Source organism: Archocentrus centrarchus, chromosome 4 (genome assembly GCF_007364275.1).
Source record: "Archocentrus centrarchus isolate MPI-CPG fArcCen1 chromosome 4, fArcCen1, whole genome shotgun sequence".
NCBI classification, from domain to species: Eukaryota; Metazoa; Chordata; class Actinopteri; order Cichliformes; family Cichlidae; genus Archocentrus; species Archocentrus centrarchus.
The window spans coordinates 13951853-14072737 of record NC_044349.1 but is presented as its reverse complement, the minus strand read 5'-3'; the positions used below and the strand labels follow the sequence as shown (position 1 = coordinate 14072737).

General features: G+C 39.9%; 8 protein-coding genes across 11 annotated transcripts; 5 read left to right on the top strand and 3 right to left on the bottom strand.

Moving 5' to 3' along the window:
• Window positions 1–399: 399 nt before the first annotated feature.
• On the top strand, window positions 400–8142 carry klhl26 (kelch-like family member 26). Of its 3 annotated transcripts, XM_030726745.1 has the most exons (3): window positions 401–692; window positions 2807–2989; window positions 4935–8142. In XM_030726745.1, exons 1-3 carry the CDS (start codon window positions 643–645, stop codon window positions 6514–6516), a joined length of 1815 nt encoding a protein of 604 aa, XP_030582605.1. In that variant the 5' UTR covers window positions 401–642; the 3' UTR covers window positions 6517–8142. The 3 variants fall into 3 exon arrangements, with proteins under 3 accessions (XP_030582606.1, XP_030582605.1, XP_030582607.1); XM_030726746.1 differs by lacking the exon at window positions 2807–2989 and having other exon boundaries at window positions 400–692; XM_030726747.1 differs by lacking the exons at window positions 401–692; window positions 2807–2989 and adding an exon at window positions 4134–4229.
• Window positions 8143–9475: 1333 nt separating this feature from the next.
• On the top strand, window positions 9476–37743 carry crtc1b (CREB regulated transcription coactivator 1b). Its single transcript, XM_030726744.1, has 14 exons — window positions 9476–9632; window positions 11393–11509; window positions 12034–12159; window positions 13853–13914; window positions 14193–14287; window positions 14796–14881; window positions 14963–15006; window positions 21233–21456; window positions 22132–22283; window positions 24356–24592; window positions 27213–27299; window positions 29581–29667; window positions 29749–29923; window positions 31383–37743. Exons 1-14 carry the CDS (start codon window positions 9507–9509, stop codon window positions 31592–31594), a joined length of 1830 nt encoding a protein of 609 aa, XP_030582604.1. The 5' UTR covers window positions 9476–9506; the 3' UTR covers window positions 31595–37743.
• A 1034-nt stretch (window positions 37744–38777) lies between these two features.
• comp (cartilage oligomeric matrix protein) lies at window positions 38778–58500 on the bottom strand. Its single transcript, XM_030726947.1, has 19 exons — window positions 58434–58500; window positions 55183–55256; window positions 54990–55041; window positions 54519–54667; window positions 53697–53834; window positions 53009–53086; window positions 52134–52286; window positions 51799–51903; window positions 51095–51202; window positions 50864–51023; window positions 50468–50586; window positions 48018–48070; window positions 47725–47918; window positions 47472–47650; window positions 47329–47377; window positions 44365–44561; window positions 43855–44027; window positions 39413–39552; window positions 38778–38952 (listed from the first exon to the last, which is right to left on the bottom strand). Exons 1-19 carry the CDS (start codon window positions 58498–58500, stop codon window positions 38894–38896), a joined length of 2247 nt encoding a protein of 748 aa, XP_030582807.1. The 3' UTR covers window positions 38778–38893.
• Window positions 58501–62904: 4404 nt separating this feature from the next.
• On the bottom strand, window positions 62905–71831 carry tmem38a (transmembrane protein 38A). Its single transcript, XM_030727377.1, has 6 exons — window positions 71585–71831; window positions 67959–68115; window positions 67357–67541; window positions 66043–66130; window positions 65130–65247; window positions 62905–63614 (listed from the first exon to the last, which is right to left on the bottom strand). The coding sequence occupies exons 1-6, from the start codon at window positions 71706–71708 to the stop codon at window positions 63408–63410; spliced, it is 879 nt and encodes a 292-aa protein (XP_030583237.1). The 5' UTR covers window positions 71709–71831; the 3' UTR covers window positions 62905–63407.
• Window positions 71832–74979: 3148 nt separating this feature from the next.
• smim7 (small integral membrane protein 7) lies at window positions 74980–79204 on the top strand. Its single transcript, XM_030727593.1, has 5 exons — window positions 74980–75044; window positions 75264–75305; window positions 75393–75445; window positions 75624–75714; window positions 78614–79204. Exons 1-5 carry the CDS (start codon window positions 75019–75021, stop codon window positions 78627–78629), a joined length of 228 nt encoding a protein of 75 aa, XP_030583453.1. The 5' UTR covers window positions 74980–75018; the 3' UTR covers window positions 78630–79204.
• A 3102-nt stretch (window positions 79205–82306) lies between these two features.
• Window positions 82307–87267, top strand: LOC115778474 (mediator of RNA polymerase II transcription subunit 26). 2 transcript variants are annotated; one of them, XM_030726510.1, is made up of 3 exons: window positions 82307–82626; window positions 83954–84028; window positions 84112–87267. In XM_030726510.1, exons 1-3 carry the CDS (start codon window positions 82555–82557, stop codon window positions 85687–85689), a joined length of 1725 nt encoding a protein of 574 aa, XP_030582370.1. In that variant the 5' UTR covers window positions 82307–82554; the 3' UTR covers window positions 85690–87267. The 2 variants fall into 2 exon arrangements, with proteins under 2 accessions (XP_030582370.1, XP_030582369.1); XM_030726509.1 differs by having other exon boundaries at window positions 83951–84028.
• An 829-nt stretch (window positions 87268–88096) lies between these two features.
• Window positions 88097–102482, top strand: slc35e1 (solute carrier family 35 member E1). Its single transcript, XM_030727410.1, has 6 exons — window positions 88097–88424; window positions 90206–90276; window positions 97041–97178; window positions 97902–98027; window positions 98120–98365; window positions 98584–102482. The coding sequence occupies exons 1-6, from the start codon at window positions 88097–88099 to the stop codon at window positions 98809–98811; spliced, it is 1137 nt and encodes a 378-aa protein (XP_030583270.1). The 3' UTR covers window positions 98812–102482.
• Window positions 102483–105030: 2548 nt separating this feature from the next.
• On the bottom strand, window positions 105031–108589 carry LOC115778961 (prostaglandin E2 receptor EP4 subtype-like). The gene is made up of 2 exons (XM_030727355.1): window positions 107553–108589; window positions 105031–106337 (listed from the first exon to the last, which is right to left on the bottom strand). The coding sequence occupies exons 1-2, from the start codon at window positions 108495–108497 to the stop codon at window positions 106005–106007; spliced, it is 1278 nt and encodes a 425-aa protein (XP_030583215.1). The 5' UTR covers window positions 108498–108589; the 3' UTR covers window positions 105031–106004.
• Window positions 108590–120885: the final 12296 nt, after the last annotated feature.

Here is a 120885-nt window from a genome sequence, read left to right as displayed (position 1 = left end):
ACGTTGTAGACATTATTTGTTTTTACATTATTTAAATATGCTGTCACGGTTTTTATGGAAAGCGTTGTTTATTTCAACTCAGCAATGCCAAACCACATTCTCCACATTTTTAGACAATCTGGGAGCTAAACTGGCCTCGCTGCATTCCAGACCTATCACCATTTAAAAACTTTTACCGCACAGTAAAACACAAAACCTGATAAAGGAGGCCCCAAACTGTTGTGCACTTCATATGTTATCGTATTATTTACATACTGGCTTTGCAACAGACATATTTTTATATTTACATTTAAAACAGCTATACATAACTGCTACAGTCTACGCACATTTCCTGTTTGTTTACAATCTAATATTGCCTCCTAGAGTCTCAGTGCTTCAGTCAGGACACCTCAGCTGGAGCACCTGTGGAAGGGACACCGCCGCCCCCTAGTGGCCGGTATAAAGGCGGGAGGTGCGGTAAACAGCCGGTAGGAGAGGTCACCACCGTGTTCACACAGGATCACAGGCAGGCGGCTGTTTGTCATCCGTCCTGGAACAATAGACTGTTTCGAGACTTAAGAAGCCATGAACGTGCCAGTCGTGCCATTGGCATCCTGTTAACACTGCTGAAAATGCCCTATGCGTGTTGCTATGTGCTAGAAGATGGCGGAGACGGATGGTGGGGATTTTGCTCCAAAACATACGCAGAACAGGTGAGTGAGGACGTGGGGAGTCCATGGTGTTGTCCCGGGTGTTCCGTGTTTTCCTGATGGAAGTTCCCACGACTTCGGGACTCCATTGGAGTTTGTCCGAGCGAAGTGCGGCGCCGCGGCTTAAATTAAGGAAACACCGAGGCGGTGTCCGGGGCCTCCAGGCACCCAGACCGCCTGCTCTATTTGTCGAAACAGCAAAAAAAAAAAAAAAAAATAGAGAGAAGTTAAGGATGGAGACTAGGACGCCGTAAAACAAGTCTGTTGTGTTATAAGAATTTTATTTGATTTATTATATTAGATACTAATATATAGGTCACAACTTCGAAGCAATGCTAGTTTGCCTTGACTGTTGCCAGAAAACAATGAGGGCATCCGAAGTCTTTTTTCTTGTTGGCTTAAATAACTTCTTCAAAATTAGGCTTGCTTTTTAGATGCTGATACTGACGTAAAAATAATGCAGACGTCAGCATTTAATGAATTTTAATGTGGAGGTTTTCCCGGGAGAAATGCACCGTACTAGAAAGCGCAGGTGTATTTAATAAAGTCAGTGAAGTCAGGACACGCTGTCATGAGTATGAATGGAAATACATCTTGTCTTCCTGCTGGGAAAGTCAAAACTTATCCTGACATGGGCAGTTACAGAGATAAAATTTTATTTTATACATCCATATTAGTCCAGATGTATAAAAGACCCCCCCCCCCCCCCCCCCACACACACACACACACACACACACACACACCACCACCACCCTCTTTTCTCCCAATAACCTATTTTAAGAAAAATAAGTTTGAATTTGCTCATGAATTTCTTTTCCTTCTGAGCTCTTCATTTTGGCATGCAGTGCCACTGATAATTATTGCCTTCTTGACAGACGCCCATGCCCTTGTGCCTTTCTGCAAAGAGGGAGGAAGTTTGACAGGAATTTTATTTCATGCACATACACAACTACCGCAGGCATCCTTGCACTCAAACTTTTTTTTGAAGTAATTTATTCCATATCTGCACCTCTTTGTCTATTGTCTTACTTCAATCACCAACCTGCAGTGTTTACATACTAAAAATTAATTAGCTAGATATTGTGCAATGAGCTAATGCAACCTCCAGAGCAGGTCTTGATTAGGAAAGGAAACTTGACTATTTGGGCTACATTTTATTTTTGAACAAAAATAAAGCTGAGATTCAAAGGAACAGATCTTTTTGATCACATCAACACGTCTTGATACTCAAGATCAGTACCCAAAAGTATGAGTTGCTGTGGATTATTTTTATACACACAGGTTGCATTGCTTCATTCTTTGGGATTGATAATGTTCTGTTTATGCCAGTCATCATAATTTCTCCTGTTAGGTTCTTTATCAGATTTGTTATCGATGCCTGATCAGTTTTTTGAGTGTGTGTGTGTGTGTGAGGGGATTTTCATTTTTTAATATTCATGATCTGAATAGGATAATTGTTAGATTTGCACATTCTGATAATTCCCTTTTAGCCTCATCTGGTGTGTAGATGCATTTTTAAACTTCCTGCTGTGAGTGGATGCCATTGTTTAAGGAAGTGCAAACAAAAACTTATGTCGTTGGAGGTTATTTCTACTTTGGGTAAATGTGTTCCTCGAGGACTGACATGTCATTTTATTTAAACCTTTATTTAACCAGGCAAACATATTAAGAACAATTTCTTATCTACAACAGTGGCCTGGCAAAAGGCAAAGCCTTTTGAGGGGATCTCCTTCAAAGTGATGACTTTTCATGCACCTATGATAGTAATGTGTCTACCAGTTATAATTGTGCTTACTTGCTTCTCGGTTACCCACTTTGTGTCTGATTTCAGTTTTCTATATATAGCAGTAAAATCTTTTCCCCTCATAATGCCTTCAGTGTAGAGACACATTCTTACTAAGGCAAAGACACTGAATAGTGCAGAATGCATTTTTCCATGGCTGATTAGATTAGATTACATTTTCATCACAGTAATACTTTCACCAGACACAACATATCGATCTCTTCAACTATGCAGGACCTTTGAAACGCCTATAGTAATAGAAATTAAGATCAGGAGAGATCTGGAAAAAAAGGAACAATCACTTGAGTGACTTGAGGCCTTTTTCTCTTTACAGTATGGCAAACAAGAATAGCACCCTGCGCTGTACTTTCTCAGCCCCGAGCCACAGTTCCACTCTCCTTCAGGGCTTGTCTGTTTTGCGGGCTCAGGGCCAGCTACTTGACGTCGTGCTGGCCATCAACGAGGAGCGCTTCCAGGTCCATAAAGCAGTGCTGGCCGCCTGTAGTGATTATTTCAGGTTAGTCTGGCGCATGAGACTTGACACGAGACCCAGTTTGTATTCATAACTGGAAGCTCTTAGCTGGAATGGGGGAAAAATGCTAAATAATATACACTGCTCAAAAAAAAAAAAAAATTAAGGAGACACTTTAAAACACATCAGATCTCAATGGGGGGGGGGGGGTCATGTGTTAGAAGTGAAAGGATGCCACATCATTTGATGGAAATGAAAATGATCATCTACAGAGGGCTGAATTCAAAGACACCCCAAAAGTCAAAGTGAAAAAATTATGTAGCAGGCTAGTCCATTTTACCGGAATTTCATTGTAGCAACTCAAAATGGTACTCAGTAGTTTGTATGGCCCCTACGTCCTTGTATGCATGCCTGACAATGTCGGGTCATGCTTCTAATGAGATGACAGATGGTGTCCTGGGAGATCTCCTCCCAGATCTGGACCAGAGTATCACTGAACTCCTGGACAGTCTGAGGTGCAACTTGGCAGTACTGGATGGAGCGAAACAATGTCCTATAGTTGTTCTGTTGGATTTAGGTCGGGAGCCAGTCAATGGTATCAATTCCTGCATACTCTTGCCACATGAGGCCAGGCATTGTGTTACACCAGGAGGAACCCAGAACCCACTGCACCAGCGTAAGGTCTGACAGTGGGTCTAAGGATTTCATCCCGGCACCTAATGTCAATCAGGGTGCCGTTGCCTACCCTGTAGAGGTCTGTACATCCCTCCATGGATATGCCACCCCAGACCATCACTGACCCACCACAATACTGGTCATACCGAATGACGTTACAGGCAGCATAATATTCTCCACAGCTTTTCCAGACCCTTTCATGTCTGTCACATTGTTCAGGGTGAACCTGCCCTCATCTGTGAAAAGCACAGGGCGCCAGTGGCGGACCTGCCAATTCTGATATTTTATGGCAAATGCCAATCGAGCTTTATGGTGCTAGGGAGTGAACACAGGGTCCACTAGAAGACATCGGGCCCTCAGGCCACCCTCATAAAGTCTGTTTCTTGTGTGGTCAGAGACATTCACATCAGTCATTTTGGGGTCATTTTGTAGGGCTCTGGCAGTGCTCATCCTGTTCTTCTTTGCACAAAGGAGCAGATGCCGGTTCTGTTGATGGGTTATGAACCTTCTACAGCCCTGTCCAGCTCCCCTAGAATAACTGCCTGTCTCCTGGAATCTCCTCCATGGTCTTGAGACTGTGTTGGGTGACACAGAAAACCTTCTGGCAATGGTACATATTGATGTTCCCTCTTGGAGGAGTTGGACTACCTGTGCAACCTCTGTAGGATCCAGGTATCACCTCATGCTACCAGTAGTGACCCTGACCCTAGCCTAATGCAAAACTACTGGAAAAAAACAGTCAGAAAAGATGAGGAGGGAAAAAATGTCAGTGGCCTCCACCTGTAAAACCATTCCTGGGTTGTCTTACTGTTGCCCCTCTAGTGCACCTGTTGTTAATTTCATTAACACCAAAACAGCTGAAACTGATTAACAAGCCCCTCTGCTACCAGATCAATATCGCAGAAGTTTAACTGACTTGATGCTAAACTCCAATTAAAAAGGGTTCCTTTAATTTTTTTTTCCTGAGCAGTGTATTTGTAAAAGTAAAAATCCTGTGTAGACTGATGTGCATAAGTGACAATTGTTTTAAAACGATAATTAAACACAGTTTAAATCATTGTACAAGAGAGCAACATAAAAATGCAGCCAAACGAAACCTCATTGTTTTGCACAATAGTTTTCAGTTCATCTGCCATGGACACCAGACTCTAAACAATGACTCAGAAAGAAGGCTTTTCTTTTTTTTTTTAACGTAGAATTGCTCTGACTCTGTCATAGAAGAACAAACAAAATTCATGCAGTTTTGAAATCTGCTTTCAGAAGAGACTGAAATGTAAAATATCACGTTGTTTACTGACATGTTCTTGTGTTTCAGAGCAATGTTTACGGGAGGCATGAGGGAGTCAAACCAAGATACCATTGAGCTGAAGGGTTTGTCTGCCCGTGGGCTGAAACATATTATCGACTTTGCCTATAGTGCAGAAGTCACTTTAGACTTGGACTGTATTCAGGATGTCCTCGGAGCTGCTGTCTTCCTCCAGATGGTTCCCGTCGTGGAGCTCTGTGAGGAGTTCCTCAAGTCAGCGATGAGCGTTGAGACATGCCTACACATCGGCCAGATGGCCACCACATTCAGCTTGTCTTCCCTGAAGGAGTCAGTGGACGCCTTCACCTTTCGCCACTTCCTCCAGATAGCAGAGGAGGAGGATTTCCTGCACATTCCCATGGAGCGCCTCATCTTCTTCCTTCAAAGCAACAAACTGAAGAACTGTAGTGAGATCGACCTCTTCCATGCCGCCATCAGGTGGCTCCAGTATGATGAGTCACGCCGGGCTCAAGCCAGCAGTGTCCTCTGCCACGTGCGCTTCCCCCTCATGCGCTCCTCAGAGTTGGTGGACAGTGTTCAGAGAGTGAACATCATGGTGGAGGATGTTCAGTGTCGCCAGTATCTCCTTGAGGCCTTCAATTACCAGATCCTTCCCTTCCGACAGCATGAAATGCAGTCCTCGCGGACACTCATTCGCTCTGACGTCATGTCAATCATCACCTTTGGTGGAACGCCCTACACTGACAATGATCGCACAGTCAGCAGCAAGGTGTACTATCTTCCTGATGTTGCATCCCGCCAGTTCAAAGAGCTTACAGAGATGGACACGGGGTGCAGCCACGCTTGTGTTGCCGTACTCGATAACTTTGTGTACCTCGTCGGTGGACAGCACTTACAGTATCGCAGTGGTGAGGGGGCGGTAGACAGCTGTTATCGCTATGATCCACATCTGAACCAATGGCTGCGCATCCCATCCATGCAGGAGGCTCGTATCCAGTTTCAGCTTAATGTGCTAAACGGACAGCTCTACGCCACGGGAGGGCGCAATCGATCCGGCAGTCTGTCATCTGTAGAGTGTTACTGCCCAAAGAAGAATGAGTGGTCTTGTGTGGAACCGTTAAAACGCAGGATTTGGGGTCATGCGGGTACTCCCTGTGGAGAGAAGCTGTATATCTCAGGAGGTTACGGTGTCTCGTTAGATGACAAGAAAACTCTTCACTGTTACGATCCGGTGACAGATCAGTGGGACTTTAGAGCTCCCATGAATGAACCCAGAGTGCTGCATGCCATGATCAGCACCAGGGATCGGGTTTATGCCCTGGGCGGTCGCATGGACCACGTAGACCGTTGTTTTGATGTGCTGGCAGTCGAGTATTACATTCCAGAGAACGACCAGTGGACCACAGCCAATCCCATGAGAGCTGGGCAGTCTGAAGCGGGCTGCTGCTTTCTGGACGGAAAGATTTACATTGTTGGAGGTTACAACTGGCACCTGAACAATGTCACAAGTATCGTTCAGGTGTACAACACAGAGACAGATGAGTGGGAGAGGGATTTGCATTTCCCAGAATCCTTTGCTGGGATTGCTTGTACACCAATTATACTTCCACAAAACACCACACAGCGTTGAGCAGCAGACCTACGACTGTGAAGATTTTATTCCATGTGCTCTTTCTGCCGACTGTTGAGTCAACGCAAGGTGTGATCATTGTGTAAGTCTGCGTGTGCGTTTATACGAGGAAATAACCTGAAAAGCCACAGTACTGTTAAATGTGTATTAATTTCTAGCTTTTGGGGGGAGTAAAGTGTTTATTCAACATTAACATCCATTCATATTTATTCCATTAATCAATATAAGCTGATAATGCTGAAAGTGTTGAATTATACATATGTGTAATCTGCAGTTTTGAGGATTTTTTTTCTCACTTTTGCCCATTTGGAAAATATAAGATAGTAGCATTTCCTACCTTGTTTTTGGGTTTTTTTTGTTGTTGTTTTTTTTTTTTTTAAGATTCAGTCACTAAGTCAATCAAGGGCTTCAGTTACACACAGCACAAATGTCTTGATTTTTACCTTATTTCTTTAGAGTATGCTCCAAATTTTCCAGTGGAAACATTTAAACTCAACCTTTATAATGTTGGACAGCTTGATTGTAATGTTATTTTTATTATTAATATTTTAGCTACAATTGAATTATTCCAACAACTAAAGTATTTAATAATCAACAAACCTCGTATCAATGATTGCACAAAAACAAGTATTGGATGTGTTTAAACTGTGAATTTTTATTAGTTATTCAACATTATTGATGTCATTATTGATTATTATTGTCTTTATTGATGACTTTTTTTTAAAACAACTACTGCCCTTGTGTTTCTTGAGCTAAAATCCCCACTAAAGTACTAACGACTGTTCTCTCAGTCGACATAACAAACCAGTGTGGACCTCTTACGGCAGCTACATCAATACTTAATGTGTGTGTGTGTGTGTGTGTTTGTTGCTACAGTATGTTGCTGCTCTATTTATGTACAACAGGCATTACAGCTTGCATACCATATGTGGTTTGTCCCTGAACTACAGTAACATTTTAGTTTGCTGAGGATAATTGTCTTTTAAAATGTCAAGAGCAAAGTTTTTGCACAAATCCTCAAAAATTTACAATTTATACAGAAAGCATACTCACACTGACTTTTTATTCTTGCTACTTTTCTGCACTTTATATCTACTAATGCATATTTAAGTGATTGTAGACCATTGTAGGTAAAAACAAAGCAAAATATAGATGTGGAGTTGGTGAAGGAGAATCATTTATCATTTTCTGTGTTAAAAGTCAGAAATTTTCAAGGAAAAAAAAAAAAACCCAATGAAAAATCTTTTTTTTTTTTTTTTAAATCTCAGATTATATCAAATTTTTCTTATAAATTCACAACTGCAATCTTGAAAATTGTTTTTTGTTTTTTTTTTTCTGAAATATTACTCCGCTCCCTTACCTCTGTATTGCAGTGATTTGATTGAACCTACTATGGTGCTATGATGATGTAGTACTTATGTTTTTTTCTTTGAACCATCCATGTGATGGTGAGGAGTCTCCATTTTAAAGCTATCTCCTGTCTGCCTTAGTATGTCTTTGTCTTGTTCTTACCTGTATCAGTAAAAAGCACATTACATTGTCAAAGTGCAATATACAGGAAATTTCTGTAGTCAAAGGGGAATGTACACGTGTAGCTTCATTCTTTATTAAAGGTGTATCATGCTTTAAAAATAGCTGTTGGGTGCTTTTTTTTTTTTTTTTTAAAGTTATTTTGGTAGGATGCTTTATTTGTATAAGAAGCACTACCTTCCACTATAAAAGATCTATCCACACATTCCCACATACATTTACACATGCAGGGAAATTGACATTTCAACTAATATCATTTGTTTCTCTTCTTTGTAGCTCCAACTAACAATTGTTTCTATTATTAATTATTTCTTTAAGAAATTCATGGCTTAAATGGCAAATCAGTCATTTTTCTGCAGTTTCATCAACGAATCAACTTTTTTTTTTTTTTTCCTTTTCTCTGTTGCCAACCCAGGGATCTTATGTGTACTACTAATGCCAACAAGATCTCAGCTGTCGAGATGAACCAGTAATAAACTGCGCTAATAGAATGGTTTAAAATAACATTTTAAAGTTACATAACAGCATATAGTTTTCTGCCCTTGATTAATGTGTTACTTACTCCCTATTGGACTACAGGAGTGTCCCTGGCTCTGCAGTCGATAATTTGATCAGTGCATCTGGTTTTCAAGAGGGATTATTAAATATTTAAGGGTGTGTGATACTTTTCAAGTCATTACTTCTGTTTACCAGTGTTACAGTAATGTTGCAAAAGCAAGAAACGCTAATGTTGCTGTAGAAACTAAAATAATTTTATACAAAAATCTATATATAAATCATGGAATTTGGTGCATATAAAGCATATAGCTGCATGATGTATAATCAGCTGAAATTTGATTCTCTGTTGAGGTGTAGGGAGAGAAAGCTGGCTCACATATTCACCCCTTTAATGCTTTCTGGATGAATGCTTAACATGGTTTACGCCAAAAAGGTGCATAGCTGATAGTTGCAGGAAAATCTTCCTCTAGCTGATACTGCCATAAAAAACGGCTAAATCCAGTGTTTGTATCCCTGCTGTTTTCTACTTGCTCTGTGATCAGCCCTTCGTGCAGTTTATCTACATTTGTGACACAGATATGCCATTCTGCAGTTCATACATTGCTTTTCACGCACTTCATCAACATTTTTATCCATTGCTTTGTAATATTGTATCCATTACACATTCATTAATGTTTCACGTGCCTGTCATTTCATTCTGTTTTTATTCCGTTTGATAATCCTTTCCTGTTTTATGCGAACTTATTTATTTATTTAACTATTTATATCATGCATCTGGGGCACACGATTTCCCTTGTGGCGGTGCTTATTTTATCTGCTACTCACCCTGCAGCAAACTCTGGCAACAGTTGAAGGAGAAAAAAAACAAAACATCAACAGACACGTTGACCGTGCGTGATGACGACCGGAAAGGCCAGGAGTGGTGCGTAGCGTAACATTCCATTGAGAAGAAGAGGGGAAAGATGGCGTCCTCTAACAATCCTCGCAAATTTAGCGAAAAAATCGCTTTGCATAATCAGAAGCAGGCGGAAGAGACTGCTGCGTTTGAAGAAGTGATGAAAGACCTGAACATCACCAGAGCTGCGCGGGTAAGACCTTCCCCCACAGAGCGGCTGTTTACGTTTCGTTGCATCGCTGTTTGGCAGCTAACGAACACTGCGGAGATCTATCTGAAAGGTTGGGATGCTAAGTAAGCTAAAGTTCGTATCCGCGTCCTTTTGCTGCATCAGTGCGACGCCGCCGAGCGATGTTTCCCCGCGCCCGTTAAAACACGCCGGCGTTATTCCAACCACAACAGCAGCACTAACCAGCTTAGCCTCGCCTGCTGGAGCTGTGAATAATGTGCACCTGTTCTCCCTGCCCGTGTCTGGATGGAGCAGCCACTGCTGACATTTCGCTAGCTAGTAGACAAATCGCCTGGCGCGGTAGCGACTGCATTACAACGCGTTAGGAAAAGTTGGCTGCAATTTAGAAACGAAATGGGAAGCGATGTTGGTTGCCAGAGAGATTAACCAGCTGTGGGGTTTTTTGTTTTGTCTCATCTATTAGCGGGATAGGTGGTAACCCAAACATCACCCGTTATATTATTTTCATAGCATGCGTGCACTCACGGAAAGTAGAGTCAGCTCTAACTAAATGATCCACATGTCTTTAGCAACTGTATGGCAGCTCTCTCACAACAGTGGCAACGTTCACTAGTTGCCAGAACTGAAGCAGATGTTTTCATTAGGCTCCTGTTTATTGGGCCAGTTCGGTTGTTTAGTCTTTCACTGAAGTTGTAAGTCCACTGATGACGAATAAACATGCTTGTCCTTGGATGAACCAAGCATACAATTGTTAGACATCACTGTAGCCTGTGAGACATTCAGATGTACATTTTCCTGTCTCTGTTATGTGTGTGTATGTATGTGTGTGTGTGTGTGTGTGTGTGTGTGTGTGTGTGTGTGTGTGTGTGTGTGTGTGTGTGTGTGTGTGTGTTTTGTTTTGACATTTTATAGACTGAATATAATTGTACACTCACAAACACTTGACAAAAAGCTCTGGTTTAGCTATTACAGAAGATAATCATGTAAAAACAGTAAAGTGGAGCTGAAATGGGATTTTTTTTTTTTTTTAATTTTAAGACAACTTACAGATTAACTTGTCGTAATTGTTGGCTCACAGTTTTTGATGATCGACTAATTGTTTCGGGGCTGTTCACCTTAAAATGTATAAACCATCTTGTTGCCAGGAAACGTTGAGGCTAATTGTTGGTCCAGTTGCTGGAAATGATGCCCACTTACCACACTGCGTCAGTGTAAACCTGAGCTGTACTGTTATTTACTGCAAAAGGGGAAGAAAAATTTAATTTACTACTCAGTTTTATGGTCTCTGCCTGATTTCTTTGTGTTGCCATCCAAAGATCCATCCATTGCATTGGTTCTGATCATTTTATCTTCCTGCATTTCATTATTCATATACAAGGCCTTCCTTCACTGTGTTTTTAATAACATACATGACTTTTGTGACTGATGTCGTGTGGTTAATGTAGTAGCCAGGTGTGTTACATGGAAAGTCTGACTGTAATCACACCAGCTGTCAGTCAGGTGTCATTCACATCAGGCGATGTGATTTTTTTTCTCTCTCCCCCCCCCCCTATTGTTTTAAAATTTGCTATGAAAGATGTCTGCCTCTTGATTATCCATGGGACCACCACATTTGCCTGGCTCATCATGTTTCATCTGTCAGTAAATGAATCCATCAGTCTTTCCACCACTGTGGTGGCATGCACCATTCATTTTTAGCATCTCTTTTTTGTGTATCGGATCAGTCATTCACTCATGCTTTCATGCAATTTTACTTTGCACAGTTGCAGTTACAGAAGACCCAGTATTTGCAACTAGGGCAGAATCGTGGACAGTACTATGGAGGCTCACTGCCCAATGTCAATCAGATTGGAAATGGCAACATTGACCTGCCTTTTCAGGTGAGCCCTTGGCCTCTCTCAGCTGGTAAATCAATGGTTTGTTCTAGACCAGTGTGCCTTTCTCAGCTGTTGGTGATAATATTGGACATACAAAGGTTGCAGGTGTCTGTTGTGTTGGTGAAAGATTGGTTCAAAACCGAGAAAAGCCATTAAAGAAAGTCTGTTGGCTTATTTAAGGCTGTGCTGACAGTAAAGTGTTTAGAAATGACCTTGTGGTCAAAGCTGCATAATGCATCAGGTTTTATCAGGGTTCAAGAGTGAAAGGAGAAGACGTGCACTGCAGCAGTTTTTACCCTGGTGCGTAATTTGGTTCCTAAATTTTAAAGTAGACCATTGCTTGTCATGGCTTTCCATTTTTAATACATTTGCCAACTCAAGCATCAGTATGGGGGGCCCATGGCTTGACTCATTTTGAAATGAACACATTTGCACCATTAATCCTCAGACATTATCCTAAGACATAGTTTTATAGTGTAAGTAAGCTTTTTACGGGGGGCCTCATTCACCTGGTGTGTTCACTCTAGAACTCGGTGCTGGATACCAGTCGGACAACCAGACACCACGGGCTGGTGGATCGTGTTTACCGTGACCGGAACCGCATCACATCCCCTCACCGCCGGCCACTGACAGTCGACAAACATGGACGCCAGATATCCTTTCATTTGAAACTCATGGTGATGAGGGATGTGTTATTGTTTTGGTCTGATTTTAACTCAAAATCCTGTTTTGTGTCTGATTCCAGGCTGCTTCAAAGCAATGGACCAGATCTGCATTGTAGTCTGTTTCAGTCTGTGACTAGTTTCATTTTAAGCATTTAGTTGTTTAATTTATCAATTTTCGGAAAACTCTCATTTGCTACGTGTTTGTGTTATACATTATATATAGTATATTTGAAATAAGGAATGCACCAATTTTGAAGTTCAGCAACTAAAGCAATAGAATTTTGTTTTTGTTGTTAAGATAGTTTTTGTGTGTGTTTTTTTTTTTTAGTGACAGTCTTCATTATGAACACTATCTGAACTGTTTCAAATTATTTTAGTTCCTCATCACATTATTTCTAAACGTCTAGCCAGTAAAATGTGACCGATAAACATCAACTGCAGTCACACAGGCCTAGAGACCATTCTGTGACCCTCTGGTTACCTCTGGTTGCTAGGGAAAAATATATGTTGCCCACTTTGTTGGCAAGTGGTTTCTGGAAAGTGTTAGCAAAGAATGCAATTGATTGATGTGATTGCTTTGGTTGCCAGCAGATGATGCTGATTTGTCCGCAGACACTCGCCATTTACTCTCCGAGCTGTAGTGAAACTTTAAAAAGTGCAACGCAAAACTGAAACGGAGAACATTTGCTTTCAGAGTAAAAGTTGTGCATTACCACTGACGCCAATATGTTTCAAAAGGTGCAACTTTTATTTTAAAGGCGAATGGTTTGCGGCCCACTTTTCACAGTTCCTCTGCCGCTTTGCAGATAGTTTGCAAATGTTTGCAGGCAAGTTAGCATCTTTCATGCAAACTACAAATGACTGCGGCAATCTGCTAGTGACCAAAACACTCACATGGAGGTTTTTGGTGCAGCACCAAAAACCTTTGCAATAACCTCCAGCAACCACTTGCCAGCTGGTCACAGAATGCACATTTTCCTCTAGCAGCTGGTGGTTACCAAGGGTTCAGTGCCAGGTCTCTAAGCCTTTGTGACTGGGACTTTAGCAGTCAGTTTCACAGTGATTGCCAGCAACTACTCACAACTAGTCAAGAGATATACATTTTTTCCTCGTGGTTATCAGATGTTTGCCAGCCCATCCCTAGGTCTGTGTGTCCAAGGCCTAAGGAATGCAGTCTCTTACTGGCCATCTTGGTTACTGAACAAAACCAGCTGAAAACTCATTAAACGGATCCAGTTAGAGTGATTTAAAAAAAAAAAAAAAAAAAAAATCCTGTTGTTTGATTGCCATATGCGTTTTTTTTTTGGTTTTTTTTAATATTGTCACATTCACCAGAGATTGCTACCGTGCTGGTTAACATTGATCACTGTTTGAAAAAAGTAATCACTAGTCAGTAAATGCAAAAATTGGCAGGAGCCTACCCATCATATTAGATATATTAAGATATGATCTGACAGTAATGCTGCTGAGTGGATTTTAAGCAAGCGAGTGTTTGTTCCACTGCATATATTGACAGCCTGATATTAAACAATGTAATGCGATACATTGTAGACAGTTGACAACACTGTCAAATATATTCTATTAGATAACAAGACATCAAAGTAAATGTATCCCCATAACACTTGTGTGTCTAATCTATATTTTTATTGCCTATAAATGTATTACCCTTGACTAAATTCACATTGACAGCTGTCCTTACAGCTCAGTTTACCTCTCCCCACCGCCAGACACTAGCTGGAGAAGGTAAGCCACCTCCTTTTGTCCATTTGCCGAAATGAGAACTAGGACACAGCGAGATACAGTGTACTTCTAAGGATTAAATGACATTAGCCTGTGCAGCCTAGTTAATTCAATGCTTCAAAACTAAACAAGCCACATAGAAGGCCCCTACTGGGCTTTATGATGGTAAATTAAGGTCTTGAACTGATTCCTGATGGATGTGATGCTGTAGATCTTGAATTCTCCAGTATTGAAGAATTGGCAGTGGTTTTGCTCAAATCTCATCTTTATATCACATACAGGACAAATTCAGACTCTGCCTTACACCAGAGCGCCATGAATCCGAAGCCTCAGGAGGTCTTTGCCGGGGGATCACAGGAGCTGCAGCCGAAACGAGGTAGAGAAAGATCTAGTTACAAAAACACAGAGCTGCTTTTATTTATTAATGTGCAATGTTCTAATGCAGGCAGAAAACCTCAAAAGACATAAAGAGGTTGGCATATCACAGTAGTAGATCTGGACTCTTAGTGAAATTTTTATAAAGTAGATGGATACTGAAGAAGTGTTTCAGCATGTTGGTTCAGTCTTCAGACGGATGTAGAGGAGTAGCAGTCTCTGAATGAGGCTGATTCAGGAGGATCTAGAGAGGAAAATCAATAATTAACTGATTATCCATTGATTATGTCTTTTTATGTGTGAAGCTCTGATAAAGTGAAGCCAAAATTAGCTGGCATCCATTCAGACTGTCTGGTGGTCACCTTCTATTTTTAGACTCTTGAATCTGGTGCACAGCACTACATTCTGCATGACTGGCTCAGATATTGATGACTCATTTCTTGCACTGATTTGGTTTGTTATGTATTTTGTCAAAGCAAGCAACTGTGTCTTGCTGTTTCACTAATTAGTACTGCTGCTAACAGTGCCTGGGACGGAGAATTCGGAGTCAAGTGCAGACAAGGATGCGCAGAAACAGTTGTGGGATGACAAGAAGGTACTGATGGGACAGGGAGGGGCTGCAGAGTGTACACTGATGATGCAAGACTCGTGTCTCACAATTGCATTTTCTTCTCAGGACGATTCATCAACGCCCAACACATGTGATGTCCCAGGAATCAAGTGAGTGGTTTATGTTCATTGTTTTAGTAATCTTTAAAGGGAAACACAGGTGAGTATCAAGTGGACTACAAAAATCACATACAATTCATATCTCAGCAAATGTCTCTTTTTTTTGTTTTCATTTGTCTTTTTTTAGAGGGTGCTATTAGGGTGCATAAACTGAATAAAATACACTGCTCAAAAAAATAAAAGGAACACTCAAATAACACATCCTAGATCTGAATGAATGAAATATTCTCATTGAATACTTTGTTCTGTACAAAGTTGAATGTGCTGACAACAAAATCACACAAAAATTATCAATGGAAATCAAATTTGTTAACCAATGGAGGCCTGGATTTGGAGTCACACACAAAATTAAAGTGGAAAAACACACTACAGGCTGATCCAACTTTGATGTAATGTCCTTAAAACAAGTCAAAATGAGGCTCAGTATTGTGTGTGGCCTCCACGTGCCTGTATGACCTCCCTACAACGCCTGGTCATGCTCCTGATGAGGTGGCGGATGGTCTCCTGAGGGATCTCCTCCCAGACCTGGACTAAAGCATCCGCCAACTCCTGGACAGTCTGTGGTGCAACATGATGTTGGTGGATGGAGCGAGACATGATGTCCCAGATGTGCTCAATTGGATTCAGGTCTGTGGAACGGGCGGGCCAATCCATAGCTTCAATGCCTTCATCTTGCAGGAACTGCTGAGACACTCCAGCCACATGAGGTCTAACATTGTCCTGCATTAGGAGGAACCCAGGGCCAACCGCACCAGCATATGGTCTCACAAGGGGTCTCAGGATCTCATCTGTGGACGTCGGGCCCTCATACCATCCTCATGGAGTTGGTTTGTAACCGTTTGTGCAGACACATGCACATTTGTGGCCTGCTGGAGGTCATTTTGCAGGGCTCTGGCAGTGCTCCTCCTGTTCCTCCTTGCACAAAGGCGGAGGTAGCGGTCCTGCTGCTGGGTTGTTGCCCTCCTACGGCCTCCTCCACGTCTCCTGGTGTACTGGCCTGTCTCCTGGTAGCGCCTCCAGCCTCTGGACACTACGCTGACAGACACAGCAAACCTTCTTGCCACAGCTCGCATTGATGTGCCATCCTGGATGAGCTGCACTAACTGAGCCACTTGTATGGGTTGCAGAGTCCGTCTCATGCTACCACGAGTGCTTTCACACTTGTGGTAGCATGAGTGTGAAAGCACCACCAACATTCAAAAGTGACCAAAACATCAGCCAGAAAGCATAGGTACTGAGAAGTGGTCTGTGGTCCCCACCTACAGAACCACTCCTTTTATTGAGTGTGTCTTGCTAATTGCCAATAATTTCCCCCTGTTTATTCCATTTGCACAACAGCATGTGAAATTGATTGTCAATCAGTGTTGCTTCCGAAGTGGACAATTTGATTTCACAGCAGTTTGATTTACTTGGAGTTATATTGTGTTTAAGTGTTCCCTTTATTTTTTGAGCAGTGTATATCCAGTCCATATATGCCATTATCTGTTCAATATATAATATTTTATCATATTATAAATCATATTTTACAATTTTTAAAACCCAATAAAATTAATTTCTTGTGTTTGTGATCTAGTAATTTATGATGATCTATGAAAACACTGGGTGGTATCTATTTTATTGTAGTATCAGCACATAGAAAATCTGGGGTGGGCAAGGTATGCGCTCTACTGAGTGCCCTTCTAGTTTTTTTATGTTTGGCTTCTGAGGGCCAGACTTTGTGGTCTTGAGCAATAGTTCTCCAGTTTTTCTGAAAGCCTTTCAAAGTCAGTCCTTGTACCTCACAAAGTTTTTTCTTTTACCAAATGGCAGGCTAAAAACTGTCTATAGCAGATGAACAGTATCTGGAAGTCATGTCCTTAAGAAATAGGAAAAAAATATCCGTCTACTGTTTGGCAAAGCTGCAGCAGAAATTGTCTAGATGCAAGGGTGACTGTCAAGGGGGAACAGAGGGAGAAAAGGCCGAGGTATGCCAGAGTATACAAGAACTAGACTGAAAATCAGTGGCAGATGGTCTGATGGAGTGATGAATCCAAATTTGAAATTTTTTTGTTCAAATCTTCATCAATATGTATAGAGGAGGTCAGGAGAGAGGTACAACAGTGACAGGCTCTGTCATGGTAGGAAGCTGCTTAAGAGAGTCCAGGCTGTGTTGAAGAATCAAGGTGGTCCTACCAAATATTAACTTTCAAACACATTTGAATTTAACAAACTCTATTTTTGCCTTGTGTGCTGTATTTCAATTTTTGTTTGAACAAATGGAAATAAATAGTTGCACCTCTTCCCCATTGCCATAGCAGAATATAAAAATATAAATAAATGAGGGGTGACTACAATCCCACAACTCAGCAGTATGTTAAGAACATATAAAAATACAGTTAGAGAAGTAATACTAATAAGTAAGCAGGTTTTGTTACTTAGTTGTCTGTTTTGTCCATTTGCGCTTGTCTGTTTTGAAGCTTCCACTGGTAAACACCAGCTCAGTGTTAATCTGTGTTTTATTACCTCTACGTCTCTCTGCCTCTTTGAATTCTTTGCTTCCTCTAACAAAAAAAAAACTCTTTTCCAATTTTTTTTTTTTTTAATGTGTAAAGCGCCTTGAGGCAACTGTTGTTGCGATTTGGCATTATATAAATAAAACTGAGTTGAATTTTTCCCAATGTGTTGGCTAATTTAGGAAATCCACTAGTATCTGTGATGAGAATCACAAATCGTATCTGCTTCCAGGATTGTTTCCACAATTTGCTGATGTACTTCCTCTTTGCCATAAATCAGATCCAATTTGCTGCACCCTGCAGGTGGCAGGCTGGTAGCAGGTATATAAGCAGCCAGTCTGTAGGCTCATGGTACCATGGTTACCCAAGGGGTAAAGACATTATATAAGAGAAAAATGTCTCTCATAGAATTTAAATAGAAGTATATTGGTGAATTTTGCACTTTTTCTTTCTTTCTCACATGGTCCCTAAACCCCTGCAAACCTCCTCAGTACATTTAATCCAAAATAGTACAGACATCAGACCTGTTTTGATGCCTGATTAATGGACAGAATTAAACAAAATAAGACAAACATGCAGTGATTGCTGCTGTTTATTGATTAAGAAGTTAACATATTGTCGCATAAGTTAATTGCAGTACAATAGTCACAAAAAAAAAATCTGTGTGTGCAATTAAACATCTTTCCTTTAATTATTAAACATTTTACTTGATGACCTTTTACGCTAGGACAAAAGATGCTAATCTTATATAAAAGCACACAATAAATGGCTAATTTGCCCCTATTATGACAATATAAGAACATTTGCCATTGTTTTTACAGTTTAGATCACATTTTATTTACCATTCTTCTCTGGGGTTTTTTGACACTTGCTTATTTGGATATATGAAAAATACACAGATAAATGCATGATAAAATAGGAAAATGAAATGTGTTAACTGTAAATACATCTACAGTATAACACAGGGGACTCTTTATACAAGTGCAGTAACTATGACAGCTGCTGTGAGAGAAGTGAGGCTGATTGTATTCATGACTCCTATACTGTTTGCTGTGGTGGTGGGGATGGGGGTGGCAGCAATGGTGGTATCGATGTTGGGTTGGGTGGTTTGTGCTGTTGCCTTTGGAATTGCTGATAGTGAAATAGAAGGATAAACTTCACTCTTAAATGTATACAGTATAATTTGTTGTTATTTGCTTAAACTTACCAACAAGCAGAAGGAGGATGAAACAGATATTGATCATCATTGTGGAAAGGTTCTTTAATCTTCAAAGGTAAAATGATTGATTATTGTTTAATTTCAGATTCAGACTTGTGTTTCTCAAAAGTCAAGAAATGATTATCACAGGAGCCAAAACATTAAATATAACCAACCTGTAACAACATAGTTGAAAAAAAGTGGAATAGCTGAATAAATAGTGTTGCATAACATCCCAATAAAGTAAATTAAATTAAAAAAAGACAAATAAAATTAAAATAAAAACTCACTGAATAAAAATCTAAATGTAAAATATTTTTGTGCTTAGATTTAAGTAAAAATCTAAACCATATAAATTCAGTTATTGTATTTGTTTAATTTGCTAAATTACACAAATGTATTTATGTATATGTCCTTCTATTACATTATGAGCTATATAATCTTTTATTTAGAATATGTTTGTTTTTTTACTGTAATCATTACCATTGCCATTAAGACAGTTATATTTTCTATAATAATTAACTTAAGTTAAAAAAAATGTTTCTATACTTTTGTTTTAGATTTTATTAAAGTTAAAGTTTAAAGTTAAACTAAAATTTCTTTTGGGGGGAAAAAAGACATAGGCAGGACAGAAAACACGGTCTTGATAACAAATTTTTCTTTTTTCTCCTTACTGTAACAAAATGAAAACAGCAGTAAAAGCTTTCATAAACTCTAAAATTTGGTCAAATATTCTGGATTGAAAGACTTACAGATTTGGTCCTGTGTTGAGTTTTCCTCAGTTGTGCTGATGCTCACTGACTCTGGCAGTTGCTTTATCACTGATGTTCTCCACTGACAGGCAGCTTTTACATCTGCACAAAGCCAGTATGATGACATCAGGCACCAAAACAGGATCGGCATCTGCCTCTTTGTGCAAAGAGGAACAGGATGAGCACTGCCAGAGTCCTGCAAAATGACCCCAGAATGACTGATGTGAATGTCTCTGACCAAACATTTTTCTGCATTCATAATTCCATCAATTTCAAAAGATTTCCAACACCACTGGCTGAAATACAGCCCCAGAGTATGACAAATCCTCCACCGTGTTTTACAGATGGCTGTGGACATTCACTGCTATAGCTCTCTTGACCTTTTCCATACAAAAGTTTCTAATTTGGATCCATCACTCATCAAAACCTGTGACCACTGATTCTCAGTCCAATTATTGTGTAATTTGGCATACCTCAGCCTTTTCTCCCTGTTCCCTTTCATTAAGAATGGCTTCTTGACAGCCACCCTTTCACTGAGACCATTTCTGATGAGGCCCCAGTAGATGGATCAACTAAAAGGTCCTACTGTATGTCAGAGCTTTGAATTTTTTTTTAAGGACATGACTTTTAGATACTGTTCATCTGCTACAAATAGTTTATTTAGGCCTGACACTTTATTTGTCCTCCACTTATCCAGTTTTTTCAGTTTTTTTTTTTTTTCCAAAGGAACACTGCCTGCACACAATAACCAGGTTTGCCATGTTTTTGATCAACAGCTTATTATGAATCAGTTAAAGTGTGTTACCTTTGGCATTATTATTTAGATTCAACTAAAGAAATGGGAACAAATGGTGTATCTTTGTGATAGGCTGCTAGTAACAAAGTGCTTAAAGATACAATTTAAAATTGGTTCTTTGCTAACTTGTCCATTATGTGTAGAAACAGCACTGGTTCATCCCTTGAGTTAGGAGGCTTTTTTATGCTTGGATTGTTAAAAAGAAAAACAATCCATACATAAAACCCTTCAGAAAGCCTAGAAAACTATTGTTCAAGACCACTTTAAAAATTGACAAAGTCTGGCTCCTTGGGGAAAAAACTTAAATGAATGGAAATGAGGACTTGTTCATAGGTTGAAAACTGTCAGCATCCACACTTAAAGGAAAAATGGTCCCACATAATGTGCTCATTGTCAGTTTAAAAGCACATCAGGAAATGGTTTGCATCTTCTCCGCTTCAGAATTCAAATGATCATATTTAATCTAATGCCAGGTGAACCAACCAGTATTTGGTGTTCCCAAGCCAGTTGAGAGATGTAATGTCTTCATCTTCTTTGCTTTCTCTGAAAAAGCAAAATCTTTTTGTTTTGGATGGTTGAGTTTCCAGACTTTTAGTGCATCCACAATGTGTCAGCTAACTAAGAAAATCCACCACTGTGAAGAAAATCAGAAATGCTGTCTACTTCCAAGGTTCTTTGTGCAATTTCTTACGTATTTCCTTTTTGACCATAAATTTGATTTGGCGCAGGAGAATTTTTTTTTTCCCCCAGTGGCAGGCTGTGGACATTTATCTGTGGGTGTCAGAAGTAGAAATAATAGGCTTCATAATTAAAATTATTAAAAGGCAAAAATGTCACCTATTGTCATTTACCTGTTCCTGCCTTCTGTTAAATATGCTGGTATATTTTGTTATGTCAGAGTTTTGTTTCACTGATAAGACAAATGATCATATATCAGAGAAGCTTTTCTTGTGTTTGATAAAAAATGTGCTCTTTTCAGTATATTCCCCTCACCAGACCAGGAGTTGAACCCATCTGTGCTCCCAGCTGCACACAACACCGGCGGTTCGCTGCCCGATCTGACTAACATCCAGTTCCCTCCACCACTCTCTACTCCACTGGACCCTGAGGACATCGTGACCTTCCCCTCCCTCAGCGCGGCCAACAGTACGGGTAGCCTCACCACAAACCTCACCCACCTGGGCATCAGTGCTGCCAGCCATGGTAATGAGCAACATTTTATGTTCATTAGGTGGAACGCTAAAGATGGTACATTTTACAGAGTGACGCGATTATACCGACCAATATTATGACAGAAGTTTAGTTTTCAGTGGAATTTGTTCACAAAGGATAGCCACTGTATGAAATTTAAGTCAAATCCAGGTGTGTTTTGCATTGACATGATCAACACGTTGGCCCAACAGTTTCAGGTTCAACAACATCTTTTGGTCACTGTCGCTTATGTTGTATTAATAATACATAAAAACATATGTATTACAAATATTAAATATGTACCCCACCAGTTAAGGGAGCGATGGAGGTTGCTGGCTGTTGCTAGGTGAAATCTGTTTTGGTTGCTAGCAGATTGTCGCCATCACCTGTAATTTGTATGGACGACTATGAATTGTCTGAAGACACTTGCCAACTGCTTGCCGAGCAGTAGTGAAACTTTAAAAAAAAAAAAAAAAAGTTCACTGTCAGACTAAAGGTTGCTCCTAATGAAACCTAATGTGTTTAAAAATTGTAAAATCGTAAATGTTGGAACTTGTGCTTTAGTTACAGTTGTGTAATTCAGAAGTGTTGTTCTTTTGCTTTCTGTTTCTTATTTAGTGCATTTAAGATTATTTGAAGACAAAAAACAGCCTCATGTACATCAGTATTTTTTTTTTTCCTCCTCAGGAATCCCCACTTCTCCTCAGCCCACCATGACTGTGACTGCACAGCGCCGGCAGCCACCTGTGGTGCCACTCACCCTCACCTCTGACCTCCATCTCCAACAGTCTCCTCAGCAGCTCTCACCCACGCTTTCCTCACCCGTTAACATTACACAGGTAAGGATCCTCCTGTGTTAATTTAAAGTGTAAAGTTTGCACTTTCTTTCTTTTCTTTACACAAGTCTTTCTACCAACATAAAATCAGTTTTGTTCTCATTCAGCAACAAAGTCTCAGGTATTTGGACTGTAAATAGATTAAGTCAGTAATTAAAAAAATAGTTGTGGGCTCTTAAGAGAGATGAGGACAATAGTGATGTTGTTAGTGGGTATTTGACTAACCCAGGGGTAGGGAACTCCAGGCCTCGAGAGCCGGTGTCCTGCAGGTTTTAGATGTGTCCCTGATCCAGCACACCTGAATCACATATAGAAGTCATTAGCAGGACTCTGGAGAACTTGACTGCAGACTGAGGAGGTAATTCAGTCATTTGATTCAGGTGTGCTGGATCAGGGACACATCTAAAACCTGCAGGACACCGGCTCTCGAGGCCTGGAGTTCCCTACCCCTGGACTAACCCATGAAACCAAATATGCAAAAAGTGCAGGGCAGTAGTTTCTGCAGTTCTTGATCAGCACTGCTGGATGAACAACAGTCAAAACTGTGCTTTATTGGTCAGAAAGCCCTTTCATTGGCCATTCATCCCACACAGGTGGTGAGGAGTCAATAAATTACTACTTCTACACATTTACGTCCCAGTGTGTTGTCTTGCCAACAAATGAGCTTTGTCACTGCCTGCAAAAAGAAGTCAGATTGTATTGACCCTACTTCTTACATGATTTATTGCCCGAGTCAAGATTTTTCAAATTAGTTTATGGTCTAGTTTCAGGTCTTTTTTCCATAGATAATGAATTTTATTTTGTAGATTTTGTGCCCGTTCATAATAAAATAGATAGGAAAACAAAGTGTACTTCAGGGTCAGCTACATTATGATTAACAGGTTGCAACTGTGTGCATGAGCACTGTCCTTCTGACTCAGATCTCATCCTAATTTCTTTAGCATTTGTTTATATTAAAAGATGGTCATCACCGGAAAGGCAGAGAGTTTGGCTTTAAAAAGTCAGGTAAGATAGAACAACAAAGTCTGCATTGAAAGGAGGCCAGGGTGAATGAACGTGTCAGTTTTTATTATCCTTCTATGCAAATAAAGCAGATTATTTTCGTCATACCGTCCGTCCGTCCATCTCTGTGTCTGTAGACCTTTCTGGTCTATACACTCCAAAACCACAAAGAGTAGAGCCATGAAATTTGGTATGTGTTCGTAACCCTTCAAAGATATGCAACGTGATATTCATATTCTAGGATGTTAAGTACCCTTTGTACACTTTGGCTGTATTTCTCTAAAGTGAAGATGTGTGCCTGATCGCTTAGCCTAATTGTGATGATACTATGTTGTGTGATTGGCTATACCTGCTTGACCATCATTGACTGAAATAGAGAAAGTGGGGATCTCGCATATCTAGCAACTGACCTAGGTCACTGAATAACTGGCAGTAGCTAATTAGTGAGAAACTGGGGAATCCAAAATTTCTAGGTAAAGAGCCCGTCTATCGTAACAATGACTAGCCTCTAATGCCAACAGTATTGTTCAAATGTAAACAACATGGTTGCATTATGTTTTGTACATGTTTTGCCTTGTGATTATAGTATTGTGATACATAATTAATTAACAGCAACAGATTATGTAGTATGGGTGCATTATTTAGTAAAATGTCTGTACACATGAGTATAATATGATGTGAATACCTTGTAAGTATGCATTATGTCACTGCTATAGATTATATAAATAGAAAAATATTATGGAGTATACATGCTTGTACAAGAGTGCAGCAGGTACTTTCTCTAATTTGTTTACCATGGGTTTTTTTTTCTGTTCAGGATGTTTTTACCAAAAGGTATTTGGAGAAATATTAAACTTAATCACAGAATATCAAGCTCTTAAGGCATGCTTGAAATTGATTTGATTTGATAAGCATTGTTAACATTGAAATGTCAAACTTTATTCTAATGGGCATTCATTACATGCTAGGAGGGTAAAGATAAGAAATTCCTTTTAAACACTATACCCCGATCCACCAGTTCATACAGTACAAATCACAGTTATTGGGACTAATTTATGCCCATGACTCTGCAGGTTGTGCCAACAGAGTCATTGACCCTGGAGCAGCAGCTTTCCCAGTACCCTCTGTTCAACCAGCTGACAGCTCAGGCTCAGGCTCAGCTGATCAGTGACCTCCAGAAGCAGCAGGCCCTGCCACAAGGCATCCAGCTCATTACTTTGCCAACCCTGGCCTCCACTGGTACAGCATCTGCCACTGCCAGCAGCCCCTCACCAGACAGCCAGACCACGGGAAGCATGAGCATCAGCTCGGTAAGAAACAGTCTAACAAGAAAGTGGAAGCATAGATTAAAGTTTGATGATATGACTGGGACCATTTTGCTTATTTTTAAGCTGCTGTTCATTTTACCACTTTATTGTTCTGAAAGTTCTCCTGCTACCTTAAATACATTGCAGTAAATATGTGCACATCCTTTCTATGCTAATTGATTTGTAATTTTATAGACTAAATCAGCTAAGGTGCATAATCACATGTTACTCTTGGCTCCAAAGTGTCACTGTCAAGGCAGTAACTTTTTTATTAAGTGATTTTTAACATCTTTGCAAATGATGGTTTATGATATACAGAAATATGACTTTGGCCATTCTTTGTAACACAACTGCTTTTATTTAAGTAATTGTATTTTTACACAAAAGTGGATCAATTGGCCAAATACAAAGTGTCACATGGTTTTTCTGAGTGGTGGTATTTCCCACCCTATCTGAGGTCTAATCAAAAAGTTCAGGCAGATGGCCAGCAAAAATCAAAAACTTTACCCTAATTGAACACTGCCCCATCTCTCTTCATGAAAATCTTCTCTTGTAGCTCTGGATCACTTTAAGCACAGCTGGTATTTTTAGATGATTTACCTGGAAGTCTTTCTCTGCCCCCTTGCATTTCTAAATGGTAAATGGACTGGTACTTAGTTTTTACTCTGGATGCTTAAAGCACATTTTTTGGTGTTTGTGCCACAATAGTGCATTAAAACTGTGATCTTTCAACTTGATTTTTATTGTGGGAACAAAGTCACAGGGAGCCACATTTAATGGGCTGAGCAAGTAACGATTGTTTATATAGGTTATATTTCTCGGTCTTTACATCTGGATCTGATACACAGTACAGAAGATGGAACCTTTTGTCTGAACCCACCCATTTTTCCTGTGAGCAAAAGCAGTGGAACATGTGACTGACAGGTGTGCTATTGCCCAGGTGTGTCCTGTTACTTTGATTATTCAAACAATTAATATGGCTGGAAATTCTACGCTCAGTATCAGATTTGGATTTTGCCTTTGCAGACTGTATTTATAGTTAGAGGAGTAACCAACATGAAAACCAGAGAGCTGTCTATGGGTGAAAAACAAGCAACTGTGAAGCTGAGAGAAGATGGAAAATCAATCAGAGCCAAGTTTGGAATATCTTGAAGAAGTCATCACTGGTGTGCTAAGTAACAGACGTTGAACAAGTAGACCAAGGAAAACAACAACAGATGATGACAGAAACATTGTAAGTGCTGCAAAGAAAGTCCCTAAAACAACTGTTAGTGACAGCAACAACCTCCCAAGGGCAGAAGTGAAGGTATTGCAATCTACTGTTCGCAGAAGACTTCATGAACAAAAGTACAGAGGCTTCACCAGAAGATGCAAACCACTAAGTAGCAAGAAGAACAGGAAGGCTGGGCTGGAATTTGCCAAGAAGTACAGAGACGAGCCTCAGAAATTCTGGGACAAAGGTTTATGGACTGATGAGACAAAGATGAGCCTTTACCGAGGTGATGGAAAGGTTAAAGTTTGGAGGAAAAAAAGGATCTGCTCAGGATCCCAAACATATGAGCTCATCTGTGAAACTGTCATGGCTTGGGCTTGCATGGCTTCTTCTGGGATAGGCTCATTAATCTCCACACATGATGGCAGCAGTACAGTGAATTCATAAGTGTACAGAAATATTTTGTCAATTTAAAGAAAGATGCAACCAAACTGACTGGGAGGTCCTTCATCATCCAGCAAGATAATGACACACTGCCAAAACTACAAAGGAGTTCATCAGGGGTAGGAAGTGAAAGGTTTTAGAGTGGCCTAGTCAATCTCCAGACTTAAACCCTATAGAGCATTTTACCTGCTAAATAGGAGACTGAAGGGAGTAACCCCCCCAAAACCAACAACTGAAAGACGCTGTGGTGAAAGCCTGGAAAAGCATTAAAAAAGAAGAATGCATTAGTTTAGTGATGTCAGTGGGTCACAGGCTTGATACAGTTATTGCGAGCAGGGATTTGCAAGGATTTGCAGCTCAATATTGTCTTATTCACTTTAATCTATCTGTTCCAGTGTGTTTGCTGGGTAGGTTTAGACAAAAGGTGCCATCTTCTGAACTGTGTGGCAAATACCTGGAAATAAAAGCTGAGATGTTGATCTTTGGTCTCACATTATTTTTTTTTTATGTCAAACCCAAAATGTTTTCAGACTACAGCAAAAATAAAAGGGATTTCCTCACAGTTCCAATACTTTTGGAGGGAATTGTATGCTGTAGTCAGCAGTTCTCACCACGGATAATCATTCACAAAAAACTTGGATCAGTTTGAAATGAAAGATGATGTTTACTCTCATAGCATGACGTGAAAAGGTCAGAACAAGATTTCCAGGAACCAGTGTAAAAATAGCAGCGCTGCTGAAAGTTGTCCAGAGATGCACACAAAGATTATTTTGAAGGTTTGCTAGGCCACATTCAAATCAGGTATTATTCACTTTAACAAATTTGATCCCCTGGAGCTTTTTAGTCATACCTTGTATATTTTGATCTAGGTTTCCTAAGTTGATGCCTTCTCACATCTCATCTTTTATAGATATGTGTGTGACAGGCATGAACCTTAGTGCTAGCTAACCCTCTTCCCTCCAACAGTACCGCAATCAGACTGGCTCACCAGCCACTCAGTCTCCAACCTCCCCAGTCTCCAATCAAGGCTTCTCCCCCGGAGGCTCACCTCAAGTAAGAGCCCACCCACCGAGCTACCTGCTGTTTGGGGAAGGGCTTTGCTTCTGGGGGAAAGCTAATTGTAGATAGTTAGGCTGCTTTTCATTCTCTGTATCAGCACTTAACCGCTCATGGTGTCAACAGCTACATAACTCATTTCTTCATCACCACCGTCACTGTTCACAGCGTGCATGGCAACATGTTGATAACCTGTTGATGGAGACTCTGACAGTTTTTAGTCTTAAAATATTTTTCTTTATTCCTCAACAGTTAGTTTCTCACATGTAGTTTACATCTAATGTGTTTTCTTATGGTCAGTTCGTCATTATGCAAACTTTGTACTGGGGAGCTGAGCTAGTTGACGTGGCTGTTCAACATCAGATGCTCTTGTAAAGTAAAATAAAATTCATTCATAATTTGCTATATCAATTTTCCTTTCAAATTTAGACTATTTTTAATGATGTGATGTGCAAGTCTTGCACTTACATGTTCTTCTTTGTTATGTTGACAGTTGTCATGGAAACACCGCAATTGTGCGTCATTGTTGTCATTATAGATATAATGAGCTCGGGAAACAATAAAATGTTACATGCGAGCATTGAGTTTATCTGTGCACAATAAATAAGGCATTTTTGTTGTTGATTTTTTTTTTAATATTTTTAATGAAACATGAAGAGTTCAGATGCAAAACCCTCTAAATCTGCCTGGACACATTTCTTTTAATAGAGCATTTTTTTCAAATCTGGATCTTATGGTAAAGTTCAGTTATTTCGTTTTACAGGCAATAGTGAGGTGCCATTTTTCAAAAATGTAAATATAGTAATTTACCTACTGCCCAGTGTGAATGAAGGCAAAAGGCGCAAATATCAGACTATGATACAACTGCAATGGCACAATATGGCAGCACATTTATGTTAACAATAACAGAATAGTAGATACTAGGCCACGGGGTTTGTGACAACCGAAGGATGCATACGGTGTGTGGCTGTGACCAGCCCCCACCCTCATGTGGGTACACGCTGAGCCACCTTCCCGAGAGAGACCCTCACAGCAAAGGAGACGGAAGCCCCGCGCATGCCGGGGAAGTACGCTCAGCAGCCTGTAGGGATCCTTTCGCAGGTTCACTGACGGAAGTTTGATCGCCAAACGTTTTTTCGACACAAAATAAGGCTAGACTCACCTTCAGCTGTGTTTACAATCTGATCGCCACCAACAAAAGCCGGCTCAGTGCAGCGCTGTGCTGAAAATAGTGACATGGTCGCATGGTCCAATCTTGCATTCTGATTGGTTCTAGGAACATGGAGGCTTTTACGAGCAAGTGGTGTTTTGAGGCTTTTGATAATTCAGACTAGTCAGGGACGGGTATTTAACGGGTTATAATGTGAGATGATTGATTGGCGTATAGTACGTGTGGAAAGGATTCTATAAATATCATTATCTCATTTTTGAAGGAGATGGTGTTTAGTGGCTTTTGCATCTGAACTCTTAATATTTTTTCCTCCTCACTAGGCTAGTCTTGATTTCAGTAATATTCGGGGGAGGGGTGGAAAGCTCCGGCGGGCCTGATGTGGCCTGTGGGCTGCCAGTTGACGTTCACTGGCCTGCATAATCCAAACTATTTAAATCGTAGGCTTCCAGTGGCTCAGAGGTCCATGTTTGAATATGTTACACTGGTTCATGGTTACCGCCTACAGCACCAGTAACATTTTATTCACCACCCATTTTAACCAATATATAAAATTATATTTAAAAAAAAAAAAAAGTAAAAGTTAGATCTTGTCTACTAGAAAGTCTACTTGTTCTGCTGTCTCAGATCTACTAGAGTCTTTGTTTACCAGGTTGTAAACAGGGCTGTCGCGGTCGTCACATCACTGCAGTGTTGCGTGTCCTATCCACGGGGATGGGACAAACTGACACATCATGTTCACACCTCCATCCTGTCTTTTAGTTTAATTAGTTTTATTATAAATGATAATTTTGTGTTGAATTTGAGTAATAAACTAATCATTAAAGAATGGCATTTTTACCTCTCTCTCTCTCTCTCAGCCTCCTCTTTTTGTTTTTAACCACGACAGTCCTGCTCACGAGGTCCATTCGCTTAATTCACTGCTCAATCTGACAGCTGTGTGACTTGGTGTGTTGCTTGTGTTTTTTGTCAATCCATCGCTGAAGTGTCTGCTTGTGAACTCAGATAATTTCCCACTCTGCAAATTTTGTTTCTTCTAATTGTAGCTACTGTCATGGTGTTTTTCTGATTTCATTTATTTAAATTTTTGGCTTATTTCTCTTCCTTCAGCACATCCCTGTGGTAGGCAGCATATTCGGTGACTCCTTTTATGATCAGCAGTTGGCGTCGAGGCAGACCAACGCTCTCTCTCATCAGGTGACACGGAACACACAAATAAAAATCTTTTAGATTGTCTCTGACCTTACTGCGTGTAACAACTCCAGCTGTGCTTTTTAGCTCGAGCAGTTCAACATGATCGAAAACCCCATCAGCTCCAACAGCCTTTACAACCAGTGCTCCACCCTCAACTACACGCAGGCAGCCATGATGGGCCTCACTGGAAGCAGCCTACCAGACTCTCAGCAGCTCGGTTACAGCAGCCACAGCAACATCCCCAACATCATCCTAACAGGTACCCACAGCACCTGTGTGTTTGCCCTTTGTTACACTAAAGGCTCTCTGCATAATCACCAGGAATCTGTCAGAAACGTGATATACACGACACTGTCCTGTGCTGTTGTGCTGTGTATACTGCAGTTACTGTATGCATATGTTTTACTGCAACTGGGAAACCAGTGCATATACTGTCTGCCTGAGCATGAGTAGGTAAATGTAATGACAACCAAGATGACTTAGTAGTGACAAAGAGAGCAGTTTCTTTGTTTTTTGCAGAAACCCAGAGACAACATAAGAGATTGTTTGTTTATTTAAGCTAGTGAAGTCATTTGAAATCTAGCAAACCAGCAATTCTGGATTTAATTTTGCCGGTGGCACAGTGGATCAGTGGATAGCACTGCCGTCTCACAACAAGGAGGTTTTGGTTTTGAATAGTGACCGGCTGCTGTGTGGCGTTTACATGTTCTCTCCAGGTACATCAGCTTTGTTTCATAGTCCAAAGGCATGATTGTAGTGGGTGTGGATGTGAATGTGAATAGTTGTCTGTCTCTCTCTGAATTATTTAGTTCAAAGGGCTTCCAAAAGGCTTCACAGGTGTAAAAAAAAAACATGTTAAGAAATGAGTTCACTCATAAATTAAAACAGACATTTAAACAAGCTTATTAGTAATACATACATGCACCCCACAAACACAATGACATACAAATAATACACAAGTAAAAATAAATCATCCATAAAATTCTGTGAAACACAAAATGGAGAAATATGAAAAAAGAAACAATCTTAGAAGCAGAAGGCCAATGTGATACTGATGAAGAATATATGCACATCTATCAGATTGCTAAATGTGGCTGAACTCAGTAGGCACAGCTATGCAGTACCGTATTATTGTGAGGTGGAAGCACTAGTTACAATCAGTATATTAAAGATTGTAACATATTTTATTTTGTTAGCCTGCTGGTAGACTTAATGACTTGTCCAGGGTGTACCCTGCCTCTCAAGCCTGCCCACAACCCTGAATTGGGTATGCAGTTAAGAAGTTGGATGGATGGCTGGTTGGTTGGTTGATTTTGCCAGTGATAACATTAGCAAACAAGCCATGGTTAGGTAGCTAGCTTTAAACTTGGTCATGCTGCATGAATCTGGCAATGGTTAGTTTATAATATTAGCCAATAAAGTAATTTGAAAATGGCAAAAATAGTAAGCTAATTTACCAGAAATTTGGCCAATTTGGCTGATCTCATCTACTCAAGACAGTATTTTGCTACATTACATGGCTAATTCAGCCATGTTAGACAAGCTAGCATACCAAATGTTTGTCCCCACAAGAAATGTATGCCCTATTGAGAATACTTTTGTCCCAACTCTGGACACATACCCATTTAGTCAGACAGATTTCATTAGTGTAAAATGTAAAAATGTTGATTTGATTCCTGCCAGACCTGCTCGCCTTTCTCAGCTGTCATATTTCTCAGTCACAGGTGAGTCTCCGCCAAGCCTCTCCAAAGAGCTGACCAACTCTCTGGCTGGAGTTGGCGACGTCAGCTTCGACGCAGATTCTCAGTTTCCTCTGGACGAGCTGAAGATCGACCCGCTCACCCTGGATGGACTGCACATGCTCAACGACCCCGACATGGTGCTCGCCGACCCTGCCACAGAGGACACTTTCAGAATGGACAGGCTGTAACGTGAGGTGCTGACTGTGAAACAAAGCGGGAAAAAAAAAAAAGAAAACTTATTAATGGAGAGAACCAAAGGGCAGGATGAACCCTCTTCCTCGTTGCATGGCCGTCCAGCTGTCCGACTTCGCCCTTTGAAACGATGCGGCACCAAAAGACAACAAGGGGAAAAAGACATCCAGCGGCTTGCCGGGGGATTGCCTCGCTGTCGTTTTGAATGAGATTGGTCGCTCAGCGCTTTTGCTAGCCTACTGTGTTTACAGTGTACCATTACATGCCACATATATTCCAAAAACGCACATTTGACCGTTGTTGTTTTCTTTTCATATCCACTTTAATATTTATTTTGTTGATATTTGCTTGTAGCAGGAAGCTGCTAGGACATTGGGCGAAACCATACCTGATATAAACGGCCATGTTTAAAAAAAGAAAAAAATGAAAAAAAACATGGTTGCATTGCTCGTACCTTGCAATGAAACACAACGGTTTTCCCATCATGCCATAACGGCTTTCTATTTCACACTTAAAGCTTTATTTTTGACAACCAAATGTTATTTTCATTGTGTATTATATGTTTTTATGCTTCATCTATTTATATGTTCTATTTATTTATTTGGTTAAAAGATTTTATATTCCATTTCATAATTTTAAATTTGATGCCAAAATGTTTTTTTCTGTAGGCATAGTGTAAAATTGCACTGATGTAATTTGTGTCTATTTATTAATTACTAACATATTTATAAATGTGTTTATTAAGCTATTTGATTTATCAAGGAGTGCAAAACCTCCCCATAGTTGCTCTTTGGTGTTCAGTGTGCCATTTTCTGATATGAGATATGGTGAACGTTAACCATGCTGCAGCCCAACCGTCCAATCCAAATATGACAGTTTTTAGCACCGCTTCAGAAAATGTTGCGTGCTCTAGAAACGTGTTGGCTTTAAGCCACATGAATGATCTTTTTCTGAGAAAATCATCAGGTATTTCTGTTCAACTAGAACAAAAAATAAGAGTCCAAATTTATTTTCTGCCAATAACAAGCCAGAATATATACATATATATATTCAGACTGACCCCCTTCTCAGTAAAGGAAGGTGTCTGTTTTTAAACCAGAAATCACTAAAATCTTTTTAAGTCGTCACTGTGAAATCACCTGATTTTGCCTTACAGGAGTATTCTGCTGTTCTACTTAAGTGTCTAATGTGACAACGTATTTTCGTAACTTACTGTAACATTTTCTTGTATTTGAGAGAAACTTTTGGTCAGTGATATTTGTGGTTACGTTGTGTAAGGTTTAACAGATCAATGTACTGTATTTTGTAGCGGTACACTTTATAGCCAAATTGTTGGATGTTTTCTAAAGTGGGGCAAAAAAAACAAAACAAAAATATATATATCAAAGGAGGCTTTGAAGTATTTGAGATGGAGTGCAATTATGGGGAGGCTTTTGCTCCTTTACAGGGAAGCTCTAACAAAAATGCAACTGACCTTTGGCTTGTGGGTATTTCTTACCAAACTACTTAGATTAAAGGTGGATGAAAGGATACTTCAGAGTGTCAATGCCTCCAAATTGTTTTCATAAGCTCCACACTTCCAATTTTAGAGTTTATGAATTTAAGGATATGTTTTGTATATTGTGATGTATAATGGCTGTGTAGAAAAAGGTTCTGATTAAGAAAAAAATCTGAGACTATTTATATACTAAGTGTTGTATGCAATCTGATTTTTCAACAACAAAATGGTCACCAAACAAATCAGGGATGTAGTAGAGTAAAATCATTTACATCACCCTTTCAGCTCCATGACACAATCCCTTCTCCCCAGGAACTGAGCAGAAGGGATTGAATATGCAGGGCAGATTTTAAGCGCAACTTCTCATTCGGGGTCGGTCAGTCTGCCTAAACCTTTTGTCAGAGTTTCCCTGAGAGTCACATGTAGTCTGTGGGATCATGTTTGTTATATTGTAATGTTTGTGTACAGATGAAGTAATATTTTTACTCAAAGCGCTGATGGGAAGAGTTCCCAAATCCCCCCTGCTGAAAAAGGAATCACGTTTAGTTTACCTCTACAGCTGGACAGTTTGTCGCAGTTGAAGCGTTTTATTGTCTGCTGTAAACCTTCATCAGTGGTTTTGTTTGCCTTCAATGGGCCTGTGATTCCTATGCAAATGAGACACAAAAAAAAAAAATGATACTTAAAGGAAAAATCCACCTCTGATGTTTTATTGGTTTACAGAATTCATGAGTTTAGCTGGGTTTATGCTTCTTTTGTGATGGAAGTTCTTTACACTACAACTGACTTGTACCTCCTCAGAAATGTAACGCATGGGAGCAAGCAGTGTGGAGATGTTGGTGCATGTTTTGTTTTGTTTTTTTTAAGAGAAACCTCATCATTGCAGTCAGTCAGATTATGCTGGATCCTCAAAGGTCAGAGATGGTAAATTTCATGCAGGCAGGATAATGTTTTAAGGGTTTTATAGTTTATGTTAAATGATGCCAATCTCACTTAAATTTTCAGGCAAAACCTTGAATGAGGCTAACTCTCTTTTGAAGGCTTTAATGTTGTAGTTCTAATCTAGAAAATGTAAACTATCAGGATTGAATGCCTGCAGGATATTGCGTTGTGGTGGTGCTAATGACAATCAACAAGTGCAATCGTGCCCTGGAATACTAATTCATTTTGATGCCTGAGAAGCATAAATCCAGCTTTATTTTATACCTTTCCCCCACTTGGCCTTTTCAGTTCGTAAACACTAACAATCCTGATTTTATTTTTTTCTCCCTTGAATCTCTCCCTCTGCTGCAGTGAATTTCTTCCTGTGTGACTGTTGAACATAGTGCAAAATTGCAGCTCTGGAAAGAAACCCTTTCCCTCTGACCCTAAAGGACCTTTTGCATTATTCACAGGACAAAGAAAAACATACCACTAAGTTATAACACACAAATTCAGCTTCATGTAAAGCAACTGATGTTGGATTTTTCCTTTAAGTTTCTGAAACAAACGTGTAGAATTCATTCTCTACAGATCACGTTTCCAAAGGTTTGTGTACCTAAAAGATATTGGGTGTTGTGCGCACTGTTGTGCTGCCAATAATGCCAGTGATTCGAGCTTTCCTGTCATCTCCTTTCTTTCATCCTGCTGAATACTAGTCATCGATTCACTGACCTTGTACATATGCTATAGCTGAAACAAAATGCATGACTTAACCGACAGTCAAAAACCTCTAAATGAAGGCCTTCTATAGCTCTGCAGGTTTGATTTGTGTAACATAACGCTATCACAAAGTCTAAAGGGATGCATGTAAGGGTTTCTCCTGTGCGACAGTGAACTCCTGTTAAGTGACTCTGTTACCTCCATCTCTGTACAATGCTACTTCATGAATGATAAAAGAATGTATTTTAAGTGGCAGTGTCCTAGTTTTAACCCTTTGCCAAATGACCCGATGATATTTGGAGCAGAGTCCATCACAGATGGGTCCAGGCTTCCATTTCTCTCTCTGCTCCTTCATTTGCCCCTTTTCCCCTTTTAAGGAATCAGACTGTTGCTTGTTCCACGCTTTCTCCTCCTACTGTAGCATCTCTCTGCGCACGAGTATAGGCGGTCGATTCTTGTATAGAAAGACCTCGCAGTCGTTCCGACCCCTCATTGGCTTTGTCGAGAAACTCGATGCGGGATCTGTCATGCGGAAGTTGCAGATTGGCACGTGCACTGATCGTTTGCATATGTGAACTTGAATCTTCTGAAGCTTCTGTGTTACGCAGTCAACTGCATGACATGATAGACACATTGAGCAGATTATTGTAATATGTTATGTACAGGACTTTGATCTCGCTATGCTAAAGTGGAGTGCATTTTAAGACACCAGATATGTTTGTTTTTGTTGTTGCTGCCTATCATGTCAGGTCCTGGACTGGGTAAAATGCAATTGTTTGTTTTTTGTTTTGTTTGTTTTATGTTTTTGTGTGCAAAGTTTAGACCACTAGTTGCTTCGCACTTTATTTGTGATTTCCTGGCTTTTGAGCAGAGACTGTTCTGCCTGACGTGAATGCTGACTGTTTCACACCAGATGTATACTCCGGAAATATTTTCATGTCAAAGAAAAGATGAATTCTCTATTTTCCTTTGTAAACTATATTTTGGCTTGTCTTGTTTTTTAATCTGTGAAGATCTTAGGGGATGCAAAACTAGAAAGGGCTTACTCCGGTGCAGCTTGCATGCTTGTGTTAGAAAGGAAAGGCACTCCGAATGTATTTCTTTGTTGGTCATCCCCCCGAATCACATTGAGTCATTCAAACAGTGACACTGATTGGCCTTAGTATTTAGCTGCAATCTCAAAAATACTCAAGTGAAGCAGTGAAGTCACACACTCAAGTGAAGTCACACTAGAGAAAACAGGGGTTGGAGACTGTGGCGTGACCATGTCTGCAAGCTTGTTGCATTTGAAGTAGTTACTCAAAGATGGGGACCAGATCTGCAACCACTTAACAGTCAGTTGCCGTCTTTAAAGCTACTTTGGTGGCAGTAAGATGGAGTCAGGCTGCTATCAGTTTGTGATTGAATGGGGTCAAATTGGCAGTAACATGCCATCTGTTTGTGACAATATAGTACTTAACTGTGAGAAATCATTGAAAATTTCAAATCTCTTTACCATTTACATGCATATAAATTCATATTAAACAGAAATTCATAATTCAGAGTCCAGCCAGAACCTCACAGAATATAACCAGAATACAACCAGTTGAGTGAAGTCCCCCGTGTAGATGAGTTACCCTCAGCGCAGACTGACTCAGGTTGATTGCAAAGTGTTGGCGACCTGTCTGCATTTGTAAATTAGCAGTTATTTGCAAATCTTTGACAATCAATCTGACTGCAGTTGGGTCACAATTGTTTAAAGACAGGTTGCCTCCCGCTAGGCAACCTGTGCATTAGTCGCCCAGGTTAAAGATGTTGCAAGCTCAACCTTGGATGCAAGCCACTGATTTTTCGTAGGTTGCCGTCCTGTTTTTACTCTAGTGTGACTTACGCTGCTACTAACAGTACTGTGCAGTGCTGCAACATAGTCTTACTTCATTACAGTAGCTGAAAATCCAAAATATAGGTTACTTATTTTATCATATTTTCTCCTGCCTAAAATATCTACCTGTATGGGCCTAATAGTTTAAAAAAAAAAAAAAGGTGTAAAACAGCATGTACTGGAGAAGAACATAAACTGAACTCACACTAGTTAGAAATTGATGAATAAAATGAGTGTTATATGCCTTTTTCATTGTTTATCTAAAAGTAATTATAACTGGTAAAAGACTTGACTTCATGTATGGCAGCTAATACACTTGAGTTTAAAATTAGTAAAAGAGACTAAAAATGTAATGTTTCTCAATCAGATTTGAAGTAATTTCACAAAATTCTGAGACTAAATGCGGAAAGCTGGAGGTCCATTTTTCAAATATGAGATGCACAGATCATCTGAAAATGTATTTTTATGTCTTGTACACTATTTAGTTTTGAGACTTCTGCTTGTTTTAGTCTGAGACGCCACTTACTTGAGGTACTTCTCGACACAGCCCTATTTTTTTTGTTTTGTTTTGTTTTTTGTGTTAAAACAGCATAAAAGCTAAATTTTGTGTCAAGCTGAAAAGGTAGATGAGTGATGCCATCAGTCCCAGAATACCAGGAAAGAATTCCTGCTCAGTCTGAACTGCTTGTCCCTGAGAGTTTTAGGTTTGAATAAAATGTCCCTTTAATAATATGGGGTTTTATAAATGACTCTACAGTTCGCTAAAACATGTAAAAGGCTCTGGAAAAAAAATGTTTAAGTTCCACTTAAAGCTTCTAGTGAGAATAGAATTATATCACTGTTGTCCTGTAAGTTGTAGTAAAAGAACTGTAGTTATTTATTTGTTGCCATGTGATTCTCTTTACGTGACCAATTGTTTATAAGATGAAAAAAAAGTCAATTAAATTGAATGTGGAAGACAGATTTTTCTCTGCACATAGTCTTGATTTGCAGAAGATGCCGCTTAAAAAGAAACTCTCGAGTGTCACATCACAGCGTGTTGCTGTGGACATGCATGATGTTTCAATCCTGTTGTATATTGTCTTTGCTATTGTTTCTATTTTGTAATCTGTATTTCCAAATGCAAATTTAAAAATTATTTTGGATATGTGCATGCTTGTGACTTGTTCAGAATGTTAATTTCCACTAAAAGCCGTTGAGTTTGAAAAAAAAAAAAAGTCAAGTCTGTTACTTAAAATCACACATTTGGGCTTTTTTGGAGTGTAGCTATTATGTAATAGAGGAGCATCATTCTTATTTAATAATATTTAATACCTATAAAGCCCTTTTTGTAAAACTGGCAAATGTCATGACAAAAAAGATGTGATTCACAGACATTGTTTTTAATAATTTGATAATTACAAGAATTTATAGTTTAGGTAAGTTTATTGAAGTCTATATTTTTGCTACTAAAAGCTATATCGAAATTTACATTTATCTTACCTTGGTATAGACTTCACTATAAAAAAAAAAAAGTATCCTCTGGGTCTGAAAAGTCAAGCCAATTCTTAAATTCTGTAAACCTGCATTCTTTCTAATGCTCAGCAGGGGGCGACTCTTCTTGTTGCAAAAATAAATATAGAAGTCCATAAGAAAATGACCCCACTGCTCACTTGATTTGTGCCCAGAGTGAACACTTTACTCATATGTTAATTATTTCAGTCACTAGTTTCAAGTCTTGTTTAATACAATATAATTTTCGCTTTGTAATTTGTGTTCCCATTTAGAGTAAAATAGAGAGAAAAGCATGGCATGCTTTGGGGAGTGACTGTCTTGTGATTGACAGCTGATGAATTTCCAGTGTTCTGGTTTCAGAAAAATGAGGTTTAATAGCTCAAATCCTCAAGTCGGTGCATCAAAACAGCTACTTGCATCTTTGATATCTATGGTTTGAATATACACAGTCATCTTTACAGCTACAGTAAATTCATAGAAGACAAGTAATTATCAAAGTTCACATTTATTCACATATTTATTTAGTGACAGTCAAATCTTTGCAGGTTGTCTTCCTGTAGTAGAAATGAAAATGTTAATACACAGAGGACAGTATTTTGTAGAAACATCATATAAAATCTGCTAACAGCTAAACAGAACATCTTATAATACCACTTCACTATGATGACTTGTTACAGCTGTTACATTTCCAGTTGTGCAGCACACTCAATCAGTTTTCACCGGAGACATTTCTAACACTAATGTCAGATTTTTAATTCGACTTTATCGCCAAAGTGTTCTGTTTGGGCTTGTTTGTTGTCATCAGGCTACTAGCTGGACCTGCTGGGCTCTGTAGGTATCAAAGTCCTCTGGAAGAGTGTCTGAAGGGACACAGTAGAAAGTACATTTACGATTTAGTTTGAAATATCACACGTTTATGGCAGCATTCATGCCTGTACTAATAATACCATACTTCCAAGTCAGCGCATTATTGGTTAGCTAACTAGAAATACTGAAAAAAAAAGAAAAAAAAAACCCACAAATAACCAGAATAGGCAACACCAGAGACAACTGGATTCAACAGCTAGAATGGCACTTGGAGAGCAAATCTTCTAAAAGGTTAATGCAATAATTTTTCGTATTTAGGAAAGTAGGCACCTATATTTAATGGGATCTTTTTGCTTGCTTCGTGAAATTTGGCTTGGTAGTTCTAGCTTCATCTTGCTGACAGAGAAACAAATGGCACTGGCTCCTTCCTTGACAGAGGAGCATTGCGGAATAAATGAAAAGCACTTTGTGGCCACAGTCCAGCCTCTCAAGCCTTCTGAACACTTCACTCACCGTTGCAGCGATAACGCAGGTTGGCCCAGATAATGTTCTCCTGGGAGAAGCAGAAGACTCCCAGTCTGCCTCCTCTCATCGTCGCGTCTATGATGACGCCCGTGTCCGCTACCATTTGAGTGCCCTCATAGAAACGAACTCTGCAATCCAGCAAAGTCAAGTCAAGTCAAGTTTATTTATAAAGCACATTTAAAACAACGACGTTGACCAAAGTGCTGTACAAGATCTGTAACCCCAAGGACTATACTAAATAAAAATAAAAATATATAAATAAATAAATAAAATAATAAAATAAAAATAAATAAATAAAAACATTAAGAACAATAAATAACATAAGAAAATTAAAAATTAAAACGTTTAAAACAAGTACCATAAAATACCATAAAACAATCATCTAAAAGGAGGTAGCACTGCAGCCAAATGCCAAGGAAAAGAAATGTGTTTTTAATAGAGATTTAAATGTGTGTATCGTCTGAGCTGTGCGAATATGGAGAGGTAGATCGTTCCATAGCTTTGGTGCTGCTGCTGCAAAAGCTCGATCACCTCTCTGTTTTAGTCTGGTTTTAGGCCTCTGTAAGAGCAGCTGGTTCGATGACCTCAGAGCTCTTACAGGGGTGTGACAGTGAAGCAGCTCAGACAGATACAAAGGTGCCAGTCCGTTTAAGGCTTTAAAAGTAAGCAATAAAATCTTAAAATCGATTCTAAAACGGACAGGGAGCCAGTGAAGGGATGACAGGACTGGGGTAATGTGTTCATGCTTTTTTAAACCGGTTAAAAGACGAGCTGCCGCATTCTGGACTACCTGCAGGCGGCGCACAGATGATTGATCTATGCCAAAGTACAGAGAATTACAGTAGTCCAGGCGGGAAGTAATAAAAGCATGAATAACTTTTTCCAGGTCCTGCTGCGGGAGATAAGGTTTTACCTTGGCAATAACTCTGAGTTGGTAAAAACTGATTTTGGTAACAGCACTTACTTGCTTCTCCATTTTAAAACTACTATCTAAAATGACACCCAGATTTTTCACAGCATCACGACAGTGAGGAGCCAAATGACTCGGAGTGCCAGAGGAGTAGCTTGAGGGGTCAAATTTACCAAAGCATATGACCTCGGTTTTGCTTTCATTAAGTTTTAGGAAATTGTTTCTCATCCAGGACTTGATGTCACTTAGACAGTTCAGCAGGGGTTCCCATGGATCTCTGCTGTTCAGTTTGATGGGCATATATACCTGGATGTCGTCAGCAAAACAGTGGAAACAAATATTATGTTTCCTAAAAAATCGACCCTAGAGGCAACATATACAATGAGAAAAGAATTGGGCCCAGAATGGACCCCTGAGGCACTCCACAAGAAAGCTTTGCTGTGGTAGAAAAACAGTCTCCTAGATGGACAGAGAAACTTCTATCAGTAAGATAAGATCTGAACCAAGTCAGAACCGTGCCTTTAATGCCAATTTCATGTTCTAGGCGGGATAGAAGGATCTCGTGGTCCACAGTGTCAAAGGCAGCTGACAGGTCTAGAAGTACTAAAACTGCAGGACTACCAGAGTCCACAGTTAAAAGCAGATCGTTAAAAACTCTTAAAAGAGCCGTCTCTGTGCTGTGACGCATTCTAAAACCTGACTGAAACTTTTCCCACATTCCATGTTCACTTAAAAATGCTTGAAGTTGCTTAAAAACAACTTTTTCAAGAACCTTGGATAAAAATGGTAATTTAGAAATTGGTCTGTAATTTGAAAGAACATCAGGGTCAAGGTTCTTCTTCTTGATTAGAGGCTGTACAACTGCATGTTTAAAGGCAGCTGGAACACAACCAGATGCAAGCGCACTGTTAATCAGAGCAAGGATAGTTGGTCCCACTGAATCAAAAGCCCCTTTAAAAAGGCGAGACGGAACACAGTCTGTGGGAGAGTTTACAGGTCTCATATTTTGAATCACCTCCTTTAGTGTGGAGAGTGTGACAGGCTCAAACTGCTCAAAGACAGCTCTGCTGGGAGGAGGTGCAGATGAGTCTGTTTCAGCCTGAGGTGATGAAGGCCTGAGGGCAGAAATTTTTTCCACAAAAAATTTCTTAAAGTTTTCGCACAGTGCAGGACAGACCTTCGCTTGGTTCACATTACAGCGAGGATCAGCGAGTGAATTAAAAACACTAAAAAGAAAATGAGGCCTGTGACTGTTACTTGAAACAATGTTAGAGAAATAAGCAGACTTTGCATATTTTACTGCTTTCTGGTATTTCAATAAACAGTTACGCAGGATCTCTAAGGAGACATGGAGCTTATCCTTCTTCCACCTTCTCTCAGCGCGTCTGCACTCACGTCTGAGAGCGCGGGTTGTCTCATCCAGCCAGGGCTGGGAGGAAGGTTTGGTGCGTTTGGTTGTAAAAGGGGCAATACAGTCCAGTACAGCAGTGCAAGCAGATATAAAAGAGTTAGTGAAGTCCTCGGTATTCAGGCTCAAGCAAAAATCCAAATTGCTTAAGTCAGAGTTTTTAAAAGCAGCTGCAAAATCAGCAGCGCATGAAGAGTTAACCAAGCGCACACGACGTGTAGAGGATACTCTATTTATCCCAGAGCTGGGGAGCGCTGCTGTAAATAAAACAGGAAAATGGTCCGATATACCACAGTCACGTATCCCTGTGATGCAGACTCTAAGTCCATAAGACAACACCAGATCCAGTGTGTGACCTTTTTCATGAGTGGGACCACACACGAGTTGTGTTAAGTTAAAAGAGTCAATAAGCGAGGCAAATTCTTTAACCAGTGGACCACTCTCACAACACACATGAATATTAAAGTCACCAACAATTAAAATACGGTCATATTTTAGTATGAGACCCGTCAGCAAGTCAGCAAAGTCACCGATGAAGTCCTTCGTGCACTTCGGTGGTCGGTAAATCACCGCGCAGAGCACCGAGGGGGAAGAGTTTATCTCCAACAGCTGCAGTTCAAAGCTGGCGTACAGGTCTGCCGAGACCTGACGACAGCGAAAACTGCATTTAAATATTGAAGCAAGTCCTCCACCTTTTCCAGAGATCCGCGGGGAGCTGAAGAAAGAACAGCCGGGAGGTAAAAGTTCGGAAAAAGGTGCAGACTCACCAGCATGAAGCCACGTCTCAGTCACAAACATAAAATCCAACTGCTGTGCGATGAAAAAGTCATTGAGAAGGAAAGTTTTGTTGGCTAACGATCTAGCATTTAGTAGGGCCATTCGGATGTCCAGATCCTTGTTAGCTGAGGCCGGGGCCCGCTTCAACAGGCGAAGGTTAGCAAAGGGTAGTGAGCAGCATGGCACTAAATTAAAAATTACAAAGTATTAATAAATTAGTTGCAAGATTACTTATTTTAGTTATTCTTTGGCAGTTTTTTTTTTTTAACTGAGGGATTCCAATTTTGGACTTTTATTGAAATATTAAAAAAATATTGGAATGATTATATTTAGATTTGCTGTACATGTTTGGAGGTCAGAAGTGACTTAAAACCGTGTATCTAACCCATTAAGAGTCAACTGTCATTACTACATTATTATAGATAGATACTTTATTGATCCTGCAAGAGAAATTACTGTGTTTCAGGAGCAGGATAAAGAATAAAAATAGTATAATTTACAGTAGAAACACCACTGTACCACAGTGGTGCAAAAAGCACTTATATATACAACAGTGATAAAAAAAATAAATAAATAAGACAAACTGCAGGTATAATACAGAAATATGTGCAGAAACTTGTGTCCTGACAGGAGTGTTCATATGTCACAAAAACAAGAGCTATTATAATTTTATTAGGAATGATTTCCTGAAGTGCTCTTTATGGCAATGAGGTAGAAAAAAAGTCTGAGGGAGAAGGAGCTCTGCTGTCTCTGTCATGTGGAGAGAAGCAGATGTGATGGATTGTCTGTGATGGAGAGCAGTTTGTTCAGTGACCTCGTGTCCCTCACTGGTTCAAATGTCTTCAGATTCTGATCATGATGGTTCCAGCCTTGTGGATCAGTTTGTTGATCCTGCTGGCATCTCTGGCACCGATGCTCATGATTACTCCGTCTTGTGGGTCAGACCATGCCCACTCTCAACTACACACCGGTGACACTATCACTGACACAGATGTTTCCACACATTTGACTGTGATGCACAGATAAATACACTTAAGTGTGCATGGCTAGCTTTGTGAGGCCCCTTACCCTAACCTTAACCATCCCAGCTACATGCATAATCATAAATTAAAACCTAATTTTAAACCTAAAGCAAAGTCTTAACCAGGCCTTTGAAGGGGCGTGACTCACTTTTCCAAAATGTCCCCACTCTAATGGTCTAAAACGCAAACTAGTCCTTGTTAAGATGGCTATACAAGAACGCACACACACACACACACACACACTCATGAAATGAAAACAAACCCAGCTTGTGGCTTGTAAAACTGTCACAGTTATTTGACTTAGTCACAGTACCTGATGTAGCCATCAGCAGGCCGGTGCTGGAGGAACCAGCGATACGAAGTCTTATCTTTCCAGCCAACATTGCGAGCATCTTTCCACAGGAGCTTCACCTGATCACTGGTATCACCCGTGTGCCACAAGGCGTTCCGCAGGTTTTCACCTGGACCCGTGCTTGATTTTACTGCCTTTAAAAAAAAAAGAAGACAAAAATTCATAATTTTTGTTCCATTAATTACAGATGAATAGTTAGTGAGTTGTGGCAGCTCTTGAATGTTTGTATGTGTTTACTAATTCTGCAGATAAGCATCAGCTTTACTACCATTTTCCTATCATTTCAAGAGGATTTATAAGTGTTCAACAAATAGGTTATTAACGTTTTATAAGTTAGCTGTAAGGCCAGATTTTCGGGTGTCAGGCTGTGAAAATACTCCTCCACTATGAAACTGCCAGACACTACTACAAAGTGATGCAGGACAAATCAACTCTATAAAGCAATATAATTGTGGATCAAATGTGGAGTACCTTCAGTTGGATGCCTGGTTCTGCCACAGCTCTGAATGGGTTTGCCTGCCAGTAGATCTGTTCCACCTGCTTCCACATCACCACGTAGAAACTGGAGCTGTCCTGGTACGCAAATATAAAACCAGCATAGTCGTCGTCCGTTACCGTATTAACATGAAATGTTCCTTCAAAATCCACACCACTGAAAGCCGTGTAACCTGCAGGACAAATTATTATGCATCAGATTCTGGTTTAAAATATAGGGCTGAAGTTATGGATGTATGTGCAGTATATTAAAGCTATAGCCCCTGGCCTGATGGTCATTCCAGCTCAAATCAACACGGGCTTTCTGCTCGACCGTCTCTGATATGCATAGAAATTTTATGGTCCAAAGTTTTAACATATATAATGAGTGCTGTGCAATTTTAGCTTCATACGTGAAATGCTTTTCAAGATATATTTTTGAAAAAATGGTCTGTCGACCTATTTTCAGACTATTTTTTTTTCCACACATCAAAATCTGAGGCCATATTTTATCATGAAAATCTCAAAAACTATTGAAGATAAGAGTGAAATTTTCACTGGTCTTTCTTACCATCAAAATGAGTCAGGATCTGTAATTTGGGACAGAAAATTTAAAACATGTCTGAGTATTGGCTAGTCAAAACATCCCCATATTTGAACACACACTAATAAAAAAAAAAAAAAAACTTCACACTGCAAAAGACAACTAGTGACAATTTCTGAATGCTATATAGTTGAATTTCACAATACTGCTAACGAAAGCACGTAGAATACTTTTCAACATGAAATTCTTATTCACAAAATTGGAGAAGATGCTATTTTCATTCAAATTTCATGCTGGACTGTACCACAAAAACTAAAATATCAGTAAATTATCCAAATAGAACAAAATTCTGGAGTTTCCAGTTGGTACTCTTAATTTTTAACTCACAAAATAATGTTGTGTGGAGTTTTTTTTGTTTATTTTTCACAGTGTCTAGTCTGCATCCTCTTTATGTGGTGTCAAGTTTGCATTTGTGTATCAGTCTTCTCACTTCCTGTTTTATTTTGACATCCCCTGTCTCTTGTGCTTTGTGTTTTGTTTTACTTCCCCGAGTCGCTTTAGTGTCATTCTGTTCACCTGTTTGCCACAGCTGTTTCCACTCACCCCTCATTCCCTCTGTGTTTTTATTCACTCAGGTTTCCTGTTGTGGGATGTCAGAGTCTTGTTGTCTTCCTAACAGTGTTTTTGTTCCTGCATTCACCCAGCTTCTTGCGTTTCCTTTAAGTTTAGGTCTTTCTTTAGTTTTGTTATCTTCTTTTGGTTCTTGTATTTGCTTGCGTTTAGCCACAATAAAGGCTCATTTTTGTTATACACCACTGTCTACTCCTGCATCCTCCTATATATATATATATATATATATATATACAGAGAGAGAGAGAGAGATAGTGGACCATAAAATTTTAATCTCTCGTCTAGAGCAGTGGGCAGGAATTAGGGGCACAGCTCTGAGATGTCTCAGTCATACTTGGCAAGTACGAGTTTCTGTGTTGGTCTTGGTGAATTTGTGTCCTCCGCTGCTCCACTTGTGTGTGGGGTACCACAGGGCTCAGTTCTAGGCCCACTCCTTTTCTCTCTTTATCTATTACTGCTGGGCCCCATACTTAGAAAATATGGTATTTCTTTCCACTGCTATGCAGATGACAGCCAGATATATGTGCCTCCTAAAATGAAGGACTCAGTGGCACAATTACTTAAATGCTTAGGTGACATTAAGGTGTGGTTGGTTCTACATTTCCTGAGTCTCAATGAGAAAAAAACATAGGTGATGGTTTTTGGTAACAATTTTGTGACCCCTTTGGTAGATCTGGGCTCTCTGGCACAGTATCTCAAGCCAACAATCACAAACTTAGGAGTCAAAATAGATCCTGACATGAAGCTCGATATCCACATTAATGCTGTAGTTAAGTCAAGCTTTCTTCTTTCAAGTCAAGCTTTCTAACTGGCCAAAATAAAGCCAATTCTCCAAAGGCGAGACTTTGAAACAGTAATCCACATCTTTGTTACCACTCGGCTGGATTATTGTAATGCACTTTATATGGGGCTTAGCAAGTCCTCTGTTGCTCGCCTTCAACTGGTGCAGAATGCTGCTGGGTGACTTTTAACTGGTGCCTGCAAACATGAGCACATTTCACCTGTTTTAGCTTCGCTTCACTGGCTGCCCATTCATTTTAGGATTCATTTTTAAATTCTTTTATTTGCTTTTAAATCTCTAAATGGACTTGCCCCACCTTATCTCTCTGAGCTAATTTTAAAGCACTTTATAAATAAAGCTGGATTGGATTGGATTGGATTGAAAATGTCATTTTCTTCATTTTTGTCAAAGTTTTTATTAGTGTGTGCTCTTTATAGGATAGCTTGAATTTTTTTCATGTTTTAATTTAATTACCCAATACTCTGACATTTTTTTTAATTATCTGTCCTAAATTACAGATCCTCATTCATTTTGATGATAAGAAAGACCACTGAAAATTCTAGCTTTTATCTTTAATGGTTTTTGTGATATTCATGTTCTAACATTGCCTCAGATTTCAATGTGTGAAAAATGGCCTGAAAGTGCATCAACAGACTGTTTATCAAAAAAATATATTTCTTGAGAAGTATTTGATATATAAAGCCAAAATTTCACAGCAATATTTACATATCTTCAAACTTTATACCATAAAAATTTTAGACGATCTAGACGATCTAGCAAGAATTTAGACAATCGAGCAGGAAATATTCTTAAAAGTTGGTGATTTTAGATGGAATGACCCAAGTGGATTTTGTTATCTTTAAACAAAGCCAGGCTATTTCCGCTTGTTTCTAGTCTTTATACTTAAATTAGGCAGTTTCTAATGGCAACTTCATATTTAAAACACACACATTAAAGGGGTTTCTATTTTCTTGAAGCTATCCTTGTAAATACCAAATGTTTTTACCAACAGCCAATCCAGGATCACTGTTCATAGTCTGGACGATCTCTCTTCCCTGCAGTGGATTAAAGACAAATTTAATTTCATGACAAATTATTCTAACAAAAAAAAAACAACAGGGAAATAAAGAAAAATTATAATCACTTGACCTGGTTCAGCACCACCCAGTTGGGATCAATCTGTGCATCTCCTTCTGGATCTAAAACAACTGTCTGGTACTCCCTGAAGTCAGTAAGCCTGACCTCAGCGTTTTCTGGACAGACGTCTATGGGGTCGACTATGGTGTCATTGTCAAAATCCTTTTCACATACATTACCCACACCATTACCTGGGAAGATGGATAAATATTAGGCCTAAGTAAAACATGAACCTCTGCTTTAATATGTCAGGAGTGTTACACACCATCCGAGTCCTCCTGCAGAGGATTGGGGATCAGACGACAGTTATCAGGACCAGGTGGCAGCAGGTCTGGAATACCATCATTGTCATCATCATCATCACACTCATCTCCCTTTCCATCTTTGTCAGTATCCAGCTGAGAGCTGTTGATGACAGCTGGACAGTTGTCCCGAGAGTCCTGGTGACCATCACCATCACTGGACAAGAGACAGATGTTAGAAGCATGTGCAGACTTTTGAATATGCAAACAGATACACATAAATATAAGTGACTTGACTGATGAGCTCCTACAATACCTGTCCTTGTTAGTGTCACAGGGGTCACCAATCAAATCATTGTCTGCATCCATCTGAGAAACATGACATGAGTTGCAAACATAAAATTTTCCAAGCTCTGTGCTGCCATCAACACATCAGAACAAGCATGAAGGCAACAAGGCCAACAAGCACAATAATAATCCCAGCTAAGAAGACAATGTGGATTGAGTAATACCATGTACACTGGCAGCATTATCAGTGTATTTTAGGATGTTTCAAATCAGATACACTACACTAGATCACTGTAGTAGGGGGAGAAGTTAAACCACTAGAGGTCATTAAAAGCAAGATTTTCTGCATATTATTCAGTTGATTGTATTTTAGTTTCTTCACAAACCCTTTACTTTTTACATAGTGAAGTTTACTGAAGTCAATTTAATCTTTTTTTTGTTTCATATTATTTCCATTTATATTTGTATATTTGCTCAGACTTACCAGTCAAATTAATTCAGATACTTTAAATAGATTGGTGTTGCAAAGGTAGCTTAATGTGAAACTCTAATCCCCCTTTTATTTGTACTTCTCCTAATGTCACCTTTACATCAAGTGCTATTAAAACTCTCATGTTATTTATGATTCAATATTGTGATTAAATTTAAACAAATTTGTTAATGGTTAATATCGACCAACACTTTTCAACCTCTGCAGCATTATAGAAAATGTGTTAATAAAGTGAAAGGGTCTTTGATATAGTGTCCTTTTTTTGCAATACGTTGATGTGTAAAATCCATTTAAAAAAAGGAAAATATTCCGTCAGTTGGAGTGCCAGAAAACTATCATAATAAAACGGAAATCTTCTGTTCTGTAAAAAAACAACAACAAAAAAACCCCCAAAATATTCCAGCAAACTGATGAAGCCAGGGATCAAACTACCAAACTTCCACTTAGTAGGTGTCCTACTCTACAGCCACCCCAAACCCCACCTGATGTTCCTAGGTGGGGTTTGTAGAGTAGAGTGGCTACTCCTCCACATTGAAAGGAGCCAGTTGAGGTGGTTCGAACATGTCCCAGTCTGTCTGGGAGGAATAATAATAATAATAATACATTTTATTTATAGGCGCCTTTCAGGGCACTCAAGGTCGCCTTACAGGGAAAAAACAATCAAAATGAAAAAATGAAAACAGCAAAAGAGAAAGCACAATTACAATTACACAATAAACAAAAATTGAAGAAAAGCAAAACAATAGTTAAGACCAGGATAAAATCCAAGAACCCACCGAGTCATAGGCCGAAAGCTTGTTTGAACAGATGGGTTTTTAGACGAGATTTAAAAAGAGATAAGCTGTTTATGACCTTTAATGGTTGCGGTAGAGCATTCCAGAGATGGGGTGCTATATGACAAAAGGCTCTAGACCCCATAGTTGCTAAATGGACAGAAGGTATATTGAGGAGCAGTGACGAAGAAGAACGAAGTGGGCGTGAGGGAGTATAGTAATGGATTAGAGCAGCAATGTAGGGGGGGAGCAAGGTTATGAAGAGATTTGAAGGTGAGAAGAAGAATCTTGTATTTGATATGGTAGTCTATTGGAAGCCAATGTAGGTCCTGAAGGATGGGAGTAATGTGTTGAGTAGAGGAGGTTCGGGTAATGATACGTGCAGCAGAGTTTTGAACCATCTGGAGTTTATGGAGAAGTTTGAGTGGTAGACCAGCGAGAAGTGAATTGCAGTAATCCAATCGAGAAGTGACAAGGGCGTGGACAAGAGTTGCAGTACTGGTAGATGTAAGAGAAGGACAGAGACGATTAATGTTACGTAAGTGAAAATAAGCAGACCGAGTGAGGTTTTTGACATGAGCCTCAAAAGAAAGAGTGCTATCGAGGATGACACCCAGACTCTTAACTTGGGAGGAGATGGGGACAGTGAAATTATCAATGGTGAGTGTGAAGTGATTGGATTTTGCAAGGGTGGATTTGGCACCAATCAGCAGGATTTCTGTTTTATCATTATTCAATTTGAGAAGATTGTCAGAAAACCAAGATTTTATTTCAGAAAGACAGTCAGAAAGGGAAGGCGGGGGGAGAAGAGCATTTGGTTTAGAAGAGACATAGAGCTGGGTGTCATCGGCATAACAATGAAAATGGATGCCGTATTTCCTAAAAATATGTCCTAAGGGTAATAAGTAAATAACAAAGAGAAGAGGACCAAGGACAGAGCCCTGAGGAACACCGGAGGAGACTGGGGTGATGAATGACTTGGCAGTTTTGAGCTGTACAAGCCCCGGAACAGACTGGAGAGATTATATCTCTCAGCTGACCTGAGAATGCCGGTGTTCCCCTGGATGAGCTGGAGGAGGTAGCTGGGGAGAGGGAGGTCTGGGCTTCTCTGTTAATTTACTGTCTGTTTTTTGTAAATTTATTAATATTTATTTATTTTATTAATTTTTATTTATTTATTTCCATGCAGTGCAATAGTGTGAAGAGATTTTTCACCTGGTCAGGGTTGGGAACATAAGGACAGCTGTCACAGGCATCTCCCACTTTGTCTCCATCTCGATCTTTCTGGTCAGCATTAGGGACCCTTTTGCAGTTATCGAGGTGATTGGGAATTCCTGGGGTTAACATTGGGAACATTAGAAAATGTTACAGTAACCTGAAGACTGGCACATGACTTTAATTTGTTGTAATGTATGTATCAAGCAACTCACAATTATAAGCCCATCAACAGTCAGTGTTTATAATTAATCAAAATGTACAACTTTTTATTTAATTTTTGTTACATATTAAAACTGAGATGGTGTCACATACTAAAAATTTGCATTTTGAGTATGTATAAATAGGTCTAATGAATAGGTAGCGCTTCAAAATCAATTTGTACAAAGTGTTTACCATCCCCATCAATATCTTCATCACATTCATCTCCATATTTGTCCACATCTGTATCTTTCTGGTCATTGTTTTTGACTGCGGGGCAGTTGTCGCAGGCATCGCCAAAGTCATCCTCATCGATGTTCCTCTGGTCCACGTTGGGCACCAACACACAGTTATCCTGTGAAAAAGATGTTTTAGTCACATGTCTACATCAGTAAAAATCTACATCAGTATCCTTTGTGTATGAACCTGTGTATTTAAGATCCCATCCCCATCTGCATCTTCATCACAGGCGTCTCCAATTCCATCACTGTCAGCATCTTCTTGACCAGAGTTGGGCACAGTGAGACAGTTATCCTGAAGGGAAAACAAACAGATGATTACAGGTAAGTTTTAAAGCTCTCAGTATTTACTTGGTGTTTTATATGAAGTGATTTAGGCTGTCTTTCATCAGAGATTCAAGTCTGAATTTAGTTTCACGACACAAGAAAAGAATGATCACAAGATAGATTCTACAAATGTTCAGTGTTTGGCAGTTTTCAACACATACAGTAGATGTCTGTGTAACTTTTTAGCCACATTAGATGTTTTTACTGATCTTGCGATTCCATCAGGAATTGGTGCCAAATTTATAGCATAGCCCTAAACCTACAGGCAGAGTTATGTGAAACTGCATTATCTTCAGCCACAAAGGAAGTGAATCTCAAAGCAGAAGATCTAGTTTCCTCAAACTCATGACAGATGGAGTTTTTAGGAAATCACAGCTTCATGAAGAAACAGAAGACACTGAGGCAGCCTATAGTGCAAAGCACATTCTCTTACTGCTTAAACCTTCTGCACAGTCTTCTATTATGCCACATTTACATAGGACCTTTGAATATTCACAGCTAAAAAAAATTGTGTTTTTATAGGAACAACTTCAAAGACTTCGGTTGGATATGAAGGAGACTCACTTTGTTGCAATTCCTGTCAGGACAGTCCAGTTTCTCATCTGGAAAGCCATCAATATCAGTGTCGGGCCCACAGATGTAGCCATTGCCAGCCCATCCAACTCCACACTGTGAGGATGGAAAAAGGTTTAGGAGCTGTACATACTCTTTTTATTGGCTCTGTTTTGTGCCCCATACAATATCAGATGAGCATCAGCACTCAAACAGACCCATGATTTCCCAAGATCGGGTTAAAACTCATATGCTTCAAAGTGGTGGGGTGGGAATATTTTCATGGCTTTGATAACACAGTAAAGCTAAATCTGAGGATTTGAAATCTAAAAGATTTCTTTGCTCACCTGGCACTCAATAGTCCCCTCTCGATGGATGATGCACTCGGCGCTGGCATGGCAGGGGTTGGGCTGACCATTGCCACAGGCTCTTTCAGGCTTACAGCCTTGTCGCTGATCCCCGGTGTAGCCTGTCTTACAGGGACCACATCTGAAAGAGCCCTGATAGAACCATCACACCATGTCACAGGTGTCCACATTGGTGGTGTTAGCATGGAACTTCAAACGCAGCAGCACTCAACAAACGCAGCAAACGAAGAAGAAATATTAGTCCTAATATTGCACATATGTTTACACAATTTTGGTTGTTGATTAAAACTGATAATCCTAGATTTGGCTTTGACACATATCCACTGATGGCCAGCTGGGGCTTTTCTGTGTGGAGCATGTTCTCCTTTTTTCCCCCACGATTTTTCTGGTGAAAACTTCCATGATGACACAACATATCTGTTATTTAATGAGCAAATCCATGTGAAATTATGTGACATTTTTTGTCTCATTATCCATTCAATGCATCAGATTTCAGATATGTAGATACATCAATAAACTGGAATTTAACAGTTTTATCTTTAAAATACACGATGTATTTGTGGAATTATGTTGCTCTTCTGACTGTATTTCTTTTTGTGTGAGAAAAATAATTGATTTCATGGGAAAACATGAAAAAAATCATGTTCAGGTCATTTAGACATGTTAATTCACAGTCTGTTTTTGTGACTTTATTGATATTTTCATATTTAAAAATGATAGGAAAATTAAAATTAATTAAATTCTGTGAAATCACATAGTTTTTTTTTTTGTGTAAAATATCAACATGAAGAATGACTTTACCAGAGGCTTAGATCTAATCAGCAATTTACTGAAAATTCAGTGTTCATACTCACAGGGGTGTTCATGCACACAGAGTTCGCCACACAGCCTCCGTTGTTGGGGCCTTCACACTCATTGATATCTCTGCATACCTTAAAAGGACAAAGATTTCAAAAAAACACTAAATAATGTAATTGATCTTCACATTGAGACTGGGAGGTTGCATACATTTTCTTATATAATATATCTTATATATCCATGTTCTGCTTCAGTCTATTTTAATGTTTTTGTCAGTAGGAAGTCTGTAAAACTCAATATGAAATTCAGAACTGTGAATTTCAGATGAAATTCACAATTCAGACAGGCACTCAAAACATGATCCATTCTTATCTACTTGCAGCACAGTGCTTCCTGGTGCAAAATACTTTGCAAAGCCATCCAGTGGGTTGGATTGGACTCCTGGTGTAAAAGAACATGGGTGGATGTCACTTCAACATAAAAAGGGAGTTTAAGGTCAGAGAAAGGTTCTCACTGTAGCCAAGTTTATTTTTTCCATTCTGGACCAGTGGAGAAACATGGCAGCTTTATATACTGGGTCCTGTAAAAGAGGACCTGCTCCCTCTGCAGATATGATCACTTCTTACAGGGCTAACAAAAGTTAATAAAGAAAACACTGTGGCACATGCTGTGCATTATTTCTGCTGTTAGATTGCCCTAAATCTACACAGCAACCCTTTGAATGACATATAATACTTTACCAACCTGTTTGTTGGCAGTGGCGTAGGCAAGACCAACGCCCTGGACTTGCGGGCCCGTGTATCCAGCAGGACAGGAGCCACAGCGGAAACCTGGGGATGTGTTGATGCAGCGAACACCCATGTGGCAGGGTTTCACAGTGCACTGTGAACACAGGGGGCACATGCAGGAAGATGTTATCAGGAGGAAGACCAGGGGAGTCCGTCCCAGGCTCCTGACTATCTGCATGCTCACTGACTGGCACTGCTCTGTGAGATGCTAAATGATCTCTGCCATTGTGAGATTATTATTTACAGTGGTGTTATGAAAAGGTTACAATTCAGCTGTGACGAAGGTCAACAAAGTTTCTAAACGCTCATCTCTCTAAATGTAAATCAGGCAATACATGAAAGCAGCTGTCTGTGGACCACATCCTGTAGACACAACTTTACAGTTAGAGTACTAAAGTGATATTCTGCTAAGACAACAATAATACCTTCAACCTACCTCAGTACCTTGAGGCGACTGTTTGTTGTGATTTGGCACTTTATAAATAAAACTGAACTGACTCCCTGATGTACTCGTGTTTGTCTGTGCTGTTTCTTTTTTGTTTGTTCTGGGATTTTTAACCTGAATGAACTGAAACTAGCACTCGGTGCATTGCATGTGAAGAATTAGTGGAGTTCACTGGGTTTCTGGTAAAGTCTAAATTTTTGCCATTTCATCAGCTTTTAGTTGCTGGTACAGCCCAAAAGTCTAGCAGTATTTAAATGCGCTCATTTGACATAACATTGATTATACCTGCAACACTTTACTGTCAACGATTGTGTATCAAATCTCTGCACATACCTCGTCCACATCAGTGCAGTAGGTACCGTTTCCTTCCATGCCATGAGGACAGGGTCCACATTTTACACCCTCAGGTGTTTCCACGTAGCTCACCCCTGGGTGGCAGGAGTTGGGCACACAGGAAGGCTGAGGCTGCACGCCTCCCATTGCTGAGAAAAGAGGATATCAGCAGTTTTCTGTTTCAGAGCAGTAAAGAATTTCTCATATCCCATTTTCTTCATATCTATGTTCTCTCCCCGTACAGATTATTATGTAAACTTTATATGATCTCACAAATATTAATATTATGATTATCTAATAATCTGATGTATGTGTTCCTACACATGTATACATGGAAAATGGGTTGAGTGAGCTAAGAACTGACTAAATCTTAGCATAAAAACAACACATAATACATAATATTTTAAATAATGTGTATATTTTCAGACATAAACACAAGTATATCATTGATAAGCGGGCTGGTGAACTGACCGCAGGCTTCACACTCCATCACTGTGTTCTTTAGGAATACAATCTCCTTAATCTGGAAAGTACAGTCAATAGATTAAATACATTTTTGCATTCCCTCAGCACTACAGACTCTTTAAGTTTTTCTAAACCCACAGTACATTCAATCATTGCAAAAGTAAAGTTAATTTTAAAATAATTTATGAAGGAGGATTACCTGCTGTTTCAGAAGCTCTTTAATCTCAGCCAAGGCGAGGTTAGTCGTTTTAATCTGACTGATAATTTCTCCATCTGGGTTTGAAAAAGGAACAAAGCGTTCAGTAAAGGAAAACTTTTGTACATATCGGTGGGCATTTTAATCAGACGAGTTTCCATCCCAGTGAAGCAGCCCACACACGCACAATTTCTTCACATCCACGACTCGCTGTTGTGGATACTGTTAACAAGAAAATGGAAACTGTAATCTGTGAATTAAGGGTGTAAGGGTGTAATCATTGAAGGTTTCAGGAAGAAAATGACCCGACAGTACTGCAGGTAATCAGTAGCTCCCTGTGTTCAGTCACTAACCATCACCAAAAAAACTAAAACAGTCTGACTTCAGTGGAAAGACAGAAATCATCAGTAAATCAGTGGCTCAATTTGCAAACAGATCACACAAATTTGGAGAAGCTGACTTCAACTTTAAAGGACAAAGTGACCCAATTTGATACAACCTGGTCTCCATCTTTACATTACATCCAGCGTGATGCCTCTCATCATACCCAGCATGTGCTTAGAACAACAATGAGGCTATATAATATAAATCATATATTAAGACTGCCCCCAAAGATCAGTATGTACAGCCCACCTTGCCCCTTTTGTGTAGTTTGGAAATGTCATCTGTCTTTATTGTCTTTTATGTATTTGCAAAATAAAAAGAGGGGAAAAAATAAGTAAAATTGTAAGGCATGTTCCCCCTTCAACCCCCCCCCCCCCCCCCCCCCCCCCCCCTCACACACACACACTACAGAGGCAAATATTGTAGTTTTGTGTAATCGCTAGTTATTTTTCAGAGTTTCAGAAATGTCCTAAAATTTGTGCTCGTGTTTTTAAAGATTAGTCTCATGCTGCATGCACTGCCTTTAAGAAAACCTTTTAATTACACTGGCATTCATCATGAACCATGCGCATCGCCATCAGGTATGAAATGTGTAAAAGCAAATTTTTAAAAAATACGTCCAACCCAATTTCTTTTTTTGTTGAATAAAAACACAAAAGATACATTGTAAACAAATTAAAGCAGAAAACTTATAAAAGAAAACACCCTAATATAGCTAATGATGCCAATTTACTGAATACAGTACAGTAACAACTATTAACATAACTATTATTATAGAGATGGAGTATGGAGATTAAATTTGAAGACACGGTTACAAAGAGCTTTGCAATGCAAACAAGCTAAAACTCATAACCAGATTTGCTTTCTTGCTTTGTTGCACTTCTTCAGCAAGCTGGGGAGCAGTGTTGGACGTGTGTGGGGGAGTCCTGTACAACATGATCCACTGCGAGTCTATTGCCAAAGTCTCATACCTGGCATTCCTCAGCCACCACAGGCCTCGATTGTATCCACAACCCACGCATTAAATGGAGTCAGAGATGTTTAGATTATACCTAAAAAAAATTACTTTCCAGAAATGGAATGATACAAGATTATCTGGAAGATATGGGACATTTTTCCAGCTCACATACTTCCAGGAATTAAGCTTGTGGGTGTCCTGGGAGCTCTGATTTTAACCTTTAACCACCAATTAACTATCAACTGGGAAAAGTCTTCATTCATAGACACAGTTATAGCATATAACCCCTGATAGCACAGAAGTTATGGTGCATCGATTTCTGGCCTACGTGTGTGTTTGTGCAGTAGTTATTCTAATGTTGAATATGTCACTGAAACTGAAACACTGATTGGCTTAATCTGCCACTCTAAAACATTAAATAATCTTGGACAATTAATTAAAATAAAACAAGAGAATGACCTCATTAACTTCAAAAATGATGCTTTGCTCTAATTTCATCTGATCAGAGATAATTTGATGAAGAAACAGCCAGTAACACAAAAAGAAATACAGGAGTACTGACAGTTCCTTAAAAAATAAATTACTCGTGACTCAATTATCCAGTATAATCTACTGTGTTTAGGAGTGCTAAACAAACTTTGACAGTTTACATTGGGGGGAAATAATTATTTGATCCCCTGCTGAATTTGTAAGTTTCCTCACTTACAAAGAAATGAACAGTCTAATTTTTATGGTAGTTTCATCTTAATGGAGAGAGACCAAATATCAAGCAAAACTCTAGAAAATACACATATAAATTGATTTGCATATCGCTGAGTGAAGTAAGTTTTTGATCCCCAAGCAAAACATGCATGACTTAGTACTTGGTGATCAAACCCTTGGTGGCGTGCACAGCGGTAAGATGTTTCTTGTAGTTGCTCACCGGGTTTGTACACATCTCAGGGGGGATTCTGGCCCACTCCTTTTTTACAGAAACTCTCTGAGTCCTTTAGGTTTCTTGGCTGAAAAAAACTCTGCTGCAGCCATAAATAAAACTATGAGACCAGTGAGAGTGAACCAAAACAATAAAGCTAAAAAACTGAACTGACTATAAGTGCAAATTGTTATGAAATATGCACAAACTAAATGTTCAAGGTGACAGCGTGTCTCCAAGTTTGTTGTTTTAAAAATATAACTTGCAGCTCACCTAAGCCACTTTTACCAGGCACAACTCTTTCCCCCGAAAGCAGAAATCTCCTGAGCGTGTAGAGCAGGAAATGTGTTCTTCTCATTAGTAGCAATCGTGTTTACCGAATGAATTCCACAGCAGAAAGAAGAGATACTGGGAATAAATCACTGTCTCTGCTAATGGAAAGGAGGCTGAGTCCTGGACCACAGGAAGCTCACAGTGATTGTTTTCCCTCATTGTGTGCACAGAATTTTCCAGTCCTCATGTCCTCTGAGCTCCTTTACGAGTTAGTCTTTGTTCTTGCCAAACCAATTTTTCATCTAAAAAAAAAACCCAATTTAATAAGCAAATACTGTACCTCTTTTAGAAATAAATATATTGATACATAAATAAATAAAATCTGGCTTTGAATTAATTACATTTCCAGTAAGTTTTCCATACATACAATTTAATTTCTCAAATTTAGTTTAGGAAAATACTAACCTGCCACCTACCAACTCTGACAAAATCTATAACAATGTCCCCAGAGGGATCAGTTTAAATTTAACTTTATTGTTTTTCAGCTGCAGTGTTAACATTTTTAAAATTATGCCCCCCCCCCGCCACTTCTCTCCATCAGTCATTATATCATGTTTGTGTTTGCGTTTGTTAAACTGCGTGGTAAAATGTGGACCCATGTTCTCATGCAGCTAAAGTAATTTAATTTACTAATAATCATTTTTCTGTATCAAGCAGATTTCTCACCTCTCTGTCCTGCCACAGCGTTCCCTCCTATGCAGAGCACACAGCTCAGCCCCAGAAACCACAGCATGTCTACAAAAAAGCACCAGTCCAGGTACAGCAGGTTACTCCCTTCCTTCTCTCTCTTTCCTTCAGCCCGGTCTCACTGCTCCTCCTGCAAACCTTGTCCCAACAAAGGTTCTGGGCTATTTCATTCCCTATGTTGGGTTTTATACTCCACTCTTACCCCCCTTCTGTGGTTTAAATCTCCATCCCGTCCCCTAAAACTCCAAGAAAACAGAAGAAGAAGGCGTTTGGTTGCTCAACAAAATACACCCCCCTTCCCCACATATGGAGTAACAGCAGCATTATTTGCTGTGTTTATTGGTCATGTCACTCCAAAATGACACCACAAAAGAAACCTGTTCACTGGTTTGTTTACGTTGATGCTGAGGGAAATGGCTCGAGGGTCGTTTGACTGCTGCTTTAGGATTTCTGTGTTGATTATTCCTTGAGTGTTTTTTTATTTCTAGAATACAGGTTCCAAGGTGCCAAACTAACCACATAATGAGTTTACATCACTGATATTAATAATATCTCATAGAAATGAATGGACATATTGTAGCTGTTCCAAATTTACCTGCATGATTTTTTGAGATTAATCACTATTGACTTTTTTTTTTCAAATATTCATCAGCATAAATTTTGATAAATTATTTTTAGCATTTTTACTTGCTTTGGTACATTTGGCGAAACATTTGTCAGTTCTGAAGATTATGGTTCCTAAAGCAGCTCAAATACATTCATTTGTTACAGTGAAAGTTTTTATGCTAACGATGAAATCGCTGCTACTGAATGAAATGTTTTTTTAGTGTGTAAAGCAGGGAGGTCCAAAGGATTAGATGTTCCACAGCTTCTATTTTTACACAATTACCTGTACCAGATTATTATTTTTTTATAACTGACTTTTGTATTATAACCTAGAGATGCTGATTTTAATAGCTCAATGTTTTACTTTTTTTGTAAAGAAAATAAAAATTTACATTACAGATACTGTAAGGGGAATATATTTTACTCCAATAGTCACACAATAAAGTAAACTATTGAAAATGTACACGTCAGTAAACAGAACAAATCATATGGACTGCCAACAAACTGGTTCTGTGGAAATGAAACAAGCTCATACTGTAGGTGCAAAGTTGCAGTAACAGTTACACTGCTCTTTACTTGCACTGTAACAGGGGAAGAACCACCTTGTGTGTCACATCCATCTCCATCATCTCCTTTCTACACAGCCACCCACCTGTACTCCTCCACCTCTTATACAGCGTTTGCAAATATTTATCTGAGCAGCTCTTCCACATTTTACACCAAAGCTCTATAAACAGGTTTTACAGTACTCACACTCATGAAAAGTATTCTGCACGTGTCAACGTAAATGGTGAAATAAACCAACAAACAGGGAAGAAAGACCGTTTTTCCTTTTTTCTTATTTAATTTGTAAATATTTATTATTATTTTTACCTGTAAATTCAGTTAAATTACTGTCAAAGACACTGTATGAGTTCTCGTTTTGTCTTGTAATACTAGTTTTAACTGTGAGAACTTGATTCCAAATGATTCAGAAACAACTAATCAATCAAACTTTGTGGGTTTGTTAAGATACACTATTACTCTGGATACTTGGTTTCTATAGATAACACATTTATTCACAGTAGCACATCACAGAAACATTTTTATTAGTTTATTTTGTTAGTTTGTTTATTACACATAGCTAAAAATGCTCATTTTAATCTGTAGTACCTCAGCAGAGGCCTCTAATGTGTACAGATAAGAATAAAATCTAACAATCCAGTGTGGAAAATGCTAATACATGGACGCATGTGTTATTTCATCACACTCTTCCCAAACATTACCCAGTACGGTTGTTCATTCCCATGCAAGAGCAATGACGTGAGCTACAGCTACAGGAACTGTATCAACTGTATTACTGAAACTACATTACTATGATTGCATATTGGTCAGTAATGTGAACAGCAGATGTTGGATACATTCTTTACAATAAAAGTTGGTTGTTTTGCTCCAGATCATCTCAACAAGCTCTCAGTGCCTCCCCCATTCCCACCTGCTCACTCACCAGAGGAGCAGGATAGACAGACAGACAGACAGATAGATAACATGCATTTACTTGAGTACCTGAAGCTTTAGTAAGATGTAACCTGATAATGCAGCAAGCAGATATTTTCCCTCTCTGATCTTTACTGCTGTGAGGAATGTTAAGGTTAAAAGCCGAGTGTAAGAACCTCCTGCAAACTTCATTAGTGATGGTTTACTGCCTGTGCTACAACAGTTTGTGAACACAGCAGGGGGCTTCTCAGTTTTTGAGGACGTGACTCCAGTTCACCTCTGCCCTTTTCTTTCTTTTTCTTCACGCTCCTTTTGTTTTTTTAACCTCCCAGTAGCTTCAGAGTTACATAATATCAAGTGATTCCCAGAACAGCATGTAAAAAGGATTACATTTTGCTCTTGGACATGTCTTAGGTGCCGTTTACACGAAGCCATTTTCACTGGAAACGGTGTCGTTTTGATGCGTTTCAGATGGGAATTTGGCATTTATATTTTATGGTGAACAAACAAACAAACAAAAAAAAAAATTAGCTCGTGTATCATGCTGTCAGATTAAAAAAGCAGCTCTGTAATAAATAGTGGCAAATTCATGAGGAGAAACAGGGTTTGCCTCAGAACCTAAATTATACAACGAGAATCAGTAAATTTATTGAATACAAGTCATACTAATTGTCATGTCCTGGGCTGGTGGCCCAGTGTTTTATGTTCTTTTGGTGCTATTTCAGTTTTATTTCTCGGATTATGTTTTGTTATCTTTTGTATTTGTCCTCAGTTGGTTATTTCTAGTTCCTTGTGTCTCCCAGTATTCTGTGTCAGGTTTGCATCTCTGTTCCCTCGTCGCTCTTCCTGTTTTATTTTGATAGTCATCCGGTCCCTGTCTGTTGTATCCAGTTTTGTTCCTCCTGGTCTCGTCTTGGTAATCAGCGTCACCTGTGTTCCCACCTGTTTCCTCTTCCCTCATCAGCCCCTCTGTGTATTTAAGTCCTGTGTTTTCTCTGCCTGTTGTTGTGTCGTTCATGTTGTTGTGCCTGGTGTGGTCCTGCCTGCCTTGTATTTTGCGCTTCGTTTACCCCAGAAGGTTTTTGTATTTTTGTTTCTTTACATCTTCCAATAAACACCTTTTAGTTATCTGGAGTCCTGCGCCTGGGTCCAGCTTTGCCCGACACACCGCCCGCCAAGACACTAATGTTCTAAATCTTCACATATACAGTGACGGAAATAATTATTTGATCCCCTGCTGAATTTGTAAGCTTGCTCACTTACAAAGAAATGAACAGTTTCTAATCTTATGGTAGTTTAATTTTAATGGACAGAGGCAGAACATCAACCAAAAATCCAGAAAAAAAACACGTTACATATAAGTTATAAATTGATTTCCATATCATCATGTGAAATATTTGTATTTGATTCCCAAGCAAAACATGACTTAGTACATGGTGGAGAAACTCTTGTTGGCAAGCATATCAGTAGGACATTTCTTATAGTTGGTCACCAGGTTTGCTCACACCTCAGGAGGGATTTTAGTCCACTCCTTATTACAGAAACTCTCTCAATCCTTCAGGTTTCTTGGCTGCTGCATGGAAACTCAAAGCTTCAGCTCCCTCCACAGATTTTCTATAGGACTGAGGTCTTGAGACTGGCTAAGCCACTCCATGATCTTGATGTGCTTCTTCTTTAGTCACTCCTTTATTGCCCTGTTGGAACGTTTTGGGTCACTTTCATGCTGGAAGACCCACCTTCAGTGTTCTGGCTGAGGGAAGGAGGTCCTTGTCTAAGATTTTACAGTACATGGCTCCGTCCATTGGCCCCTCAGTGCAGTGAAGTCATCCTGTACCCTTAGCAGAAAAACAGCCCCTAAGCATAATATTTCCACCGCCATGCTTGACTGTGAGGATATTGTTCTTTGGGTCATACTCGGCATCTCTTTCTCCAAACACGGTAGGTCAAGTTGATGCCAATGTGCTTTCTACCAAGCCTTCTCTGAATCATTTAGATGTTCACAGGCCAACTTAAGGCGGACCTGTACATGTGGTTTCTTGAGCAGGGGGGGCCTTGCGGGTGCTGCAAGATTTCAACAGTGTGCTACCAATGGTGTTCTTGGTGACTGTGGAGAATGCCTCAGGGTTCTTCCAGAGGAGGTGACTGGAGAGAGGAGAGGGCGGTCTAGGCTTATCTGCTTAGACAGCTGCCCCTGCCACCCAGACCAGGATAAGATGGATGGATGGATGGATGGATGGATGGATGGATGGTCAGAACATGTTGATCCACCCCTCGATCATCAAGTGGAGACAACATGTTTGGTTCTTAAACAGACACCATGTAAATGGCACAGACACCACACAGACACTGTTTCTCCTGATTTTATTTAAAGATATTGATTTGTTCTTTTCTCAGTGTAAAAATCATCAATGTTCTTTCACATAATACTTCATTCACATTAGAATTTCTGATTGATAGGCGATTTTAATTTACATTTACTGCTGCATCTTTAGCGGAAATAAGGTTTGGTGACCTAAAAGAAAACCATTTTCACCTCATAACACAGCTACTGATGAGGAACAAAAGCTGTCCTAAGGGCACCCTGCTGCCCCTGAGTGTGGATCACCACACAGTGTTGCACAGATGCAGATGTTCACAGACACATAAATAAATAGGTTTCAAAAGTCCAGGTTGGGTGTCAAGCATTTACTGTGGTATTCACAGAGTCCTCGGGTGATGTCAAATGTCGAAAGCACCATGTTTCTCTAATAGAAAGGGTCTCACTTGGCAAAACATCAAACTGCCCCTCGTCTTAGAAAGGAATGGGAAGTCCGATCGTGCGGTGGCCATGAGGGCGAATCAGACGCAGTTTTGATAGTGCAGCACGGCACCCTACTCCGCTTTCTTCACCTTCCTCTTGCGAGCACCTTCACTCAGCTCCTCCTTGGTTTTGAGAGGTGAAGATGGAGCAACTGCAGGAGGAGGGTGATGGTGGTCCTCCTCACCAACACCCAGAGGAGAGCCAAACAGCAGATGGCAGATCCAGGACTCAATGAGAGCAAAGGGGGAGCCGTGAGAGTGCCGGGCGGTCATCACCACCTGGGAGGGGAGAACAGGGATATTTTATTGGACACTGTACTTTATCCATCTATAGAAACATCATGATTAAATATCCAGGCTGTCACAAGATTGGTAAATGTCTTCTGTGGCTTTGGAGAAATTTTCTAAACATTGATAAGGTCATCCTCATGGCCTGGAATTAAGATTTTGCATGTTTGGTGTCGTGTGCCCTACAATTAGTCATGCTTTAGAGTTTTTATCCTTGGATAACATCCTTGGGACAGCCACTGGCTTGAGCAGTTGGAGGTGAGGGGAAAGAGAACATAAAGAGACAGTAGCCTCTCCAGTGTTTCTGTTTGTGTCTTGCTTTGTCTCCTTTCCATGCTTATGCCTTAAGGTACCAGTGTACCCATCGTGTTAATCACGTCATGCACCACCGCTATCATCATCAAACAGCCGCATCCATAGGTGTCACTACTAAGACAATTCCTCCACCTCAGCGCTGATACAGGATGAGAAGAAGTCAGAAGAAAACTTCCCAAGTTCTTTTTCAAAGTTTTGTACACAATCTTACCTTTTCAAACTGTTGCAACATCCTCCTCTGTATGATCTGTGAATCTCTGAGCTTCTGTATTGATGTGTCATTAAAAAACTGACACAATCATACACTTGTTACAAATATCAAGAGATGACAGGTAGTAACAGCAGATGTGACATCAATTTGATCTTAACTATGTTTTTCCCTCATGAACGGCACCGCGCGGCAGGTATAAAATGACCCTTTGTTAGTCCTCCTGCGCTCCGTTTTTAAGTGTTGGTAATTATGTCCTCTGTTAGGTTTGCTTTTTGTCTGTTCTTCCCAGGTTGTTTGCACCTCTTTGTTTATTACTTTAACCTGTGTCTTTTCCCCCTCATTTCTAATTATTTTCCACAGTATGTATACTCCCATCTATGGAAGTTTGTTTCTGCCACTGAAAACAGCGCTTTTTGGCATCCATAAGTCAGAATTTCAGCTTATTGTTTCAAATTTTCAGCTTAATAATTCAAAGTTTCAAGTTTTTTACTCCGAAGTTTGGACTACTAACTCGGAATTTGGGGATGATAACCCAAAATTTGACTTAGGTATGGCAAAAACAAACAAACATTTTTTTTCTACAGTGGCAGAAAAAAACTTCCATATGTTTCTCCCTCACTGTCTTTATTAGTTTGTCTCCGCTAGCTTCCTGTTGTGGCTGCATTGGATTTTGTGTTGTGTTATTCTTTGGATTTTCAGATTCTGCTTCACTGAAATTAAAGACTTGTTTGTTTTATTCCTGTCTGCCTGTGTCATGTTCAGGTCCTTTCTACTCCATACCATTAGTTCCAGATCCCTTTGAAAGACTTTTCTATTTGCCAGTTGCACTATTGTATTTTGTTTGTTTGTTTGTTTGTTTGTTTGTTTGTTTCATTTCATGTACTTCACTGGAAATATTTAACTCCATCTTTAATACTGTGAGTTCAATTTTTGACCACTAATCTTTTTTTTTTTCTTTAATTAATCAGCACTGATTGTACCTTGCTTGTGGCCATGAAGAGGGTGAAGCCGAGAATGAGGATGCTCTTGGACACTGGCAGCCAGTGAGCCTCCTGCATGGTGAAGAGGATGGCTCCGTAGAGACTGGCTTTGGTCGGGCTGTCAAAAGAAAACACAAACTTTCAGTAAAACCTGAAAATGCTGGCAGCAAAGACAGTGAGCAAAAAGAGCTGGAGTGGATGTTCGAGCATATTTTTATATATGGAATAAGGTTCACTAATTTATAGTGTGAAAACCTGCTGTTTTATTTTTAATCAATTTCTATTTTAATATTCACTTACATAGCTGAAGGCTGGATTCAAACAATGAATTACCTTTGGGGACTAAAGAAAACGCTTTCAGGGCTCTTAAAATTAATTTCATAATCTTAAAAATCTGACACTGTGTAGATAGATGCTTTCAGCTGCTCTGTTATATCCCAAGGGGCTGCCACAGCAGATGGAAGCACATTTTTGATTTGGCACAGATTCTATGCTGGATGCCCTCACTGTAACCCACAACCCACAGCCCTCACATTTTGTCCAGGCTTGGGACTGGCACTAGGACTACATCAGCCTGTGACCCCCCTGAGGCTGGGTTTGTGTCTCCTCCAGGTCTCAAATGAGGGAATCTTTCACATGTAAAGCAAACAAGTTAACCGCTACACCAATGGTGGCACCCATACTGTGTATAAAGAGTGAATTATGGTCTGTAAAGCATCCTTTTAGATGCTACCACTGGAGGGCGTCAGAAGTCAAAACACACACACAGATCTCCACAACTCTTTGTGTTTGGAAAAGTTTTATGTCCAATTCAACTTTAAGTTTTGCGAATGAAAGCTTTTCCTCACACAGTATCTGAAATGTCTCCTTGTGCTTCAGGAGACAGTGATCACTATATTTCCCTCGCACTTACAATGACATGCTGAGGATCTCGTTGGTCTCGGGTCTCCACACACCACGCAGCAGCTGCTCAAAATTGGACATGAGAGCCACTCCAGAGCCTGTGAGGATAAAAATAGACACGAGGATTAAAAAAAAAAAAAGGTCTATGTTATGAGTCATTGCTCTTATCTGACTGAAGCTTCTTAAAGCCATTTTCAACAAGGATGCATGCAGGGCCTATTTATTGTAACTGGGACAATATAGGAGGCCAGACCAGGAAAACCTTTTTATTTTCTATGGAATAGTTTCATGATAAAGAGCTACAGTAGAAATATGATTTACAGTATTTGTACAGCCTCATCTAACAGGCTTTGCCTCATTTTTGCATAAATGTCAGCTTTTCTTTCTTTCTTTGGCATGTTCAGGTATGCAAAAATGTCATGGCGTGTGTGTGTGGCAGGCAGAATTGGACCCCAGGATGCAGACTCAAACAAACAGGATTTATTGGAAAAATACAAAACAAACCTATACTGGGAAGGAACTAAACAAAAACCTGAGGAGGAGCAGGGAGACACACAGCGAGGGAACACTGAAGACGACGCGACAGAGAACAAAACAAAACTGAGGGCTTAAGTACACACTGGGTAATCAGGGCAAGAGGAAACAGCAGGGAACAACAGGTGAAGCAAATGAAACTAACAACATGGGAAGCAAAACTAAACACAAAGCACAGGGAACATACGACTGTCAAAATAATACAGGAAGTGACTAACCAAGGCGCACGCAGACTACATACGGGGGACTGGCACACAGACACGGGGCAGAGACACAGACTAGTCACAACACTAGGAATAAACTCAACATGAAAACACAGGAGGTCAGGGACAAGACATCATGACAAGACCATGGAGCAGGGGAGACAGGGACGAGGGGAACAAACGTATCAAAACAACTGAAAAACAACAAAACTCAGGGAAGACAGAACTAAACACAAAATGCTGGGCAGACGGCCCAGGACCATGACACAAAAAGAAGTTAAACCAGTATATTATCAGATGGCTACTATCAGTATCAATGAGCTGCTGGAGCAGCTGCTTCAGATTGTGCACAGTTTATCCACTGAAATAGTTTCTGGACCCTTTTTAAACACATAATGAAGGACTCTGTCTCCTCACAGGGCCCCAAAGCTGGATCATAAAGCAGCGCCCACATTACGGCTTACCACAAAATCTAACCCATCGTGTTACCCTGGACATTTATTCCTAAGTGAATTATTAAGTGTTGATTGTTTGTTTGTTGATTGGAATTTCAGGATTATCTGCACCAAAAGTCCTGTCACACCGACCTTTGACATATCCAACAATCACCATAATGAAGAAGCCATGGTGGTAGGCATGGTGGGCGTGGTGAACCCCTGCGGCGATCTTACGAGTGCGCACAACTTCCTTCAGGGCAACCAACACCAGCTTGATGGGCAGGAAAGTCACACATTTATAGAAGAGGTTCAGTGGGCAGTAAAAGATGAGGTACCTGCGATTGAGAGACAGGAGACACAGGGACAGGATGAGATGTTAGAGTGAGGTCACAGATGTAGATTACTAGAATAATTATCAGTAGTCACGGAGACAACTACTGCCACTCCAGTTTTATTCAGCAAAAGATTTGGCAGAAAAAAGTCCCCACTGGACACTGAGTATTATGAAGAGTTTAATTATTAACAATATTTTATTTACTCATTTTGCCAAACAAAATAAACAGATAAATCCATTGATGGTGTTTGGTTTCCTGACCACACAGCAGCTTTAAATCAAGATCCCAAATGTCAAATTTAACCGCTTTTTTTTTTTTTTTTTTTTTAATCACAAGCGTCGTCTTGAAAGTCTGATAAAAGCAGTCTCGGCCACGTGAGTGCTGTGATGAGCAAACTCGTTCTGGGGGTTTTCTCACCAGACAGCTGAGGCCAGCAGGATGTGGCTGTTGTGCTGGAAATAGTCGATGGGGCTGCTTCCAAGCATGATGTCTGCCAGGATGTAACTACCAAAACAGTAGAGCATGGCACAGAGCCAGGAGGCCACGGGACTCCTGCGAGAAACCTCCACTGAGCCTGCAACACAGAGGATGAGTCGTCAGAGGCCGTGCTGGAAAAGGTGCAAAGATGAAAACATCACAGCGGGTGGACAATGGGTGGTCTCAAATGAGCTTTTGAGGCTGATGAAGGTGGTCCTCGGCATGTCTGTGTGTGTTTTGGGGCTTTTATTACATTTTCTCCAAGAATGTAGAAACAGCAAACCGAATAAAATCTTAAGAAACTCACTGGAATAATTATAAGGAGCTTTTTTAATCATTCGGTTGATTTATTTACCAAACAGTACTGACATTTTTTTTTTTTTTTATTGGAGGTAAATAATTCTCCAAAGAAAGAGGAAAATCAACCGACTTTGGCGCCTCCTAGTGGCAGTAACAAAAAGCACATTTCAAAAAATAACTTGTTTTATCTGTTTGAAAATGTAATAATATGATGTTGATTTATAGCTTGATTAATTTAAGACTGCTTTGCAAAATTAATACGATATAATTATCCACTTAGAAAGATTATAGGCTATTTGTAATGGCCTCTGTTCTTTTAAAACTTTTTCCACTTGGACTTAGAGAAAACTCTGCAGTAATCTTTGATCTTCTTATCGTGTGTGTGTGTGTGGGGGGGGGGGGGGGGGGGGGGGTCATAAAGGTTTGATTTTTTTTTTTTTAAATTGGCCAAAAATATTAACTTTAGACCCAACTGTTACCAGCAGCCTGCAAATGTCATTATCAGTGGATCCCTTGTGTGTCTGTGCCCTGTATCGTTTTGTACACCCAGTTTGTCATTTCAGGTCACGCCCTGATAGCACACATCTTTATCATAAGCCAGTGTTGACTCAAGAAGTTGACTGATTCGTTCTTTGAAATATGCTGAGTGCATATTACACAAGATGTTATAAAGAAAGCCTGTGTGGCAAGCATTCACATCATGGACACAGGAGTTGCATTTATGTGACTGGCAGGCAGGCGCCAATTAAACTTTAAAGCTCTGAAAGCAGACTTAGTCATAAGTTTTCCACATTTTCCATATCAGTATGCAGTGTTCAGTACGCTGCAGCTAAAAATGTTTCTGCCTCATGCTGCGCTACAGCTGACTGTCACTGGTGAAGCAAAAGAAACCCGGGTGCCAAACTGACTCCAAAGAAGAAAAGCCTGTTAGGCATGGTGTGCATCCGGAAACAGAACAGTCTGAAAACAGATGCGGTTATAAATAAGAAGAGTAAGAAATGCAGAAAGTTCTGCATTTGAGTAGAAGCAAAATCTTTCAGAACTGGATGATCCCCTCTCATTTCTAGGTGCATTTAATTTAATTTTCCTTTAATTTTCCTAGTTGTTAGGGTTTAACAGATTTATAGTGTGGTGGCTGCTTTAATCTATGAGTCACACGTTACAGACTGATCAAATGTGCTATAAAGGTATGTAATGTAATAGAAGTGCATTGCGTAAAAGAAGTAAAATCGCTCAGAAATGCGCAGCTTCAGTACACAGCTGCTCTCCTCTGCTGCTGAGAGGAGGACAAAACTCATTTCCTTTAATGCTGATTGAAGACCTGTATACGTGTGACAGCAATCGCGTAACCACACAAAAGTCTAATTTTGAGACCGTGGGCACATTTCCTGCAGGCAGAGCCTCGCCGGTGTTACAGCATTGTTACAGTAAGTGGAGATGTGAGTGTAAATCTCCACCAACAGGTGGGTGAGGGTGTCGTGGTTCAGCCGGTGCCCAATTTGAATGCAACCTGATGCTGAGAAATACCACCCTATAAATACATTCTGCTCACCGGCTCCTCCTGTGTGCAACTTGACAGGCCAGTCGTGACCTTTGACCCTACACTTGTCTCTCCTTTCTCCTGTCATGTCAACCAACTCATTCTAACTTGCGGCATGAATTTAAGAACTGTGACTGTCGTGTGATATTCTGTATGTCATTTGACTGTAAATTTGCACATATGAAAATAAGGCGAGCTTTGTGGTTGTATTCATGGAGTCAGCCTCATGTTCTGGCCAGCCTGACTTCTGCTGGTTGGTGCATTCTAACTTTAAAATACACACAAATATCTTTAAAACAGGCACTCTCTCTGTTTCATTTGCCTTTTCTTTGATGAAGAAAAAAAAGGATGAATTTGTCGATGGAAAGTTTGGCAACTATCATGACAAATACAAGCACCAGCATAAAAGCCATATAAAAACTCAACCTCTGACAGTTTGGAGATTCCCTCAGCTGCAAGCCTCAACTACCTCCAACTTTTTTTTTTTTTAATTTTACACTTTCACAAACTCCTACCATTCAACCCCATGTGACATTTCTTCAGGCAGTTTAAATACACAAATAAAAAACCTTGTTCCTGCAACAACAAACTTGACACTACTTCACATTTTAACCAAATCCTGATTTCATAGTTAAACCTGGCAAACAAAACGCAGCAGATATATTCAAGATAAAAGCCTTTATATCCTTATATTATCTTTCTCCGAGCAGTTGGTATAAAACAGGCTTCCAAGGGGCCCTAAAACTTTGCTTATGTGACGAGTAACTCCTACAGCTGAGGAAAATCTGAGAGCTGATGCATTTGTTCTAATCATGCTGTACAAACTCGATGGACATCTCAGGCTCCTTTTTATATTTATCATGAGGGTGATGGTGCTCTTATCATTTAGGCTGAAGGCTAAAGTGCCAAGAAAGCGAGCAGGCAATGACTGAACTTTCCTATCAATATCACACTGACTGTTTCACTCTGAGGAGAGGCAAATGTCTTATTTCAAAGAATACACGCACACGCACACAGTCCCAGGGACAAGTGAAGCCTAAGTGTGCAGCAGAGGGGGCCCTGGAGGTCCCACTGTGTCTATTTCAGGCCCATCTATTTATTGCTTAAGTCACTGGTATGCACAGGCCTCAGGTTTCCTCCTCCTCAGGCTCCTTTACTCAAAGGAGTTAAATCTTAGTGGGAAAATATCAGGCTTTACCCAAAGCTGAGGGGTTTGAGCTACTCCAGTGATTTCCTACAGTGTAAAGGAGGTCAGGCTGCTGCAGCAACACATATTCCCTCTCATAAAGCAAGCAGAGCTGCAGAACTGCAGAGCTGCTGCTGGAGTTTATGTAACAGGTCATGCTTTATAAGGACTATACAGATAACAGCAAGAGAAAGTCCGTGTTAGGGTATTTAGGCAATGTATAGGCTGGTTGTAACACAAAAATGCCTTCAGTTTACAACAAAATTACACTTATCATCCAAATAATAGTTTCTCATCTCATTCATTACTTCTTGGTTAAAATCCAATCACACGTGTACAAAATATGCTATTCTAAATATATTTGACTTAATGCTTTTGTCATTGACTATGTGGTTATGTCTGCAGACTGTGGAGCGTGCAGGCTGTCACACAGTAAGGAGCCTATATATTCTAACATATCTGTGAAATTATTAATAATAATAATCCACCTGAAAGCCAGCGCTCAATGAACGCCAGCAGAAAAGTGTCAAACAAACTCACCTGGCTCGTATTTGAGGTAGACGATGGACACGATGTAGTAAGCGAGATCAAACACGGGAAACATTCCCATTTTGGAGAAAGCTTGGGCTAGATCGCCCAAATTAAGAACTGTCAGGATGTCCATGTTGCCTGTCTGATAAGCTGCGTTTTTAAATTTTAACTGCGCAGTCTGGATCGGAAGCGCCCCCAACCCGGTCCGCCGACTCTCCACCACAGCAAGCCCCCCTGGTCTGGACAGTGAAAGCCTGTGACACTCAAGCCCTCCTATTAATACCACTCATCTCCACAGCCTCAGCACCATCATCATCATCATCATCATCTGTGCTCCCTGCCAGCTGCTCCGCTTTTTCAGGCGACCGGAGCTTCAGCTTCAGCTGGAAAATAACAAAAGGCTCGCTCTGCTGTTTTTATCCCGATCGTCACTCAGCCGAGCCATGAGAAGCTGTTAGAGGTTTACTGCAGCTCAGAGACACAGAAAAGGTGTCCAGGCTTCATTCGGACAAATACTTCTTTAGTCGTTCATGAAAACATCCCACAATCCGGATCAGATCCTGGAGCGGTTCTGACGCACAGCTTTAATACCAAAATTGTTTACAATCCTCCGAAAGGATGCAGGAATGCAGAAATGTCGAGGTGAAAGCAATAACACGTATAAGTAATATATATCTCTAATATCTCTCTCTCTCTCTATATATATATATATATATATATATATATATATACATATAGATAGATAGATATCTTTTAAATGGTTTTAATTTTATTTAATCAGTGCAGTGCTCGCTGTCTCCAAAAGGGGGAGCCAAAGACGCGCGATTAAACGCTCCTTTCACCAAAATTTTCTGGATGTACCGGAGAAAAGTGAGAAATTTAATTCCCATTTATCTCATTTCCAGGAATAAGCAGAAAAATCGGTCTCAGTTTAAATCATGCGCCTTTTTAAAAAATAATTAATACCTCTTTTCATTAGCTTTTTCAGCTTCAGATTAGTTTCAGTTTATTGTGTTAATTATCCCCCAGTGTGTCTGTGTAGATTCTCAGTTATCCAGGTCATAGTAGTCTCTGGAGCTTGAAAAAGGCGACTGGACTTCTTTTTGTTTCTTGAAGACGTTTCACCTCTCATCCGAAAGGCTTCTTCAGTTCTCAACCAAATGGTGGAGAGACCCAGGTATTTAAACCCCTGTGGGCGTAGTCCCCTGGAGGTGGTTATGACCCTCTATTGATCATGTGCTTGAACACATGTGCCCAGGTGTGAAGGGGGCGTGGGTCATATTTAATCAGTGGTTTCAGTTGAAACCAATTTAGGACTCCGCTCCATTGTTTCCTGTGGCCTATTGAGGTCACTGGAACAAAGGTGTGAATGGGGGTTGAGACGTCTGGGAAGGGAGCTCAGGACAGCACTGTAAGCGGGGGAAAGTTGGTGACGTAATCCACCTCCTCTGTTCAATGATGGTTGTTCACAGTGGACATAGATGGCTTCTTTCACTCCTCTTTCAAACCATCTGTTTTCCCTGTCCAAAATGTGGACATTGGCATCCTCAAAAGAGTGCCCTTTTTTCCTTCAGATGCAGATGTACTGCTGAATCTTGTCCTGTCGAAGTGGCTCTTCTATGTTGTGCCATTCGTTTGTGAAGAGGCTGTTTGGTTTCACCAATGTAGAGGTCCGAGCACTCTTCACTGCACTGAACAGCATACACTACATCGCTGATCTTGTGTTTGGCGGGTTTGTCCTTGGGATGAACCAGTTTTTGTCTTAGGGTGTGACTTGGTTTGAAGTATACTGAGATGTCATGCTTGGAGAAAATTCTTCTGAGTTTCTCTGACAAGCCTGACACATATGGGATGACAATGTTGTTCCTCTTGTCCTTCCCATTCTCTGTAGTTTGTGTTTGGCCTTCATTCCTGTGCATCTTAGCTGATTTGATGAAGGCCCAGTTGGGGTAACCGCATGTTTTGAGGGCTTTCTTAATGTGTGTGTGTTCCTTATGCTTCCCTTCTGCCTTAGAGGGAACACTTTCCGCACGGTGTTGTAGGGTCCTGATCACCCCAAGTTTGTGTTCCAGAGGGTGGTGGGAGTCAAAGAGGAGATACTGGTCTGTGTGTGTGGGCTTCCGGTAAACTTCAATGTTGAGGCTTCCATCTTCCTCGATAAGCACCGCACAGTCCAGGAATGGTAACTTGTTATCTCTGGTGTCCTCCCTGGTAAAACGTATGTATTTATCCACTGAGTTAATGTGACGAGTGAAGGCTTCTACTTCTTGGGTTTTGATTTTGACCCAGGTGTCATCTACATATCTGTACCAGTGGCTAGGTGCCTTCCCTTTGAAAGAACCAAGAGCTTTACTTTCCACTTCCTCCATGTAAAGGTTGGCTACAATGGGAGACACTGGGGAGCCCATGGCACATCCATGCTTCTGTCTGTAGAATCCATCATTGTATTTAAAATATGTTGTGGTAAGGCAGAGATCTAAAAGTGCACAAATCTGATCTGGGGTGAAGCTGGTTCTGTTCAGTAAGGAATCGTCTTCCTTTTTCAAGCTCCAGAGACTATCCCCCAGTGCATCTCTTTTACTTTTATTATTTTCCTTTTAATCATTATTTATTATTATCATTTTTAATTTTATTACTCTGTTTTTTATTAAATAATTATGTATTGTTATTTTTTATTGTTTTCAAATTATTTTTATTGTTTTTCTGATCATTTTACTTGCTGTGCAACACTTTTGGCAATGTCTGTTTTGCTTAAATGTACTATATGAATAAACTGAAATACTCAAATTAGTTTTACTGATTACTGATTAACAGGCTGGACTTTTAGTTGTTACTATCGTCATCCTTAGCTTGAGATTTTATTGTCAAAAGATGTAAAATTATTCTCACAGCAAGTGGAGTTTAAAAAAAAAAAAACAGGATCCTCATAGCAGCTGATACAAATATTCTGATTACTATATTACTTATAATATTGCTACAGCTACCACTATTATTACTATTACCAACATGTTCCCCTATTATTATTATTATTATTGTTATTATTACTAATGTGTTATTAAAATTACAGCGTATTTGCCGCTAAGTATTTCTGCTATTTCTTTGCTTGCCTATAGATGGTGCACGTTTCTCGGGTCATTATAAATATCATCGTATTTGTCCCCCCGATTTTAGTCTTTCAGACAGAAATTCCCAACTACTTCCACCTGCCTCGCCCACCTTTGCACTTAACCGTAACATTGATGACAACAGTTTTTTAGCGAAAAATCGCTGAAGAAATTTCGCCTCTGTGTTCTCGCAGGTTCAGGCTGGTTGTACCTGATAGTCAAAATTCAGGGAAATAAAAACACAATCTTGTTTGTCAGGATGCCGGAATCGTATTGGTCACGTTTCTTATTACGTGTACGAGTACGGAAGTGAGGTCCTTTGGATGTGATGTGAACAAGATGATTGCGGATCTGTTGATATTCGGGTAATTTGTGGAGTTGTGTGGCAGATGTTACGCACAAGCACATTTTGTATGGAAGTGATTAGTTCTCTGTGCGTCTTTGTGTGTCACTGCGCTGTGTTGTGTGAGTCTGGTAGCTGTGTATGCCGCTAAATAACAAGCTAACTAGCTCCGTGCTATTGCCAGCTCAGCAGCTACTGCTCTGTTACTTGACAGCAAACTGTCCGTGTTTGTGCTCTGCAGGACTTTACTGGTGAACGCGGGGGCTGTGCTGAATTTCAAGCTGTGAGTATTCCACTCAGCCATCACTTTAAATTTGTAAATCAACAGAATGAGCAGAGGTACATGGGGCTAACTGCGGGTGTTTTTCAGCAAAAGGAAGGAGTCGCAGGGATTTGGAGATGAGTCTGGAGCACGTACAACAGGTGTGTGTGTGTGTGTGTGTGTGTGTGTGTGTGTGTGTGTGTGTGTGTGTGTGTGTGTGTGTGTGTGTGTGTGTGTGTGTGTACGCGTACGCGCGTAAGTAAAAAAGAGTCCCAGAAACAGAGAATTTTGGAAATGTGTGTGTAGTATTTCTACAACGATGACCGGTTTTTCCTACAGGGGACAACATCAGAGAGTTCCTGCTCAGCCTGCGATACTTTCGGATCTTCATCGCGCTGTGGAACATCTTCATCATGTTCTGCATGATCCTGTGAGTAAGCATCTGTTAGTCGCTGACACTCAAATACTTGTACTAAGTGAGATTTAGTTGTTTTTATCCCAGTATTTGTTTCATAGGGCAGCACAGTGGTGCAGTGGTAAGCACTGTAACCTCACAGCAAGAAGGTCAAGGGTTCAAATTGAGGAGAACATGTGGAGTTTGCGTTTGTGTGTGTGTGTGTGTGTGTGTGTGTGTGTGTCCCACTCCTGCTTCCTCCCATAGTAAATAGACTAGAACTTATACAGGGCCTTTTTACTCAGTTGAACACTCAAAGTTCAGCTGCTTTCTATTGCAAGACTCATTCACCCAATCACACACATTCATACAGCACTTATATCTCTGACTAAGTGCTTTCTAACATTCACACACTCACATTCCAATGGTTGCATCTTGGGGTTCAGTATCTTACCCAAGGATACTTATACATGCAGACTGGAGGAGTCAGGGATTAATCCATCAACCTTCCAACTGGTAGACGATCCATCTCACCAAAAGACACGTCCAGGCTTAGGTTAATAAGTGATTTTAAATTTGCCATGAGTGGTTGTCTGTCTCTCAGTGTTAGCCCTGCAATAGATTGGTGACCTGTCCAGGGTGTACCCTGCCTTTCGCCCTATGACAGCTGGGATCAGCTCCAGCTTCCCTGCAACCCTGAATTGGATAAGTGGAAGAGGATGGATATTTGTTTCACATGTCCTTGCTAAAAACTCTTATGAACAGCTGAAACCAAACAATGTGCTGAAGACTGATATTGAGCCACATAAGCTTTCTTTGTGGCACAGAGTCCAATTATTAGCAGCAGCTAAGGCCACTTTTATCTATGGCTAAGCGTTTTCTAACATTCACCAGTGACACGGATCATCGTAGCAGGGAAGTCACAAGGTTTGGTTTTGGTCTTGTGAGATTTTTAACTGCAAAAAATACTCAATAAAACCAGCTTTAAGCTCACTTTTTTCACTCTCAATACATATGTTTTCTATGTAGCCTTGTATAAAGACATCATTTCACAGTTTTCAGTGACACACATAAATATATTGGATATTTTTTTTTTTGGTGGTGGGGAGGGGGTAATACACTCACAGAGTGGGATCTTTTTCCACCTTTTTTTTCATGCATGTTCAGTCAGCGATTCATAGAGCAGCAGTACACTGCAGACACGGGTCACTTGTTGTTCAGGTTAAACATTATAACAAGAAAATGTGTGTTACTGGTGCTGCCAGGGAAGTCCTAATGCTTAGTTATTGACCATGTGGTTAAATAGCTAAGCTAATTCAGGTGCCAAGTCTTTAAAACTGGGAGCAGAAAAATTCTTGGAATTCCCATTATGTCCAACCTTGGTCCGAGTTGGTACTGTTTCATCAAAACCAGTACCGACTACACAACCAGAGCCTGGTCTGATGAAACTTGATTATTGCTGAGACAAATTCTAAGCCCAGAATTTGGTGTCAAAAGGATGAAGGTATGGACCCAATCTTGGGAAACTTTTGGGCATGTGTTTTATCAGTCAGTGTTTCTGAGGGTTACCATGTGCACCCCTTTTAATTGCCATAGTTTTGTCTTATAATACCTGCTAATCAGTGACGTGCGGTGAGGGTCGTGACTGGTGAGGCACTGACGTCATCACATCAGATTTACAAACATATAGCTTATTCACCATTTGATTGGCAACAGTTGTTTTGTTTAACATTAACATAGTCTGAAGCAAACCTTTTAGCTCCGGTGTTGGTCTTCCTTTAATTATTATCTTCTGCTTCGATTGAAAGTCCAGTTTAGAAAATTCTTTCAGTTGAGTTATGTAATCTTCCATGTTGAACATAAGGCCAAGCAACAGGAAAAACTAACTGGCCTTGCTAACTGTTTATGGTAGCTTGCCGCCGAGGAGTCGTAGAGTCCCTGGGATCACCAGCGCCCCCTACCATGAGGCACGAGAACTGCGTGCCTCACCTAGTGTCTCTTCGCAGCAGTTTCATGATCGCTCAACACAAGAATGCATTACACACACATACAGTTGTTAATGAAAAAAAACAAAAAAAAAACTGTGCATTATATACACCAGCTAAAATATAGAAATTTAGTTCATATAGTAAAAGTGTTAGAACATTTTAATAGCCACATGCAAAGGGAAAGTAATCCGGTCTCACTGCATAGCATGCCAGCACAGTTAGTAGTCATTGGCAATGACTATACTGAGCCGCACCACGGATTGCGCAATCCGTGGTGCGGCTCGCCGGGCTGGTGCCTCACCGTTCGTCTCTTAGTATTTGACCGGCAAATGCGAAAATTCAGCGATTTTGAAAAAACTAATCTAAAAATGGTGTAGTTAAATGGAAAAGAACTTTAAAATACAAATCACTGAATGAATATAACCATTTAATTTATTTTTTAATTTTATATTTCCACGATGACAGGTGAGGCCGTGCCTCACCTGCCTCCCCTGACTGCACGTCACTGCTGCTAATGCACCAAGGCACAAAGCAAAAATTGTGTCAGACTGGTTTCATGAATATGGTAATGAGTGAGTGGCCTCACCAGTCACCAGATCTGAATCCAGTGGAACACCTTTAGGATGTGGTCAAACAGGCGAATCACAGCATGACAGCACAGCTGACAAATCTGCACAGAATATGTGATGCAGTCATGTAAATATGGACCAGGAGTGCTTTAGTAACATGTATAACATCTTGTGTAATCCGTGAGTTCCTTTTGAGAGTAAATGAAGACCCAACCCAGTGTTCATGTGGTTTTCCTTATAAAGTACTTGATGAGTGTGCTTTCCATTTCAGTACATAAGTTATTTTCTTTAGCTGTGATCTACTTTTCCTGAAACTTGTAGAAATGTGCTGTGAACTCGCTGCTGTTCTGACTAGCTGAATGTCTTTGATCTGCACAGATTATTTGGATCGTGATCCTTTGTGGCCACTGGACTTCCTCCAAGATGCTTCCCTTTCGAGATGGATGCGATCAGCTTCCCCTTAATGATATTTTTCTGTTTCTTTGATCCCTTTAATAGTAATTATGCTCCATTTCATTTACAACCCTTCATGCTGTACAGGAATTTATGAATCGCTGTATTTATTTTTTGCTTGTTACATTTTTACCTTTATTGAATTTTCTTTAATATCTTTGCTGGAAACTTGTCTTGTGCTTCATTGTAAAGAAGGGGCTCCTGCTCACTCCAGTATGTTTGTGTGTTTTGTAAAGAAACAACAGAAACATCCTTTTACCGGCACAGCGGCCAATTCATCCAGTTTCAACAGAAAAGCACCTATAGGCTAGTCATCTCTTTATTAAGTCTGCATCTCATTGGTGAGTGATAAATGGGAAAAATTATTCTTGTTTTGCACATGTTTGTTTTCAGCTTTTTAGGGGGAAAAGTGTGCTATTTCCTTTTCTTAATTCTAGGGTACATGTGCTCTAAAATGTATATTCACTGTAAATGTATGTCCTGGTTCATAATGAAATAAAACATTTTCTTATCAAATATGTTATATGATTGTCTGTTGAAAGAATGCAAGTCAACAGAGGCAGTATAACACTCTGGGCTGTGTTCTGCTGGGAAGCCTTGGGTCTTGGTATGTGTGGGTGTCACTTTGACACGCAGCACCTGCTTAAACATTGTCGAAGACCACCTACACTCCTTCAGCAGTATTCCCTGATGGCAGTGGCCTCTCAGCAAAATCACGTACCCAGCTGCACTGCAGAATTTATTCATAGATAGTTTAGCATGCATAAAGAGTTCAAGGCCTTGTCCTGCCCTTCAAACCCTCTCCGTTGGAGTGTCTGTGGGATGTGCTGAATAAACAAGTCATAATCATGAAGGCCCCTCAAAATCTGCAGGATTTAGAAGAAAACATCTTGTGTGCAATGCCACATGGCACCTGCAGTGGACCTGTGGACTCCATCCCTGCAGGGATCAGAGAGTTTGGGCTAGGAATGGGATGGGCAACATAATAAACATCCACCAGCTTCTTCATTAGGCCCCGCTCAGCTGCTTGTTAAAATATCAGCTAATCACATGACAGCAATTCAGTGCAGTTCGACATGTAAACATGGTCAAAACAACCTGCTGAAGTTCACTGAGTGTTGGAATGGGGATGAAAGGTGATTTAAGTGACTGAAGATGGTATGGTTGTTGGTACCATGTGGGCTGGTCTGAGTATTTCAGAAACTGATGATCTACAGGGATTTTCCCACACAACCATCTCCAGGGTTTACAGAGAATGATCTGGAAAAGAGAAAATATCCAGTGAGCAGCAGTTCTCTGGGTGAAAATGCCTTTGTGATGACAGTTCAGAGGAGAATGGCCAGATTGCTTCAAGTTACTAGGTAGGCAACAGTAACACACAACCACTTGTTACAACCAGTGTATGCAGAGGAGCATCTCTGAACACACGTCAAACCTTGAAGCGCATGGTCTGCAGCAGCAGAAGACCACCCCAGGTGCCACTCCTGGAAACTGAGGCTACAATCACATGGACTCACTATAATTGGATACCAGAAGACTGTAGAAACATTGCTTGGTTTGATAAATCTCAATTTCTGCTACCACATTCGGATGGTAGGGTCAGAATTTGGGGTGAACAACATGAAAGCATGGCTCCATTCTGCCTTGTATCAATACTTCAGGCTGCTGGTGTTAATGTAATGGTGTTGGGAATATTTTCTTGGCAAACTTCAGGCCCTGTAGTACCAACTGAGTATCATTTAAACCTCATCCTTTTCTGACCACAGTGTGCCCATTTTCTGACTGATGCTTCCAGCAGGATAACGTCATGTCAAAAAGCTCAAATCATAAAATCTCTCAGTGGCATGGTGCATCACCCTACTGCAAGTCTAAAAAATATATTTATCTAATCTAGAAATCCAGTACCTGGGGCTGTGCTGGTGACCAAACAAACAAACAAAAAAAACGCAAACTGTTCTCACACAGCATCTCTGAGATCCAGGAAATAGAATATTACCATCTGAGCCAAGAATCCATCATCTCTGTGCACTCAGTGACTCAAGCTGTGGGTGAGATTCTCATCAAATCCACAAGTAGCTCACCAGACATGGGAAAGGACACTGAAGAGGTTTGTATCATCACCAGGGAGGAGGCTCAATGCAGCCAGCAACAATTGCTTCTCTATGATCATTGTTTATGGCTTTTCTTCTTGGCCATGTGTTAACACACACCTGAATGCTCCAAGCAGCACTTGGCTGCTACTTACCCTCTAAATTCCTATGGAAAGCAGTAAGGGTGGAGTTAGTTTGGCATATTTCAATAGTAAAAGATAACATTCATAAAACTGGCGCCACCTTAAAGAGATGATGAAAACTGAAGCAACCCTAGGGTTTTAATCAACCTAGGCCTAGGTTGGTTAAAACAAGAAACAACTTTAAGAGTGTGTCCATGATTCCTTTTGGTCTGTGCTTATCTCAACAACTGTTGATTTAATCATCTTCAAACTTGGTGCGTATATTAGTGGCAATCTGAGCAAGTGCAGTGATGTAACTGAAGAGGTTTGGTGAGGACCTTATTTTTGATTATGAACTATGGCAACATCACATGGCATACACTAGGTCTCATTTATAAACTGTTTATGCACAAGAGAGATTTATGAAACTTGCTTGTATTTTCTTAGCTGGCATATCTACATTGATTTTGTATGCAAAGTAAGAACATTTTTAGTGAATGATCTGTTTTTTTTTTTTTATGACGTGATCATGGTGACAGGGCTGTCCCTAACACTAGGAATATCATCAAATGTGGCTCTATATTTGTTCGGGTCCCCATAGACACCATGTAAACAGTTGTTGGGAGAGGCAAAGAACAAACAGAGATTCCTTGATTTATTAGTGAGATGTAGAAACCATGCAGAAGGTTGGTGTGACAGAGGATGATGCAAGGGAGATGGAGGCAGATGGTCCTCTGCAGCAGCCCCTAAAAAGAGCAGTGTTTGAATTTCCTTCTTGTTTAAAGGTACTATACAAATAATAATGTAAGAAAATAGCAAAAATGGAAAAGAACAAAGGATTGACATAAAGAGAAAAAGATTTAATTTAGTAATAAAAACACAGAAGCAGGTTCACTTCTGGTAAAAATCCAGTTCAGATGCTAAAATCCAATATGAATTTACTGTTTTATTAAAAAAAAAAAAAAAAGCAGGAAAAAAATAGTAAAACACATTATCATTTCTATCAAGATACCAAATTACAGTTATTTACTTGCACTCCTGAACAGAAAATGTGGTTTTAGTGATTATGTCAGAGATTAATCAAACACATTTGTGCCGGCTCAAATTCAGTTTGTTATTTGTCTATTAAATAAAGATATAATTTTTAGTTTCAAATACGTTTTTTTTTAAAAAACAGATTTATAAAACATTTGTTTTCTTGTTTTTCTGAAACAATTATTGTCTAATAAATGTGTTAAGGGCTGAATCAGAGACGACACCAGTATTGCTGTTTTATTGTTTTATTGTCTTTATTGTTGAACTTACAGCTTGTAGTGAGCACGTGGAATTGACGCGAGCCGATGCCGGTTACGTAAAAAATTTCCCACAATGCTCTCCGGCTTCACAAAAAGCTCGGTGAGAAGGCCGGGAAGGAGGCGGCTACCAGGGCGGGGGGGTAGCCGATTCCCGGAGAGGGTTTTCTGTTCTCTTAGTACGCGTTACCGACCAGGTGAGGGTGGCGATCGAAAACAAAGACAGAAGCATCATAAAGCATGATGCCCGCTGCCTCAGGGGAGCTTCCGTCGGACCTGTGAGTGTCGGCCGGTTTCCTACCGCCGGCTCTTCGTGGGATTCTGCAGTCTGACTCCGTCCTGACCTGCGACATCGACAGGCGATGACAGCGGCTACAGCCACTCCGCAGGTGATGAGAGACCGGCTGCTACAGGCCATCGACGGCCAGAGCAATGTGAGTATGACCGGTAGTTTAAAATGGAGCGAACTGGGTAGAGAAGAGCAGACAATGGGGGTCGAGCCAGCCTCGGGTCGCTACAGGGGGACTGACAAAGTGGAAGCACTCAGTGTGCGGCCAGTTGTTATTTGCGTGCTAATTTGCTGGCTAACGTCTAGTTAGCGAAAGTGACTGATAATGTCAGGCATACCAGAGCTCGATCAAGTGGCTGCTGGCGCTAAATGTTGACGTGGGCACTTAAAAGTAGAGTTCATCGGGACTGTGGGGGACGTGCTGAATGTATTGCAAGTTTCCTTTAGCGATGGAGACGGAGGAGCCCCAGGGTTTGTGACGCCTTTACCTAAGATAACCTAAGGTGGCTTCTGCAGTGTTAAAGTCCATGGTGCAGCCTACAAAGAGTTAACGGTCAACTTTGATCCATGACCTATGCATTCTTCATCATAAAAACAAATGAAAATGATTCAGAGCTGCAGATTTTTATATTTTATAAAACCATTTAAAAAAGCAAAGAATCCTGAAAATATTACTACTGAGTGTCCAACATGTGTCTGTTCATCCGCATCAGAATCCCCTACAATGATGAGAATTGCAGCTTCTTATTTCAACATGTTGGGGCTAATCTCTGTGACATCCCCGCCAGAAAGCCTTGATATGCACAGCAGCTAACGCACCGCTTGTTGCCTGGGCAGATAGAGCAGAGCAGCCTAAATGGAAAATAACCTGACTGTCATTCACTGCATCAATCCGAAGTCAAGCCTTGTGGTACACAATGATGTAAAGCAAGTTACAGAAGCATCGCCAGATATTTACAGACTGCTATGCAAAATTTTGCAGATGACTCTTCCCTCATAGTTTTTAAATATAAGGTTTTTAACCTGTGGATATTGTCTGCTATAAGCTTGATCATAGACGCACTGCAGCTTCCTCAGCTAGAGTTTGGGGGGTGGGCTTTGCAAAGGAAATCTACGACTGTGATATATGTTAAGCAGTAACCACACTGTTGATCATTGCAGAACTGGTTGAAGATTAAAGTCGTCAAACATCTGTATACGTAGGCTTTCTTGTATATTTGTGGCACATTTGCATACTTTCTCGGTTTGTCAAACTGAGCCTGAAACCAGAACATAATTTCTAAATGTACAGGTGCACATTTGAAAGTCTATTCAAATGATTTCTTGACCTTTTAATAGCCCCCCACCCCCGCAGAACTTTTCCATTTTTGGTGTACTGAGTTGCTATATCTACACACAAACAACTCAACTTTTAATGCTGTTATTATGCTACAGGTAAAGTATATAATAAAGCTTGCTTTCTTTTTCAGCAGATATGCAACATGGTGGTAGTTGTGGAGGTGATCTCCTTTTTGGAAAAATATCCTATCACCAAAGAGGCACTAGAGGTGGGTTACAATAAAATGTGCCCTCAACAAATAAAGCAGTCAGGTTGCAGCTGCTGTTAAATATTGATCTTCTCTCCTTAAAGGAAACCCGCCTGGGAAAGCTCATCAACGATGTCCGGAAGAAAACCAAAAATGAGGACCTCGCAAAGAGAGCCAAGAAGCTTCTGCGAAACTGGCAGAAGCTGATCGAACCAGGGAAGGTTGAGGTGTTGTCAAAAGGCAGCACCGGTGCCTCATGGTCTTCCATTGGTGGTGCTCATCCTTGCATCTCCACTCCAGCTGCCACCTCACAGTCAGGTAAATTGGGCCCAGAGTTGAAGAACAGAAACGACTTCAACAACTGCTCCCCGAGAGTGGAAAAACCAAGCAACAGGAAACGTAAGGGTGACCAGAAGGAGGGGCAGATTTTACCAGCAAAGATACCCAAAACGACTCTTAATGATAAAATTCAAAACTCAAAGCAGCTGCAAACCAATGGAATTGGTGTTGGCGCTGAAATTTTTGCAGATATTCGTGCACATCAGTCGTTGGACAAGGAAATTTCAGAGCCTTTGGACAGCGATAAGCTTAATAAAATCCCTGTTAATGCTGTAAAGCCTCATTCAAATTTCCCAGGATGCAGCAAGTCTCCTAGCACTTCCTCTTTGCTAAAAGCATCAGTTCTGCAGCAGCAAGCCAGACAGGAGCAAGCTGTCTCTGGTGGGAAATGTCGACCCAGAAGCCCACGCTTTTCCTTGCACAGTCCTCAGACTCTAAAACAGGAAGCTGTTGTGAAACAAACTGCACCCCAAGCACAGAATATTTCTACCCCCAGTGTGAGACCTGGGACTGCGGACAACTCTGGGCTGGGGCTGCCGTCTCAGCCTTTCAGCCCATCTGTTCTGGGTTTTCACACCGATGGTTCAGGGTCTGCTGATTTGGACACTCACCGCCTGCCTCCTAGTATATCTCGCCATAGCTCCACTGCCTCCTCCTGCAGTGGCATGGTGAGCCTGGATGATGAGGGTCCTTCTTTTAATACAGGGAAACGGAAAAAGCAGAAATACAGGCCTAAGGATTATGTGGTTAATTTAGATGGGCAGACTGTAGAAGACAGAAAAAAACCAGTGAGGTTAAAAGACAGGAGACTGACGTTTGATCCTGTTACCGGACAGATCAAACCCTTGTTCCATAAGGATTCTTTGCCAGAGGGGGAGGTCAGACTGGATCACAAACCTGAGACTAACTGGTCAGAACAGCTGAAACAAAATCCACCAGTTCCTCCAAGTCCTTTCCAGCAGACAGATTGGAAAGAGCTGTCAAGGAGCGAAATCATCCAGTCTTACCTTAGTCAGCAAAGCAATGTGCTGACATCGTCGGGCGCGCACACCCCAGGTGCGCACTTTTTCATGTCAGAGTTTTTAAAAAAAGAGGAGCACCAAAGTAAAGATGCCAAGAAAACACACACGCTGGCTTCAGACACGCCACCTACAGAAATGCCTGGAGTTAGCAGAGAGGTGAACGGCAACGACCTGAGCCGGTTACACACGCAACACTGGTCAGGGGTTAATGGTTGCTATGACACAAAGGGTAAGTGGTATGACTGGACCGAGTGCATCTCCTTGGACCCGCACGGAGATGAAAGCAGACTGAACATACTGCCCTATGTCTGCCTGGATTGAAACTGAAGTCAGGTCTGTAAATCGGAAGGTGAATCTTGCCTTCACTGTGCAGCAGAGCAATCTTGGATGCGTGAAGATGATTCTTCACTGTGTGTGCTACTGTCGGAGTAAATATGCTGCCTGCTCGACTGTTTGGCGCACAGGGAGTGTAATCGGTGTTTTTAAGTCTGTAAACAATACGTGAGGACAGCGTGAAGAGAAAAGGCTATGCATCTTTTGACTGTTTAGTGTACAGAATGAGTTTACAAAGCAGAAAGAAGGGCAGCTCTGATACCTGCTGAGTTTACGTATGAGAGAGAACATTAACTATACAGATGCATTTTATCCATCTTAAGTTATTTTATCCACATGCCTCACAGAATGTGACTATTGCATTTCCTGCATTTATTCATATTTAGTTGACTAAGTCAGGTTTTTGTTTTTTTTTTTAATTTTGTTTTTTGTGTCAGCAGGCAGTAGCACAATATATAATTAAAGCATTTGTTCATGCATTTTGTACAAGATATTTGAGCTGTTAAAAATGAAGTGAATACAAAGCTATCCTCATTACCAGTGTTAAGATAAATCATCATGTCTTTTAAAACTTCCACGCCTCTCATGGTGAGTTTTAGCAGACAAAACCGACAGATCGGTTTTAAAACATTTGAATATGTTCCTTGTTTGCTCTCTAAAGTGACATGAAACTTCCAGATGTGGCCACAGTTTGTGGTAAGACGGGGAAGAAGGCTTGCATTGGGCTTTTAATCTTACAAGCAGATAGAGAAATGTGTCTTTTATGTATGATATTTATTTACATACTGAGATTTGCATACATTTTTAGACTGCATTAAATCATCTTTGTTTTTTTGTTATTTGCCAGCCACAACAGTGTGGCTGCTACGGTTTTGTGGGTGCGTGTGTCTTACCATGGGGAAATATGATCGTGAAGACACCCACCATCACAGGAACTAACACAAACGTGGCTTTGACTGTTTTAATGGATGTTTATCGATCTGTGGCCAGATGTTGTCAAAGCAGTGGCGTCACAGAAGTGCAAGACTTTAAAAAAAAAAAAAAAATTGTAGATTACGTCAAACTGAGCCACGTTCCTTAATAGTTTGTGATTTGACAACACATTGCCATTGCAGCTGTTGCAATGTCAGCACAGCATGGTTTCTAGTGAAGAATTGGTTCATTAACATTACAGACTTTACCTGCTGATCCATCAACATGCTGTATCATACACAGCCAAAAACCCTGCAAAATAACACACCCTGATACTGTGTACGCTTTTTTTTTTTTTTTTTTTTTTTTTTGCCTTTTCCCTTTACTGTGTATTACGGTTGTAAAATATGAATCGGAACAGCAGAGGAGATTGTGCTACCAGCTTGCATCTTTGTACTGTCAGGAAGAACTGAAAAATAAATTGACATGCTGGATAATACTTAATAGCATTCCTTTTAATATTATTTGCCTTATGGAAACCTGTGTTTTCCCTAAAGACAGAGCCTTAGTGAATGTACAGGTATGATCCTTTTGTGTTCAGTTGAATGCAAAATACAGTATATTTGCTACCTAGTCCTTTTAAATGGACATGTTAATGTGTTAATAAAAAATACTGAAGGAATTGTGATTGTCATTTATTTAAGTGTCTGTCCCTTCCCCTTCTGTCTGCAGTTACTGAAATTGCTGACAAATGAAATCACACAGTGCACAATATCTAAGAATTTTACCAATTTTATTTTAATATGGAATATGTGATATACCCAGTTTTTCCCTATCCTCCATTCCCCATCAATGATAAAGAATAATCCCAAATTTTCTAGATTATACTTAAAAATATAATCCAAGCCCCAACCTATAACTAATTATTTTAATACCTCTACCATACCTTTATAATTTTAACATTCCTGCAAACAAACATACCATAAACCAATCCAGGTACCAATCCCTGGTGGAGGTAATCATTGAAAATAAAATAAAATCATACAGCTGGCTCCGCTCTGTGTTTCTTGATTGACGAGAACTTTCTGGGAACTTAAAAATGATCAATAATTTTGTGAAAATAAAAGGAAAAGCTGATATTAATAATTATACTGACAAGAAGCAGGTTGAAACATTTTACAATATGCCTAAAATGTCTTAATGCTACAGTATCTTCTTGGTAAAGGCATAGAGCCGTGTTTGTGTTAACGTGTATTTACTGATTTGATTTATAATTTAGACGTTTTCTGAGGTTTAAAAAACGCAGCCCACGGTGAATCAACTTCGACGTCCATGGGTGATGTCTTTTATTTTGAAGGCGACGGCAGGAAGCATCGCGATTCACCCACGCTGCGGGTTTGACGGGTGGAACAGCACTGCCTGCCTCTGTGCCCTCCCTCCGGTGCAGCCACACCACCGGTGACTCGTCACTCCGCGCTGGAAGATGGCCGCGGTGCAGCGGGCTCCGGTCAGGGAAGGGGTCCGGATAGTTTCGTTGTGTGTATGCTGGTACACGGTCAGCTCGGGGGGCAACGTTATCAACAAAATCATCCTCAATGGATTCCCGTACCCGGTCACGGTCTCTCTGTTTCACATTATCTCCATCGTCGTCTTCCTCCCCCCGTTGTTGCGGGCTTGGGGAGTCCCCAAAACAGAACTGCCGAGCAGGTACTACTGGTGGTACATCCTGCCTTTAGCTTTCGGGAAATACTTCGCATCCGTGTCGGCTCACTTCAGCATATGGAAAGTACCCGTGTCGTACGCGCACACCGGTGAGTACAGCGGCTTCGTGGCGATTTAACGCGCAGCAGTCTTTCAGCCGGGGTAACTTGATGATGTGTCTGTACTGTCAGCTGATGTTAGCTCTGTGGCTAACACGGGGCAACTGGCATTTAACGAGGCTCTGGGCCCCGCGTAGAGTCGGCGTACCGTAGGTGGCGAACAAACACGTTTTAATGAGGCTAATTAATCTTAATCTAAACTAATGAACTCTTGACCTTCTTAAGAATAACGAACGAGCTGCTGTTTGCTAGCTACCTAGCTAAGGGGGAGGGTCCATTAATGAACCGGCTAAGTTACACCGCGCTTCCTCATTAAACATGGGGTCAAAGTTCCTCTGTAATTAATTTATTTTCCCTTTTAACAAGCAGAAGTTAAATTTATGTGAAGCTACCTGCTGAGGAATTATTTAAAAAAAAACTGCTAAGACTAACGCAACAATCCTTTATCGTTATTCAGCTGGAAGAAGCAAAAGCCACAGTATAAAAGTGTAGAAATTCTGCTAACTGCAAAAGTACATACTGCAATTTTATTGTCATTATTTGATTTCTGTGTGGAAGTCTGTACTGAACTTTTGCCAAAGAGAGGGTACCCCCCCCCCCCCCCCCCCCCAAATAATTTAACAGAACCACAAATTACAGCCTGCAAAACAACTGTAAGGTTGAGCTGCAGTTTTAAGCAAAAAAAAGAAATACACCACAAACATTAATGAAAGTGCTTCTCGCCCCATGACAGCTGCAGCCCTTAAGCAGTGAAGAAAAAGGATGGGTGGATGATAAAATTTGGATTGTTTGTAGCCAGGGTGGCGTTAAAGTAAAGTGAAGAGGCGCTAGACTCTGTAGTATAACCCATTAATAAAACTGTCTTCCTAAATTGATTAAAAAAGATGCTTGAAAATACACTTTCCCTGTTAAACCCTCCAAAGCCTGCCTGTGGTATTTGAAGCAGATTTAGGAACTGCACCTTTTTAAATGAATCCTACCTAAACAAACTGGCCTTGTTGAGGTTCCCTTATCGGCCCTTGTTTCCCACGTGGTATTGGATCAGTTTCCATCGACTCCTTTAACTGGTTTTGCCAGATGGACTTTCAGCGCTGGATTCTCTCCTTTTGTTGTAGTGTTATAGTTTGTTACCTGCACATTCTTCAAATTAGCAATAGATGTTGAATTTGATTGAAACTTAGAGAGTGGCGTTTCTCATTAATTGTGCCTTCAGGTTCAACAGCGACATAATCTTGAAACAGCTCTAAAAATCCAATTTCTTTCTTTCTTTTTTTTTGCATCTGGTTTAGCAGGATCTGCTTAATTGCAGCTGATTTTAGAGTGAATCTATAAATAAAATGCCACCTGTAGAAGTATACTACTTCTCATGTGTTCAGATGTTTAATAAATTATCTTTGTGAGCCTTGATGACCTCTGAACTAAGCTTTTAGCCACAGCAGCTGCATCAAGGTTGTTGAAATCCTTGTTTTTACTTTAGGAATGGGCTTCTGACCTTCTGATACTTTGTGTACCACCACTACTGAGTGCTACTCTGGCATTGTTCTTAAAAAAAAGAAAAAAAAAAATGATGATAAACCTAGTAGCACTTCAGTCAGAGCTTAAATGATGCATCACAGTCAAGGTGTGTGAATCTCTGAGTGACAGGTTGGGTGTTTGACAGAGGCGTGGGCATGATGTGCAGTTTAAATCTTTCTGTCTCTACCTGCTGCTATTCATGTTTGTTCAAGAAAACAGCCTGACGTTGTTCCCTGTCTTATCTGTTATGTTCACAGTCAAAGCTACAATGCCAATATGGGTTGTGCTGCTATCGAGAATTATCATGAGGGAGAAGCAAACCACAAAGGTGAGTAGGTTGAACACAGCTAACACACCACAAGGCCTGCTCTGTTTCAGTCCGAGACTCAGTGGTGGTGATGTGGCACAGTACTCATATTACAAGCCATCTTGCAGGGGCTTTTGTCCATGAAGTTGATGAAACCTTCCGAGAAATGCTGGAGGTCAGAGAGGAGGACAGGCTTTTTACTTACACCAGCTGACTGCCTATTAACCCCCACTTCTAATATTATTTAGACAGTTGGGTTTGTGTTCATGTGTGTTTGATTTTTCATGCATATTACCGCAGCATGCACTCACACTATATCAAATGGTAGTTCAACTCAAAGTAACTAAATGTATCTTGGAGTGCATTTCACTGCAGGGTTGCATTAATATTACATCAGACAGCTGGTTCACATTAGATGTAACTTTAACTTGTCTCTTTTGTTGAATTTTAATGAATATGGGCAATAAAAGTTTGTCACATAGTAACATCACAGTTAAAATGATTGAATTCAATTGCACAGCGACTAAAGATTATTTCTATTGATTATTTTCTCAATTAATTGACTGTTTCCTTTAGGAAATGTGAGACAATACTGGCCATTCATAGTAATTACAAATGTTCAAAATGACGATACTGGAAGCAATTTATATTTGGCCTTATTCAAAGCATCAATTCAAATTTGACTGGCTTATCTCTTGAACTGGTTGTGAAAGTCTCTGAACTAAATACAGAATCCACCTTGACAAAATATAAATTAGAAGAACATATGGAGCGTGCATTCTCCAAATAAAGCGAGTGGGGTCCCCTCCAAATGTAACTGTTCCTTCCTTTTTTCATGCACTGCCTTTCCACAAAGTTTCATGAAATCCGTATTGGCAGTTTGTGTACAGTCTCACTGAAACACAAACAGCACTGCTTAAATACTTTGGTGGAGGAATCACTCCTCCCTCATATGAATGCGTATACCCAGCTCTTAATAATAATAATAATAATAATAATAATAATAATAATAATAATAATATAATAAGGAAATTATGATGGGAATGTTGTACTACAGTAAGCTGTCAAACCTTTGATTATAATGTGGGCGTTATCCTGGTGTTCCTAATGTAATTAGTTGTTTGGTTGTTGTGTCATATACATACATCAATGCCGAGCTCATGTGGAGGTGGAAGACACCAAAATGCCCAGCTGCACTGGTGATGCTTTGGTCAAACTTATATTAAATTAGAGCTAAATCAAAAAGCTCCCATTCTCAAACACAGATCGTTTCTTTTATTTATTCATCTTTTTTATACAGGATCATTCCGTATCAAACGCCTTCCACCTGAATAGCATATTTGCCTGAAAAAATTCCAGGGAAAAAATAGTTATTAATAGGAATTATGCAAAAATTTCAGGTCCCTACTGTCAGTTTTCTCAAAAATTATTTCAAGGGATGAAGGTCGAGCTGTCTTTAGATGGTTTTTCTAGCATAATCTTTTTTTGAAAAGCTGTTTTAAATTCCATTATCTAGAAAACTATTTGACCTCAGTCTTTCAAGTGTTTTAGGGTAAATATCTGGCTCTATGAATGTGGACTGTGGCGTGTAGCTCAAGTTAGCACAGAATTATGGATGCTTGAAATCCCTAAAATATTTGGAAGTCTGATCTCTGCCAGCAGATTTGGAGGGCTGAAGAAACCAATACAACACATACTGTGTGTTGCAAAGGCACCCAGCACACATGGCCGGGGGGGGGGGGGGGGGGGGGGGCATTGTAAACATGCATTGTAAACAGAAAAAACAAAGTAAAAGAAAAAAATACATCAAGTTGCCATAAATAACTGTATATACCATACCACATATACCACACAATTTACATGCTTGAAAAGGAGTAGGACGTCCAGAAATTTTAATTTCATGCACTCTTTCTATGTTGACAACTTCTATTTGTATCTGAATCTTTTTTTTTAATCTTACCATTACCAAATACCATGAATTTTGCATTTTTCAAATTTAGCAAGAATTTCTTTCTGTCAAACCAATTTTTTTAAAAATATGTAATTAATTTCTGAAATGATGCGGTTCAAAAGTTGCTACAAATATTGTGTCATCAGCAAATAAAACAAACTTTTAAAAAATCTGACATTTTGCAAATATTGATATACATAATAAATATTTTTGCCCAAACACTGACCCTTGGGGTGCACCATAATAAATTTGTTAAATGCCCTAACAAATTTATTATATGCTTCATTAACTTCTTTCATTGTACTGTATATTGATTTCCAGTTCTGTTCCAATAAATAATTTTTTCGTCCATCCGTGTTCTGTGCTAACCCGTTTAAGTTCGATCCTTATCCAGAAGATTTTTTATTTTATAAGTGCTATCATAAACTATAAATACTGGCAGGTGGTCACTGTATGGTGTCATACCCAGGGAATATCACACTGTAGTTGGATATAATACATAAATGCATTCACTGACTTTAGAGTGAGCTGTCATAACTTGTAAAAAATGAATTTACATTTACTATTAACTGTCAGTTTTTGATGACCAAATAAAACTTCGGTGTGTCCATGGCAACTAAATGTTTGCACGCCGTCCTAATGGGGCACAGTTTACTGTCAGAGTTTGCTCCATGTGAAAGAGGTGTCTTCTGAGTCTAACATCAGCATGTCATGTTTATGTTCCAGTTCAGTGTTGAGACAGGAGGGAATGTAGCTCTGCGGACCTGTTAACTGTGTGTGAGAACTTAAGCTGTATGAGGCATATTGTCAAGAGATATATATACTGCGTGATATATATAATATATAAAGTCCCTACTGTAATGTCTGTCTTTACAAAGCTCACTATTCACATTTTTCGTTAATGTTTAAAACATGGAATATAATTATGTCTCTGTTATATTTATATGTAAAGTTGGTAGACTGGACTATACTGGATGTGTTTTTATGTCTTATATAGGAATCACCTGTCAGCACAATACAATGCAGGTCACTGCAAAACTACCCAGACACAGACTGTAATTTAACTAGCATCTTGTTCATGTTTTTCTCTGAGTGGACAATGCTTGTCTCAAATTTCAGCTTTTTCTTCCTTCTGTGAACAGAAGGCCCTTAGGCCCCTTCAAAATAATTTGGAACACCTGAATTGGGACAGAAATCTGGGCCTTTACCAAAATAGACATCTCCTCGCTGAAAGTTCAAGGTTGCCACCCACTGTATACTTTTGTAACAGCAGTAAGTAGACCTGCATTTAAAAAAAAAAAAATGCACCTGCACTTCTGATGTGTTGTCAGAAGTTAACTTTCAATATAAGGGTGTTGGTCAAGTTGTCACCAGGACCTGCTTCCTTGTAGTGGATCCTGGTGAGAGACTATTTAATCATCAACCAACATATTGCGCTAGTTTAAATATGTTGTGCTCTGTTAGTTCAATTTGGTTCACAATAATACTAATAACAATTTTTGGGAGTTGTGTCCAGTTGCAGGCTATCTCATTCAATTCAATTCAATTCAATTCAATTTTACTTATATAGCACTAAGCCTAATCTTAAAAATAGAGAGGGTGCTTGACTCCGGAATCCAAAATGGGAGCTGATTCCACAGAAGAGGGGCCTGAAAGCTGAAGGCTCTGCCTCCCATTCTACTTTTAAATTCCCTAGGAATTAAGCCAGCGGTCTGAGTGAAGTGCTCTATTGGGGTGATATGGTACTATGAGGTCTTTAAGATAAGATGGGGCCTGATTGTTTAAGACCTTGCATGTGAGAAGAAGTATTTTAAATTCAATTTTGGATCTAACAGGGAGCCAATGAAAAGAAGCCAATATGGGAGAAATATGCTGTTTTTGTAGTCCCTGTCAGTACTCTAGCTGCAGCATTTTGGATCAACTGAAGGCTTTTCAGGGAGCTTTTAGGACAGCCTGATGGTAACGAATTACAGTAGTCCAACCTAGAGGTAATAAACACATGAATTAACTTTTCAGCATCACTCTAAGACAGGATGTTTCTAATTTTAGAGATATTGCACAAATTCAAGAAAGCATGTGCATTGAAGAACATGTCCTGGTCAAAAATAACTCCAAGATTTCTCACAGTGTTACTGGAAGCCAAGGTAATACCATCCATAGTATCTGGTTAGACACTATGTTTTTAAGGTTTGTAGGGCTGAGTACAATAACTTAGTTTTATCTGAATTTAGAAGCAAGAAATTAGAGGTCATCCAGGCTTTTATGTCTTTAAGATGTTCCTGAAGTTTATATCTTCTGGCTTCATGGATATATAAAGCTGGCTATCATCTGCATAACAATGAAAATGTATGCTATGCCTTCTAATAATACCGCCTAAGGGAAGCATGTATAGTGTAAACAGAATTGGTCCTAGCATAGAATCCTGTGGAACAACATAATCAACTTTAGTGTGTGAAGAAGATTCCCCATTTACATGAACAAATTAGTACTACTGCTGCACAGTACCGTTAATACGTATGGCTATCTAACCTCTGAAGTAAAATATTGTCAACAGTATCGAACACTGCACTGAGGTCCAACAGTCCACTGTCGGAGGCAATAAGAAGCTCATTTGTAACCTTCACTAATGGTGTTTCTGTACTGCGATGAATTTTGAAACCTGACTCATTTGTGTTTGGTGCATCGCTCCTGTGAAACAAAGGGTGGCTTGATAGTTTGAGAGCACTGATTTGCTGCTCAGTGCTTTTTCTTAGTTTCACATAGTGGCTGGTTGATAGGTGAGTGGGTGTGTGTAGGCACACAAGTGGGTTTCATAATAAGTGCTGGTCTCTGTATTTCTCATAATCCAGTATTTTCAGAATGCAAATAAATCTGTAAAAGAACTGTTCTCCTCAAGTGTGTGGTTGAGTAGAGAAAGGTTAAGAGGTCCAGCTGCAAACTCTGAACTACTAACTGTGCTAGAGAAGAAAATACAGTTTCATGTTGTGTTCATGTTAACATGAAACTCCATATACCTCTTAAGTGCAGTTTAGCAAACATTGGGGGGGGTCCACTTTAATTCATCTTTCTTTCAGGAGGTGTAAGAGATGATGAGATTTTATTAAATTCAGTGTTAGAAATGTCACCTCACATTTTCTCTGAAGTGCTGTCCAAAGTAACACTAATCACTGTTCTGCTGCATTTATGCACCAAAACTATCACAGTAATGATTTTTTTTTAATTCTACAAGAATGCAGTTCAAATACAATTGTGAAAAAAGTTTTCACACTGTGTAGTCCTGTGAAAAACAAAGCACTTGCTTGCTGCTTACATAGGAATTAGTTAGGTAAGTAGCAGCCAGGAGTTACTAATCAAATGCACTTGATTAATTTAGCAAATGTGACTGTGTCTATAAAAGCAGAAGTTTTGGCAGTTTGCTGGTCTGGAGCATTCAGGTGTGGTTTAACACGATGCCAAAATCTTCCCAGGAGTGGACATTCCAGCAAATTCACCCCAAAGTTCACAATAGTACAATTATAAAAAGGCTGAACAAGTATGGCTTGTTTGGAAGGCTTGTAAGGAGCCTCTTCTCTCTAAAAAAGAACTTGGCAGCACAGCTTAGGTTTCCAAAGTTGCATCTGAACAAATCACAAGACTTCTGGAACCAAGTCCTTTGGACACATCAGACCAAAGTGAAGGTGTTTGGCCATAATGCACATCCCCATATTTGGTGAAAACCAAACACAGCACATCAGCACAAACGCCTCACACCAACTGTCAAGCATGGTGGTGGAGGGGTGATGATTTCGGTTTGTTTTACAGCCACAGGACCTGGGCTCCTTGCAGTCATTGAGTTGACCATGAACTCCTATATAGCAAAGTATTCTAGAGTCAACTGTGAGACTGTCCAACAGCTAAAACTTGGCCCAAATTGCACCAGCAGCAAATCTGCAACAGAATGGTTGAAAGAGAAAAGAATTAAGGTGTTGCAAAGGCCCAGTCAAAGTCCAGACCTCAACCTGACTGGAATGCTGTGGCAGGACCTTAAGAAAGATGTGCATAAATGAATACCTGCAAACCTCAATGAACTAAAGCAACATTGTAAAGTAGAGAGGGCGAAAATTCCTCCACAACCATGCATGAGCCTGATAGTCATACAGAAAACAATTACTGAGTTATTGGTGCAAAAGGTGGTTCTACATGGGACATAGAGGCCTGTGAAAACTTTTTCACCTAACTGCATTAGAGAGAAGCAGGCTGCTCACATTCTTACTCATTTGGCTGCAATTACTACCTTTTTTGTCAAGTCAACTACAGAACATATTCATTAATAGCTTTGTTTGTGCGTCATCTGGATGCATTAATAGACAGTGAGATTCAGTTGTCTCACATTACATGTTTATCTTAAGGTTTTCTTATACTTTCAAGGAGCAGCAACATGAGCAGTTCAGCCAGAAGCAGATATTTATATATAAAACACTATCTGTAGACTTTGTTCATGAGAAACTAAGTTACTGCCACCAATACATTGGCACAGTTTCTCGTGGCCTATCAAAAAAGTCCATTCTGTGTGTGTATAAACACACAGTTAAGTGTCTGTTAGACCAATATTATGATTGGAAAACTATTAATTATTACATTTGTTACATATCCTGGAAATTTCCAATGGTGGGTCCCCTATAAGCAATCAGTTGATGATAAACATAGTTGCAGATTTATTTTTTTAAATCTGTCGACTGGGCTGCAGAGTGCAAAATATTTACTGCAACGGGAAATGAAATTTGAGTGATATATTGTCTGAGATATAAATGACGAATGTGTTGTTTTTGAGAGTTTGTGCTCTGTCTGGACTTAGGTGTACGTATCACTCATCCCCATCATTGGTGGAGTGCTGCTGGCCACAGTGACCGAGCTGTCCTTTGATGTCGCGGGACTAATCAGTGCTCTGGCTGCCACGCTCTGCTTCTCTCTGCAGAACATCTTCTCCAAAAAGGTAATCCATCCTCCTGTTGCTGAGTGCCACGTGAGCTTATCTGCCTTCCGGCCTGCTTAAGACTTTTCTCTGAAAAATGTCAAAATGAACTTGCAAACATTGTTAGAGACTTCCTCTTTTTTCATTCAAATTATACCCACAGTTTAACTGCCACTTTCTGAGGCTCCCATATCATTTGATAGTATTGGCTGTTATTCTACAACAAAGTGTGCGTTCACAGTCTTTCAGTTTTAAGACCCATAAAAATTAGACTTTTGAAAATGCTGCACCCGTTTTGGTTTGTAAAACTCCAGAGTTATGTTCCAGTGTAAACAGGCAGAAATTTAGAGTTTTAAAAATAATGATGTAGATAAAAATCAAGCCAAAGCATTGTGACTGGACTAACCCACATCTCCTTATGTGGGTCTCCTTCCCTTTGCTTTTGCAGTGGATAGTCATTGCAATAGACTTCTAATATGTTGCTATATTTGCTTTGTGATAGATGCTTTCCCACTGTATATGAATGATTGTGTGAAATTTTAACAGGTGTAATATAAAAATATAATAAAGATGAAATATAAAGTCATAAATTGAGATTTCTGAACCTGCTAAAATGCTTACAGAGAGTGCTTTGTGTCAGGCTAAATACATGTTAATGGGGTTGTGGCGTATGGCTTTTGGTTACCTTCACATTTTTCTTTATTACATTTTTTTTGGGTTTTTTTTGTTTGTTTGTTTTTCAAGGTGTTGCGTGACACACGGGTTCACCACCTGAGGCTGCTTAACATCCTTGGCTTTAACGCTGTGATCTTCATGTTGCCCACCTGGGTTCTGGTGGACCTCTCTGTGTTTCTGGTGAATGGAGACTTGGTGAGTAGCAGAGAGAGTCTACCATCCGTTCCAGCTCTCTTGGTGACCATGAACGATACCTGACATAACTTTCTTTCATGCTTTCCCTTCAGTCGGACATCTCAGAATGGATGGGTACCTTTATCCTGCTGCTCATCAGTGGATTCTGCAATTTTGCTCAGAACGTCATCGCCTTCAGCGTGCTCAGCCTCGTAAGCCCACTTAGCTACGCTGTCGCCAACGCCACCAAGAGAATCATGGTCATCAGCATCTCGCTTCTGATGTTGCGAAACCCGGTCACCTTAACAAATGTATTGGGCATGATGACGGCCATAGTCGGAGTCTTTCTTTACAACAAGGTGAGTCACCCCGAACACTGGGTGTTAACTGATCAGGCAAAGATGAAGGAAAAGGCACAAATGAGACAGAGCTGCTTTCCTTTTCTAAATGCAAACTGTGAACTAAAGTTGCGCTTACTTATCCTCTTAATGATGCATTTGACCTACACAATCAGTTTGGTGAGTCAACGTTTAAGACAATCATTTAAAATCCTTCTGCTCTTCTCCTCTGCCAACAGGCCAAATATGATGCTAATAGGGAGAAGAAGCTGCTGCCAGAGTCCAAGCAGGACCTGATGTCCTTTGACAACCCAGCGCTGGAGAAGATCCAGGCCAACGGGTCAGTGCCTTTTCCTCACAGCTCGGAGCAGCAGCACAGTTGGAACCACGTGCTGACTGACCATTTCCAGTACAGCCGGCAAACCTACACGACAAACTACAGCAGCAACCACCAGTATGTGGTGTAGAGGAGGAGTCTTCCTCACTCTGGTAGCTGTCATAGACATTACTGTGTGTAGCCCACCGGCTCAGGAGCAGCTCTTCATCACCTTCTGTAAACTGGAGACTGAGGGCAAGTGCTGTTTGTGCTGAAGAACAAGATGTCCGTCATCATGGGCCAGTCATGTGACCTCTCCTAGCTACTCACCCCTCCCTCTCCCTGTCTAAACTTCATTTTCTGTCAGCTTTGGTGTAGGTTTTTATTTATTACTTTGGTGATGACTGGATGTGATGATTAGAAAAGAATCCATTTATATCAGATATGTCGGTAACACACGACATGCAGATGCGGTAAAGTGCCACAGCAGGCAGATATGTGGAAGGTAGCTGAAAAAGGATTTCCATGTAACTGTCTGCAGATGTTTAAGGTTTTTCACAACCAGCCATAACTGGTTTTAGTTTGTTTATTTCGAGAGGAAAGGATGTCACCAGTCACCATTACTGTGAATGTTAACTTGCACCGAATCACGAGTCTGTCATGTCACTAAATTCAGGCAAAAGCCTTAAAATTTTTAGGTGTTGGCATTTCATATGGAAGATTGTCCTTTTTGTTTTTTGTTCTTTACAAGGTACTTGATATGATGTGGGGAGAAACAAATTGTTCAGGGTAGTAATCAGTGAATAAATCTTTAGCCTTAAAGCTAATGGGACTTCTTGGGAATATTATGGTTTTGTAGATTTGATTTGATATTGTGAATGGCAATGTTTTCAACGATCTTAGCAGCATGGCTCTGCAGATGGTGCTGTTCATTCTTTTTGTCCAGATTGAAATGCATCAACAATCAAGATTGCCATGAAATTCAGTGTAGTTGCAGCCCCACAGAGCCTTTAGCATGGCCATAGACTGTAGATGTAGATGCAGCTGTAGATATGAATTAACTACTGTAAAACAATATCCGCACTCCCATAACAAGGTGAAAAATAGGCCAAATTAAAAGATCACTTCATTGATGTTTAGAAATGTTTGATTCAGTGGTTTTGTCAGCAACTGTCACTCATGAAATGCACATCTTTGAATAAAGAGTGAGACCATTTCTGTTTTCTAGAAAGGTCAGTGACCCCTTACAGATTCCCCAATGAAACAGAAAATGTATTACTTGTTCGTGTAAATGTGGCTCAGCACAAGTTTTGTATTACCGGTAATTGGAAGGTCAGCGGTTCAATGCCCCGGCTGCTCGTCAAGAGCGTCCTCGGGCAAGATGTTGAACTCATTCACACACACAGACTGATGCAGTGTGTGAATGTCAGCTTGAAAGCGTTAATGCATAGAAGAAAAAAAAAATCACTTGTGTGATTGCGTCTTTGAATGGGTGAATGAGGCTAGTAGTAAAAAAGCGCTTTGGGTGCTCAAATAGAGTAGAAAAGCACTACCTAAGTACCAGTCCATAAATGTAAAATAAAATTGCCTAAAATTAGATTTAGCTAACAAAACAAAGCATCCTTGTGATAGCTGCATACATATAGGGATGCCTTTTGTTTCATCTGTATCTAACCACATTAAATATAATAGTTATTTATGTTGTCATGGCGTTTTTAAAAAGATTTACAGCAAGACATTGTTTTTGTTTTGTGTTTATAATTGATTATTGTTCAGGAGATTTTTCAGCCTGAACCAAAGCTGCTCTGTCACATTTCTGTTTTTAAAAACGGTCGCCCGTGTCGAGTTTGCACATCTTGAAACAGCTAAACGTGGCATTGTGACCGCCTGTCGAGCCACTTTACTGACCGCTGTTTAATTTCATTTGCCAACACTGGTGTCATAGAGTTGCGAAGACAGAGGTTTGGCTTGTGCAATTAAAGATTCAGCTGTAATTTCAGGTGAGCTTCATCGTCATTATTGATTGCAGTGTCAAATCATCGCTGCTCATGGCACGATGAGGCCTTTAGGCTTGTTTTTTAATCACTAATTAATGTCACAGTATTCAGCGATTGGTGGGCTTCCCACAGACAAACCAGTGTCTCCAAAACTTGTCTGTTTACTCCTTTGTGGATTCATGGGGAAAACTAGCTCTTAACTGCCAACAACTTAGAGTTTTGTTAAATTATTTCATGTTCACTGATTACTAGTTAATCAGAAAAGCTGCGACACCTATGTGGTCAAGAGAATTTTAGCAGCGCTGTTGACTGCTGTATACTTTGAGACTATCTGTTATTGATTTTGGGCTTCATTAAATTTAAATCATGAAGGTGGAACTAAGTAAACTAATGCAGACATTTCCCACACCACAAACTGTACCCATAAATAAAAAAAAAAAAAAGTGTGATGAATTAAAACCTCTGTGACATTTTAGATTTCATCATCTCAGCCTTTACCAAGCAGTAGTTTCAGTTTTGCATCTGATAGACAAATGTGAACGTGTTGCTCATGGCAGAGCAACAGCAGAGAATTTAGGTCCCTTTTTCTGCACCTGCTTTAAAGCTGCACGTTAGCTCCAGCAAGCAGCCATTTAAAGCAGTTTTAATGAAATCCAGATTTTAAGAAGTGGAGCTTTTGTTAAATAAAGAGTCTGATATTTTTAACTAGTTGGTGAAGCCCAAAATGGAGTTTAAATATAAGGTGGCAAGAAACATGTAGTGTATTTATTATTTCACGGCAATGTCTTTGTAGTTTCTGTCACTGTTTATGTAAACGTTCATGCGCCTGACATGTTTCAGCCTTGCAAGATGCACAGGCATGATTTTAATTATTTTTAATTATTTTAATTAATTTTAATTCTGTGTATTTGCATATTTACGAGACAGTTTTGTTTGAACCTACGACACAGTGAGCCTCAAACTTTGATTTTTCACACTCTTGAGATATTGAGTTTTGCAAATGTCAAGAGGGAACTCTCCATCTATGAAATGCTTTTAGAAACCGATGGTTTCAGCTGGCTAAAATAGAAAGCACTTATCTTATCAGCCTTGTCAGGCTGGCGCAGTGAATCACAGATCTCAGATGTGAAGTATTGTGCGCCCTTAGGTCATCAGAGATACGTTTTAAGTGGAAAGCCAAGAAAACATCAGAAATTAGATTTGCAGAGAAAAAGAATCCCTAGAAAAACTGACACGATCACATCACGGTGCAAGAATATTTTGCTTCCAGTTACATTCAGAAGTTTGCATGTGGCAGTTTTGCAATCGCACCGTAAACCCGTTAGACCCTCTCGACTTATCTTCACATGTCTCTTCACTTCCTTCCTCCTGTTGCCAAAAGCAGAGCGCAATCCTTTTGATGCCGACACACCACAAGACAGAGGCCTTCTGTTAATTACGACAAGATGCAAAATTCATAAATGATAACACGTAGGACACGCGAACCGTTCTTCATGCCGGCTATTTCCATTAGAGGGAGAAAATTTAGAGAATGACTTAAGTGTTGTCTCTCTCTGTTGTAAAGCTTTTTAAGGGGATGTAAATGTTAACGAGAAGAAAGGGGAGAATACTTTGTAAAACTTGTATAATTATTTTTGTGTGTCTTCAATGGGTCTTGAGAAAGAGAATTTTTACTTAACTGATGTTTTTAGATTTTTATTTATGTGTCTATGTACAAAAATGTTGTACAGAGGTGCAGCGGTGCACAGTCTTGTCTGCTTATGTTTAGTAAATGCTATTTTTAAATGTTGGGGGAAGAAAAATAAATGCATAATTGAAGACTGAAGATGTTTGTGTCTTAACTGATGTTTGAAGTAAATCCCTATAGTTAGTTAGAGTAAAATACACATAAGCCAAAGCCTTAATATAAAAATCCAACTTCAGTGAAAGTCCATAAGTGTTATCAGCCAAATATACTTAAAGGAGTCACCAGCAAGAGTCCTTCAGTAAAAAGGTCATCTATCTGAAGGGAAATGTTATTGCCCATGATATTATAGCCTTATGAGCAGTGTTTCCTACAGGTCCCTCCATTTTTGCTTTCATGTGAAACACTGGGTTATGTTCTCTCCACACTGAAAATTTTAAAGATGAATTTTAATTTTAAAAAATAAAAATACAGTCCCCAGTCACTTTATTAGGTACTGGATTGGACCCCCTTTTCCCCTGAGAGCTGTTTTAATTCTTCCTGGCACAGATTCAACAAGGTGCTGGAAATATTCCTCAGATTTTGGTCTATATTAACGTGTGACAGCACTTTAGAACATTGTTGTGTAGGCAACTTAAAAGCAATTTCTGTCATTCCCTCTGCATTGAGTTATTTAACAGTGGTTAAACTCTCATAATGAACTGAGAAACAACTGCTTCCTGCTCTAATTTTAGAAATGCATATTTGAGTATAAACATACACTAACTGCTCTCTTTATTAGGTCATTGGATCCCCTTTTGCCTTCAGAACTGCCTTGATTCTTTGTATAAATTCTTTGTATACATTTGCATAAAGTCAACAACATCCCTCAGAAATTTTGGTCCATTTAGACCATTTGGTTGATTTGATAGTAACCGCATCACACAGCTGATGCACATTTGTCAGCTGTGCATCCATGATGTTTCCCATTCCACCACATCCCAAATGGCCTCTACTGGATTGAAAACTGTTGACTGTGGAGGCAGTGAACTCACTGTCATTTTCGCGATGTAGTTTGAGATGATCTGAGCTTTATGACATGGCGAACTGTCATACTGGAAGCAGCCATTAGAAGATGAGTAGACTGTAGTCATAAAGGCACAGACATGATCAGCAGCAATACTCAGGTAGGCTTTGGGGTTTAAATGATGCTCAGCTGGTGCTGCTCTTAACTGAAAGGAGTGACACCCTGTGTGGTCTGCTGCTGCTGTAGCCCATCTGCGTTAAGGTTCAACAAGTTGTTTGTTCAGAGATGCTCTTCTGCATACCTTGGTTGTAATGCGTGGTTATTTTAGTAACCGTTACCTTCCTATCAGTTCGAAGCAGTCTGGCCATTCTTCTCTGACCTCTGGCATGAACAAAGCATTTACTCCCAGAGAAGTGCCACTCACTGGATATTTTCTCCTTTTCAGATCATTCTCTGTAAACCCTACAGATGGTTGTGCAGGAAAATCCCAGCTGATCAGCAGCTTCTGGAGCACATTCAAAGTCACTTAAATCACCTTTCTTCCCCATTCTGATGCTCGGTTTGAACTTCAGCAGGTTCTCTTGATCAAGTCTGAATTGAGTTGCTGCCATCTGATTGGCGGATTAATATTTGCACTAATGAGCAGTTAAACAAGTGTACCTAATGAAGTGTCAAGTGAATCAGGTCCAAGTATCTTGATTGCACATGGGTGCAACACTTAATGATTTATGTAAGTTCAGAGGCAGAGAAGTGTTAAAGATTTAGTTCCAGGAGCCTTTACCATCACACCTTTGGTACTTTAAGATGATATTTAGCGCATAATTTCAGGGGAAGGTGTATTAATCTAATAGGCTACGTTTAAGTTGTACTTCTGTCAGATTATGTTTTTTCTGAACTTAAATTGATGCATCTTCACTTAAAAGCTTTTCAGTATCATTGCAACTATTGTGCAGACAGTATAAAAACACGTGGCAGCAGCTCTCTTCATCCATTTGATGGTGATTTGATATTTGATTTGGAGCTAAAATCTTAAATATTAATCAGTTTCCTAAAGGCGAAACTGATGAAGAAAAAAATTGCCATGTATTAAATGTCAGTCTGTTCCCCCTAGTGGCCACTAATTGGTAATGCAGTATGCATGTCGGTATTTTTGACAGGGGCGTGTGGCAGTACTGAAAGATTTGCGAGCATGCTTTATCGTGTTTGTTTGCATAAGACTGTGTTTACAAGAAGTCCCCAGTCAGCAGTTTATGTGCTCTCATATGATTTTCCAGACACATCTGCATCTGCATCTGCTGAGCACACGGAGCTCACTTTCTTCTCTTTCCTTGTTATGCTGGCAGCCTCAGTTAGTTACCAATGTGTTGTCCCTCTGTGGGCTCACAGCTCTTTAGTGTTTCTCTCCACAGTGGTGCCGAGTATTAGTATGAAAGCAAAAATGTTTTTTTTTTTTTTTTTTTTTTACCTACCTACACATAATAACTAATGATTTGAATTCCCTGCAGCTGTCTGCTTATGTGCTGGGCTTTTTTCCCCCTCCTTTTTATAGTTTAGTTTTGAATTTATTCGTCATAATGAAAGCAATAAAGCTGATATGTTTTTCTCCCCTTCCATCCAATGTACTTTATTTAAATGTATTTAAAACAGGTCAGCATGACCGATTTTTTTGAGAATCACATCTTTTTGACTTGGTTCAAATTACGCCCATAACAACAGCGACCACAGCAACATGAGTTCATTTCAACACAACAGTTAACTGATGTGCAAACATTAGTCTTTATTGCAAACAGCAATCAGCAGATTTTGGACAGTGCTTTATTAATTTCATGTGTTTCTCCTTTTTTCTGTTTATTTCTTTCAGTGACCATGTACAGTATTTCAATAATATATAAATATACATGAATCACATAAAAGGAAAAGATGCATTTTACCAGATCAGCTAACCCTAAACAGAGCTCCAGAGAGCACAAAACAAATTATAATGAAATTAATGCTCACAAGACTGAGTACTCAAAATCATTTTTTTCTCATCATGAGGGAAGGTATGGTCATTGGTACAAATTTTTAAATTACCCTGATGCAAAAGAACAAAACAAACCAAAACAAAACACAAAACCCATCCCACGGCTTTTCCATAAACATGATTGTAGCTGAGGGAGGAACCTGTCCATCACAAGACCCATGGTAGGTCTTACTGTAGGTAGCTTCTTAATAAGAACATGATTTTTAACAGAGTGTTGCTGGTCATGAAACAAGGGGTCCATCTATGTGGAGGATCTCTAACTGATTCATACTGCTGTCAGAGTGATCTGGAGGAAGGTGCATGTACAGGTGGAGGTGAGCCTAGAGAAAGAGTGTGGCAGTGAGGCAGAAGCCACAGGCAGAGGTTGGATAGCTCCAAAAGGCTCAGTCTTGTCATTGCACTTCAACATTTTTTTTTCTAGTCAGTCCTGTGACACCCGACTCTTGCAGGTAATAAATACTCCTGCGAGACCTCTGAGGATCCCATCCTGCTGTGGGTCCGTGAAATCTTCACCATTGTTCCGTCTCACTGGCGGCAGCTGTGAAATGGAGTCTGTGGCTGTGCGTGAAGCTGCTCACGTCACGAGGATGCAGCAGACATTCATAGATGCCAAACATGAGCTCATTCTGGAGAGTTAAGTCTGCTGGAGGCTCTCCGTGTTGCATGGAGTGAATGTGACAGTAGCAGGCACCTGAGTGATAATGCTTGCATTGCACATCAGCTGTGTGAACACATTGTTGTCCTTCATGATGTCAGAACAAAACAGAGTGGTTTGTGGTAAAGGAGTTGAACTGCTGCGGGTGCTGCTGCCTCGCCTGGATAAACCGAGTAACCGGCGAAACAGGGACCTCCTGAGGAGGATGTAGATCCAGGGGTCGAGGATGGGGTTAACTGAGGCTATCCTGATGGCAGTCAGGTCTGCATTGGGGTTGGTTTCCAACATGAAGCAGTTAGCAAACACACGCACCTTAAATAGAAGAAACAAGCCATTACAATTTATATCTTTAGACTTAACAGTTAATATTTATGAATGTGTCCTCTTTTTTAATCCTTTTTTTTAAGTTTTTCAACTCTTGTTTGGGGTGTGTTTTTTTTTTTTTAAATATAAATATAGCTATTTGGGGTTAGTTGAACCTGATACGTATAAAAACTAAGCATCAGCTTTGAGCAGAAAATAATAATTTATTTTTAAAGAAAGGATGTCCTGATATGGTGACAGTGGTTTTATTTCACAGTGTAACACAATTAAGTCAACACTGTTTAACAAAGTGTAAACACTTTATTGAGCTGAATGAAGCAAAAGGTGCAGAAAAGCCAAAATACTGTATAGACGCCCCCCCCCCCCCCCCTCCCCCCCAAAAAAGCAAAACTAGCTGAAGAATTTAGCAAGAAAAATATTTACTGCATGAATGAAATAGAAATAATTTGAATTTTAGAAAAATAACTACATCTATGTGTCACACAGGGAGAATATTTGATGAAAATATAAAATGCAACATTCACTTTAGCATGCAGGTAAAATGTCTCAAATCTGAAGGTATCACTACGAAAATGTCTGCAGAAGACTCCAGCACAACATACACTTTTTTTTTTTGTTATGATTTATACTTTTTAAAAATTTGAACTTTTCCTGAACTATCCGGATGATGGACCTGCTGAAATAGCTTGGCACAATCAAGCAAATGATCCTAATTTTTGCTTCTGATGAACAAACTAAATAAAAAACATCAAACTATTATAATACATAATGTTAGCTGCAGTCTGCGTGCATGTTTGGTTAATATTATAATCCAGTTTAATTATGAATTTGTAAAAGGCAATGGGGACAGGACTAGATAAGCTATTGCTTCTTCCTGCTCCCTTTTCGAACACCTTGAGATTGTTATAAAAATACATTGCTGGTCATTTTATTTATTTATTTATTGATGTTTGATTTGCATTTGTTATATAGGTGAATATATGTGTATATGCATATATGGATATATGTATGTTTTATTTTCCTACACGTTTATTTATTTTCGTTGTTGTTTTCTTTTTCTTTTATTTTGATTGTTCGAAATAAATTGAATAAAAAAAAAAAAACTATTCCCATTTATGAGAGATGGAAAATAACTTTTAGTGATTTAAGTTGTTCCTCCAAGATTTCTATGCACCCCACTCGTTAAACAATGACTTTTCTCACCACTAGTGGGGCTGAACAGGCCAGGACCACCGCAGAAGTCATCACCAGCACTGCTATCATTTGAGTCTCTGCTGCCGAGGACAGAGCCCGCCACCTTTCCCGGACGCTGCCTCTTGTGACGGGCAACTGTACGATCCTCTGCCGCATCAGCAGCAGCGCGCCGCACACCGCCAGATTCAGTATGATGGTGCCCATGATGAGCAGCAGGCTGACTACGCTGTACAGGACGGAGTAGGCGGTGGGCACAGGCTCGTGTGTCCGCCAGTCGATGAAGCACCAGGTTTTGGACGACTGCAGCTTGCTCTCCGCCATGCCCATCATTGGGAGGCAGCAAAAAAAGATGTGACTGATGTAAATGAAGAGGAGGAACTTCTGTGCAAAGCGTCGGTCCACTCCCCACCGCTGGTAGGTGTAGGGGCAGCATATAGCCAGGTATCGCTCTGCTGACATGGTGCATATGATGCTCAGTCCGGTCAAACCGAAAAACAGCAATAAAAAGGACTGAAACTTGCAGACATGTGGGTACATCAGCACATTCTGGTCCAGGTAGTTGGCTATAGTGAGCGGACTGGCCAGGCAGGTACCCAGCAGGTCGGTCACCGCCAGCCCGTGCACCAGCGCGTAGAAAGCTGAAGATTTGCGCTCCTGTGTTGATACTGAAAGGACAATTATTGCAATTATATTCCCAATGGCGCCTCCAGCAAACATGAAAATCGGTAAAGCCATTGATGTCTCAACCCTGGCTTGCTGTGACGGCTGAATCGTGGTCTCGTTTATGGAAAGAGATCCCTGCGTAAAGTTGGAGCTTTCCATTTCCACCCACAAGCTAGCCTTTCTTAGGGACACTTGCTGTGGTCTGTTGTGGATTTGGAAGCGCAATTCCTCTCTAGCCCCCTGCAAGAGAAGATAAGGATTCGGTAGGGGCATGTTCTCTGGTAGTCTCATCCCCTCTGCTTTCCAGTAATCCAGAAGTTAGCGAGAGGTCGTGGCGCGCAGTCGTGGGCTAAGTGTTGGGTTGTCTCTAATATGTTGAAGCGTCCAGTGATCTGACAGAACGGATGGATTGGATTTCCGCCCCAATTCTCAGTTGTCAGCAACCGTCACAGACGTTTGTGGCAGGCATGTCAGGAAGTCAACTAAGCGCAATGTGTGTATGTGTCTGTGTGTCTGTGTCTGTGTGTGTGTGTGTGTGTGGGGGGGGGGGGGGGGCAATGACACAGATTAGACCAGGGGAATTTACTGTTACAAATGTCTCATATCTGAATGCAAACAAAGGTCTGAAGGGTTGTGGCAACCAAAAAAGATCAGTTGATCTCACTGAGGTTGTACCGCAGATGTTTCGATGCAAACAAACAAACACGTAAAAAAGAAAGTGAAATATACTTATAATAAACTTTCCTGTACTTTCAAAGCTTGAAAGGTTACACTTTTGAATATAATCCAGTGTAAAATTCAAACATCAAATATTGGTTTAAAGCATGCTTCACCCAAATTAAACACGTTTGTTTTATGCAAGTGAGGTTAACTGATGATTCTAAATTGTCCGTGAATGGCTGGATGGATATTTAAAGAAATGCAACATGTGTTTGCAAGGATGGTGCCCCAAACTCTTTATCCTTAATAATCTGCACAAATTACTGTACAGATTTTACTAAAGCAACTTAATACCAACGATTATACTATACATGGATTGTCTAGAGTTTGAGTACCCTGTTTTTGCATGTGCATTCATATATATATTCATTACAGTTTAATAAGTTCATATTCAGTGATCAAATCCCATTAATTTTGGATACAAAACAAAATCTCTGTATATATCAAGTTGACAGTTTTCCTCAAAATTTCATCATCTTTGGCTAAGCAGTATTTGTATGTGGGCGGCTTTTAGTTTATTCATGTGTTTTAATTAATTTCAGAAATTGCAACTGTATCCAAAATTCAGGCTAATTTAATAAAACCAGTGTCAACAGCAAGTAACAAAGAACATCAGAACTTACAAATCCCAAACAGATGAGTTACAGATCTGTATTGCTTCTTGTCTTATTTACTTGAACAACTCCACATTTCTGTTCTTGTGTGATGCTCTTCCTTTGTTCACCAGTGGAAGAAATTCTATGGCAGGGAATGTTACATCAAGTGGAAAAGCTTTTGTCCATTATTTGTTCCAGGGGGTTTCTGAGGTTGATATTTTCCCAGTGACAAGCACTCTGGGTGCAGCACACAGCTCTGTCCCATACAGAAATTATTGTAAATGGTGGTGAGGAAGAGCAGAGCCCTGATGGACACCGAGAACATGCGGGACGTCATTGCACTCAGCCTGCTCCGACTCTCCAGCCATCACACATTTATTACAGTATGACTTATGTTTACAGTGAGGATCAGTGTGTGTGTGTGTGTGTCTGGGGGGGGGCTCTGTCTACAGGCGACTTTAAAAGACAAAACAAAGCACCTCTCTGAGAGGTAAACTGCTGCTGCTCATCTCTGCTGCAGACAGAAAGGTGCTGGCAGACTGGGTAAAACTAAACCACTTAAGAGATGCCAAATCCTGGAAACTCCATAAGCGAATGCAATGTTCCACATATCACAGTGAATTATGGGATATTTAAGACCTCGCAGTGTGGGTTATAGACTTCTCAAATGTCATCAAGTTAATGCATTTATTGTAAATACACTTAAAATGTGTTATCTCTGTCTGCAGTCTCAGCTGTGGTCTGGTGCTGTAAAAGTGTGTGTGTGACTTCACGGTACAAGCAATCAGCCCAAAAGAACATGTCACTCTATAGCCATAAAAGGCCATTATAAAGAGATTTTTTTTTTTTATGACTTCAAACCTATTTCTGCTGTCATCAGATCACTGAGTCAGAACTACTCCCAAACAATAAATGCAGACACTATTTTGTCAGTGACTATTTTAATAGTTTCTTCACATTTAGTTCATGTAAACACTACTCTTGAATGGTCACTTTATAGCCTTGTTGCCACGTAGGGGACATCTGTGCATCTACAAGCTGGATTTCAATGCAGGTGATGATGCAGGCTGAAAGTGCACAGAGGCCAAAGTTCAGAGCTGTTTTCATTTTTTAATTTTTTGCGTCGTCTCTTCAGTATCCAAAAATAATGACATTTCTCCATTAAAATGTCCCACAGTCTGTAGCGATGTCTTTAGATTTTGGTTAGTCCAGTCAACAGTCTAAGGGTTCATTCAGAATTAGGCTGCTTTGTGTTCCTTTGCTCTTCTTGCGTTACCTGAATATATTTGTTCAATCAAATGGAAAAATATATAAGGAAAGCTGTGACTGGGCTTAGCAGCCCAAGAGACAACTAACTGCCTGCTTGAGTGTTTCTATTACAGCTTCATATATGACTTTGAAGAAAGAACAACTCGTATTAGAGGAGCCAGCAGCATGTAAACTTCACCTCTACAATTATGAGCTACCTGGAAATAAAGACAACAATTCACAGAAGGAGGGTGTGAAAGATGGTGCAGGAAGATATCGTCCATGTGTGGACTTGTAATGAAGTCACACACAGGCATTCTCTCTAAATTGTTTGAGTGTACTGCTTATTTTTGCAAGAATAAAAACTTTACCAGCACATCAATCTGCGTCTCTGGTGTAGTAAATTTCTTTAAAAGTGGTGTCAGTGGATTTATCTGCCAGATTCAAAGCTAAAAAGCTTTACAGACAAAAGGCTTCTTCCCACAGATGGTTTTCTTTTTTTATTATTTTGGCTTTTTTAAAAAAAATGTATTTCTAACTTTATGGCATAATTTGTGCATCTAGCTGTAATTTGTTACCTTATACTGCATCTGTTTAGTCAGAGCCTTTCTAAAATCAGACCCTCCTCACTCACACTCCTTTGTGGAGTGTAACAGCTGCCTGAACATCTATCCAACAGACATGTAAACAGGTATGGGGAATACAGTACTCACCCCCAGTGCAATGCATTCTCTGAGTGTGCAGTTAGAAATATGTTGAATTAAGGCAAAATCAAAAGTGAAATTCAGTTACAACTGATTGTTTGGGATGCCACTGAAGGTCCAAGCACAACCTGCAGGACCCTGCAGTTGCTAAACTCAGTAACACCAGCAAATGCAATCCAAGTGATACTTTTGCCGAACCCCACAAAGTATTTGGTGTAAAAGGAGTTTAGGGATTTCAGAGAGGAGGGAAACTAAAGAGAGCTGAACTCTGCTCTTTCCTGGAAATGAGTCAAGAAGATCTCCTGGGTCCCCAAAAGCACAAAAGAATTCAGAGTTAAGGTCAGGCATTACATAAGCATAGCATAAGCATTAGATTAAGTTAGTCACAGTAACAAAAAGAAGCAAGTTAAATATCACAGAAACAAGAAAAAAAAAAAAACAGCCTCCACGGATAAAGTTTGCTGAAGTATTGTGTTATAAATAAACTTTGCGAAAATAACAGGAAACGTTCATACTCTGAGCATGAGTTTGTGCGGTGGTGAAGCTGAACTGATCTCTGAGGTGTGACTATCATAAAACTGCAATCTTAGTCCATTACCAAGACTGACCAGAGTTTCGATCACACCACAGTTAACAAATTTAGAGGTTTTACTAAACACACTGGGCACACAAAGAGATCAACTTCAACATATTCTTTAATATTAAAATAACCTGAATTGATTTATATTTTATGACTGTTTCCCATAACTTCAACAGTTAGCTCCATTTAGTTTTTTTTTTTTTTTTGCCTCCACACACCACCACTGTGGATTTTCAACCCCAAAACAAAAACAAAACAAAACAAAAACAGACTTTCAGCTTTAATTCAAGGGGTTTAACAAAATCATTACATTAAGTTTTTAGGAATTAAAGCTGTTTTTATACATAGTTGCCCAGTTTCAGAGGCTCATAACTAATTTGATAATTCGATAATTGACTGGCCAAATGAATCCTGTTCCATCGTTTTTTCAAGACAAATTAAGGAGTAAAAAAATATATCTGGAGTTGATTCCAAGCACTTAACTTGCATTTGGTAGCTGTTCACTGGAACTCCCAATTTGAGGTCCACAGGGATGCTGAAGGAGGCTGATATCATCAGGCTGAAGAAACAAAATAAACCTAGTCGGGGGTGGCAAAAACCTTTGAAGTGGTCAAATAAACAATCTTTACATTCTTAAAAAAGAATGAATGCACCAACAAGCTCACCAACACCAAAACACACGAAAGAGCACAGAAAACAACTAAAGTACACAAATTTCCCTGGTTAAAAAAAATAACTTCACACATCTAACCAAGTGAGGAACACTCTCAAGGAGGCAGTCAAGAGACGGCTTCATGAATGATAAATGGACTGGTCCTTACATAGAGCTTTATTACTGTATTTTTGAGCAAAGTGCTGTATTCAACATGCCTCATTCACCCATTTCTGCACCTAAGTGCTTTCTTTCTGACATTCACACTCCAACAGATGCATTGGAGAGCAACTTGGGGTTCAGTATCTTGCCCAAGGATGCTTTGGTATGCAGACTGGAGCAGCCAGGGATCAAACCACCAACCGTCTGATTAGTAGATGCCCTACTCTACTTCCTAAGCTATGGAATGGAATTACAGAGGGTTTACAACAAGGGTTAGGGTTAGGGTTAGAACAGGGAGCCAAGATTAGACTTTACCAGAAACCATCTATATGAACCTGCCCAGATGTGGAAAAATGTCTTTGGGCAGATGAAACCATGTTTAACTTGTACCAGAATGATGGGAAGAGATAAAGCAGGAGAGAAACATCTCACTTTATGTATCAAACATGGTGGGAGCAATGTTATGACATGTGTATGTCTGGCTGCCAGTGGAACTGGGTCATTAGTGTTTATTGGTGATGTGACTGTTGTTAGAAGAGCAGGATGAATTGTGTAGTGTATAGGGCTACACTGTCTGCTCAGATTCAGCCAGGGCTCACAAACAAGCAGCAACTGAAGGTGGCAGCAGTAAAGGCCTGGCAGAGCAACTTAAGGAAGGAGAAACACCATTTGTTGATGTCCATGAGCTCCAGACTTCAGACACTCACTCACTAAAGTCAATAACTGCAAGGATTTTCATATAAGTGTTAAAAACAATAATTATGTTATGTTATGTTATGTTATGTTATGTTATGTTATGTTATGTTATGTTATGTTATGTTATGTTATGTTATGTTATGTTATGTTATGTTATGTTATGTTATGTTATGTTATGTTATGTTATGTTATGTTATGTTATGTTATGTTATGTTATGTTAATTTATTCAATTACTTTTGAGTCTCTGAAAATGGCAGACTTTGTATAAAAATGGCTGTAACTACTAAACAGGTAATGTAAAATTTTGTTTAAACCCCTTGGTTTAACTAAAGTTTAAAGTAAATACCCTGTGGTAAAAAAAAAAGTGTTTTTATCCAGAAACTTATGGCCCTAACTGTAAACTAATGTGCTAAATCATGTTTGAATATAAGCTTAACCAAAACTACTCATAGCATTCATTTAAAGATTTAGTGTACTTTATTTATTTTAATGTGACCTGCAATACCCACTACAATAACTCCTATAGTATCCTTATAATGGTGGATTTCTGTAAGCAAACCATTCACTTGCCATTAAAATTGCTCTTTGTTAGTGTTACAGAAGCTTTGAGTATCCATCCATTAAGCTTATAAATGGTGTTATTGAAGGTTGGCTTGTATATGATTGAGTGGGGTGATAGTGGTGGATTGTCCATTGGTTTGTGTGGGTAAAAAAAATATCCAAAAAAACAGGGCCTTTTTTTTTAACCCCTCTTCTGACCTTTATTGATGTCAAGCCACACTTGAACTGTGACTGCCCCTGTGGAGTGCACTTACTACAGTAATCACATCAAAAAAACACCAAAAAACTGCCTGTATTCAGCAACTTTAAATAGTAAAGAGCATTGAGAGCAGTGATTTAACATTGCATGCATACAGTCAGATGAAAAATAAAGTTGTTTTTTTTTTCTGTATCTTGATACAAACCGGGCCACATGGCCATGACAAAAAAAGGGAGATACACACAAATGCCAATTTTAAAACAACTTTTTAAATGAAAGAAACAAGGAAAGAACTTTAACTAGCCATTGTGTGTGTAGTCAGCACCATCAGTGACGTAAATGAGTGCAAGAAATGCTGTTTACTGCAAAAACAAGAAATGTTGTTTAGTGCAAAAACCCAAACCAAAAGTGCAAACAAGCGACGTGGAGACAGCATGTCCTCCAATCTGTCATTTGCTCCTGTATGACCCATATGAGTGTTTTCAAAATGAGCACCCCTACTGATGGCAGGAGACAACACAACCAGATATTTTGACATGTCGTGTAGACTACAGGCCACTTTTTAAAATAATAGTTCATATGTCATGTGTTTAATGTGGCTGTAGCTCAGGAGGTAGAGCAGATCACCTGCTAATTGGAAGTTTGGTAGTTTGATCCCTGGCTGCGGCAGTCTGCATACCAATGTATCCTTGGGTACTAAGATACTGGAGTGCTCATGTGAAAAAGGCATGTTGCATAAAGAGCTTTGAGTGCTCAAGTAGAATTAAAAAAGCACTATATAAGAGCCAGTCCATTTAATGTTTAAGCTTTTCTTGTGGCATCTAATGTCATTTAGTCCCCACAGACTTCAGAAAGATGAGAAAATCCACTTTTCTTTGGAATTTGCTGGAGAAAACACATTATTCACACACCCTTTCATAGGTATGAAAAGCTCTGAGAACAACAGTTCATGACTGATGGTGTTCCATTATGTGTTTTTCTATCCAGGTATGCTTCTACTGCCACGGAGGTGTGTTTGGGATCATTGTCACGCTCAGAAATAAAGCTGTGGCCAGTTGGTACTTTACTGTGTTCATAATTTCATCAATTTTAACAAGATCTCCAACACCAATGGCTGAAATGCAGCTCCAGACCATGACAAGGCCTACACCGTGTTTTACAGATGGCTGTAGACACTCACTATTGTACCTCTCTCCTGACCTCCTTTCTACATATCAATGATGACTTGAACCAAAAATGTCAAATTTGGATTCATTACTCCAGAAGACCTGTTGCCACTGATTTTCAGCCCAGTCTTAAGTGCCTTCATATGCTTGAATGATTCATAGGTCAGTGTTAAGGAGGCTAAAAAAACAAAAGACATTCCTCTGAAAATGGTCAGGTACAAGAAGTGGACTCAAAATGAGTGAAAAAGCAGAACAAATTTCAAAAGACCTCCCCTACTATGTGCACATATTCAGCTGAATGATGAGCTTCCAGAACACCCCTCCCTTCGCTGTTTTCCAGCAAATTTCTGAGGTTTCATGTCTTACTTACACATACAGTACGTAACACAGTGAAGAGGTCCTGGTTGGTGACTCCAGTTTGTACACTGGTCCTACACTGAGCCTACAGACAGGTTTGCAGACCGCTGTCCAAATGTTGCAGCTGTTTGCTGTCACCAAGGGTTGCAGCATCACAAACAACTGGTCTGTGGGTGACTCTGTTCTAGACCCTTCAGACAGCCAGTTTATATCATGCAAAGAGCTAAAGTAAAACAAAGTGTTAAAATCAACAAAAATTGTTCACTGTCTGTGCTTTTCATGCTTTTCTGTTCTTTTCTGATCTTTCTTTTTTTTTCTTGTGCTTCCAGTCCACTTTCCAACCTATCAGCATTCCATACACACACCGCACAGCATCACTCATGTTGAGCTACGTGCTGTTGCTTTTCTTCGAGAACTACATGTAAGCATATCTGCATGGATTGCATACCCCTCTGCACAGGATTTGCAAAATGGCACAAATGCAGAAGCGTATATCCTGCAGAACGCACAACTATTGGCATCATGTGTTCATACATTAGTTCACTGAAGCAGCCACGCCTCTGAAAATGTGAGTGTTAGGTTTAAATACAATTTTACACATGTTATAGACTGGAACTATTTTTGCAACATCATGCAAATATGGCTGAAGCATGGGAATCTATAGTGACTAGCTTGTTATTTGGAGCCAGTCTCAAGTGGCCAGCTGTTTTTGGCACTACTGTGTTGCCTTCATTTTTTAGCCCCAGAGGTTGCCAGTGGGTCATAAACTAAAGTACTGAAACTGTTACAGTTCGTTCTGGTGAAGCTGCTTGATAAAAATTTAGGGGGTTTCTTTTTAGAGAAACTTCAATGCAGCTCAGTTCTATGACATAATTTTGCTTGTTCCTTACTGTAAATTCAAAAGATTTAGAGAATCTGGAGAAATTGCTGTGCACAAGAGACAAGTGCTGAAAATCGATATTGGATGCCAATGATCTTCAGGCCTCCAGGCAGCACTGAAAAACATGGACACCATCTCCTCTGGACTAAAAAAGAAAGGGAACACCTGGCTTGTTATAAGTGCTCAGTTCAAAAACCTACATCTCTGATAGAATGGGGGTGCATCAGTGCCTTAAGAACTGGCAGCTTGCACAGTGGTGAAAGTTTTAGAGCAACATGTGCTCATGTCCAAATGTCTTTTTCAGGGAAAGCCTTGTGTATTTCAGGAAACAGCAACATGGCTTCTTTATTCTCACTGAACAGGCCTGCCTGCAGTCACCAACTGAAAACATTTAGATCATCATGGAAGATAAAATGTGCCACAGACGATCCAAGGCTGTGGAGCATCTAGATCCAATACTGGACAAGAATGGGACAACATTCCGACCCCAAAGGTCCAGCAGCTGCTCTCCTCAGTTCCCAGACATTTACAAACTGTTGTTAAAAGCAAAGCGAATGCTACAAAGTGGCACATGGCCCTGTCTTTACTTCTTTGAGATGTGTTGCTACCATCAAATTCAAATTGAACTAATATTTTTTTCTTAAAATGGAACATTTTCTCATTTTATACATGCAATAAATTTTCTATATTCTATTGCGAATAAAACATAGGTTTATGAGATCTGAGACTTCCAAATCATTGCATTAATTTTTTTTTTCACATTTTTAACAACATCCCAATGTTTGTTGAATTTAGGTTTTGATACTTCATGAACTTCTCTGGGTTAACGTGTCATCAAACATCTGAGAAACATCTAAAAAAGCTTTAATCTAATTACAGAAGATTTTTTAGTTCATCCATGGAGGTTTTGAATCTGTTTCATCTACTCAAAGGGTCATAAAGTTTCCACAAGACACAGAAGAACATGTAATCCTTTAAAGTTTGAAAATGAAACATGCAACTGCAGCTGATTTATTTTTTTGTTCCGATTATAAAAAAGTGGGATGTGGGAAACACTTGACCGCAGTAATCAGACTAATATGTTAGACTTAGATCAATATATCAAAGCTGCTGATGTATCTGTGTCATCATTCATGGCTTATGACGCCATTGTCCATTAACTGGAATATTATGTTCCTGCATTTGCACTGTCCATATAGTCATCATCATAGAGGACCCATTAAAACCCCAGGTGACTTGCTGAATCAGTGTGACTGCTGTTGACTCTTCATGTACTATTAGTGCAGCACGATCAAACACAAGCAACTTTGGTCTATATGGGACAGTAAATTCACATGTTGTCCAACACTGGTCACAGTTTGGCTGAGAATCAGCTTCATTTAGCAGCACTCAAGCTACATTTTTACTCTTTAATATTCCACTGACTCACCATCTTGGCATTTCGGTAGCTTTTTCAGCCACTGAAGTCATGTCTACTGAGTTTTATTTTGGCTATTTTATGTGAGTTTTGGCAGCCAGACTGAGATCCATTTAATGAACTACTTATAAAGTGAAATGTTTTTAGACTCATCATGCTTAAATATTGCTACTTTCAGGGTTTACCTTCTTCTTTTCAACATTTCAACAAGAAATTAAGTTCCAAATCAGTCAAAAAAACAAACAAAAAACAACTCATTCATAAATCACTGGCCCGTCACAGGGTTGAGAATTAACCAGAGCCCAGCCCAGTGTGTGTGTGTGTGTGTGTGTGTGTGTGTGTGTGTGTGTGTGTGTGGGTGGGTGGGTGGGTGTGAGACTGTTGGGAAATGTCAGCATATGTTATCCCACACTTGCTCTTATTAAAAGGAAACTTGAAACCCACGTGACCTTTTCCTGTCTTTGGTGTTTTCTACAGATCGACTCCTAAATCTGATTAAACCTGGTATTGAATGTCCTCCAGCTACAAAAGTCTCTAACACTCTGCCAGATCTGCCATTCTGATCAAAATATTTTGCCTTTTGTTTATGATTTTGGCTTTAAATAAACCCCTCTCATTTAGAAGCGATCTTGGGAAAGCCATGCCTAATCTGATATAAAACTCATCCTGTTTTTTGTGGTTTTCAACAAATTAGTCTTGCTCCATGAGAAAATGCCTCTAGTTGAATAAAAAAAAACCAAAAAAACCCTCTTTTGCTAACCTAAATATAATAATATAAGTTAACTCATAAATATTTATTTAAGAAAGTGCATTGCTTGCATTTAAAACCCTCGTAAGAGGCGGACCTGACGGTTAAAGGACAAGCAGCATGACCTTGACTTCTTAAGCAGAAAAGCACTGACAAAATGATACTGCATCATTAAATCACTGAAGGAATGCTTTCACTTTGAAGAAGCATCCCCACCCTTCACTGATCACTTCCCCCTGCTTTTCAATATGAAATGAAAACTGAGGTACTCGCTGACACACATTCACAGAAACACTTTTCAGATTATTATTATTATAATCATTTTTTTCAAGAGCGTGTCTGATCAAGCGTGTCATCAAGCTGAAGCTCCTGAAAAGCTCATTCCTGAGAGAATAAAGAGTCAGGGGGGCTTCAGAGAAGGATACATGCGGTTCAGATTACTCATCAAGAGTCATACTCAGCTTGTGACAACACTTGGGTAATGCCCCCTATGACTGTGGAAGTCCTCAGTCTGAGAAAATAAACGTGATGATGTCATTGTGATGTCAGCTTGAATGCTTGCTAAATGAGTTGTGGGGTCCCAGTATACATTATACAGTGTGGTGCAAAAATCTTCAGCCACCCTTCATTTCCTTATTGTTTGCTTCCAAGAAGCCAGATTTTCTTTTCATTTTTAAAAAATTTATCTTGAGCAACAGGCTTTCTGAAGGGCTTTCAAAGATTTTCTTTGAACATTGGCTGCTTTTCCACTCATTTTCAGTCCAGTCCTTGTACCTAACCATTTTTAGAGGAACATTTTATTTGTTGAATCACTTGACGTGTGAATCATTCAAGCATAAAAAAGGCATCTAACTCAAGGAATGAACTAGTGTTGTGCCTAAGAACCAATTTTAAACTGTATTTTTCAGCACATTGTTACTGACAGCCTGTCTCAACAACACAAATTTGTTCCCATTTCTTTAGTTGAATCTATGAAAAATGCCAAAGACAACACAATTTGACAGACATAAAACAATGTTTTTGCACCAAAAAGGTCATTCACAAAGAGCTATTAGCTGAAAATACATTTCAGCATGCTCTGCAGTGCATCCTAAAGAAATCTGAGGAAACTGAACAAGTGAAGAAGAAAAGAAGAAGTGGCACCTAAAATCTATCTACATGGTGGAGGCTCTGTGATGGTTTGGGGCTGCATTTCAGCCAGTGGTGTTGGCAAGCTTGTCAAAATTGATGAAATTCTGAACACAGAAAAGTACCATCAGATTTTCATCCACAATGCAATACCTGGAAAGTGTCCAAATGGCCTGGATTTTGATATTTATGGATTTCTCATCACCCAGTAAACAGTGTTTCCAACTTCAACTGCATTTGGAGCCTTCATCACAACACATTTTGGGTTGATGCCCATGAAATGTAGTACACCTTTTCCCCGTCAGTAAGGCTGTAATGAGTCTGATTTTCACAAACCTGCCAGCATCGTGGTAAATAACACTAGCTTGCTGTTGTGCATATGGTAAACACAGTGAAACACAATAACTAAATATCAGCATGTTAGTGTCGCTCTTGTGAACATTTCTATGCACTGTTTTTATTTGGCAGCAGTCTAGTTTTAATCTGTCCCCCAAATGAATCCAAATACTCACGGAGTGCCAAAGTTATAATCGGACACGCCCAACATTGTATTTTAGCATTTCAATAATGGGATCCAGATCCTTACCAAAATTTAATGAACTCCTCCTTTGCCAATGCTCCAACTCTCACCCAGCTTTCATGAAGTTCCTGTTGGTAGTTTTTGGATAATGTTGGGCACAAACAGAAAAACAACAACAACAAAAATGGCACTTAAGAGCCAGGCTGAGGAATCCTTTTTAAAGTGGCATGAAGAGGGATTACATAACATCTTCAACAAGTGTACTTCTTTCTGATATGCTTGTAAAATGTTGTCAAAATTCTTTCAGATCTTTTCACATTTTTGTTTGTTTCAATTTAATCATT

Excerpts from the sequence above, each read along its gene's own strand:
- klhl26 (XM_030726745.1), top strand. The coding sequence starts at position 643 with ATGGCGGAGACGGATGGTGGGGATTTTGCTCCAAAACATACGCAGAAC. Across the intron at positions 693-2,806 it reads CCAAAACATACGCAGAACAG|TATGGCAAACAAGAATAGCA; the intron begins GTGAGTGAGGAC and ends TTCTCTTTACAG. Across the intron at positions 2,990-4,934 it reads GCCTGTAGTGATTATTTCAG|AGCAATGTTTACGGGAGGCA; the intron begins GTTAGTCTGGCG and ends CTTGTGTTTCAG.
- crtc1b (XM_030726744.1), top strand. The coding sequence starts at position 9,507 with ATGGCGTCCTCTAACAATCCTCGCAAATTTAGCGAAAAAATCGCTTTG. Across the intron at positions 15,007-21,232 it reads TGTGATGTCCCAGGAATCAA|TATATTCCCCTCACCAGACC; the intron begins GTGAGTGGTTTA and ends TGCTCTTTTCAG. Across the intron at positions 21,457-22,131 it reads CATCAGTGCTGCCAGCCATG|GAATCCCCACTTCTCCTCAG; the intron begins GTAATGAGCAAC and ends TTTCCTCCTCAG.
- comp (XM_030726947.1), bottom strand. The coding sequence starts at position 58,500 with ATGCTGTGGTTTCTGGGGCTGAGCTGTGTGCTCTGCATAGGAGGGAAC. Across the intron at positions 47,919-48,017 it reads TGTGACACTAACAAGGACAG|TGATGGTGATGGTCACCAGG; the intron begins GTATTGTAGGAG and ends TCTCTTGTCCAG. Across the intron at positions 38,953-39,412 it reads CCTGCGTTATCGCTGCAACG|ACACTCTTCCAGAGGACTTT; the intron begins GTGAGTGAAGTG and ends GTGTCCCTTCAG.
- tmem38a (XM_030727377.1), bottom strand. The coding sequence starts at position 71,708 with ATGGACATCCTGACAGTTCTTAATTTGGGCGATCTAGCCCAAGCTTTC. Across the intron at positions 67,542-67,958 it reads CTGCTGGCCTCAGCTGTCTG|GTACCTCATCTTTTACTGCC; the intron begins GTGAGAAAACCC and ends TCTCAATCGCAG. Across the intron at positions 65,248-66,042 it reads GAGATCCTCAGCATGTCATT|CCCGACCAAAGCCAGTCTCT; the intron begins GTAAGTGCGAGG and ends TTCTTTTGACAG.
- smim7 (XM_030727593.1), top strand. The coding sequence starts at position 75,019 with ATGATTGCGGATCTGTTGATATTCGG. Across the intron at positions 75,045-75,263 it reads GCGGATCTGTTGATATTCGG|GACTTTACTGGTGAACGCGG; the intron begins GTAATTTGTGGA and ends TGTGCTCTGCAG. Across the intron at positions 75,446-75,623 it reads GTCTGGAGCACGTACAACAG|GGGACAACATCAGAGAGTTC; the intron begins GTGTGTGTGTGT and ends TTTTTCCTACAG.
- LOC115778474 (XM_030726509.1), top strand. The coding sequence starts at position 82,555 with ATGACAGCGGCTACAGCCACTCCGCAGGTGATGAGAGACCGGCTGCTA. Across the intron at positions 82,627-83,950 it reads CCATCGACGGCCAGAGCAAT|CAGATATGCAACATGGTGGT; the intron begins GTGAGTATGACC and ends TTTCTTTTTCAG. Across the intron at positions 84,029-84,111 it reads TCACCAAAGAGGCACTAGAG|GAAACCCGCCTGGGAAAGCT; the intron begins GTGGGTTACAAT and ends CTCTCCTTAAAG.
- slc35e1 (XM_030727410.1), top strand. The coding sequence starts at position 88,097 with ATGGCCGCGGTGCAGCGGGCTCCGGTCAGGGAAGGGGTCCGGATAGTT. Across the intron at positions 98,028-98,119 it reads TTCTGGTGAATGGAGACTTG|TCGGACATCTCAGAATGGAT; the intron begins GTGAGTAGCAGA and ends CTTTCCCTTCAG. Across the intron at positions 98,366-98,583 it reads GAGTCTTTCTTTACAACAAG|GCCAAATATGATGCTAATAG; the intron begins GTGAGTCACCCC and ends CTCTGCCAACAG.
- LOC115778961 (XM_030727355.1), bottom strand. The coding sequence starts at position 108,497 with ATGAGACTACCAGAGAACATGCCCCTACCGAATCCTTATCTTCTCTTG. Across the intron at positions 106,338-107,552 it reads CCTGTTCAGCCCCACTAGTG|GTGCGTGTGTTTGCTAACTG; the intron begins GTGAGAAAAGTC and ends CTTCTATTTAAG.